The sequence below is a fragment of the Netta rufina genome, assembly GCF_964035555.1.
Source record: "Netta rufina genome assembly, chromosome: 15".
Classification (NCBI taxonomy): Eukaryota; Metazoa; Chordata; class Aves; order Anseriformes; family Anatidae; genus Netta; species Netta rufina.
In genome coordinates, this window is record NC_140138.1 from 17018838 (window position 1) to 17153457 (window position 134620).

A 134620-nucleotide genomic window follows, 5' to 3' on the forward strand; every position below is an offset into this window, starting at 1 on the left:
GGGGGCAGTGGGATCAGCCCCGCTGGCAGCTCTGCAGCACGCGACCTTTGATAAGGGCAGCAGCAAGCAGCACGCTTCCCTGCTGCCGCCCTTGATAAGGGGCCATCCTCGTACAGTGTTGCTCTGATGCGGCGGTGATAAGCAGCTGGCTTTGTTTGCTCGTGAGCACGAGGCTCTTCAAGATTTCCATCACCATCAGCTGTGGCTGAGAGCGGGGGAAAAGCAAAGTCCTCGTGCGTCAGCAGCGCTGGTCTCCTGGGAGGCTGCCCCGAGGGTGCTGGGGGCTGCACGCCCCCTTTCCCAGGCAGGGAAGTGCTCCGTGCCAGCTTTGTCACTGCACAGGGACACGCTAAAAATCCGACAGACCCATAGATGGCTCCAGCATTGCACTTTGCTCCAAGGCCTCGGCCTCTATTGACTGCAGCTGTCCTGGAAAATCAGATTATAGAGCAAAACCTTGGCATCAAGTCTGCTCTGACAAGTCAGGTCTTCCATCTCCCAGATGGATCATCAGGAGGAAGAAAGCGAGATGAGGTGGATAAGCCTCTGCTGTGAAAGCTTTTTCTCTGGTCCTGTGTGTGGGAGCCCAGAGCTCCTCCAGCCGTGCACAAAGCTCAGTGGGGGAGAAGTGGGATCTTGCCCAGAACCCAGGCACAAGAGCTCCTGACCCCAGCTTGTCTCCCTCGTCCATGGGGGAAGCAGCCAGAGCTCTGCTCTCTGCTTCTCCCCCACTGGGAGATGGATTAACATCAGGTTTAAATGCCCCTGACAGAGCTATTCCGGCACAGACATGGAAATGTCATCAGGGGCAGGTGTTGTGTGCCCAGGAGGGGAGGAGAGGAGCCTTGGGGGATGGGGGTACCCTCATCCATCTGTGCAGCTCTGCTCCTGTGCCCACGCCTGTGGAAGCAAAGGGAAAAGCTCATCCTGGCCACAGCACGAGCAACATCTTGGCATCACCGTGGTGGGCATCTGGACTCTGGCTTTGGTTCCAGCTTTCCCAGCCTGCCCGAGCCCCTTTGTTTTGGCCATCAGCTCCTCCTGGTCTTGTGCAAGCGCTGTTACTTATTTACATCTTCATTGTGTGCCTGCCTGGCTTCTCACCAGAGAGATTTATTTTCCACTCTTGCTTCGATATGACTGCTCAAGCCTCCTTTTCCAGGAAGGATAAGACCGCGCCACTGGAAATATGTCACATAGCTAAAGACATTTATTTCAGTTGAGAGCGTTGCAATTGCCTCAGGTGACACTTCATTTGCAGTCAGAAAGAAAGATGCAAAGTGTTGCTCGCTGAAACCAGTTGCTGAGACAGACTGGGGACAATGCAAGTTCCCCCCCCAGTAGCAGCAGCTCCCGCCAGCACGTGCCTCAGCCCCCTGCGCCCCGTGCGCCCCCCGGGCCGTGCTGTGCCAGCCCCTGCGGCCGGCTCTGCGCCTGCTGAGGGACGGGGGGGGGATGCTGGGGAGCTGCCCCCAGCCCTGCCCTGCCGGGGGGCCGCCCTCAGCCCCCGCTGTGCATCGCGGGGGGCACCGGGCACGGCTCGGGGGCACCGGGCACGGCTCGGGGCTCGCTGCGCTGCCCCAGCGCCGGTCCCCACGGGGGGCTGCTGCCGCCGCTCCCCGGCCCGGCACGGCTCGGCACGGCTCGTGCTCGGCACAGCAGGGCTCGGCACGGTTTTGCACGGCTTTACACGGCTCTGCACAGCCTGGCACGGCTCGGCTCAGCACAGCAGGGCTCGGCACGGCTCTGCACGGCTCGGCTCGGCTCTGCGCGCACCGGAGCGCGGCCGCGGGCGCCCCGCGGAGCGCGGCCGGGGCGGAGCGAGCGGGTGCGGAGCGAAGCGGGCCCGGCCCCCGCCGCCGCCCCCGCGGCGCTGCCATTGGCAGCGGGGCCGTGCCGGGCCGGGCCGGGCCGTGCCGTGCCGAGCCGTGCCGGGCCGGGGAGGCGGCTGAGCGGCGGCGGTGGCACAGCCCCGCGCCCTCAGCGCCCGGCCGCGGCATGTCGCGGAAGAAAGCGGCTCGGAGCAAGGGCGGCGGCGCCGCGCCCTCGGCCGCGCTGCCCCCCGCCGCCCAGGGGCCCGGCCGCGCCGCCGCCGCCCCCCCCCGGAGCCCCGCGCCCGCCCCCGAGCTGCCCCGCAACGGCGGCGCTGCGCCCGGGCGGCCCTCGCTGAGCAGCAGCGGGGAGTTCTACGACCTCGCCTTCAAGGTGCGGGGGGGGTCGGGGGGGGCGCAGCCGGGCGGGGACAGCCTTGGGGGGGCTCGGGGAGAGACCGGAGGGCGCGGAGCGGAGCGGCCGGGGCAGCGCCGTGCGTGCCCGAGAAGTTCCCCGGGGATGGAGAGGGTGGGGGGAGCCCGCTCCGAGCCCCTCTCCGAGCCTCCGCTCCTCCGGGGCCGCCGTTTTCCCCTTCTCGTCCTTTTTCTCGGCCCCGCAGGGTGCCTCGGAGGCGCTCCCCCCCCCCCAGCCCCGGGGCGCCCGGGATTCGGCACGACGAGCTGCGAGCGCATCCCTCCGCACCGCGGCTGCTGCTGAACTTTTGCAAGTGGTGCTAAAAGGCTTTTGGCTCGGCTTAGCGACTGTACCCTTCTGCTTCCTCTCTAACAACGTTAAAAAAAAGCAGGTTATGAGCCGGGCTGACGGTATTCCTTGAATCGCATCGAATCTGCGCTGGCTGCCGTTGAAATGTCTCCAGCTTATGCTTTCTTTTAAGGGCTCAGATGGCTTCTTCTTGCTGCTTGAGATTCTGGCAACTCGCAGATCAAATGTATCTGCACCCCCCCTCCATCACACGACCTGATGCAAGCCCATCTTGGAGCTCTCTTACCAATTTTGGCTGAGGCTGTAATTCAGTGCAACCCATCTGACTGCATTTCTAGCACAGATCTTCATAACCGAGCGTGGGGGATTAAGCTGCGAGGAAGACAGTGTTTGCTATGGCACGGTCCAAGCCTTGGCACGCTGTGCCAGAGAGCTCGCTGCCTGGGGCCATCCGCATGGCCACGGCGTGTTAAGATTTGGGATGTGGAGTAGGCGGTGATGGGTGTTTGAGAAGTGGATTTGGCTGGTTTGGTAGGCAGGTGGTCTGTGGTACAGCTGCAGTAACAGTTCAACAGCGTCTCTGAAATGGAGCCCTTCTGCATCCATGCTGGCCCTGAGCTCGCCTCTCACCAGCCCTGGCTGGGGTCTCAAAGGAACCCAAAGGCACCAGTAGCAAATCCCTCTGGTATTGGTCTGGGTGCTTCTCAAACACTTGACAGACCACGTTGTATTTGGTGAAAGCCCAATGCAATAAACTTTCCCTTATCCCTCTCCTGAGCTCTGCCACAGACAAACAGCCCACAGCACGGCACGGGGCCGGATCCTGATGGCCAAGCCCTTGGCAGGAGCCTGGCTGCAGGTCCCTGTGTGAGGCTCAAACGGTGCTGAGCAGGGAGCAGTGTGCTTTAGGGGTGCCTCTGCTCCAAGGCAGGTATCTGGAACGTTTAACTAAATATCAGCACCACTATTTTGGACTAAAAAAACGACTTTTTCCCCACCATTGTTTGGACTCACGTACATACATGTCTTGGTTTCCCTGACCTTGCACCAGAGCTCGGAGTGGGGCTGTGTGTGGGGATCCCACAGGACACCTGCTGCAGGGCTCCCTGCCCTTGGGGCCGTGCGCTGCGGGGAGGGAGCCAAAACCGAGCCCCCAAATGGGCTACACCTGCGGAGTCCATGGCAGTGGCTGCTGCTGCTGCTGGCTGCTGCGTGGGCTTGGTTTGACCCAGGGCAGCGCCTGAGTTAAAACCATTTAAATTCATTCATGGGCTAACGACTTCTGAAAGGATAATGGCAGTCGGGCTCAGGGAGATGGAACCGTGCCACGGGCGCGCGAAGCCGTGCCGAAGGGAGCAGGTGCAGAAGCTGCGAATGCAGCTTGGTTTGTGCAGCCCCAGGGTTTCTCTGCGGTGAGAAGCTGTCAGCCTGCCCCGAGGGATGGGGTCGGCACCCACGGAGGGCAGAGGGCTCGGGACTGGGGCTGTGTTAGGGAGCATTTTCTGTCTTGCCTTGGTTTCCCGTGGCAGGGCAGGCACTGGGGGGACAGGCAGCACTGGGAGCTGCTCCCTCGGTGTTGCTGAGGATCGGGGGTGGCCTTGGGGCTGTGCTGATCCTGGACAAAGAGCTCATAGTGGGACATAGGTGCTCTGGGCCCCCCCCCAGCCCCGTGTGGGGGAGTTCTGCAGGGCTGTGGGGCAGAATGGGGCCCTGCAGCTGTGGGGCGCAGCCTGGCTTTCCCACACACAGCCCCTTTGGGTTTTACAGGGTGATTCCCCGTGGGAAGTCTGCTCAATACTGGTTGGGGGAAGGTGTCCTGAGTTGTGCCAGTGCTCAGGGATGTGCACAGCGCAGGGAACACAAGTGATGCCGCTGTGCAGGGGCTTGCTGCTGGTGCACCGCACTGGCTGCAGCTCCCTGCCCTCCCCCTGGGTTCTGGGCTGTGACTTTTGGCTGGGGCTCCCCATCAGGAATGAGGATCTGCTGCTTGCCCCCGGGATGTGGCTTTTGGGATGGAGCTGGGAAATGGCTGTGGAGGGGCTGGAAATGGTGCCTAACCCGCTCCTCCCTTCCTCCCTCGCAGGTTATGCTGGTGGGCGACTCGGGGGTCGGCAAAACCTGCCTGCTGGTGCGCTTCAAAGACGGCGCCTTCCTGGCGGGCAGCTTCATTTCCACCGTGGGGATCGACTTCAGGGTAAGTCAGCAGCAGCTGGGATCTGCCAGGTTAGCGACCGTCCTTGCAGAGGGACACCAAAACCTTGCTCCAGCTGCTTAAAACTCCTGGTGCCGAGGCCCGTGTCAGCGGCAGGCAGGGCACCTCGGGCTGCGTCGGGCTCGGGAGCCATCTGATGACTGCAGCAGCTCAGCGGCGTTTTAATTACGGCTCTGCACAAGGACGGGGAGCGCGTCCTCTGCTCGGCGCTGCCGTGCCCTGGGGACAATTTGTGTGAGAATAACTGTTTGGGCCTGAACATCTGCCCAGCTAAAATATTTCCCCAAATCAGTTTGATTGTTTTAAAAGCAATTATAAACCAAAACCAAGCTGACAGAAAACGATGTCCCCAGAGCAAACCTTTGGGGTGCTGACACGGGGCGCAGTGCAGGATCTTGGTGCTCTGTGAGGGTTTTGGTGGTGGTGATGGGGGCACCTCGCTGCTGGTGCCAGGTGGCCATCAGGAGCACCGAGGGTGACACACCAGAGCCGTGTGGCACTGGCAAGACCAGCGGGAAGCTGCTGGGTGGGCAGGGAGGCAGAAGGGGAGGCAGAAGGGGAGGCAGAAGGGGAGGCAGCTCATCTCTTTTCTGGTTGTATGAAAGGGGGAGTTAGGGCTCAGACCATGAAGGCAGTGCCCTTGCTTGCACAGAGCATCCTTTGCCACGTGGGAACATCCCAGAGCTGGCTGGGCTGGGGAAGATGTGCGCAGTGAGAGGGAGGAGAGATGGCTCAGAGGGAGATCTGTGCAAGGGAAAGTTTTGGAGCAGGTGTGCTGCTGGGCTGTTCCATAACCGAGGCAGTTTTTCCTAGTGCCTCCTTTGGGTGCCCTGGTTGATGCCTGGTGCCTGTGCCTTGCTGCCGTTTCCCCAACCATTTGCTTCCCCCGAAAGCACAAGCTTGCAGCCCCCAGGCACCCAGCTGGAGCTGAAGCCTCCTCTGAGGAGGGAGCTGTGCTGAGAGTCTCTGCCGTGCCGGGACAGGCTGCGCTCTCTGCTGGGGGAGTTCTGTGTGACGAGGGACCTGGGAACAGGCACGTAAACCTGGCCAGCCCGAAGGGAGATTAATGGGCTGCAGCCACACGGAGTGGCCGGGAGCTGAGGCTGTGCCATGACCCCCTGGGATGCTTCATGCTGCTTCCCAGCCCCTGCCCTCTCCTCTGCGGCAGTGTGGGATGGGTGGTGTTGTGTGGGAGCAGCCACGCCTGAGGGCTTCTTGGTCAGTGCCACAGACGTCCCCAGGCTGCTCGCTCCTGTGGCAGCAGGGGCTGCCCGTGCCACTGTGCCGTGGCTTTGGCTCCGTCTCCACACCACAGCGGTGCTGGGAGGTGCGGTGGGGTGCTGGTGGCGATGCTGTGTGCCGGGGTTGTGCCACGTCCTCCCGACTGCCTTTCCTCAGCAGGCAGCATTTCAGGATTTACACGGATCTTGTCCTGAGTGCAGAGCAAAGTGTGGGGCACTGCCGTGCCTGTGACCCCAGGCAGAGGTGTAACCCTGTCTGCGTGGCCTCTGCACCCCGGTGTGAGTGGGGGCTTTCCAGCTCATCCCAAGGGCAGTGCCCGCTGTCCTCCTCACGCCTCCAGATCTTTCCCTCCGGACTCTGCTCAGCAGTATCTCAGAGCTCCCTTTCTTGGAGGATTTCTGTGAGATTGGTGCCTCTTGTCACTCGCTATTTTGCCGGTGCGAACAATAACTTGGGAGCACGGTGACAAGGTAAAGTGATGAGGCGATGCTCGGAAAGCCTTTCAGAAATAAAATGATGCTTTCCCTGCAAACCAGTGCTGGGCGCAGGGCAGCGCTGCGGGTTACGGCTGGCTGAGCCGCGGTGGCTCAGTAGAGTTGGTGAATTGGAGTCCATAATTTTATCCAGAGGTAATTACACCGTATTTCAGGTGTTCTTAAAAGGAAAAGCATTTTATTACTGATCGCAGTGATTGATACCAAGGGCAGTCTTAAAATCTTGTGACTTATTGATTAGAGTGCTGAAATGACTGCTACCGAGAAGCAATCAAATTAGGGTTAATTTACTTCTGTAATAGAGCTGCTAGACGTACATGGGTTTGAAACGGGCAGATTATACAGTGAGGAAGATCGTGTTTATGGCCTAAAATTCATTATTACCATCTTTGTGAGATACTCACTTTTTTGGAGACATGGAAATAGTTTTTTGATTACATATCTCCGTTCCTATCAAGATAATCCTGTTTGCAAGCACTGCGTAATTGTGCCCCCCTCGCGGTTTGCATTACAATGCAGATGAAGCTCTGGGGTGATAACACCGGAGGCTTCTGCTGCAAGAGCACATTTTGTTTTTAATTTTTGTCTTTCTAATCACAAAGCTGTCACATCGCATCTCCTTTTCTCTGAAATCCCAGAATTAGGAGCTGGGTTTTCTGGTTGGAGCCATGGAGCCCACTTGTGCCAATGAGCCGTGGGGTTGTGGCTGCTGGTCCCAGCCCGTGTCGGGAGGTGCTGAGCTCCCCTGAGGGCACAGCCACGGTTCCTCAGGGCTCATGGCAGTCACGGAGCCGTGCTGGAGGCAGTGAGAGCTCCCCAAGGCCGCAGCAGGCAGCAGCTGGGCTCCTGCTCACGCACGTCCTTGCTCGGCTGGGGCAGGCGGCTCGGGGGAGCTGCCTGGAGATGTCGTGGGGATGCGGCTGCCCTGCTCCTGCCGTCGGTTCTGGGACAGTCCCTGCTCCTCTCCGAGGCTGGCTGGTCCCTGTGGGGTGCCCGGTGCCTGCTTGGTCACACCCCAATCTCCTGGGCACCCGAAGGGCTCGAGGACAGCTGCTGACAGCCGAGGGTGTCCGGGCGTTAGGTGCGCACCGAGCTCTGGCTGATGGATGGTGTCGGCCCGAGCAAATGTGAGCGAGGAGAAATCCATTTAAAATTAATCGGGCTTTACAATTCCTAATGGCCCCCTAGGTTTTTTCCCTCCTACTGTTTTATGTTACAGAGAACCTCTCACATTTTGTGGTTTGTTTATAATTGTCTCTTAAACAAAAAAAGGATGTTGATCTAAACATTAGTGTTTCATTTTCCAAATATGCTAGGGAAACAGAGATGTTGGTATTAGGGAAAAAATGCATCAAAATGGTACCTATTAGCTTCTAGTTTTGGAGATTCCCAGTCCTCTGGCTTCCCATCCTGTTCAAATCAGTTTTATTCTGGGAGTATTTTCAGCCCGTCGGGAGCCAGCCAGCCCTCTCCTTTGGCCAGGCAGTGCCGGGTGCTGTGTGGTGCCAGGATGTGGCACAGGGTTTGGGCAGCAGTGGGAGCTGCTGGGGTCAGAGCCAGGCTGCGACTGCTGCCATACGTGGTGGAGATGGGGCAGAGCCAAGATCTCTGCCTTTTGTTGTCATTTCTTCCATCCCAGCTTCTCTGCCCCCTTCCCACCCCAAATGGAGCTTGGGGCTCCCCGGCCTCTTTGCCCTGCAGAAGGAACCCCTGCACAAGCTGATGTTTCCTCCATGGGGTTTTGGTGTGTCTGCAGGTCCGTGCAGGGGCTCTGGCTCCCCAGGGCAGCTGTGACCCCCCCGGTGTTCCCATCCCACTACCGCCTGCTTGCAGCTCCTCCCTTCAGCATGTGGGCTGGGAAATGCACCCGGGGTAAACAAACACCTCTGCCTCCAACAGCTTCAGCCTTGGGGTTTCCAGCCTTTGCTAAACAATGGGATGCTCAATTATTCCCTCCCGTGAGCCATGGCTGTGCTGCCAGGGCTGTGCCAAGGACTGGTCTCCCTCCTCATCCTCCCCAGGTGCCGTGTCAGCTCCCCAGGGAACCCCCCACAGCTGTCCCCAGCTGAAACCACCCAGGACTTTGCTGCACCCTCAAAACCCCCATGGGCCCCAAAGCCCCCAGGTGCCAGCTCTGTGGCTCCTCTCGCTCAGAGCCTGCCCTTTTCTCACTTTGTGTTTTAGGAATTTCAGGGAGAAAAAGGGCTCCTGGAAGCGAGCCGCTCTGTAAGTCAGAGGTGTGAATCCCAATTTTCCTGGTAGTGCTGGAGGAGCTACGTTTTGCTGTCATTTTGGGAATGCGGCAGAAACCTTGGCAGAAATTGAAGCTGCACAACAAATACTTGTGTCTGGTAGCAGCTCACTTGGAGGGTTTTGCCAGAGAAAGCAGTGTGGGGGCAGCCTGCCCCCTGCCCCCGGGCTGCGCTCTGCCCCGGCACTTGCTGCCCCTGCTTGGTCCCGAGCTGTGCTGAGCCAGGTGAGTGAAGGGTTTTGCACTAATTGGGCCTGAAGGGAGAAGAATACGAAGGGAAAAATTAAAGTTGAGCCTTTTCTGTGGAAAGAGGTGCTAATGAGTTTCTCTGCGTTAGCTGGGGAGACGGTTTCTGTGCCCATCAGCCAGGCGAGGCTGTAAGGGAGAGCTTTGCTGTTCTTCCTTTCCCTGAGGTATGTGGTGGTGTCACCCCTCCTGCTGCCCCACGCAGAGGAGCAAACAAGCATCCTGCGGGCACACAGCCCCTTTTGCTTCTGCAGGAGGAGCAGGGAGCTGACCTGGTGCCACGGCCTCGTGCTTCAGCACAACCTGGGGCTTTCCTGAGCAGGCAGCAGTGCACAGAGAGTATTCCTCTGAAGACTGGGCTCTGGCTTTCAGCAGCGGGCACCCGCTGGCACAGGAGATATTTCTGCATGTTGCTGCTCCGTGGGAGACCCACAGCGTCCCCCGTACACGGGTGCGCCCGCGCAGGGAGCGCTCTTTGCTCCAGCCTTGGCCGTGCCGCCGTTAATCTGCCCGCTGGAACAGTTGCTGGGCACGGTAAATAACACAAGCTGTCACCGGTGACCCTGAGCTGTAAGGACTCTTGATTATATCCAGCCCTGCGCCGCTCTGGAGGCGGAACCAGCGGTGCACAATTTGGGTTTTTGCAGAAGAGCTTCGTTGCATCTCTGGTTGTTTCTCGCGGCGTGTGTGCGCACCTGCCGTCGGCAAACAGCAGACGCCGGCTGCCTGGCTGGTGGCAGGGAGCTCGGCGTGGCAGGAGAGGCAGGGAGCCTTGTTCTGGGGAGGCTGGGTGTGCAAAACAAAGCTGGCCCCGGTCTCGGAGTGGCCAGCCCGGCCCTCGGTCTCCCTGTGAATGCGGAGGGAGGGAGCAGGCAGGTGGGTGAGCAGCCCCGAGCTGGTCGGGACTCTGCACGGGGGAAGGTGCCCAGGTCCTGGGGATGATGCTCGGTGGTGCTGGGAGTGGTTCTTGTCCTCGTGCCTCCTGGTGAGGGGCTGGTGTGACCCAGAGCTGCTTGTGAGCCGAGGGCTGGCTTCTATCTCTGCGGTTGGCACCGAGCGTAGCAGGGCTAATTTCCAGATGGATCAGTCTGGAAAAGGTGGGAGGGGATCCGCTCAGGCCAGAAGAAAGGAATGGAAATAAATTAATTCCTGCATGTCTTTCAATGCAAAACCAGTCCTGAATGTCAGAGGAGCAGGGTGCTGGGCATTGGGTCTCTTCCACGTGTAAGCTTTGCCACGCGGGGTGGCCCTGTGTGGGGGATGAGGGGTGGGCTCCGTTGGTCCAAGGGGTCTGTGGGCAGGAGTGCAAGGACAGAGGGGACATCCTCAGCCCCTGGGTGTCCCTGCAGGGTGGCCTTGCCCTGAGAAGGGCACCTCGGTGTCACCCAGGCCGGGTGCTTGGTGCCCTCCTGGTGGCGGTGCCGTGCTGGGGAGGGACCCCACGTCTGTGCCGGGCGCGCTTCTCCTGCAGCTCTTCGTCTGAAATTGGCTGGTTCCGCATTTCTTATCACTGCATGAATTTTAATAGGAGCCAGTAGCTGATTTTCTACTTTTACATTTGTTGCTGTAAGGAAAGCCGAGCTGTGTTTGCCCAGAGCAGCTCTCCTGTGGTGCTTCCCACCCCGTCTGCTGGGTTTCGGGGGGCAGATGTGATGCTGGGGCCGTAGGGACCGGGTGCTGCCCAAATCCAGGTGAGCTGGGGCCTGCAGGGCTTGTGCCTGCAGGGCTTGGTCTGTTCATGGGAGCCCACCTTTATTTTATTGATTTACTTAGTGTCTGGTTCCTAGGACAACAGCTGCTGCTGGCTCCTGCTCCCCGCTCCCTGGACAGGCTCTCTGGGGAGCAGAAAGCCTTTTTTCCGTGCAGCCGAGCCCTGCTTTGCTTTCAGCTGCTGCTCCCTTCCCTTGCAGAGGGACACAGCCGTGCAGTCTGCTCCTGATCACATGAAGCCTGTCATTTGCATGCAGGGGCTCAGTTGCCAAGAGATGCTGAGAGCAGAGCCCGTGGCGGGCTGCACCCTCTTCTCACATCTGCTAGTATTTTATTCATGTTTCTTTGGCTCTTGCATTTGAAAAATAATAAACCTCCTCAGCGTGCTCTGATCCTGCAGCACACTGGTGAAGCGCAGATACCCGCGTGCTGTCAGTAATCCCAGTGGACACCAGACTCAATTCCTGCCTTGGGGAAGGCAAAAAAAAAAAAGTAAGATTAATGTCTTCAAAGCAGAAAAGTGCTCGAGTCGCTCTTTAAATGAGCATCTGGAGTGGCCTGGAGACCCAGAGCCTGTTTAAGATGACTCTGAAAGAGTTTGTGCGGTGCTGTGAGGGTGCCTGCCCTGATCTCAGCACACGAGGGGCTCTCCTGCAGCCCAGAACAGACTGGGTGCCCGATCCAGCTGTGAAATCTTGCACCCATCTCAGCCGACAGCAGTGCTGCGGGTTTGCTTTGGAGGGGGAATGCAGAGCAGTGCCCTGCCAGCCCGCTGCGGGGTCTGCGGCCCTCTGGGGGGCACAGTGTGAAATTGGCCCCCGTGTTTGGGGGGTGAGGGGCTCTGAGCAGGGCTGGAGCATCGATGGTGCTGGGTACAGAGCCGGGATCTGTGCTAGGTCTGCTCACAGGGCTGGGGCCTGTGATGGAGCGTGGCACGGCCACTAACGCGTGTCAGTGGGGCCAGAGCGAGTCTAAACGGTTTGAATATTTAATGGAATAATTTTGGCTTAAGTTCGCTTTCATCTTTCATTGGTGATAAAATACTGAGCTCAGCTGTGCAGAACTGGGTTTTTCTTTGAAAGCAGCAGGAGGGCAGCCAGGCCTGTGGGAGGCAGGGCTCGGGGTGTCCGTCCCGCAGTGCTGGCCCCATTACAGGGGCTTGGGGACATCCCTGCCCCACGGTGCTCACCTCACTCAGCCCTGCAGGTCCCCACTCAGGGCACGGTGTCCAGGCCGTGGGCACGGTGCTGAGCTGCTGGGAGCAGAAACCTGGGTGCTGGTGCTGCCCCAGGCAGTGGGGTCTGTGCTCAGCCCCTGTCCCGCACCGAGCACTGCAAGGATAACGTGGGCTGCAGCCCTGAAACCTGCACGTGTGAGCCCCCGCTGCCTCTCCCCTGAGCTGCTGACTCACTCGGTACCGCTGATTAATTATTTGCCCCCAGGAGGCTTCAGCACGTTTCTAAATAAATACTCCTCGGGGAGAGCGGGGCGCAGCGGAGCTCGCCTGGGTCCTGCCTCTCCCCTCAGGGTTGCAGCTGCCGGTGCTGGGTCTGTGCTCGGGGGGGGCAGGGGCTTCATTTCGGCTGCAGTGGGCACTGGGCAGGGTGCTGGGGCATTACTGCCACCCCCGGGGGCTGTGGTGGGTGCCGAGGCTGTGCCCAGAGCAGCTTGACTCCAGAACTCAGCCCCTGCCCCAAGGAGGGACTGGGTTTGGAAAATGTACGTGGGTGGTCGAGCGTTGGGTCCTGCCCAGCACCAAGGCAAGGGTTCCTGATGTCCTCTCACCTGGGAGTCGGGTACGAGCCGTGAAGTTAGACATGGCCCTGCCACGGTCGGAAGGGCTGTGCTCAGCCCGTGCCTGGTGTTTGTTATCCTCCGCGGCTCGGAACAGGCTGTGCCCGCGAGCGATCGTCTCCCTTTGGCTCAAAATAAAATAAATAATAAAAATCCAAGAGCGTCGGAGCCATGTTAGTGGAGGGAAGGAGCTGGCAGCGCGTTGCGTGGCTGAGCAATTGTCCACTCGTCCTTGGCTGGCGGTGGGGGGGTCGCTGGTTTCTATGGTAATGGGGAATTTAAAGATCAAGCGCTTGTTTACCTGCAGCGCCTTCGCCACGAGGAAGCTAAATATTGTGTTGGCGTCGTCCTGGGGGAGCAAGGGACGCAGGGGGCTCGGGGCGGTCGTTGGCAGAGAGCCCTGAGGAGGAAGATGGGAATGGGGCCGGTGGGGTTTGCTGCCCGGGACAGCTCTGGTGACACCGTGGGGATGTCCCTGCCTGCCCTGGGAGCACAGGTTTGGCACAGGGTGGGTGTTACGGAGCCGTGGTGCTGTCCCGTGCGCTGCCATCGGCTCCATCCAAGAGGGATGGAGCTCTGGTGCTTGCCCCGTAAGTGATCTCCAGAGCAGCAGTGTAATTCATGTGGCTTTGTTTGTCTAACAGGGGCATAAAGTATTTTTAATCCTGGCTAAGCACCAAATCATTACCTTGAAGGATTGCAGAGCCTCTCAGAAGCAACAGCAAATATTTCATATTTATGCCTGCATAGGAAAAAATGTTTTTCCCCAGTCATAACTAATACGTGTCAGGAGCTCCTGCTCCTTCAGCTTTAGGGGGTGGTGCACATCGCCCTGGTCCTTGGTGGTCCAAAGACAAGGAGAAACACAATGGGGAGCCCTGGGGGCTTCCCCCTGGTGGGATGTCAGTGTTGGAGAGGTGGTGGGTCCGGGCAAGGGCAGAGGGAAACACTGCCCACACAAGGCTCAGCAGCAGCAAAGCCCTTTTTCCCTTTTTCCAGTGGTCACAAGGCTGGCAGCGTCTGTTAGGATGCAACTGGTCCTGATGTGAACATCTGGCAGGGTTGTGTTTCATTTTGCTTTTTTTTTTTTTTAAATTTTTAATTTAGTCAAAGCTGTTAAATGAAAAGCTGTGAAATGGGCGGAATCCAAGCCCAGCTGCGTTTCTGCACCCGGTCCTGCACGGGTTGGATGCTGAGAAGCCGTTCACTCGCAGCGAGCCTGACCCTCGCGAGCCCCGGTTAAGGCCGGGTGCCTGAGCGCCTCTCAGGATGTTTTCCTCCTTCCTGTCAAGCCACGATGTTCCTATGCCCAAGTGACACATTTGGGAAATGGAGGCTTTTGCTTTTCCAGCTTTGCTTACGCGGGTGTCTCTATGGAAACCGCTCCGCCGCCCTCCCCTCTCGCCAGCGGGCTCTCTGATGGCTGCTCCAAGCGAGGAGCTTGTGTAACGCGCACCATTTTGTGGCACGAGCCTTGTTATTAGCGATCGCTGCTTGCTTTTCAGTCCGTACCTGCCGGGTGGTTCTCCTCCCAGGGAACTCTGCCCGTGCTGCACCCAGTGCCACCCATCCTGCTGCTGCTGCTGCTCACCCCAATACTGACAGGCCATTGGGATCAGCCGAGCTTGGCTCCCGGTTCCCCTTCTTCCAGGGAGAGTTGTTGGCATTGGCTGTGCTCTGAACCTTAAATCAACACCTAGTCGTGCTTCTTTTACCCCTCAAACCCAGGCAGGGCAGGCTGCGAGGGGTACCCAGGCCCACGTTGGGGCATGCAGACCCTGCTGGCAAAGACCTTGCTCAGCCACGTAGATGGCAACGCTGAGCGTTGGGTCTGAGCTGCCAGGGCTTGCTTCCTTGCCATCGTGCCAGGGGCTGAGAACTGTGGCTGCGTGGTGGGAACGAGCTGCTGCTGGTACGTCAGCAGTGCTGGGGTGCTCTCTGGCAGGGCATCCATCCATCCATCCATCCATCCATCCATCCATCCATCCATCCATCCATCCATCTGCCTGGTGCTCCTGGGTCATGGTTGTGGGAGCCCAGCATCATCCTACCCTGCCCTGGAGTGCCAGGCGCTCACCTCCTGCCCCGAAGTTGGAGAAGCTCACACGGGCTCCCCGGTGCGCACGCAGCCCCGCTCGCTCTGCGCTCTGCGCCGCGGCGGAAGTGCCGAGGGATTGCTGCTACTCACAGCATCTCTTTTTAGAGCAGAGCGCGGGTTTTGGCAGTGGTGCTGCCCAGCCCACGCAGCCCCGAGCGGTGCCAGCCTCAGGGGAAGGCTGGCAGCTCTGCTGAGCTGGCAGGGACGCGGGTGAGTCTGCTGTGCCGTGCCGTGCTGTGCTGTGCTGTGCTGTGCTGTGTGCCCGGGGCTGAGCCAGGCACTCATTGAAGGTCTGCAGGTGGAGAGGTGCCGGGGGAGCAGCTTTGCAGTTTTGAAGGCATCTCAAGCCTCTGGCTCTGGTGTGGGTTTGTTCGGGCTCGTGTGAGTCAATGGCTTCTGAAAGCCGATTGAAGAGAAGCGTTCCCGGGAGATCACGCATCACAAGTTCCAGATGAGTGGGCTCCTCTTTCTCCTCCAAGTGCCAAGGCACACGTGGCCTGAAGCCAACCCGGAGCAGCTCAGGTGGCTGCTCTGCTCCTGCACAGAGCTGGGACGCGGTGGGGGGCTGCTCCTTGCCCCCTGCTAACCCAGATGTGCCAGGGTGCCCCAGCGCTCAGCACCCAGTGCCAGGCACAATTTGCTGTGAAATGTGGCCATGTTGTGCTGGGACCCGAGTGGGGCCGGGCATTGCTGCCCTGCTGCAGTGCTTGGGAGCAGGGCGGGCAGTGGCGTGTCCCCACGGGACATCCCCATGGCACATCCCCATGGGCACCCCTTGGCGTCAGGGTAGGGCCCGGGCTTCACGAGGTCTGGTCACGGCAGCAGACCTCAACTCGTTTTCTGCAGGGTGTCAGTTCAGGCAGGTCTTTCTTAAATGCATTCACTTGCTGCACGTATTAATGTGCGTGAATTAATGTGAGAAGTGCTTGACAATGCTTAAAATAACTTTGTTCCCGAGCAGGCGTCAATGCACAGCATATGTGTTTTTCCCTCCTGAATAATTACACACGTGAGGTCAAATTGCTGCTAACAGCTCAGCTCACCCGCGGGACCTGCTGTGCTGGGAGGGCAGCGGGTGCAGGACCCCCCCCAGAGACCCCAGCTGCAGCCTGAGCCATCAGCTGTGCTCGGGCTTCCCAGGGGCTGTTCCTGGGAGGGCAAAAAAGCCACGGTGCCAACGTGTGGGTTTTGGTTCACTTCTGTGAAGGGTTTGCAGGTGCCTGTTCCCCGGGGCACAGCCCGGCTGGCTGGGTGTCCCCAGGCACTGCCCCGGTGCTGGGGCTGGAGGTGCAGGATTTGGGCTGTTTCAGCACCTGCTGCTTTTGAGGAAAACTGGTTCACTGACAGGGCACTGTTCTGGCAGAGCAAAAAAGGTAAATCCAGCAAAGGGGGAGCAGGAGCCGAGGGTAAGGATGGGACCAACCCTGGGAGCTGCCGGCTGTGGGTGCTGTGCCCGTTCCTCTCCCCGTGCAGATGCAGCAGCGCAGCTCAGCATAGCCAGGGCGGCTCTGTGTGCCCATGCCTGGCAGACGGCATTATTGCTATTAATTGCTGCCGAGGTGTTCTGAGATGCCAAAGATAGGCCTGAGGAAGAGGCTGCGGAGAGCCTGCTGGCTCTGCACCTCATGCCCGGGTGGGGGAAGGAGCCTGGTTTTGATCACATCGCTGTTCGGCATCGCACGGTTGTGTTTTCTGTTTCCTTCTGGCCAGAGGCTGCAGCTTGTGCTCGTTTCCCAGCCCGTGCTCGGGCAGCCGCAGTTCTGTGTCTGAAGCACGCCCGGGGTGCTCGGGAGCTGTGGCTGCACTCGCAGGGTGTGCGAGGGGCCTCGGGCTGCAGAGCTGTGAAGCGGGGGCGATGGGACAGCTGGGCAGGGACACAGCTCAGCGCCTTGGTGTGTGCTGCACCAACACCTCTGTTGGGCTGTGGTTTCTGCATGGCTGTGGGTGTGGGGCTGGGCTGTGCAGCGAGGCTCTGGCCCCCTGGAGCCTCCTGGCCCCCCCCTGTGGGATGCTCCAGGGCTCTGCTGGTCCCAGTTGGGAGCAGGTGGGAGCGAGCTGGGCAGGCACTACTGCTCCACGGGGCTTTCTGCGATGTTGAGTCCTTGCGAATTGTGGGCTCTGACAGCAAGACAAACACAAGAGCTGGAGCTATTGCTGGAGAGCAGAGACTCTTCTCAAAGATCAAAGCCAGAGCTGCCATCAGCAGTGCCTTGGCTGCGTGCTGTGCTCCGCGTTAGCGCTCACAGGGATGCATCTTTGTGACTTCTTCCCTGTGCCATCAGCGAGCACCTTGGAGCTGCGGCGCCGGCGGTGGTGGAGGCATGCCCAGGGCAGAGGCAGCATTTATCTCGGTGTCAGTTTATCTCCTGGTCTGTGCCGGGTTGTTTTGGGCTGGTTCTGCTGGCTCTGTGGGCGGACAGCCCGGGAGCACTGCGGTGCTGCTGGTACCCGTGGTGCAGCCAGCTGCTGAGGAGGGGTTTGCCCTGCGGGGAGGGGGCTGGCACTCGCCGTGATTCAGCCCCCACTGCTCCATGTGCCCAGCTGCAGGATGCAGCAAGTGGGCTGGGGCTTTAATGAAGCACTGAGAGCTGGTACAGGCCGTTCCCAGTGTCTCAATGGACTTGTATGAACTTCAGAGACATGGATTATAGTACATTAGTTGCTTTTTTCCCCCCCCCTAAATCCTTCCTTCGAAGGGTTCCTGCTTAGGACAAGCTTTCGAGAGCTGCCTGGTGTTGCAGGTGCAGGATGTGTGCATTTGTGCGTGGATGCGATCAAGAGCTACAGATTGGTTTGTCAGGTCTGTTTTTTTTAGGGATGAGAAGTGCTATTTAATAATGCTGTTTGCAGTGCTGTCTGCAGAAGATCTTCTGTTACTGCCAGATGCTGCTGGGATGTTTGCTGCTGGATATTCAGACCTGATTTTTTTTTTTTTTTTAAATTGGATTGCAAAGCGATTTCTGAAACTTCAGGCAAGTTTCCATCCATTTAGGTGCCAGCCCACCGATAGGAAGAAGCCTGGCTGCCGCCTGGCCGTGCCTCTGGCTGTAATTACAGCTACAGCTAATTGCACGCCGGGCCGCACAGGTGAGTCGTGGTGGCCACAGCCTGGGAGCCTTTCTCAGGGGCATCTTCGTTCAGCCCAAGCCTGTTCCCTGCACTGGGAAAAGTCATGTCCCTGGAGCTGAGATCACACCAGGGGCAGAGCAGGCTGAGCAAAAGGCTGGGTGTGAGATGGGTGCTGCCGTGCTGGGACTGGGATCCCAGCTGGAACAGGGCTGGGGCAGGATCAGGGGACGGAGATGTGCCCGTGGGAGCTGTGTGTGCTGGGGGCTCCGCCTGGGACGGCACTGGGGGGAGCGGGGAGGATGCTCTGCAGCTGCAGGTGCTCACAGGGCCTTGGCCAGCCCCCTGCTTCCCACTTATGGTTGGAATTGGTGATGAAAGCTTCAGAGAGCCGGACACTGAGGAGCTGTGCCTTGGGGGAACGGCTCATCTGCTGCACCCGAGGCTGTCCGGGTGGCCCAGCCCCAAGGACAGGCCATGGGGGGCTCCCAGGAGGGAGCAGTGGAAGCAATGGGGCCAGCAGGCCGGGAAGGTGCAGGCGGTCACAGGGCTCATCCCGGGGCTCTTGCTGCCTCCTGCCCCCCCCCAGCTGGTGTAACAGAAACCCCGAACGAAGCAGACTGTTTCTGACAGGGACTGGCTTCTCTGGCATAAAAACCGATGCAAGGTTTTGTTTTCCCCCAGGAGCAGAGTAAACAATTCCCTGTACGGCACTAATTGATGACCCATTTTTCATTCTTGTAGCATTGACAGGCGCTGCGTACGCTGCATGGGGGAACTGATACCACAATAAATGTGCTGTAAAGATTCCTGTTCTGCTTTGCCGCATGGTATGGCCTCGGTGGAGAAAATGAAGATAAATCTGTTTGTTGAGCACCACGTTTCTTATTCCCAGTATTGGCACGGATCTGTGTGAGCCATCTCTGCCCCCTTTGTTTCCAAGACTGCCTGGTTTAGAAGTAAGCATGGATATTTTTAAAAATCTCTCCCCTTTTATAAAGTGGAGGAGACGGAAGGGCTGAGTAATGCAGCTGGGACGGGGGAGCTGCCACGCAGTGTGCCCATGGTGGGAGGAGGACGTGGCCGTGGGTTCTGCGGGCTCCCAGGACCCGTCCAGCACCTCAGCACCAGCGCTGGGATGCACTGCAGCATTCTGCAGGCTTCTGCTTCTCGGTGGTCTCTGCAGGGCTGGGCAGGGTCTGAGCAGTTCTGGGCTCTGGGACCTCTGCAGGAGATCTTCTCCTGCATGTTTTTAGGGCAATAATTGAATCTCTTCTTTCCATTTCTCTTTTGGCGAGCCATTCCCTCCACCATCCTGTGTGAACGAGAGGCACAGAGTTTCCTGTTCAGTGGAGCAGCCCAGGCTGAGAAGGGAGAGCTCTGGGAACATGGGCACCAAACTGGGGCTGCTCCTTCCCTGGGGCCACCTCTGCCAGGCATGGCTCCTGAGGGAGATGCTGAGGAGCAGAGCAGGGCTTGCTTTTACAATACATGATCCTAAACAGATCCTCTTACCCCTAATCTGTCCCTAAGACACGGCTCTCTCCTTCTTGCCAGAAAAACCTTTTATGTGCAGACTGATGTGAATAGAAGATGATAACTCACTAATTCTCCAGTGTGTCTGCTTTAAAAAGAGGATTGACTCTTATCTCCTGCAGGGCCGGCAGCCAGGCAGATGTTAATTGGGCTTTAATGTAGCAAACGTGGCTCTCGGGAAGACGGGCAGTCGGGCTCCTGCGCCTTGGGCCGCAAACGGCACCCAGGGCTGCTTGTAGGGTGGTGCTGAGCCCTGCCTGTGCTGTGGGGCCTGGTGTGCAGAGGGGACACGGTGGGGTGACCCTCGGGGGTGGCAGGCAGCGAGGGATGGCCCCAGCAGTGTCCGTGGCGAGGTGCCGTGTTCGTGTGCTGATGGTGGGGTCCGCGCCCAGCTGGGGAGCGAGTGCTGGCCTGGTCCCATTTTGGAAAGGACCTTGGCAGCGGGGCTGGGCAGGCTGGCTCTGCTGCACACAGGGTGTGCAAGTCCTGGGGGGAAAAAAGGCAAAAGTTTCCAAGTTTAGCAGCAGAACGGAAACGCACGGTGCTGCCGAGGAGACTAACGGCCTGTCCTGGCAGACAAATGGCCGGGCTTGCTCTCTGAGCAGAAGATTTATGGGACGATGCGGAGGGCACCGCTGCGGGGCCTGCTGGCTGCCCGTGTGTCCCGGCCTCCCCGGGGGATGTGCCAGGGCTGCCTGCATCCTGCCGTGCTCCCCTGCTTCCCAGCAGGTTTGTGCAGGCTCAGGTGCAGCGTGGGGCTGCTTTGCCTCCTCTGCTGCATGGCACGGGCTCCTCAAATGCTCATCCCTAAGCTCTGGGCTGCTGGGCTTGCTGTTTGCTCTCCCTATCCAGACAAAACGTGCTGGAAGCGTTGGCTGCACGCACAGGACGAGCTCCTGCGCTCCTCTGTGACACTGGGACAGGGACAGCAGCCTGGCACCGCGTGCTCTGAGAGCTTGTGCGAGGGGAGATAAGAGCTCAGCAGTGCTCGTGCTGCTCTGGTGTCTGTTTGCGGTTGCTGAAACTTAAATATTTGTTCCTGGTTCCAATTTATCTCTCTTAATGGATCTTGATTTCAGAAGTGCAGCTCCTTGTGCAGTATGGGCCTCGTGCTCTCTTCTTGTTTGTTACCCCATCGGACACAACAGGAGGTGTTTTTTGTTTGTTTGTTTGTTTTTTAAATCAGCTCTGTCAGAGCCGTTTCCCAAACAAGATGCCTGGGCAGCTTTTCCTGGAGGCCTGGCATGATACAGCAGCCTCAGGCACAGCCATGCTCAGGGACAGAGCCCCCATCCTGCCCACTGACACCTCCTGTTCCCGGTGCCTTCGGGAGCCCTGTGTCACGCTCCCATCTCCGTGGAGTCTCACTGTAGCTGGAGGAGGCGCTGAGCACCCAGCACCAGCTCGCTGGCAGCGGCACGTGCGTGTTGGGGGGAAAACTCCAGGGTTTTAATGAGCAAATTGAATGCCGTGTCCTGCTGCTCTGGGCAGATTTCCACATCGATCCTTAATCAGTTTTCATAGCCGCTCTCAGGGGCGGTGTGTGTTTGTCTGTCTGCTACGGCCCTGTCACAGCAGCGTCCCTGCCACACTGTGGGATGCTTGTGCTCACCGTGCTGTGGGGGGAGCAGCCGGGGCAGGGGCTCCTCGGGGCTCTGCAGAGCAGATTTGGGGTCTCTCCTCGGCATGAGCCCGGCAGGACCCCGCACACAGCCACGGCTGGCACACCAAAGCCCTGGCAGCGCACCCAGCCCTGGCCGTGTGGCGGCCCTGGCAGCCCTGCAGCCCGCAGCTCAGCCATTACCGCCGCTAATTAACTCGGCGAGTGCCCCGGCCGTCGCTGGTCGGGTTTGATGTATGCTCTCTAATGCAATTGTTCCCCCTTCCGCAGGAACTCGCCCTCCCGCTTATTAGCGCGGGCGCAGGCGGGTGGGATGCTGCTGCCTTCAGAGCACACTAATGACATTCGGTGGTGTTTTTTTTTTCCTCCTATTCTAGCCTAGATGTGGAGATGGCGATGTGGTGGGGACCTGCCCCCATGGATGACCCCCCAGCAGCAGGGTGGGCACAGCCGCAGCCCCTGGCACAAGGAGGGGGTGTGGGGCTCCTTGGGGAGCTGCCGGGTCCCCATGCCCCGGGGTTTTCTCTTCCCAGCCCTCCACAGGTGGCCGTGCCCAGGCTGTGCCGTGCCACCCGGGTGTGCTCAGAGGGGGATGCTGTGGTGGGGCTGTCGTTCAAGGCAGCCCTCGGGGTGCCGGGGAGCCAGGGCTGGTTTCTATTCCCTGGTGTCGGAGGGTTTCAGCAAGCAGCTTGTGATTTGTCGGTTTAATTGCGAAGCGAGTTAATCCATGTATCCAATTTAATCTTTAAGGCTTTAATTAATGAGCTAATGTGTGGAAAAGCTGCAGAGGCCGAGAGCAGGACAAGCCAGGACAGGGCTGTGTGCGCGACTGCTCACCACGGGTTTGTTTCCCTGCCCCGCTGCCCTCCCATGCCGGGGATGTCCCCAAACAGCAGCCACAAACGAAGTGTCCCGAGAGCAGCAGGGCTTGGGGGAGCAGCGGGGTTTTGTTCTGCCAGTGGGCGCCTTCCTCCCCTCCTCTCTGCTTCCAAAAGGCAGAGCTTGTGCTGCGGTCACCGGGGTGGGACCGTGCTGCGGGGCTGCTGGCGCGTGGCTAACGCGGCCCCTAACTGCAGTAACCTGCACTTGGAAATTCAATTTCCCCTGCGTCTGCAAGGTTCCAGCTTTATTTATCTGTCATCCCGAGGAGTATTTAAGCTTACAAGCAGCTCGTTTCCTCCAACAAAGGCGCTCCACGCGTTCCACCGCTACTCCCACCAGAAAACATTTCCTAACTCCGCCCAAGCCCTGTGGAAGGGACGGGTAAGCACGGCTGTCCTGAAAGCAGGGAGCGACAGCACAGCTGAGCTGCGTGGACGGCTTCCCTGCCTGCTTCTGCGTAGCGGGGGGGCCTGCTGTGAGTATTACCTCCTTTATGTTAAACTGTGCAAGATGAGGAACAAACCCGCAGCAATCCAACACGGCTCCTCCTTGCATTCAGGGCCGGCAGCGCGGTTTGTGTTTCGGTACATTGGAACATGTTGGCTTTTGTCTTTGGCTGCTTATTGTTCGCTAAAACACCCAGCTGTGCCTTTTGAGGGCTGTGAGTATGGCATTGAAGTGTAGCTCCCTAAGCTGGGAGCTGGCAGCCCTGCTGCTGGGGTGGGCTCAGGCAGCCCCTCCGCTGGGGTACCTGCTGGAGCCGCCCCGCGGTGCTGGCTGCAGCCCTGCCCTGTGGTGCCGTTGCCTTTTTTCACACAGCCTGTCCTGCTTCTGCTCGGCTTTTTTTTTTTCTTCTTTTACCTGAGTTTTGCTTCCAGCCCGTGCTCACTTGCAGTGCTCCTTCGCTCGCATTGACCCGATGGTCCTGCAGCAGATGAGCAGGAGCATCCCGAGCCACCTTTCTTCTCCAAATTCAGCTGCCCAAGCTTTGCTGGTGGATAAACGCTCTACAAGTTGGAGGGGCTGAAAACAGGCACTTGGGAAGGCTTGCAAATGCACAGGAATTTGTGTCCCCTTGTTGGCACATCCCATGATCTCCAGGACCCTTCAGGCCACCTGCCTGAGCACACTGTGTAGGACCGTGCCATGGCTCTGAGCCCCCCCCATTGCTCCTCGTAGGGTGAGCTGGGGGGGCTGCAGCACGGTCACACTGTGCCAGCACCAGCCCCAGACCCCGCTGAAACCCTGGGGACTCAAGGTTTTTCCCCAGCCTGGCCCAGCAGCACTTGGGTGCGCACACTCCTCAATGCTCTTCTAGATTGCAATTAATTTTAAGAATCCCCCCCAACACAAAATGTAGGTCAGTCCTAATTAGTTTGAATCCTGCTGCTGCCAGCTTTGCTTTTAATTAAGCTCCTCCAGAGGGGAGGCAGCGCACGAGGTGCGGTGCTGGAGCTTCAGCCCTCGTGGCACTCGTCACACGCCTCGTGGTCCCCGCTGGCAGTGCCTGGTCACCCGGCTGCCACCTCTGCTGGCACTGCGCTCACGGCATCGCTCACCACCAGGACAGGGGCACGGAGCCCCCCTTCCCACCCGGGGGCTGCTGTGCCCTGCTTGCTCTGTGTTTGGGGTGAGCTGAGCCCTGGGCACTGCTGTCGGCTGCAAACTGGCCCCGGTTTGTGCATCAGCTTGGGGCAGGGAGCTGGCCACGAGCTCCTGCTCCCCGAGATCCTCCTGCTGCAGGCAGCTGCAAGCTGTCGCCCGCAGGAAACCAGCTCCGGCTGCCAGTAGAGGTTTGCCTTTCATCCAGCAGCGAGGTTTGTGCTATGAAATATTTAGTGAGGACTGGCTGTCCCTCGCCGTTCGCTCGAGGCTGTGGTTGTTGCGGGGTGATGCCTTCCTCCCAGTCCCATCCCCTCTGCGCTGGGCAGGTGGTGGGCCAGGGGTGGGCTGGGGGCCAGACCCCGCTCCCTGACTGCAGGGGGGCAGCTCTGGCTCGGCTGTACCGGCCTGTGTGGGGCCATCGGGGCTGGCCAGGGATTTCTGAGGGCAAACAGGGCATGGAAATGAGATCTCTTGCAGAACAGGAAGCCTGCACCTGCAGAACCTGCATGGATTGGACTGGCATGAGGCAGCAGCGTGGGACCAGCGCCGTGTGCTTCACAAGGGGTCTGTCACTGCAAGGGGGGCACTGGCAGTGGTGGACTTTAGGGTCTGCACTGGGACTTCTCCCCTCTGCTCACTGTGCTCTTTTTTCCAGCAGAGGGGTCCTGTTCCCCCCGGGGTGCCGTTACACCGCGGTTTCCTGCACTTTGTGCGTTCCCCCGAGCTGCCGTGGCTTTGCAGCCGATGGCGCCGTATTCCAGCACCAAAACGTTTTGCAAATCCCTGACACGGTGTGAGCGGTGTCTGTGGAGTGTGGCTGCTCCACGTCCTTTACATTCACCCTCGGCTCTGCAGACAGCGCGTGGCGCTGGCACCCTCAACGGACCCACTCCATTCCCCTGCCACGAACCATGCGCCCGCAGCCCCCTGCCAAGGAGTTTTCTCAGCGCCCTGTGCAAGAGTGTGCACCACCCACACCCCTTCCCCTCCCAGCCGTGGGCTGGCTGCCCGTTTTTACCCCTTCCAGGGCCGTGAATCACTCCGCTCCCTCATCTCCATCGCTGCCTTTGAAGGTATTTATAAACTGCGACCGTCTCCCCTGCGCCTGCTTTAGCAGACGGTGTAAATTTAGCGCGCTTGTTGACTTCGCTCCTCTCTTCCTCGCCCGCATCCTCGCTGCTGGAGGAGCGTGGCTGTGCAGGAGCTGAGATCTTACCTCTGGCCTGATTAAAAACATCAAAATGCAGAGGCAGAGCCCTGCCAGCGCTGTCCTGGCGGGTGATGCTGAGCGCCAGCATCCCACAGTGTTGGGTAATTGCGGCAGGTCAGCGCATGAGGCGCTGGGATGGCCTCTCCGTGGGGCAGAGGCACTTTGCCGAGCTCTGCCTGGTGCTTGGTGGCCGTGCCTGCTGCTGAGGTCACCTCACAGGACTGCCAGAGGGGATGCGTGTGGCACTGTGCACCCCGGGGAGCTCCACACACTGGCTGCAGGCTTTGGCTCAGTCGTAAATGCAGCAGGTGCCGGTCCCCAGCACACCCAGCCCCGTCACGCACCACTGCTTGGGATTGTTTTAATCACACCCTGGTGATTACTGTGCTAATTTCTGTCGATCTAGCAAGCAAATTAATCTCCTCTCTGCTCCGTCCTCTGGGGCTGTTTGATCTTTAGGGTTGGGTTTGATGAACGTTTAGAGCTGCCTGCAGCTCGCGGGGCTGCGGTCGCTTGGTGTGCGGTCAGAGTATGGCCCTGGCCAGGCTCTCCCCACACACCTCATGATGCCCCCGTCCCACACCACTGCCAGCTCCGTCCCAGTGGTCGTAAAATGTTTCCTGTTGGCTCTGAAAAACAGGATCTGAGGAGCTGGCACTGCTTTGCTGGTGCCCGTGGTGCCCAGCCCCTGCCCTCGGGAACACGCAGGTCTTGCAGTGCTGTGGGATGGGTGATGTCTTCCCAACCTGGCTTTGCTCCCTCCCTGCTGCTGGATCTCGCAGGAACCTGCACCTCAGCCCCAGGCAAGCACCGGAGGGGGGGCACAGAGGGGCACGGCCCCTCCTGCTCCTCCCTGCCAGCCCTGCTGCCAAACACGAGCAAAATGGGGAAAAACAAACCAAGAGGGAAAGCGGTGCTTGCTGGGAGAAAAATCAGCAAAAGTGGCAGGCAGAGGAGTTATTTTTACGTTGCTAACTGAATATGGAGTAGTTAGCTGCGCCTTTTGAAGGCCATTAGGATGGGATGCTGGCACTCATTAATTTATTGCCAGAGGTGGTCTAGCCTGAGCTGCGCAGCACACTAAATCAGCGGTGCAGACACAAAGATTTAAGTATCCAAATATATGTAACTTGCAGCAGACGCGGGAAGTGATCTTCTCACTGTGCCACCATGCAAATGACTCCAACAGGCGCTGTGACCAATTTATGCAAGTTTAAGAAAAGGGGAGAGAAAATCAGCATAAACACAGCGGTGGAGCCGGTGCAGGCGCGGGGCAGCAGCTGCCAGGCGGGCGGCCTCACCGCTGCTTCTCTTCTCTTTCAGAATAAGGTGCTGACGGTGGATGGGGTGAAGGTGAAGCTGCAGGTGCGTCCCCATGACCCTGGAGCAGCTCCTGCAGTGTTCGGGGCTTGGTAAAACCCCTGGGAGCCAATGGGCCAGGAGCAGCCCCAAAAGCCGGTCCCCATCTCCATCCTGTGCTTGGAAGCTGTCATTGCATGCATGTACACGCGTGTGCAGTGCACCCCCTCCTCTGTCCCTCCCTGCCAGCCCCTCCAAAAAGCCCCGGCAGCAGGCAGAGCCCCAGCTGCTCGCCCCGAGCCCCAGCTGCTTCCTGACCCCTGTGCCAGAAGCCGAATAACGCCATTAGCACCGATCTTCCCCCGACAGCAGCGTGGCACTCTGGAAACATATCGCGGCATTAAGAGCTGATAAATTAAAGTAACGAGTCCCCACACATCCATCTGCTGGATGGATTTTCCGATTATTAAGGACTCGTCGCGAGCCCTTTGCCGCACGCCGCCGTCCCCGCGGCCAGACGTGCTGAGGGGCAGGGAGGTGCTGCTTAAACATTCACTGCGCTTGGCACCGCTTCTCTTACCGGCCTCAGAACCCCCCTGCAGCCGCGAGGCACTCACGGTGCAGGCAGAGCAGCCCCTGGGCTGCTGCTAGAAGCGAAACGCTGAGGGAACGTTGTGGGGTTGTGCCGTGTGCTCGTTCTGCCCCGCGGGATGCAGCTGACCCCTGTCTGTCCTCTGCCCTCCAGATCTGGGACACGGCGGGGCAGGAGCGATTCCGCAGCGTCACGCACGCCTACTACCGGGACGCCCACGGTGAGCACTGCGGGGGCTGGGGGCTCAGGGGGGGCACGGTGCCAGCACTAACAAGCCCCTGCTCTCTCCGCAGCCCTGCTCCTGCTCTACGATGTCACCAACAAAGCGTCCTTCGACAACATCCAGGTACGTGCAGTGCCCCCCGGTTCTCTCCTGGTGGTTTCGGGCAGCTCTGTGGGTTTCCTGCACTGCCACCGCAGAGGCTCTGCAGCTTCTGAAGCTCTGAAAGCACTCAGAGCAAACCCTCGGCGCGCTGGCACTGGGCACTGGGATTTACTGGTGGTGGTGGTGGTGCTCTGTGCCAGCCCCGGAGATGAGCAGGGTCTGGGGACTGGGGAAAAGCTGGGTCCCAACTGGAGGGAGCCCGGAGCAGAGCTGTGTGCCGGGGGCGCAAAGCGCGGCCGCTTCCGAGGGGCTGCGAGCGGTGCCACGCAGCCGGCTGGCAGCGAGGACGGTGCTGGGGCGTCGGAGGACGCGCGGAGAACATTTCCCTTTCCTGGCACGTGGAAGGGGCGACAGACTCACCGCACCGGCAGATTTGTGCCGTGTTAATTACAGCACCAGCTGGGGAGCTCGCTCCTGCTAAGCGAGCGCAGCCAGCCGCTAGGAACGAGGCGCTCCCTTGTTCCATGGCAGAGTGTGCTGTGTCCCTGCCCCGCAGCATCGTGCTGTGACCCTGCCCCAGGAACATCGTGTTGTGTCCCTGCCCCAGGAGCATCGTGCTGTGTCCCTGCCCCGCAGCATCCTCCTGCCCCAAGGGCACCGGGGGTGCTCCCTGCAGGTGTGGGGAGCGGGGCACGGCCAGCGGTGGCGTTTCGTGCTGAACTTGTGACTCCTCCACGAAAATTACTCGAAGATTTTCCCCCCACGTCGTGGGGTGAGGGATTACGGGGAGTTAGGGTGGGTTTGATTCAATTAGGCTGGATTAGAGGAAGGCAGGCTCGCCACGTGCTGCCTGATCATGCAGTGAAGCAGGCAGGGGGCACGGCCCGGAGCAAACCCTTGGCTTTATGCTTTACAAACACAAAGGGATTTTTATTTTTTTTTTTCTGCTACAAGGATGGTGAATTTCCCCAATAGCAGCCTTCCAGCCAAGGAGGAAATTTGGGTCCTGGAAGTGCCTGTGGGCAGACCCCAGGGTGTGCAGGGGGTCTGTGGGACCTGGCTGCTCCCTGCCTGCGGTTCCTGCTGTGCCCAGCTGAGTTTCCGAGCTGGGCTTTTCATTTTACATCTCACCCCCAGCCATCTCCTCCCTGTGCCTGTGTAAAGCCCCCGGTGTGACGTGGTTGTGGCAGGGTCCCCACGGAGGGGCCCCAGTGCCCAGGCCCTGGGCAGCCCCCATCCTCCTCCTCCTCCTCCTGGAGCCGTTACTCCCGGCAGCCTCTCTCTGCTCGTCTCCCCCCAGGCCTGGCTGACAGAGATTCATGAATACGCGCAGCAGGACGTGGTCCTCATGCTACTGGGAAACAAGGTGAGCCTGGCGGAGCTGGAGCTGCCTCTGCCGACGGTCCTGTGCGGGTGCTGCAGGTGCCATCAGGGCATAACACACGGGTGGTGATTCCTGGTTAGCTGCAAATCTTGGGCCAGCAGAGCCACCAAAAGTGTCTGTTTGGCCTGGGGCAGCTGCTTGCTCTCCAATTTGGGAGCCCTGCTGCTTGCTGGAACCCAATCTCCCTCCTGGTGCATGGGAGCTGGCTCCAGCCCTGCGTGCTGCTGTGCTGCAGAGCCCCTCCTGGGAATATGGGGGTGAGTCAAGGTGCTGGAGACAAAAGGAGCCTCTTGTGCCCATCCTGCAAATCCCCGCTGAGCCCCAGCTTCCCCTTGCTGCAGGAGCAGTGCAGCACTGCTGCTTCCCCCTGCTGCTGTGAGCAAACTGCTTTTCCTTCTGCCTCACCCGGTCTGTGTGGATGTGTGTGGCACCGAGCCACAAATCACCTCAGACATGCCTGGAGCGGGGATCTCCAGCATCCCTGTGAGGGGTGAGCCTGCCCGTGGGACGTGGTGCCCAAAAAACCATGCAGGCTGTGGCAGAAAGGCAGGAGCAGGGAGTCAGGGCCCTTAAAAGCGTTCAGCAGAGCCCAAAGCCCCGAGCAGAGGGGAGCCAGAGGGGCTTTGCCCTGTGCCCCGGCAGCCCCGGGCTGGTCGTGTTTGGGAGCGTGGGGGCAGGAGGGTGCAGGGGACGTGGGGGCTGCCCGATGCTGACCTCGCAAATCATCCCGGCTTGCTCTTTGCTGTTGGCAGGTGGATTCAGCCCAGGACAGAGTGGTGAAAAGGGAAGATGGAGAAAAATTAGCCAAGGTAGGGGAGCTGGCTTTTTGCTGCAGTGGAGCCACTTGTTGGGTGACGGGGGGCAGCACAAAGCCAGGCGGTGCCTGGGAGCTGCCTTCAGCCCTCGTCTCTCTCCTGTCTCCTTCCACCTCTGCTCTTTCTTTAAGCTTCTGCTGCCATTTCTGGCCTCTCAGTCCTATCCTGAAGCTCTGAAGAATGAGCACTCCTTTCCCTGTCACCCCTCGTGCAGCTTTCCCCCCCTGCAGTGCCGGACCCCTCTCCCCCTGAGCTGAGCCCCGCGGCAGGCGCCGTGCCCGCAGGGAGCTGACTCGTGTCCCCCGTGGGCCTCCCTCACCTCCTCCTCGTCTCGTCCTGCAGGAGTACGGCGTGCCCTTCATGGAGACCAGCGCCAAAAGCGGCCTAAACGTTGACTTGGCGTTCACAGCCATCGCCAAGTAAGTGAGCGGTCCCGGCTGTGCCACGGATGTGGCCCATCCCAAAGAGCTGCGGGATGCTTCCCCGGGGGTCTAACAAAGCTCTTAGACCAGGTTTTAGCTCAGCAGAGCTGCTCCGGGCAGCGTAGAAGTAGGTGGCGTGGGTAGGAAGGTAACGCTTGTCCCCTTCCTGCAGGGAACTGAAGCACAGGTCCATGAAGCTCCCCAACGAGCCCAAATTCAAGCTCCACGACTACGTGAAGAAGGAAGTGCGGGGCTCGGGCTGCTGCCGGTCCTAATGCGCTCGGCGCGTTTGTACAGAGACTCATGCCACGTGTTTGTGCGCCGCGCTCTCTACTCGTGGACGGTGTGTGTGCATGTCTGTCTTGTGTCTGTGTCTGCGTAAAAGGTGAGCTGAGACGTGCGGGGCGAAGGCAGCAGTGGGAGAAGCTCTTTGGGCCGGCACCGAGGCCGGCCGTGCTGCACCACACGCCAGGCACGCTCCCCAAACCCCACAGCACCCACCCGCACCTCGTCGCTTGGGTCCCCACAGGGAAATGCATTTTTCTGGCCAGGCTGCTCTGCTCCCACCTGGCTCGGAGCCGCTCTGCCTGCTGCAGGCAGGAGGGGACACGGGGAAGGGGCTCGGTCGGCGCGGCCACGGCTCCCTCCAGCTTCCTCCACCAGCTCAGCAGCGACGGCGCTCAGCCAGGAGCACCCTGGGGTTGCTTTAATGCAAGGAGGAACGATAGGGGAAGGGGAGTGAGTGCCTGCTCCCCACCAAAATCTGGGTAGGAAAAAATCCGGAATTCACTTTTCCCACGTACCCGGAATTCAGCTGATCCGATCCTTGGCCTGGGGCACACAGGAAAGCTTTGTTTTCAAGGCAACCGTTTTTTAGCTGCTTGTTTCCGTCTGTCCGTCCTTCCCGTGTTGTAACATAGCTCCTCGATGAAGGTTTCTCCTCTTCCCCGCAGAAGACAAGAGCTTAGGTGTCCGTTTGAGTAAGCTCCCGCAAACATCTGTTGTACAGAGGTTTCCTGACTGTTTACCTGTTCGGCGAAGGCTTTGGTTCTCTCACTGCAGCCATTCCTTGTACTTTAACGAGAAGAAAGCTAACGTACTGCTGCTTATTCCTAGTCCCTTCGTGTAAGCGCGATAGCTTTTTTAGACTGCAGCAGTGCTTTGCTCCGCAGTTCTCTCGGGACAGCTCTTTCTTCTGCAGGAAGAAGGGCGAGGAGGGTGCTGTAGGCACTGGCTGTACAGGTCTGAGACTCCGCTGCCAGCTCTCTTCAAGGGACCCCTCAGCCCTTTTGTCTGTGCCAGGCACGTGGCTTTTGCTTTTTTTTAAAAAAAAGTTGCACTTCTAAGTACCAATCACAACTTTGGAGTAAGTGTTTGGCCTCTGGCAATTTTCGTATTAAAAAATTCCACCCGCACGACACCGGGTGCCCTGCTGCCCTGACCCTCCGTGCACTGCCCTGAACAGAGCACTTAAATCCACCCGTCCCTCGCTCCTGGCTGGCAGAACACCAGCTCCCAGACCTTATTTAGCTGCAGCTGCCCCTTGTCGCAGCCTGAGCTGCAGCACAGCGCTCCCCAAGGACACAAATCCCTCGGGGCAGGATTCAGGCAGGCAGTGACAGAGCAGAGCCCTCGGAGCTGCACTTGGTGAGCCACAATAAAATGCACAGCACTCAGAGCTACTGCTAGAGCGGCTCCAGCACAACGATGGCATGGAGCTGAAAATAACCTGCTGAGAACAGAGCATTTTTCCTTGCATAGCTTTTAGGGAGAGGTGTCTCAGTTACCTGACTTAAATTTTGTTAAAAAAAACTGTTCCTGGGGGAATGTTTGCAGCAACCAGCCTGGAGCAGCCCCTGCTGCTGTGCATCACCGGGCAGCGCCTGCTCCCTGCTGGCAGCAGGAGGCAGGGGCTGGGGGGAGGCAGCCAGGGCAGCCCCCGTTCCTTACCAACCCTTCCCAGCACCAGGGGCTCAGAAGAGCAGCAGGCAGCTCAGACCCAAGGCAGTCCCAAACCTGCCTCTGGTGTTTCTTCAGAATAACTCGGTGTAAGAGCAGCCCCTGCCCCAAGGCGCCAGTCACTGCACAGACACAGCCTCCTTCCCCCTCCTCACAGGCAGGACACCCCACATCTGGCCAGCCTGAAAAAGCTCACAGCTCTCTTGGTACTTTGGGGTGGGACCAAAACAATCTAAAAATTATTTAAATAGAGCAGCTGCGAATGCTACTCTTTGGGAATGTCTGTCAGGACCTAACCGGTACAGCAGAAACAATCACAATTGCGGTACTCCTTAACCCACCCAAACTTAAGGGACGCCCAACCCCTGCCTGCCCCCTCACAAGCTCCCTGCGCACCCCTCACCCCCCGCACACGACCCCCGCAGCTGCAGCACCCCCTGCTCCTTTGGCATCTTTTTACACGGGCCTCTACTGCCACCACGCGCCGCAGGATGGGTCAGTGCATTCCAGCAGGCCGAGGACTTGGCATGACACGCACTGCTCATTTTCGCTGCCTCTTGTTTACAGCTTTTGTTTCATTCCTGTTAATAAATTTTTTTAATAATCTTTGCGGCTGCAGCGGTACTTTAGTTACTGTCTCTATGCCCGAGCTGTTTGATCATCCCAATCGTTCAGCTCATTCTTGAACCTACTGGATCGCTGCGTTACCAGCAGGGGCTCAGGTACCCCAATGCACCCATCAGGAGCTCAAGGGACCCTGACTACAGCTGAACTGCAGCACGCGTTGTACAACAGCTCCTTCAAATAATAGCAGCGATTTGCAGTGTGCCCAGATGCAAAATTTACCGTTAGTCTGTGGTTTTGTGTTATGCACAGGATTTGTAAATAACAGAAACAAAAGCAGAGGTCTTTTGAAAACTTTATTGAATTACCTGTAAGCTGTAGAACCAGCCCAACAGAGAACATAAAGCAGAGATACAGCAGCAAGCAGTTTAAAATTTACAACATTGAACAGCTGAACTTTGAGAACGAGGAAAGAACCAAGACCTGAACAACTTGTTAAATTAAAAAAAAAAACAAGAAAGTTGATTCTAAGACTTAAATCAGTCTCCTACAAAATCACTGTGAGGACTGCTGGCTGTGACTCCTTTTGTTTACCTGTACTACTGCATCCACTGCCTGCCATTACCTTTGCTGTAGGCTACCACGTGGTAGAGGAAAAAACAATTTTGATTTTATTTCACAGAATCCTGCAGCTGATGCTGCGTTCTTTAAAAACTGCACTGACTCTTTAATTGTACAGCATGAAAAGCATCAGTTTCACTGTTTGATACAGCAACCCCAGACGAGTTTTTTAGCCGTACTCGGGTGCATCCCTTGCTGTACTCACAGCCTGGTGCCTACGTTACGCCTGGGGTCACGGCTACACGCGGCCCACCAGGCCGTTACTCCAGTCCCGGTTCCACTTGCCCCAAGCACCTCGTGGTCCCGCACAGCTTTCCAAGCCGGCTCAGGAGCAGCAGGCCACCACACACGTGTGCACCTCACCGCCTGGAGCTCCACGGCGCCCACCAGGCCCTCGTGCCTCCCTTCCCGTGCCGCCGTTGCGGTGCGGGTCCCGCCGGCCCTGCGGAGAGAAGGCAGCGCGGTGAGAGCAGCCCGCCGCGCCCCGCATAGCCCGGCCCGCCGCTCCCTCGAGCCTCAGCCGCGATGCGTCAGCAGGGGCCGCGGCCACCCGCCGCCCTCAGACGAGGTGTCAGAAAAGGTCGGATCATCCCCGGCTCGCCAGGGCCCTGCCCCAACCCCAGCCCCATGTGGCGCTCCCCGCCCCGCCGCTCCCCGCCCCGCCCGCCGCTCACCTACCTGCCCGCCGGAAAGGCCCAACTCCGCCCCCGCCGACCCGTTTATAACCACCTCCCTGCCGCTATTGGCCAGGCTGCCCGTGGGCTCAGCCAATCGGCACCAGTTGGGGTGATCGCCCTCACCCATCTCCCGGCGCTGATTGGCTGCCGCTCCTCCTCTCCTCAGTGGCGCGGTGCGGGCCGAGGCGCGGTTCGGCGCCGCGCGATTGGCTCCCGGCGGAGCCCGAGCGAAGCCAGTAGCAACAGCGCTTGTAACACCGCCTGAGCGCGGAAGCGCCAATCCGCTCTATGCCGCGCGGGCCGCTGGGATTTGTAGTCCGGGCGCTTGGGAGGCGCGGCGAGGAAGCGGGGCGAGGCTGGGAGCGCGGGACTACAAACCCCGAAGAGCACCGGGAGGAGCGGCGCTTCCGGCCCGGGCGGCAGCGGGGCCAGGCCCGGGGCCGCGATGTGCCGGGGCCCGGCGGGGCAGCTCCGGCCGCTGCCAGGTACGGGCCGGGAGGGGGCGGGGAGGGGAGGGGGGGCAGGGCCGGGCCTGGGGGGGCAGCAGCGGGCGGTGGGGGGGCCGGGGGGGGCTCCAGGATCGGGGTCTGGGGGTTCCCGGGGGTCGCACGGGGGCTGTAGGGGCCGGGCCCTGCGCTGCTGCCCCCACGGGTGCGGGGTGAGGAGGCCCGGGGTGAGGCCAGGCACAGCACGAACCCCTCAGCTCCCGTTGTGGCTTCACGGAGCCCTTAGGGTTGGGGAGGGCCCGCGAGGTTACCCCGTGCTGCCACCCCCCCCTCCCCGCTGGGCTGTGTCCCCGGGCACCGCGTCCAAGCTGCCCCTCAGCACCCCCAGGGCCGGTGGCAGCGCCCCCCGGGCTGTGCGAGCCCCCCCGGTGCCTGGCTCAGCGCATCGGGATCGCTCCCAGGTGAAGAGGTGAAGCTGCCATCAGGAGGGGCAGCCCTGTGGGGAGTGAGGTTCGGTGTCGCCAAGCAGTGGTAAAATTTCACCAAGCCCAAGCCAAACCCGAGGGAGCAGGGTGTTCGGTCAGGGAGTGAACCTGAGCTGCGAGGAGGGGGGGCTGCGTGCCCCGGGGCGGCGCTCACGCAGTGTGACCGTGTGTGTGCCTGCTCTGCCCCACGGGGAGCTGCTGTGGGCGCTTTCCGTGGCAGCTCCGTGCTAATGGTTTTTCCCCGGGGCGCCTCCGGTGCTGCTTTGCGGGCTGCTGGATGTGCAGCATTATGAACAGCTCGGGAAGTGGCTAAGGAAGGTGAGAAACTCCGATTCCCTGAGAAGTGGGAGGTGGCTGAGCCGTCCCTGCGGATTCCTCGGGTCCCGGGCACAGAGCTGTGTGCAGCAGGAGGTGCTTTGCTCCTAACACGGCAGGGATTGGCCGTGCGGGGCTTTTCCAGCTGGCTGGCCAAGTCCCCCCTGCTCCGCGTGCCTTTCTGCTTACCTCACTGCGAGCCGCAGGCACACAGCCGAAGGGACGATTTGGCCGGGGGAAGCTGCCCGAAGCTGCGGGGCTCGGGGCCCTGCCGCCCCCTGCCCCTGCGGGCAGCCTGCGGTGAGTGCTGCGGGCGGGCAGGGCCCTGCTGGTGAGCCTGGGCTGCTTCCCTCGGGGCAGCAGTGGGGGAACTGAGCTGTTCTCACAGCCCTGCTTAGATCAGAGTGGGGGCAGCAGGTACCTGAGGTCCAGCACGGGGTTAGAAGCGGTGCCTGCAGCTGGCTGGGGCTGCCCCGTGCTCCTGTTGTGGTCCTGAGTGTCCCGAGGCTGTGTGACAGGGACCCCAGCAAGTGCTCCCTGAGGTTGTCCCCGGTGGTGTCAGACAGGTGAAACCCTCAGGATTCACAGAGGGAAAGCTCCTGGTGTGATGGTGGGGAGCTGCGGAGCGCTGGAGGGTGCTTCTGGCTGAAACTGGGCGGTGGCTGTGCTGTGGTGGAAGGGGCAACATCCGCTGATTTCGTCAGCAATCAAGAATTCGGTGCTTATCTGTCTGGGATCTGACATCGCTAATTTAATGATACTTTGCCCAGCTCACCTGGTAGCTGTGAGGCACTGGAGTTTCTGTCCCTCACAGCAGGTGCCAGCTCTTTGGGTTGGGCTCTTCCGCTTGTTCTCAGTCAGAAACTGTACAAAAAAAAAAAAAAAAAGGCCCGTGAGACTGAGATTGGATGGAATCTTTTATTTGTAAAGAAGCTGGTGAGTTTCAGATGGATCCCCGAAGTGGTCTGGTTGCACCCAGAGGGCAAACGAGAGCACGGCGTGAAGTGTCAAAGCCCTGGAAGGTGTCTGGGGAGAGCAGGGGAAGGAAATGATGCGTGTTCTTCTGCCCCGTGTCCTACCAGTCTGACTGGGTGCTCGTGTCATCGTCACGATGCTCTGTAACTGCTGGTGCTGAGCTGCACAAGCACTTGGGAAATGGATGCTATTTCCTCCAGAGGCACTGAGCAGCTCAGCTCATCTGGGGTAGGAATATTCCCCCGGTGATGTGCCAGCACTGTAGGGGACGTGTAACCCTCGTGGCTCTGCCTGCGGCGTGGTAAGAGGAACAGAAACTTGTCAGTGTCCGTCCCGTGGAGCTGGGGAGCTCAGCACAGAGCGGGATGGCTCCGGGCCTGCCCTTCCCACCCGGCCAGCCCAGCGGCCCCAGAGAGCCTCGGTGACCCCAGGGAGGGAAAAAGGAGAAGGAAGGAAGCAGACGCAGGGCACGGAGCTGAGCTCTGTTGCGTAAGGCCGGGCTGTTTGCAGGTTTCTCAGCAGTCGCCTTGCAGCGGGGCGTTGCGCCCGGCAGCCACTCCCCGGGGTGCCGTGTTTTCCCTGAGAGCACCCAGCGCCCTGCCACCACCTCCCCAGGGGCACGGAGCCCAGCGCTGCCGCTGTGCCCGCGACAACAAGGTTCCCCCATCAGGAGCTGGCTCCAGAACTGGGACGAGGCAGCCAACGTGGCGTTTATGGAGGACACGAGCTCTGCCAGCCCTACGTCTCCCCGCGAAGCCGTGGCCGTGTCCCTGAGGTTGGCTGTGAGGAGCTGCTGGGAGCAGCCAGGTGAGCGGGTGCTCAGGGCGATGCCCTGCAGCCGGGGGTGCCAGCAGCAGCCCCACAGGCACCTTCCTTTATCAGGGCCCCAGGATCAGCCCTGCTGCCCCCACCGTTCCCCTCCCTGCTCCGAGAGGTGCTGCTGGGCTTGGAGGCAGCCAGCAGGGAGCTGCCTCGTGCTGCCTCTCCTGGCTTCTGCAGTGGGGGGAAAAAAAAAAAAGAGTGCTGCTTTCCCCAGCTGTCTGCAGCCAGCGGTGGTTGGGTTTTTCCTTCCCTGCCCTAAACGAGGAGTTTCGAGGCTTTTCTCCTCGCTGAGCCTCCGAAGCCCGAGCTGGTTGCTGTGTGTGGCAATGCTGAAAGCCGGCCCGGCCCTGCCTTGCATCTGGTTACCATCAGCCGCGTGGTTGGGTGAGCAGTGGGTTCCCACAGCTTCCTTTTTCCAGGGGAGATTTTTTTTCCCCTCGCTTTTTATGGTCAAAAGCGGCGCGGCTGCGCTAGAAAAAACAAACAAACAAGCAAACTCCAGGCGAGGAGAGCCCGGACCACAGCCTCTGCAGCCCAGATCAGCGTAAACCCAAGGGTCACCCTGTGGAGTCCCGGGCTGGAAGGTGGGAGCGCTCCCGGCACCCCTGACCTGCTGCCACCGGGTGCTCAGGGGATTCCCAGAGCCCGCTGGTGTTCAGTCATCGAGGAAAGGCTTTGCAGACCAGAGAATCCCGTGGCTTCCAGGAACTCGGTTATTCCTTCTAGGTCACAGAGCACACCCCTTCCGTAAGGAGGCAGCTGGGAACTCGCCGTGTGGTTGTTGGCATCGCCTCTGCTCCGGTCCCAGAGGGCCGGGGTGCAGGGACGCAGCAGGGATTTTTGCTGATGCTGTAGGAAGCTGGTGTTAACTGCACGACCATCTCTGCTGCCTCCTTTTAGCTTTGCTGCCAGTTGGTAAAAGCCTTTCTCAGCCCCTCGAGGTGTGAAGGCATCCTCAGGGAGGTGCCTGCTCTGCTGCGGTGGTTCCTGCGTGCGGTGGTTGCCGAGGTTTGGGCTGAAATCAGATATTCCTGTGGTGGCTGGGGTTCTGCAGACCGGCTGCTGTCCCGCTGGAGATTTTTCCCATTGCTCGCATTCCTCTGGTTTCTGCTCAGAGCAGGCACGAGCAGCTCCCCGCTGCTGGCAGGTAGGTCGCTCTGCCACGCTGCAGGGCTTGGGACGTGATTACGAGCAAGGATTGGGAAGTCCCCGTGCTCCCTGCCTTGCTTTGGGTTTATCCAAGCTCTGTTGAGGTCGGCTCCTGCAGCCATTCCCTGGGCTTTGGGGCAGGGTGCGTGTGCAGCTACTGGGGAGGCAACTCGGGGGTAACTCTTGGGACCCCTGGGACAGCAGGGGGCTGCTGGCAAGTCCTAACCCCTGGGGATTTCGGGCTCCTAGCCCTCGGGTAGGAGAAGGCCGACAGCCCCCACAGCTTCCCGGTTGTTCTCCCACCAACTTCCCAGGCCCTTTGCTGGCAGCGGCTCCTGTCCCGCGGGGAGGGATTTGGGTTGTTTTAGTCAGCTGGTTTTGGCCGGCCTGCTCTCGCTGCAGATGTCTGTTCAGCCCTTGGACTCTGCTGCTGGCAGGAGAGCAAGGAGATTTAACCGTACCTTGGGCAGAAGGGAGCTTGTAGTCGGGATTTCTCCCTGAGCAGCTTACTCCTGGAGCGCCTGCGCAGGCTGGGACGGGCTGCAAGTGCCAGCAGTCCCTTCCTGCTGCCAGGGCGCCCGGGAGGAGAGCTCTGTGCCATGCCCAGCCTCTCTGCTGTGATGGAAACTTCTGTCCAGGCCAGAGGCATCTCCATACGACGGCAGAGAGGCTCAGCTCCTTCCTGGGGGAGCAGCCTTGGTACCCGGCTCCCGGGGAGGCTGTTTGGGAGCATCCTGTGGGACCCAGCCAGCAGCGGGGCTCTGTGCCCTCAGCCAGCAGCAGGTTCCAGCAGAGGTTAAAGAAAGCCAGTCGCAGTGTTTCCGCGGGGTATTGTGCAATACTTGGCAAATTTGAGCCCATCTGAAGCCCTGTGTAAACAACCGAGGAAGAGAAGTGAGGAGCGAGCCCCTCGGCTGGCTTCTGAGGGGAGGTTCCTGGGCTTGGCCGATGACCCAGACCTTGCTGGCTGCTTCTGGGCACAGACTGTGAGTGGGATCCGGGATCACAAACGTGCTAATTCAGTGAGGTTTCTTCCTGAGGCAGCAGGATAAAGGTTTCACCGGGACGGCCTCGCATCCTTTCTGCCCTCCACGCGTGCACAGCTCCCTCGGCGCGCTGTGGGGTCAGGTTTGTGTCTGTGGCTTTAGCCCAAATCTGCCCGTCGTGGTGTGCTCTGCTCTGAGCCTGCTGTGTCTGGTGGAGGCAGCTCCGTGTTGGGATCCTGCTGCTGATCCCTGCTGGGTGTGGGGCAGCAGCAGGAGAGGTGCTCGGACCTACACTCAGAGAGGGAGAGAGGACCAGGTGTGGAGACCACGTAGGGCTGCTCTCTGCTGGGGCTGGGATGTGTGTCTGCAGTTGGAGCAGTTGTGCACTTCTAGATTACGGGTATTCCAGTGTTTAGGTGATTAAGAAATCATTTTAAAAGACACTGATTCTTTGAAAATTCCTCACAGTGCTCGGGAGTGATTTGAAGTGACTTTGACCTTACTGCTTGCTTCTGAAAATCCAGGGTTATGTGAATTTAGGTAAATGCTTGGACTTAATGCTACAGAAGAGCATTCTCTGAGCCCAGAGATACGTGCAGGGATCCTAACTCTCCTTCTGTCTCCTTCCACAGAGCAAACTTCCCATGACTAACACGTGCTGGTTGGATTATGAGCTCAAACAAGAACGCTCGCTACAATCGTTTCTCCAGTGGCACAACAAACATCACTACTTCTGAAAACACTAACGGGGTAAGCCTCGCTCTTAGCAGGGGCCGGGCTAGGGGCACTTCTCGTGTTCTCCCCCCTCCTTTTGAGGAAAGGAAGATGGCTGTTGAGGATTTGGTACTTTCTCCCCTTTAAAGGTATCCACAGATAAAACTTGGGAATATTTACGCTATATTTGTGTATATCCACAACTCAGGAGAGGTAGCAGGTCTTCAGGCTGTGCTGCACTGACACACACTGACCTTCCTTCTGTCCATATTTCAGACAAGAATGGAAACAACTTTTGGGCCGGCCTACTCTGCTGTGACAACCATCACAAAGGGTGAGCACGTTTCATGTGTGGAGCTTCTCCCCGGGGCAGTGCGTGTGAATCCTAGCAGACTTTTCCTGGTTGTTTCACAGATCGTAAAGCTGTTGGGAGAGTCACAAAGTGTTCCTTACAGACAGGTGCCGAGGTGCTGCTTTTAGTAGTCTGCAGCCCCAGTGTTATTTAATCACGGCATCGGATCCCCAGACACGATGGAACAAGCATCCACGGGAATTTTCTCCTATTACACAGGCTTTACAGTACCACTGGGAAGCCCTTGATGAAGTTAGGGTGGTACAACAGGGTCTGATACAGAGTTTAGTCCCAAATGTTCGCTCTCAGCCTGCCCGTGAGTCACTCTGGACACTTTGGTAAAACCCCCATGGCCGTTTTTAGCTCAGACAGGAGGGGGTGCGAGTGTACCTGCTCATATCAAATCCTTGTGCTTTGTTCTTCAAAGCCCGGCAGCTGAGGAGTCTGAGCTCTGACACATGGCGTGAATGCAGGAAGAGATCTGGTTTCACTTGGGAATAAAAATATCCGTACTTTAGTAAAGATAAGAAACTGTGGCACTTGACGCTGATTCAGATAAGGAAATGAGCTATTTGCTGGGGGGAGGTGATTGGATTATGTTTGTACAGGGCTCTGGGATCTGGATGGTTTTGGACTCCTAAATATTTACATTTAAATCTTGATGAACTTCCGTAATACTACCTTTCTCCAACCATCCCCAGTTTAATATAGCACGTGTCCTTTGTGCTCCGAGAAATAGCCAGAGCTCCCTTAATCTAAGCAGTTTCTGATGGGTGACTGAGATACGTGTGAGTGTAAGGTTTCCTTTTAATAGTGTTCTTAACCTCTGGACCTGGACCTGGCAGAATGTTATCTGTGCTCTTTGCTGGGCAAGCTACCTTTGAAAGATTGCATGCTTTACAGCAAGCTATCGGAGATCAGGATTATCCTGGCTGCACTGAGGTGTCCAGGTCAGGAACTGGAGTAGGGGAATCCCTTCTCTGTGCCTTTTCCAAGGAACGCTTAGAGTTACAGATACCTGTAGCTTGGGAATGTCACCATGGAGCCTAATTGATTTATTTTTAATTTGCATTAAAGCTGACGGGACCAATACTTTTAAGCAGCATCGTCGGACCCCATCCTCCTCCAGCACGCTCACCTACTCCCCGCGAGATGAGGACGATGGCATGGTAGGTGTTGCCAGGCCCCCCCTGGTGAATGGCTTAGCTGCTTGTATCTCACATCTGGTGCTCCTCTGGGCATCTCCACCTCCCTCCTCGCTCCCACGAGCTGCGTTGTATCAGCTGCAGGTGCCTGCACTGGAGGCAGGAGCAGCCTCTGCGTTTCCTGGCTGCTCCCATGGCTGGAGCAGCGGGGATCAGAGGCTGCTTCTGGCCTGGGGCATTAGACTGGCACCGCTTGGAAATGGTGCGTGGTTACCAGGAGCTACACAACCCCCAGACCTACCTGTGGGGATGCACCCACCTCCTGGTGTGAGCGGGGTGCTCTGACTCCCCTGGATGCAGGAGAACACAGAGCTGTTGGCAGCGAGGGCTGGGGCTGGGGCTGGGGCTGCTCAGCCTCCATCAGAGCGTGCTGGACCTGCAGTTAGGACCAGAAAATAGATTCCTCGTTCCACCTCCAGATGGGGCTTCTGACCAGAGGAGCAGGTTTGAAACCTGCAGAGTGGGATGCCCGGCCCTGGGGGCTGTGCCCAGCTCCTGCATTACATCAGCAGGGGCTGCTGCCACACAGCGTGCCCGTGGCTCGCAGACCCTCTGCAGAAAGGCACTGCCCAGTTTGGCCTCCAGTTTCCTCATTCACCTCACACAGTTCTCAGTAACTTCTTTTGGGGGGAATTTACTGATCCAACAGGCCTCGGGGTTAGCTGCTTAAAGAGAAATTAGATTGACAAAATCAATTAAATCAAGATCAGCAACAGCAAAGCAAACCTCAGTGGGCAGGCAAATAGCACTGAGACCTGCATCTTCCCGTGCCCGCAGTGCTCCAGCCGTATCTCATACCCTCACGCTCCTGCTTGTGAGTTGAGCATGTGGGTAACAGACCCCTCATGTTAGGGACTTGTAAACTTTGTCAGGTTATGGGACCCAGCTTCAGAGCCAGGGAAAATGGATCACTGCTGCTGAATAAGTGAGGTGCTGGCAGGGACTGGGGTCGCAGCACCAGTGTGAAGCTGCAACGCTTCTCAAAATACACTGACACCAGATTGCAAAAAGGCTTCATTGTCAGCATCCTATAAAGTTCCTTCTGTTGCTCAGAGATCTTGCTGTGTTTTATGTGAGCATGTGTTTGTTTTTCAAAAAGTCCTTTGAACATTTGGCTCGTGTCCTTGGCGCACGCAGCTCTCCCTCGCATTGCTGACCCCGGGGTGCTGGACCGTGGTTCCAAGGAGCTGGGGCTGTCAGCAGTGATCAGTGAGCTGCGTGCTGCGCTCCCTGCACCCTCTTCATGAGTTGTGCAGTTCTTAGAGTACAGATGAGGACTTTTCTGAAGGTGCAGGGGACATTAAACTCATCCGTGTCTGATGGAGAAGCTCCCTGGCTCCTTTGGAAACCTGTGTTACAAACTGGGGTGCACAAAGACAAGGAGAAATTTCTCCTAGCACCTAGCCTCAGTCCTCTTGGACAGCATCAGCCCCTCTGCCCTGGAGTGCTAAAGATTGTTAGGCAAAAACAGCAAAAGGACTGACAAGAGGGTCAGGAAGCAACCTGCAGCTTGTGTTGCTAGCTGGCGATGAGCACCACAGCCCTGCTCTGCCTGCTGCTCCAGACAAACTTTCACTAACCCCTTCGTGAAGCTTTCTTTGCTTCATCAAGAATTAATCTGGGATTTCCCTTCCTGATCACCCAGTTTTCCCTCCTCCAGAAGCTGCCAAGGGTTTGTCAGCCATCACGGGGACAGCTGGAGAAGAGTCAGAGCCCTCCTGTGACCCCTCTCCCCACTTCTTTCTTTTCAAAGCTTCTGTTAATGAAACCAAGAGCCGAGCAGTGTTCTGCGTGCAAGGCGGAGATTATTGAGCATCTGCTGCCCCCCCTGCAAGCAGTGCCACGTGCTCCCAGCCCCGCTATGCCTGTGGGGAACAGGAACGAGGATTGTGCTACAGCCTTCACCCAGGGGCTGCTTTTGTAGCTGGCGTGATGGGAGGGGACTCGTTCAGGACTGAGTTAGCCCAGCTACAAGCCAGTCACCTTCCATCAGATGATGTTTGAGCTCTGCATGCCCTGTGCTGGCCTGGGGCCCCCAGGGGCTGCTGCTGCCTGCAGAGCCCTCCTGTGCTGCCCTGCTCCCTGCCTCACCTCCGCACCGGGAGCTGTGCACAGTCACTCTCCTTATTTTAATAACTTTTGTTACTAGTGGAGGGAAATAATAAAATTAATGGATGCCCATAAAATTGATTTACCTCATAACCGTTCCTCCTCAAGGTTTACATATTTGACCAATAAACATGCCTTCTTTAAGAAAAAGAGCTTTATGCTTTGGCTGCTAAGCAGATGCAGCCTTTCTGAGCTCCTAGGGTCCCAGGATCATAGAAATTATGAAGCTTGGCAGTGTGGAGAGCCAGCAGGATCCTGCTCTGCTCCTCTCCTGCAGCCCAACGGGGGCTGTTCCCACCCTGCAGCATGGTCTGGCTCCTGGGGAGGTGGTCTCTGAAGCTCACATCTTGTATTGCTGAGTTTCCTGCCTGCTCCGCTGGCCTCCTTCATTGTGTTTGCCTGCCCCTGGGTCTCCTGTTGCACGCTTTCTCCCCGGGTGAGCACGCAGAATGCAGCTCGGGAGGTTCAGACTGAGCAGGAGGAAATGGCTTTGTGCTCACACGGCAGCGCAGGGCAGCAGCCCGGGGTGCTGGCATCTCCTGCACGGAGCTCTCCCGGTCCCAGGTAGGCAGCGCCAGGGCTGAGGGACCCCAGGGGCAGGGAGAGCCCCTCTTGGAGCAGCAGCAGGGCCGCTGGAAGGAGCTCGGGAGGCGGCAGTGGAGTCGGAGCCACTGGGTCTCCAGCTAAGCTTTGGTGCTGGGTTGCGTCCTGGCTGGTTGATGCCGCGCCGTTTGGGGTGCGCTACCGGCCGCTATTCCACGGCAGCCTTCCCTCAAAGCCCACCCCAAGGCTGCCGTAGCTGTGGGATTTTGCTTGATTGGTGCAGGCAGCGTCCACTTAGCTCTCCCCTCCCGAGCAGGAAGCGGCGAAGCCAGCCTGTTGCTGAATTGAATAGAAGGAAGTCTCCGCACTTACGCAAAGAAATTTGGCAGAAGCTAGATAGCGAGCGAAACAACAAGTGCTGCTGCAGAGATTAGAGAAACTGCAGAAGATGGGAGCTGTCTCGGGGGGAGGTTTGCAGAGCTTTCGGTGAAGGATTAATCCTGCCAAGCCTCTGCTTCGCGGGTGGGCGCAGTAAGTAGCCAAACCAATGCACCTTTGAGAAAATTCTGTGCCTGGGATGCAGATGTCGGCTCGTGTTGGCCAGTTGGAGCTGGCTGGTGCCCGTCCTGTCCCTGGGGGTGCTGTGGCATCCCCAGGGGTGGCAGGCAGCAGCCAGGCACCAGGCACGCTGCTCCCCGGGGCCCTTCCTGCAGCTCGGCAGAGGGGCTGAACAAATGGAGCAGCCGAGTGTCGTGGAGGGGGGGCTGGACCCGAAGTCTCCGTGCAAGGGGTTCTGGAGCTGGGGGGGATTATCTGCAGTAACGAGGTTTGGGTTTTGTCTTTTGAAGCCTCCGATCAGCACCCCGCGGCGCTCTGACTCCGCTATCTCCGTCCGCTCGCTGCACTCCGAGTCCAACATGTCCTTGCGCTCGACGTTCTCACTCCATGAGGAAGAGGAGGAGCCAGTAGGTATTGGGGATTGTCTGGAGGAGCAGCGTGAGGAAGTTCACTGTCAAAAGAGTAGCTTAGCAGACCTGTGAGTGCATGGAGCTAGAGCAGACAGGTTTTCGTGTGGACTGGGAACTAAGTCTGGCAGTCAGGACCGTTGGTTATGATTGTGCTCTCACCACTGACTTCTGCAAGTTACTTTGCTTCCTTGTGTGCCATTTCCCCATACGTAAAGAGGGGACACTGGTGGCCTCACTCTGCTTCTCAGAAAAAAATCTAAGGCTTTGCAAAGTCGTGTGTGATTCCCCGGCTCTGCTACAGAGCAGCAGGGGGCTGTAAATCTCCAGGCTGGTGGTCTGGCCCTGGGTAGCGAGGCTAACGCATTCCCCACTGATTCACAGCCCCCATCCTGCATTTAGGGCAGTGTGGCACCCCACTGATTTGATTGTAAGCCCCCAGGAGGGTGCAAGGAATCGTCCACAAGTGACCCTTGCAGGGGGAGGCTACCTTTAAGCCACACTCAGCTTGTGGATGCATAAGAGGTCAGGAGGCGTTTTGTGACAGATCTGGGGTAAAAGTGTGTGATTTGTGTTTGGGAAGCCAGGGGGTCGTGTTTGCAGCTCCGAGAGCAGCGCAGGCTGAAGAGGCAGACGGGACTGCAGTGGCTGGCCTGAGATGCTCTGAAACGTGAGGCTCTGCCCTGCTGTGCCTCTCGGAGCTGTGCCTCTCGGAGCTGTGCCTCTCGGAGCTGTGCCTCTCGGAGCTGTGCCTCTCGGAGGTGCCATGCCCAGAGCCCGAACTCCGGCAGGCTTAGCTGGTAAACAAAACAAAATGAGCCCATTTTGGTACATGCAATGTTATTTCTGTATCATAAGGGAATGAAAAAGCCCTTCCTTCAGGACGTTTCAAAAATACAAAAGGACAAGATGTTTTAAAATGGCTACTGAACTCCGGGCTTACTACCAGGGACACTTACACTTGCCTTTGTATTAACTCTTGTGCTCTCTGCCCCGCTCCCTCTTCTCTCCAGGAGCCACTGGTGTTTGCTGAACAGCCGTCCGTGAAGCTGTGCTGCCAGCTGTGCTGTAGTGTGTTTAAGGATCCAGTCATCACAACCTGTGGGGTAAGGCGGCTCTCCTCCAAATCACGAGCTTGGGTCCCACGGATGCCCTGTGTGACCTCCAGCTGAGCCCTGCCTGGTGGTCCCCAGAGGCTGCCAGCTTGAAACAAAGAAGAGGCAGTGCCTGGCTGGGGGAAATTGGCCAGGATGGGAGCAAAGATGCTGATGGACGTGTGGCAGGTTTCCCCACAGGGTGGCTTTGAACCAGTCTGCAGCAGGGTGTGAGGGCACTGCAGTTAGCCAGAGAAGCCTGAGGCTTGCTCAGAACTCTGCTGCTTTTCCCAGTAGAGGAGTGCTGTTCGCCTCCCAGTCCTGGCCAAACTCAGGCTCCCTGGTGGGCTTGAGTGAGGTCAAAACTCCGTGTTCCCTGTCCCGCAGGGCTCTGCAGAGTGCTGCTGCCTTTTGGCACCCCAGAAGCTGCTGCTTTTCAGTTGTTCATATATAAGACAATGGCTTGCAGCTTCATTTAGTTAATGCTTGCAAAGGGATTTGACATCCGCTAATGAAAGGCACAGGGTATTATGAATATTCTTCTATATTCCATTTTATTGGGAATTTAATAGAAACCGTATATTATTCCTGCTTCTGTGCTACATGTGAAGAGAGATGGCTTTGTGACGAGATCACTAATGCTCCTGACATGCTTCAGAGTGCTCGGATGGAGCTCTAACAACAAGAGCAGAGGGCGGGATTGTTTATTGCAGGGGGGGTGCTATCCCCAAAGGTGCTGGAGGCTGGTGCAGTTCCCCTGCATCATTCCAGTAAGCAGCTCTTCATGGAGACACTGAGATTTACTGGTTAATATGGAAAAAAAAAAAAGAGTCTCCTGCAGGAAGCAGGCTGGCTTCATTTGCAGCCCTGGTTTGGCAGCTCTGGAGAGAGCACCCTGCAGCTGTGCAGGGCAGGAAAAGGCCGCGTGAGCAGGGCTGCAGATAACAGCTCTGAAGGGCGACTTGCAGTGCTGCTGCCAGGGGAATGTGGCTGAGGAGGCCCCAGGGGACCCAAGGGTGAGCTCGGGACCAGTGAGATGCTGCAGCCTTTGTGCCTTGCTTTATATTCGTGAGCATGTCAGATTGAATTTGCTACTTTATCAGGTTAAACTGTTGCTGTACATTTCTGCTGGAAGCGCAGAGAGCTACTTCAAGTGGCAAAATTTACAGTGCGTTTGGTGGGTTTACAAACCAGCTGTCCCATGCACCTGGCAGCAGGACAGCTTCACCAACAGAGCTACAGAAGAGTGCATGCAGGGAACCGACTGGCCAAAACAGGGAGAGGCTGGTGTTCTTCTCCTTGGAGGCTTCTCAGGAAAATGAGAGGAGTAACACGGGCTAAAGTGGAGGGTGAAGTAGAGAAACTGTGTGTGGACTTGAAGGGTAGGAGTTGCAGCATGGCAGAACATCTCCCTGGCTTTAGCTTGCACCATGATTGTGGCCTGATCCTGAACAGGGCAGGGTCCTCAAAGCACCAAACCACGTGCTTGGTACCTCTCAGGCACAGGACCTGTGTTGGAGTCTCAGCTGCCTGCAAGCTGCCCCCTCTAGGCTGGTTTTTGCCCTCTGCTGCAGACCCAAGAGTGCCCCAAGCTATAAAACAGGCAGGACAGCTGCTGAGGCCCTTGTGCCACAGGCTGTGGTATCTCCATCCTTCCCCATCGTTAGCCACAGGGGGTAATTTATCTTCCATTGTTTACGCTGACACTGCTGTTCCCTTTGTCTCCACAGCACACGTTTTGTAGAAGATGTGCCTTAACATCTGGTGAGTACACAACTGTTCTCCTGTGATGCAGCCAAAATGCTGCCATTTTCTGGTTTGTTTGCTCTCACTTAAAAAGAAACCTGCAGAAAGAAGGGCTTAAAGCAAGCTGTCAGTCTCAGGCTACCACTGCTGCAGCGAGGCACTGGGCTGGGGGCTGTGCAGCCCTGAGCTCCCATGGTGTGCGCTGCAGGATGGGCACCGGGGGGCTGGGCTGCCCTTGGGCACGGGATGTTCTCAAATCCAGGAACAGGCCATGGATAATCCCGGGATAATGTGCATCTCGCCCAGCCTTGACCCATTGATTTCAGAGTGAAAGCTTTCTGTGGCTGCCTGTCCAGGGAACAAGGGGCTGCGTTTGGCCGAGGCCCAGCAGAGCCCTCCTCCCCCAGCCCATTAGTGGCAGCTCCCCGTCCCCACAAGCAGCGGCTCACGGGGCTTTTCGGGCTCCCCCAGCTCTTCCAGGAGCCTGGTGGAGCCCAAGTGCCTGGCTGCCAGCCTGCCCCAAGCAGCTCCCGCTTGGTTTGGGCTCTGTGCTGCGAGTACAGCGCTTGGCACGAGCCCCTGCCCCTCTTGGAAAGCCGCTCAGCACAAAGCCGGGCCGTTCACGTTGCCAGAACAACAAGCCCCGAGGAAGCTCCCCGAGGAGCCCAGCAAAACAGTAGCTCTTTCTGCCTTGAGATGTTCATCTTCCACCTGTCAGGGGTCCCTCTGCTTTGCATGCCAACTTCTCTGTCGCTGCGCTGTCCTACATCTATCCCAACCAACAAATTTGTAGCAAAAGGCTCTGCAATAGCAGTCCTGCGTTGCTCCTGCCCTCAGAGCTTGTTTTCACTGCTAGCGGCGGTGCTGAGCCCCGGGTTTGGGTGGGAGACTGGGTTATGTGTGGGCACCAGCAGCTCTGGGGACACTGTCTGTGAATAATCTCGCACTTCAGCAAGCACGAGGCAGTCTGACTCAGCATGGTGCTCCTGCACTGGCAGCTAGCTCGAGTTATCAGGGATGGACATCAACTGTAAGCGCTCACCAAGCTCCAAGGCAAAGCAGAGCCAGTGGTTAGCAGATGTTCTGTGAATATTATGGCTCCATGGCTGCTGTCACCAGCCTGGGAGTTGGCTGGCTTGGCCGGAGAAGGCAAAATAATAAAATCTCCACACGGAGACTCTTCGAAACGCTCCCGCTGTGTCCCAGCCCTTGCTGACTCTCTTCTTCTTCCCCACCTTTTAGAGAAGTGCCCCGTGGACAACGCCAAACTGACTGTGGTGGTCAACAACATCGCCGTGGCTGAGCAGATCGGGGAGCTCTTCATTCACTGCAAGTATGGCTGCCGGCCCGCAGCCAGCAGCAAGCCCGCTGCCTTCGAGGTGGATCCCCGTGGGTGTCCGTTTACAATTAAGCTGAGTGCCAGGAAGTAAGTGGCTTGTCACCAGCACGCAGCCTCGCAGGGAACGGGCTCTGCCCCCAGCATTTGCTGTTGTATCCGAGCTGCCCTGCAGCTCCTAGGGACAGGGCAGCTCCCATCCCAGCCCTGCTGGGGTGTGCGTGGTGTGGGAATGGGCAGGGTGACTCGAGGGGACAATTTTTTCCACTGTATCTCAGTCTTAGCGTGGGGGCAGATGGGCTGGTCTCAGGGAAAGTGACTGTTCTCTGCTCACGGCTTGCCTGATGGTCTCAGCATCAGGGCAGGGGACACAGCATGAAAGCAGCCACTTCACATCCTGGGGGAAACACTGGGACTGTGCTCAGGCAAGGACTTTGGGATTCGTTTTGTAAAAGGAGCTAGTGTGGTTGGATCCTGGGAACGAGCCTTCTGAAATGTACTTCCCTTCCCATCCTCAGTGTATTCACTCTCTTCCCTATCACCTGGCCATTATCTGCTGCTGGCTGTCAGGAGCCTCAGCCCATCGGCTGCAAGAGCAGCTGCTCCCTGCATAAATGCAGCTTATTACTCTCAACTTGCTAGCCAGATGAGAATTTAAAGCTGGCATCACAGCGTTAGGCCAGGAGGCTTTGATCACCTGACAGTGTCACAGGCCTGGTTAGCTCCTTTCCTGATGATCTGCGGGGTTTCCGTTCATTTTTTGCTTGTTGCTGATTTTCCTTCCTTTTGCTTTTCTCCGTGGGCAGAGACCATGAAAGCAGCTGTGATTACAGGCCCGTTCGCTGCCCCAACAACCCCAGCTGCCCGCCTCTCCTGAAAATGAACCTGGAGGCACATCTGAAAGAGTGCGAGCACATAAAGTGTCCCCACTCCAAGTACGGGTAAGGAGCTGGTGCTTTCAGTGGGAAGCAGCTGCAGTTTTTTCCACTGGTTTTGATGGCTCTAAGATGGGGCTCGTGGTGACACCATCTTCTGTCTCTTGCCCAAAATCTGCTGCTCCTTGCAGCTGCCTAGACAGATAGTTCGGGGACAGAGCCCTGGCCAGAATTGGAACCTCCTGGCCTCTCTGTCACCCTGCAGTCACCTGCACCCAGCAGGGTGGTGAGCCACAGTGCCACTGCTCCTGGGAGGAGGAGCAGAGCAGCTGGGGACCCACGGAGCTGGGGCCAGCTGAGCAGCTCTCTCCCACTGGGAGCACTGCTGCAGCCAGTGCCTGCCTTCCCCCTGTAGGTGCACATTCATAGGAAACCAAGACACTTACGAGACCCACTTGGAGACGTGCAAGTTTGAGGGTCTGAAGGAGTTCCTGCAGCAGACGGACGATCGCTTCCATGAGATGCAGGTGGCAATGGCCCAGAAGGACCAGGAGATTGCCTTCCTGCGCTCCATGCTGGGGAAGCTCTCGGAGAAGATTGACCAGCTGGAGAAGAACCTGGAGCTCAAGTTCGGTGAGTCTGCGAGTAGAACAGCCAGCAGTGCTGCTACGTTATACACATTTCCTGCACGTCTTTGCCATGCCCAGCCCTGACTTGCTTCTAAAATCTGCCGGGTCTTCAGCATCTAAGTACAATTTGCATTAGAGCAGCAGACACCTGCCTGCGTTTCCCTGCTTTTAACTAGAGTGGGTTCTCCTTCCTCCTTGTTTGGAGGTTAGGCAGCCGGGGGTGTTCTCTGCCTGCTCCCCTGGATGCTGTAAGGGCCTCTGCAGTGACCGTGGGCCTCTCCATCTCTTGTAGATGTGCTGGACGAGAACCAGAGCAAGCTGAGCGAGGACCTGATGGAGTTCCGCAGGGACGCCTCCATGCTGAACGTGAGGATGGGGCTGGGCCCAGGGGGTTGGCAGGGCTTGTGCTTAGTTAGCTGTGGGTTTGCTACTTGTTAAGCTTCTCCTGCGGTGGGGGAGGCTTTGGGGTTCCCTCCAGCTTGCTGGCTCTGCTCCCCCCCCAGGTTTGGTTTGTTTTTACTGGGGCTGGGGGTGGGTGAAGGTTTCCTCTAGGCTGAGTTAAAGGCGGCTCAGGGGGTGTGTTCTGGGTGCTGCATCGAGGCTGTTGTTTTAATTGGTTCTGCTGCCTTTTCACAGCCTCTTGCTGCTCTTGAAATGTTTTAACAGAGGAAAGTACCCCTGCTGCAGAGAGAGCCCTCTGCTCCAAAGCCTGGGCACTCCTCTGCCTTTTACAGTAGCCAGGGACAGTACGTCCTCCTTGCCTGCAGAGAAAGCAGGCAGACAAGCAGATCCCTGCTAGCAAGCTGGGAGTGAGAGGTGTCTCATGATTTTGGACCTCATTCAAGCACTGATGTTGGTTAGACATTCTTCCCTAGCTCCAGCAGGCTGCATCCCACTGGTTGCACTGACTGGGAGGAGCTCGCCCTGGCTTACCTAAGCACACTGATGAAGTGGGTCCTCGTGGATGCAGCAGGGACTGGGCTGTGGAGGAGGCTACAAAGAGACTTTGCAATTCTTCAGCAAAGTGGGCTTCAAAAGCCCAGCTGAACAAACAGACCTTGTAACCGATTTGATTATTTTTAGCAGTTTGGTGAATGGCAGGGGAAGGACAGTATGCTCTGAGAGGTGTTTCTGTGCCTGCCTGAATACTGAAGAGTTGACTGCAGGTCCGAGATGCTGACAGAACCCCGTGGTCTCTGGAGAGAGGTGACAGGGAGGGAGGCAGCCCTAGAGCAGGAGACCTCCACTCAGAGAATGAGTCAGCTGCTAAGGGAGGGCATGCATGGGGAGGCAAGATCTGTCCAAGGGCAGGAACAGTTTTAGCAGTGGCTGGGGACAATCTGAAAGCCATGCTCAGAGGGGCAAGCTGCTGGTGATAGCTCTGCAGCTCATGCAGCTGCTTCTGTTTTTCAGGATGAGCTCTCCCACATTAATGCTCGACTCAACATGGGCATCCTTGGATGTGAGTATGCACAGTTCTCATCCGCTCGGGATGATTTTGGGGTGATGGCAGCGAGCTTTTTTAGGCTAGGTCTCAGATACGAAAAGTACCGGTTTATAAAAAGTACCAGATATAAAAAGTACCAGTTTTCTGCGGTGGAAGCAGTGATTTGTTTGCAGGATCAACACCGCTGCAGGAGACTGGTGGGAGATGGTTTGCCAGAAGCACTGGCCAAATGGGCACTAACTCAGTGCTGCGGGGTTCCTAGCTGCTGGAGATGTCCCTAGATCCAGCCTGGCAGTTGCATGAGGGCGATGAGTCCTGGGGCTCAAAGCAAAGATAAATCAACGTGCTGGAAGGGTGGGACACGAGACTCTCTGGCCAGACTGCTGCAACAGCACGGGGTGTGAGGAGAGTGCCGGGCTGGTGCAGGGAGCCCTGTCCCCTGTGAACTCACCCCGACGTGGTGCAGCATCCTTCTCCCCCTCTAACCTGCCCTCTTCTTTCCCTAGCCTATGACCCTCAGCAGATCTTCAAGTGCAAGGGGACCTTCGTGGGACACCAGGGCCCTGTCTGGTGTTTGTGTGTTTACTCCATAGGAGATTTGCTCTTCAGTGGCTCTTCAGACAAAACCATTAAGGTAAGGGCCCTGCCTCCTGTTTTGTGTTCCAGGTGGGACAGAAGCTGAGTTCCAGTTCAGCCGGGAGGCTGAGAGGGGTGTTACTTCCCAAGGTTTCTCCTGAAACCTTAAATTAATCTTTGCAATTATAATTGGGCAAAATCTACTTTGGTTTTGCTGTGAGGAAATGTTACATGATAGGGAAATCGAGAGACAAATAGTGCTTTTTGTGAAACCCTGATGAGAATCTCGTTCTTGCTGCTTGTCTTTTTGCTTTATGTGGTGTCTAGTGCATCTGCGCCTATTTCAGCTTCTGCTTTTATTTTCCATTGTTACAAAAAGTCATCTTAGAAAAAACGTTTTTCCCTGATAAAATGTGTCCTTTTTCCATTTTATGGCATGTTTGTTTTTCTTCGCCCTGTTTTCAGTAACTCAAACTGACAGCACTGCTCCAGTGCCACCTAAACAACAGTTCCCAGTGTCACCGTGTTGGCTGCTGGCTGAGCTGGGGAGCTGTGCCACGAGCCCTGCCAGCAGCAGGGCTGTGGTTCAGGTTTTTTTGAGGGAGAGCAAAGCCACATGGAAGAAAATGGACATTGCTGCATTTTAGTGAAAGGGAACAGCTTTCTGCCCTGTCCTGGCTGCTCTGGGCACCGCCCAGCCAAGTGAGCACCACGTTCCTGCCTTCACTCTGGAGAGGAAGCTTAACTCTTGCCACCACAGGGTAGAATTACTCTGTGGTGGCAGAGCAGGCCATGCTGTGCTGCTTGAGCCCCAGGGACAGGGTGTGAAATGCTAAAACAGGAGGCTGGGAGCTGCTGCTGTGGTTCAGTGTGGTGTTTTGGCCTGGGGCTCTGAAAGGCGGTGCTGGCGAGGGCTGGTGCGTGCTCCTCTTCAGTGCCTCTTGTTAACTTCAGCCTGACCCTTTGCAGTAAATTTCCTTTCCTAGACATGCTTATCTGTGCCTGGGAGCCAGGAACACAGGTGCCCAGATGACACCGTCTGTTTCCTCCTTTCCATGCTTTTGTGGCTTTGCTGACATCCTGCCCGGCTCCCCAGCTGCCGTGTGTGCAGGCGTGTGACCCGCTGCTGCCTTGTGTTTCCTGTTAGGTCTGGGATACCTGTACCACATACAAGTGCCAAAAGACCCTGGAGGGTCACGATGGAATTGTACTGGCTCTCTGCATCCAGGGGTGAGTGGAGAGGGACACGTGCCCTGCAGGAGAGGGTTGCGAGCACTGGGGGCTCCCGAGCATGTCCTTGCGGTTCCCATCCTAAGTCCTGCACGTGCCAGGGTTGTGCACGTGTTTCAGGGTGTGGGTGGCGGGGAGAGGAGGCCTGCAGGTTCACAAGGTCCCAGATCTCACCTTTAGGTGAACCTCTTCATAAATCTCACATCTTGCCTCTTTCCTCTTTAAAAATTGACAAAGTGCCTATCTCCATGGCTTCCCCTGCTGTCCTGGCTTCCTTCCCTGCTCCCCCATGGGGTGCTGGGCTGCTGCTGGAAGAGAAAAACCAGCCTGGCCCCCCCACAAGCCCAGGCGCTGCTCCTGGGGCTGCTGCCTTGGGTCTTGGCCCAGTGAGGCTGTGGGACTGCGGCTCCTCGCCCAGCACGGTGCCTGGGAGCGAGCTGGGGCCCTGCACTGGCTCCTCTCCGTCGCTGACCTCCTTTTGTTTTGTGGTGACATTTCAGGAACAAGCTGTACAGTGGCTCTGCTGACTGCACCATTATCGTGAGTATACCCAGGACCCCTGCCCTGCTGGGGGGTGGAGATGTGAGATTTACAGGCAGCCCCGGGCTCTTGTACAGCAGGAGCTTGCAGCCTTTTTCCTACGGAGCTCTTCGGCTGCCAGTGGTGTAGGATTGATGTCCCGTGTGTGCTTTATCTAGGGCCTTTAGCCAAGTTCCTTGTGGGTTGGGTTTAGGTGTTCCTGCTGCCTGGATGTCCCGCTCCCCTCCTGCGTGGGGAGCTCGGGGGGCTCTGGGCTGGGGCAGGGTGAGGCCAGTGGCTCCCCCAGGTGCCCTCTCCTGCCTGTTTTTTCCCAGCTCTGGAGGCAAAGAGGAAGGGCTGCAGCACAAGGGGCCTGCCCCTGCCCCTCACGGGCACTCTTCTTCTCCTTTGCAGGTCTGGGATATTCAGAACCTGCAGAAAGTGAACACGATCCGAGCACACGACAATCCTGTTTGCACTTTGGTCTCCTCGCACAACATGCTGTTCAGCGGCTCCCTCAAAGCCATCAAGGTAGAGCTCGGGGGTGGCTCCTCTTGATCCAGTTGGGGGCTGATGCTCCAAGCTGTCAGGTAGCAGTTTCCAAGCAGGAATAAGGTGGCATTTTGGTCTTTAAGCTGGTTGCTCCATTCTCCACAGCAGCACAGGAAAGCCCAGCTACACGGAGCAGCCAGCACTGCAGAGGTTTAGCCTGTGCTTGGTGCTGGCCAGAGATGCTGGCTGAGAAAATGTTTGTTTTTTCCAACCCTGTCAACCTGAGGCTGCAGGTGGAGTTCCTTGGCAGTTCCTGAGTGCGTGCATCCTCGGGCCCCCAACAAACCAGCTCAGAGCATTGCAAATCGTGAGCTGGCTGCTGCTTCAGGCTGCCTGTTTTGAACCCCCCCCCTCCGAAGGATCTTGAATCTGCATTCTTTTCCTAAAACATGCAGAAATAAGGGAACAGCTTTGCAAGCTGCCCTTTAAAGCCTTGGCTAGATTCCCGTGGTTCTGCTTCCAGCTCCTGGTGAGACAGCTTCTGGGAGCGTCCATCTGTAGGAGAGCGCATGCTCTTTTCTTCAGCTGGGGCCCGGGGTGCTTCAGCTGTCTGCAGAGTGCGTGGGGCTGCGGTGACAGCACCGAGCAGCAGGAGAACGTGGGGCCTTTCCTTGTGGTCATCCTCAGCCTCTTGCTGCCCGGTGAGCCGAGAGGTCAGCAGCACTGCTGGGAGCAGCGGTGTGAGCTCCGTCAGCCTCTGCGTGCTGAGGGCTTCAGCAGGGCTTCTCCAGGAGCTGTGGGAATGTGTTGTGGGGACAGGCTGCGAGGGGAAGTCCAGAGCAGGTTTTTACTCTGGTTTTGGTTTAGGTTTTCCAAGCCCAAGGCTCTGTTAAGGAAAGGTCTCTGCCTGTGGTAACGCAGGCTCCGAGCTCGTTCTCCCAGACCCTCGGGGAAGAGGCTTATTCTGCCTTGTTATTGTGGGTTTTGTCTGCCAGGCTGTGGGCGCAACTGATTCCCATGAGGCAGGAGAATCAGCACAGGGCTCCACTTGGTGAGCTCTCAGGGCCCTGTGCAGACTGACTGCGTGTGTTTGTGCTCTCCACAGGTCTGGGATATTGTGGGAACCGAGCTCAAGCTGAAGAAGGAACTGACAGGTCTCAATCACTGGGTGCGCGCGCTGGTGGCTTCTCAAAACTATCTCTACAGTGGATCCTACCAAACAATCAAGGTGAGCCTGGTGGCAGTCCTGAGCCATCGGCTGTCCCTGATACACATCTGTGCTCTGCAGCCTGGGCTGCTTGGGCAGGACAAAAGGCTCAGACAGGAGGGCACTGCTGTGGCATTGCTGGCACGTGGGGTTTTACTGTGCTGATCCCATCAGTGCGGGCACAAACGCGGGGCTCTGGCTGGTCCCCGTGTGTGCAGCTGCTTGGGGATGCTCCCTGAGATGAAACACGGCCTCGCAGCCACGGTGCCTCACGCTGCCCCTGCAGCTGCTGCAGTGCTATCTGTGCTGCCAGTCCTGCTGATAAGAGAAGGTCATTGCCTGGGTGCAGAGTTACCATCAGTCTGCGTGTGGTTTCCGAAATGCTCTCGTCTGTCTTGGCTCAGGCTTTGATGAGTAGCTCACCTCTCAGCATCTGGGTGACACGAGAGAATCTGAAGGTTCCCTCCTCAGTTAATAAATCCCTATTAATTTGCCTGCATCAGTTTCTAGTGCTATCAGGGACTGGGTTGCGTGTGCATGTGTGTGCATAGTCACACACACAAGGCATGCGATCTCTATAATTTTTTCAGTCTAGATGTCCAAAATTGGGCAGCTAAATAAGGCAGCCAGACTTTGCTCATCAGTGCTGGCTCTTTCAGATCTGGGACATCCGGAACTTGGAGTGCGTGCACGTGCTGCAGACGTCAGGAGGCAGCGTGTACTCCATCGCTGTGACAAACCACCACATTGTGTGTGGCACCTACGAGAACCTCATCCACGTAAGGGCTGCGGGGGTTTGATGCCTGTGGTGGCCTGGGGCTGGGGGAAATGGGCGAGGAGACGGGAGGCTGGTCAGACACGGCACATCCAGAGCATGGGTGCGCAGCACCCGTCCTGGAGGTGAGCACCACCAGAAGGTGGTGGCTGCAGCCCAGCGTGATCTGTGAGCCCTGCTCCCCTCCTGCAGGTCTGGGACATAGAGACAAAGGAACAAGTCCGCACGCTGACCGGCCACGTGGGCACGGTTTACGCCCTCGCTGTCATCTCTACGCCGGATCAAACCAAAGTCTTCAGTGCGTCGTATGACCGGTCCCTCAGGGTACGTGTCCGGGGCCGTGCAGCTGGGGCCGTGTGCTTGGCACTGCTGTTGGAGCACGGGCAGCACTGTGGGCGTGAGGGAAGGAGAGGGAGGACGGGGAATCCTCTTCCCTTCCCACCACATGGCCCCGCTTTTAATTTGCCATCTGGCCCAAACCCTGCGGCACTCGGCGTGCTCTTCCCTCCCGCTGCGAGGGTTGGGCCAGAGCCCTGTGCCCCGCGCTTGGCTCACGCCTCCTGTGTGCCCACAGGTGTGGAGCATGGACAACATGATCTGCACTCAGACACTGCTGCGGCACCAGGGCAGTGTCACTGCCCTCGCCGTCTCCAGGGGCCGCCTGTTCTCCGGCGCTGTGGACAGCACTGTAAAGGTTGGTTTCCTCCGGCTTCTGGGCTCTGCCAGTGCTAGAACTAGGGCGTAAATTGAGGTAGGAGCTGGCTTCAGACAAACAAGGGGATGGTTCTCAGAGGGTGGGAGGTTTAACTCCTAGCAGAGGGTGTTACCGAGTCTCTCTTTGGGCTTTCAGCATCCACAAGATGACGAAGAGCAGCCCACAGAGCTGCTCAGAACGGTCACTGCTCATGGGTTCCTCTTGTCTCTCCGCAGGTCTGGACGTGCTAGGAGAGCGCCGCACTAGTCCTGCACACTGAAAGACCAAAAACTCCCCTCCGTCGGCCTGCTGGGTGACTGACACCACTACGAACGACTGCTGCAGCTCCTCCCCGCACCGACCACTGCCTGCCGCTGCCCAGCAGCGCTCAGGACCTGCCCGTGGATGCTCCAGGTGTTCCCTCAGGTCTGCCGGGCACAGCTGGAAACGCCGAGGAACCCATTGGGGCGCCGGGGCCTCCCTCAGGGCAGCGTGCTCTCCTCCACCTGCCTCCCAGAGCTGGGGAGCAGCCTCTGGAGTGTGGGGCTGGCTGCTGGACCTCCCCAGCCTGCACCCCCCCCGGGGAACGCAGCAGGGCCCTGGGCAGCGATGGCACCGAGCGGTGCGGGTGGTCACCGGCGGGGGCCACCGGTCCCTTTGTAAATGTAGGACTGAGCGTTAGGCCTCGCCCTGGGGTGGGTCCCCGACCCTTTTCTGTTTCTAGTATTTAATTTTACTGCCAAGATGTCAGGCTGATCCGTCTGGAAAGAGGTGTTTCCTTGAGTAGCCAGGTACGATTTTTACGCCACAGCTAGTTCTCAAATCAAGTAACACAAGCCCATGGTTTCACCACCCTGTAATAATGGTCTCCACATTAAAGAGAAAAAAGCCTCCGTTGCATTTTTACTCACATTTTCTACTGTTTTTAAGATTGTAATATAGATTTGATTATTTCTTCATTGACAATAAAAGTGGAAAGAGTTCTTCCTGGCCAGCGTGAGTTATTGCAGGCGGGAGCACCCGTCCTGTCGCCACCCACCCCCATCCACCCAGGACCTGTCCCCCCACGGGTGGGCACCGAGGCGGGGAGACTTCCAGCCACAGCACACCCAGCTCCCCTCCCAGGCTGGCACCAGCCCTGCCAGGGCAGGGGCACCCCAGGGTGGCCCAGGACCATGCAGTGCACGCACCCAGCACACCAAGACCGTGCCACGAGGACCTGCAAGCTCCCAGCCCCCCCCGGGTGTTCATCAGGAGCCCTTACGCCCCGTGCCTGGAGGGGCACCTTTTGGTCACAAACTGGTGGCAGCCCGGCAGGGTTTTATCTTTTTTATTATTTTTCTTTAAATATTTGTTGCCAGACTTTGTATAGGAGCAAACTTCTTCACAGCACCACGAGCCATCTACTATTCAGAATAGGAAGAATAAGACGAGTAGAGGTGAAATCTAAGCACAGAAGAGCAGGGAAAGCACCAAGATGCATAGCTTGACAGATGGGATACGATACAGTCCATAACTTAATCATAAAAAATATATATATGTATATATCCATCATGTAGAACTTTATGGATTTTTTTTTTTAGATACATATTTTTTTTCTTTTCAACAGATATTTTCAGGCGGGTGATTTTTTTTTTTGTTATTTTTAAAGTCTTTTTTTTGTGTTTTTTTAAAAGAAATTTCAAAGTTGTGCCAAACACATCTGGATCAGCGAACACAACAGGAGAGAGGGGAGACAGAGAGGGGGGAGAGGGAAGAGAAGAGGGGGAGAGGGAGAGGGCGAGACCAGTCTGCAGGTCTCAGGAAAAGAAAGGTACATCAACACTTTTTGAAACCACAAGCAAAAAATGCATTCATCGGAACTCAAGCGACTGAACCAGACTCCAGCTCCTGTTTGTACATGGATATACAGCCGTGCGGCCCGCAACGCACACGAGCACACGCACACACCCGCGAACGCACGCACACGCACACGCGCACAGGAAACAAATGCCGAAAAAAAAAGAAAATCAAAACCTGAAGACACCCCAAAATAAATGAAACACCTTCAGTATAAGAATTAACAAAAACCTCCATAAAACAAGGCACATCCTTTGAGTTCTTAACTGTGTAAAAATAAAGACGTTACACCGACTTCGAACAGAAAAACCCGAACAGAACTGCTTGCACGTACCTTCCACCCAGATAAAAGGTAAATATTGTGCTACTCGTAGAATGAGTTTGCCACAAGACACACAGCTTAGTATAATCTAATAGTTTTTCTCAAGCTAAAATCCAGTTTTCTCTTGATTTTTTTTAAACTGCTTTATATATAATTGCTAATATTTTTAAATCTTTTAAATATATATTTGTTAAAGTTTATTCTTTTTTATTATTTTGGGGGCGGGGGAAATCCATTTTATACCTCTCGTTCGTTTTCCCCTCCAATAAATTAATACTTCTGTATAGCTTATTACGTCCTCTCCCCTGGCGGCGAGGGGGCCGGGCAGGGGCACGGCCCGCTGCCCCCCGCCCGCCCCGACGCAGGGTGCTCGCTCACCAGTTTGCAACTGGTGCCAACAGAAATCCCCTCCCCACGCCCGAAAGGGAAGACCCCAGGCGAGGAAGCACGGCAGCGCCTGCAGCACCCCTCTGCGGAGCTCGGGGCCCTGGCGCGGGGGTCCCGGTGCTGCGGGGGGCACGGGGAGCGGGGCAGCCCCGCAGCCTGGTCCGGCACCATGGCCCCGCGCCCTGCCCGCCCCGCCACTCGCAAACGACGACGGAAAAACAGGAAATTAAAAAAGAAAAGTTAAAAAAAAAGAGAGAGAAAGAGGAAAAAAAAAAAAAAAAAGAGAGAGAGAAAAGAAACCCAAGTTGCCCATCCGGACTCCCCACCAGAACAAATCGGCACGGCCACCGCGCCAGCCCCCCGGCACGGACGGACAGACGGACGGACGGACAAAGGCCGTCTGCTGAAGGGAGCGGAGGAAGCAGCGTGGCCAACGCGCCGGGGTTGTGCTACATTCGGGGCCGGGGCCGGCAGGGCACGGGCACAAAGGCAGCGGCCGCGGGGCCGGGGGGCTGTGGCCACCGGACAGGTAGGTAGAGGAGAACCCCCGGTGCCCCCACAGCCGGCGAGAAGGGGGCGTTTGGGGCTGGGTCGTGTTGCTTTGTTTCTTCTGTTGTGGTTTGTTGGTTGTTTTTTTTTTTTTTGCTTCTGCAAAAGGGAGTCCTGCCAGAGCCGTCGCGGGGCGGCGAGTGGGCGCCGAGTCCGTGAGCACAATCCTGAGGTATCTTCTTCTTTGTGCAAACCCCGAGGGATGGGATGTCCGGGAGGGGACGGCTGTACAAAGGGGACGGGGAGGGGGCGGCGGGGCCGGGAGGTCGTGGATCGTTGTGCCCTTGTGCCCACGTAAGCCCTGAGGTTCGCGGGGCCGTCGCGCCCCTCACTCCAGCATGGCATCCAGCTGGTCCGCCAGGTCGTCGAACATGCTGCCGATGTCGTCCAGGATGCTCCCGGTGCTCTTCGACTCCACAGCAGAGCTGAAGACGGGTGGAGATGGGTCAGTGCCATGCACAGGGACAGCAGCACTCACCCTGCCCCGTGCCACGGCCCTGCTGTCCCTGGAACACCCCCACACGCTGCCTCTGCCCCACGGTGCTCAGCAGTGTCCCCACTGCCACCTCTCCAACACAGACCCAGCTGTTACTGCATGCTGGGGCCCCCCAGCCCATGGTGCTCCCCTCCAGGAGCACGGTGGCACCTCTCCGGTGCCATGCCCACATCCCCTGCCCATGCCACACCAGCATGCTGTCCCCAGTGTCACCTCTCCAGCACCCCGTGCTCCTGCACAGCCAGTGCCCCGAGGTGCTCTGGCACGGTGTCTCCCTCGCTTTGCGCACTGGCACAGCCCTGCTCCTGCCGTGCTTGCTCAGAACACTCCCTGTCCCCATGCAGCCCCCTTACTCTGCCGCCTGGCTGTCCTCCTGCTTGATCTTCTCCTCCACGGCCTGCAGCGCGGCAGCCAGGGACGCGCTGGTCTCCTCCAGCTTCTGCTGCACCAGCTCGGGGCTGGCGCTGTCGACGGAGGGGCCGGCGATGGCAGAGCGCGGCGGCTTCACCGGCACCTGCTGGGGCTGCGCGCCGGGCGAGAGGGGCTTGGCGGGGCTGGAGCAGAGCGAGGGCGGCGTGCTCGAGGGCTTGGCGGTGGCGCCCAGCTGCCTGGCGGGGGACGGTGCCGGCGTGGAGCCCGCGCTCACCGACTGGATGGCGGCGTGGGGCTTGGGGGGCTTGGGTGCCGTGGGGGGCGGCGTGGGCTTGGGGGACACCGGGGGCGGCGTGCCGTGGACGCGCTTCACCTCTGCGGAGAGAAGGGAGAGGGAGTGGGCAGGATGGTTGTGGTGCTGGCACAGCACCCCACAGGGCACCGAGGTGCTCCACCTGGGGGCATCCCGCACCCTCCCTTGCCGTGGATGTGCGGGCACCTACCTGGGCTGCCGGGGCTCGGGATGGGCACCTTTTTGGGGATGGGCACCGGTGGCCCGGGGACCTTCTGCGCCGGCTGCGTTAGCACAGGTTTGGGGGACACCGGCGGCTTGAAGGGCTTCTTGGGCTCGGCGGGCGGCGGGGGGTAGTCGGGGCCGTCGGGGCGGGCGGCGGGCGGCGGGGTTGGGGGCGGCTCGGCCCCGCTCAGCTCGGAGGCTGGGCGCCGCTTGACGGTGCCGGTGCCGTTCTGGTAGACGGCGAGCGGGGCCGGCTCCAGCGCCGGCTCCTTGTCCTTGGCCTTGGGCCGGCGCTTGACGGTGTCGGATTCGGTGAGGATGAAGCGGACGCTGTCCTGCTGGCTCTGCCGGGCCCGGATCCGCCGCTTCAGCGTGGCGCTGGCCTCCACCTTGGCCAGGTCCCCGTGGCGGTGGGCCGGGGACAGCCCCTCGCCCGCCTCCACGCGGGCCGGCCCCAGGGGCCGCGGCCGCTGCTTGATGGTGAGGTTGCCGTCCTCGGCGAAGGGGATGGTGTCCGGGGAGCCGCCGCGCTCGGCCCGCAGCCGCTCACCGGGGCTCTCAGCGCCCGTCTCTGACCGCACGCTGTCGGCACGCTCACGCCGGGCGGCTGCCACCAGCCCGGTGACGGGGCCGCTGATGGTCCGGCGCCGGTTCACCACCTCCCCATCCAGCCCGATGGCCTCCTTGTGCTTGACAGTGGCCAGGACAGTGGCCACGCGGGCACGCTCGGGGCTGCCCGGGGGGGCTCCCGGCTGCAGGTAGTAGCCCTCGGGTGCCTTGGCGGGCCCTGGCACGCCGGCTCCAGGCGGCTTCTGCAGGGCCAGCGCCCGGGCCCCGCCGCCGATGGAGGACATCTCCAGCATGGCCGCGATGCTCCGCACGCTGCCGGCGCTGCCCGTGTCCACGCTGCCGCCCAGGTCGCTGGCTCGCCGCTGCTCCCGGCGGCTCTCCCCCTCGGCGGCAGGGGGGACAGCGGCCGCCTCACCCTCACCCTCCTTGGGGAAGTCCTCGGCCATGCCGGCGCTGGAGATGGCGGAGCTGGAGCGCTTGGGCGGGGGCGGCGGGGGCCCCTTCTTCTTGGGGCGGACGGCGAAGGACTGGCTGCGGTTGACGTTCTTGTCGCCGCCGGCGGGGGCCCGCACCGAGTGGCTGCGCCCCACGCGCCGCTGGACGGTGGCGTAGGGCCCCGCGTCGGGCACCAGCAGCTCGTCCCGCTCCTGCTCGCTGTCGGAGGCGGCGTAGCGGTTCAGGCTGTGCGCTCGCTTTTTCGGCCGCCCCGGCTCCTCCTCGCCCTCGCCCGCCGGCGGCAGGCACAGCACCGGCACCGAGACGGGCAGGACGGGCACCCCCGGGGGGGCCCCCTCACCCTCGGCAGGCTGCGGCAGGACGTAGGCGAAACCGCGGTGCGTGGGCGACTGGGGCAGGGAGCGGGGCGACGCGGGGCGCTCGCCCGGCGGCAGCAGCTGCGGGGTGGGCTTCACCTTGGCGGTGGCGTGGGGCACCGCTGGGCCCTGCGGGGAGGGGGGCCGTGGCTTGCCGGGGGTCTGCGGTGGCGTCAGGTGCCCGGCGGCGGGTGGGAAGGGCTGCCGGGGCTTGCCGGGCACTGGTGGCACGCTGGCACGCTTGACGGAGTGGCCGTGCCGTTGTGGTCGTGCCTCTTTGGGCGGCGCAGGGGGGCCCTCGGCAGCCCCCTCTGCCAGGTACTCCTGGCTCTTGGAGATGGCGGCAGCAGCAGGGGCCCGGGGGCCGTCCCCCAGCAGCTCCTGCGAGCTGCTCATCACCCTGGTGCGGCCGCCCAGCGCCGGGGGCGAGCGGTAGCCAGGGGCTGAGGGGTTCGCGGGCTTCTCGGGGGGTTCCTCGGGGCCCTCGCCTGTTATGGCCACCTGCAGCTCGCTGCTGAGCTCGCTGTCCTGGAAGGTGGTCATCTTGGGCGACTGGCACTCGGGCGGCTCAGGTGGGGGGGACTCGATGGCCAGCACCTCCGGGCACGCTGCTGCCTTCCTCTTCAGCGTGCCTGGCTCGTACTTGCCCAGCTCGGCCCGCTGCAGCTCCGCCAGCTTCTTTACCGCCAGCATCAGCTTCTTCTGGTGGCCTGGGGGCGGCACACGGCGTCAGTGCCGCGGCGAGGGGGCCGGGGCTGCCGCGGTGCCGTGGCACAGGACCTTACCCAGCTTGGTGATGCCGATCTCCTGCAGGTCCTCCCAGGTGATGTCGGTGATGAAGTCGATGTTCTCATAGCCGTTCTCCACCAGCAGCTTGTAGTACTGGGACAGGCCGATCATGGAGAGCCACAGGGCCAGGTTGGCCTAGGGGGTGCGGGACACGGCTCAGCGCCAGCTTGCACCGAGGTCCGGCCCCCGGCACGCACGGTGCCCCTGCCACGCGAGTGTCCCCAAGCCTTTGGGGGACACCTCTGTGCTCTGCAAGCCCCCCAGCTGGTGGGGCAGTGTCAGGGCACGTGTGGTGTCACACCCAGCGGGACGGGGCAGAGGGGCCGTGCCGCAGGGGTCCCAGCACCGCTCTGGATCAGCGCGCCCGGCCCCGTGCTGCCCTTACCGGCTTGTACTCCGGCAGCCACTCGGGGATGTTGAGGTTGTTGATCTCGGAGGCGATTTTCTTCCTGTGTCCCGGCTTGGTGACACCGATGGCCGTGAGGTCCTGAGGTAGAAAGGGGTCAGCATCGCCCCGCACTGGCCACGTCCCCCTCCCGGTGCCGGTGGCCAGTCCCGGTGCCCCCACAGCCTCACCTCCGGTGTCATCCGGCTGATGGTGGTGATGTCGTAGCCGGCGTTGATGAAGTTGGGTGCGTAGAGCTGCAGCTGGAACTTGCACAACCACTGGTACACGGCCTCTGAGCTCTGGAGCGAGAGGGGCAGCACGGCTCGGGGCTGCCCTAGGGACAGGGACCCACCGCCCCTGTCCTTGGCACGGCCCCTGTGCGCCCTGTGAGCTGTGCCCACATCCAGCTGCGGGCTGGTGGAGGCTCAGATCTGGCACTGCAGAGGGGCCCCAGGCTGTGCCAGCCTCAGTGGCTGTGGCACGGCTCTGCCAAGGTGCCCACAGCCACGGGTGCAGGGGTGGCCCTGCTGGTGTCCCTTGTCACCACCCCTAGCGCTCCCTGCTCACCTTCCCCTCCGAAGGTGGCTCCATCTTCTTCAGCTGCTGCTCGGCGGCCGGCTGGGGGGCATAGGGGGAGCTGGCCACGCTCTGCGACCGTGAGGAGCCTGCCGGGGAGGTGGTGGTCAGAGGGGACCAGGGCCGTGCAGCCTCGTGGGGCTGGGGTCCCGGCCAGGCCCTCCCCACCACTGCCCTGCGCTGCAGCCCCCGGGCGCTGGCTGGGCAGGATGGGGAGCAAAGCCCCTGCCAGGGGCAGGGTGGCACAGCCACATCCCTGGGGAAATGGGGTCGGGGCAGAGGAGAGCCACCTCCGAGCCCACAGAGCCCTGAGCCCGGCAGCACACCCCGGGGTGCCCTTACCCAGGCTCCGCTCCCCAGGATGGTCACAACCCCGCAGTGCTGATGCCCAGCAGGGCTGGCAGCCGGGTTGTCCCCAGCCTTACAGCGGTGGCTGCATTGGCATGGGGTCCTCCTGGACCCTCCCTGGCCCCGTGCCGTGGGGCACACAGCTCCTGGTGCTGGGGCAAACCTGGCGCAGCGAGAGGACGGTGCTCACCTGCGTGGCTCAGAGCCAGAAGAGCCCCTGCCCAGCCCGGACTGGGGAGCTGCAATGCCCTCTGAGCACAGCCAGGAGCAGAGGGACCCAGCAGGGGCTGGATCCCCCTCTAGAGCTGGTCTTGGCTGCCCACATCCCCCAGGGGCAGCCTGAGGGGTCCTGCTGCCCAAAGCCACCGTGCCTACTCCTCTGGCCCTGCCACCAGCCCAGGACTGGGCTCAGCCTCACTGCAGCGAGGAGCCCCCGCCGGGGACAGCAGGCTGCCACGGGCTGCCTTGCCCCCAGCGCCCCAGCAGAGACCCCCAGGCATCCCCACCGCTCCCATCCCATGGACGGTGGCCGTCACCAGCCCTGCGGGTGGCAAGGGCTGCCCAGAAATCTCCGCCTCATCTCTCGAATCTGGATCAACAACAGCCTCCCCTTCCCCCTGCTGGCAAGCGCATCCTCCTCGCCTGCGTCCCCGCACTGTGTGTGAGCAGCCTCCTTGCTTGTGGCTCTGTGTGTGTGTGTGTGTGTGCGTGCGCAGCCCTCTGGCACCTGCATCCCAGCTGCGTGTGCATCCTCCTTGCGTGTTTCTGTGTGTGTGTGTGTCTGTGTGTGTGTCTGTGCCCCCCCCCAATGTGTGCGCATCCCCCTTGTGCGCGCATCCCCTGGTGGTGCCCGCACCTCCCGTGCGTGGGCAGCCGCCTCCCACGTGCCTCCCCCTGCCATGTGCCTCCCCCTCGCGTCTGCGCCCCCCTCGCGTGGGCACCTTCCCCACGTGCACATCCCCTCGGCACCTGCACCCCCCCTGCTGCGCGCAGCCCCCCGCGATGCCGGCACCCCCTCCCCGGCGATGCGCGTCCCCCCCATGCGCATCTCCGCAGCCCGGGCACCCCCTGCCCATCGGCCCCCGCCTGCGCGGCTCCCACCTTTGCCCCCCACGTGCCTCCCCCGCGGCGTGGGCAGCCCCCGGCCGAGCCCCCCAGGCGGTGAGGAGGCGGCGGGGGGGCCCGGTGTTGGAAGGGGCCGGGGAGCTCTCTCGCCCCCGCTGCCCGCCCGCACCGCCCCCCCCGCGGTGCCCCCACTAACCGAGGCAGGAGAAGGCCTGGCAGCAGCCGAAAGGCGAGAGAGTCATTTTTTACCCACACGTTTTCTTCTTGCGCCGGGCGCCGTGGCAATAAAAAAAAAGACAAATCACTCAATCCACGGCAAGCCCGCGGCGGGGCCAGGGCTCCTCCTGCTCCCAGCAGCCGGGCGGCCGGCGGCACGCACCTGCGGGGATGTCCTGCGCCTTGGCCGGCCCATCGCCCACGGCAGCATCTTGCGCAGAAGCCTTCTGGGAAAGGACCGTTGCCAGCAGCTGAAAAACACCCCGGGAAGGGGGGGAGAGCAGGCAGGAGTGAGGCGAGCGGGTGCCCGGGGTGGGGAGGGGGGGGCGGCGGGCTCGGGGGGTGCGCGCGGCGGGCGCTGCGGGTGCTGCAGGGAGGGGCGCAGCGGGTTTGGGCTGCGGCGGGGAGAGCGGGAGCAGCGCTCGCAGCACAGATGGTGCCTCGCGGGCGGCGGGAGCCTGCAGCACCGCGGCACCCCGAATCCAGCCTGACGCACGCCCGGAGCAGGCTGCCAGCGTGGCCCCCCCCCCCCCCATCTGCACGGCGGTGCCGCGGTGGCCGTCGGCACGGGGCCTGGCGCGGGGGCATGGGGACACGCAGAGCTCAACGCACGGCTGGCTCTGGCGTCATGCGGGCACTGCTGTGGGGAGGTGGGCTCGTGGGGCTCCTCGGGGTGGGACGTCGTGGGCAGGGGCTGCGGTGGGCAGTGCACAGAGGGCAGGGAGCTATGGCACAGCATGCAGTGCGTAGTGAGCAGGGTGTGATGTGCAGTGTGTAACGCACGGTGTGCAGTGTGTAATATGCACTGTGTAACGTGCACTGTGCAATGTGCACTGTGTAATGTGCAGCGTGTGCCGTGCAAAGTGCAGCGTGTGCCGTGCAGTGGGCAGCAGTGCCCGGCGCAGGAGCGTGCAGCAGGCAGATGGCAGCGTGCAGCGCGTGGCTGCAGCGGGCGGGCGGCAGTGCGCAGCGAGCAGTGCAGTGCGCAGCGCAGACGCAGCCTCGGAGAGGCAGCAGAGACGCACGCCTCCAGCCTGGGCCACACGCTGCTCGGGTGCCGGGGGCTGAGCTCAGCCAGCAGCCGGGGCCGGCAGGGAGGGGACACGCCGCTGACCGCCGGCAGTGGCAGCCACGCTGGGTGCCAGCAGCACCTTGCAGCACCGGGCTGAGCAGTGATCTGAGCAGGGACCCGGGGGCACTGCTCAGGATGGGGTCACGGCTGCCCAAGGAGCCAAGTCCTGCCCCCGAGCAGGCGCCGATGCCGGAGCCGGGTGCCACCTGGAGCCCCCACCCCGCGCCCAGCCTTACCTTGACGCCCTCGGAGCCGGCGTGCAGGGCGTGCGCCCCGCTGCCTGCGCTCTGCCCGCTCCCCGAGCTGCGAGCCGAGGCCACACTGCCCGTGCTGCCCAGGCTGCTGCGGTCGCCACCTGCACACGGAGAGGAGAAGGCATCAGGGCCCCGAGCCCACAGCCGGGCAGGGGGACACTGCGGTGTCACGCTGCGTCCTGGCGCGGGCTGCCCTGGGGACAGGGGGCTGGCAGCACGTGCCCACCGTACCTGCGAAAGGTTTCCGCAGCACCCAGATCTCCTCGGTGGGAGCCGGCGCGGCCGATCCGCCCTGCGACGGGGAGAGGTGGGACGGGCTCATGTCGGCCCCCCGGGACCCTTGGTGGCAGAGCAGAGAGAGCGGCCGTCAGGCGTGCGTGGCCCCGGCGCGCTGGGGCTCGCATCAGGGTGGCATGGGGAGAGGCGAGCCCCGGCCCCAGGTCCGTCAGCACCAAATGCAGGGAAAAAAAGAACAGTCAAAGGTTTCCAGGAGATGCCTGGGGGGGAGGGACAGCGCTGTCCTTGGTTCCCAACCTCCCCGAGCAGCCAGCACAGGGTGACAGGGAGGACAAGTGGCTGTCTCCAGGACCCTGTCCTGCAGGGCACCCCATCCCTGCCACCAAGCAGGGACAGAGCCCTGCAGGGTGTCCCAGTGGTCCAGCTCAGCCTGGGCAGGGGACAGAGCCGTGCTGTCCCCATGCAGAGCAAGATGGGGACATGAACCATTGAGGGGGACAGGACTGGGCACCCCGCTGTCCCCAGCCGAGGTGGCTCTGTTGCTATCCCACTGTGGCCACCTGCACCCATCGGGTGGAGGACGCTGTGTGGAGCCAGGCACCAGGGTGCTGTGCACCCCAAGCTCCCCAGGGTGCCCCAGGGCAGCCAGTGACAAGGGTGACACAGCTGCGGGCGAGGGGACCCGGCCCCCACGCAGGTGCAGCTTCAGGACCACCCCAGAAGCGCCCCTCCACCAGCACTGCGCTCCTCCACGCTGCCCCAGCCCCGCCAGGCCCCGCTCACACCGGGGACAGCCGGGGGGTCCCAGTGCTGGATGGGCCCCGGGCTGACCCCCCTGTGGTGACACCGGGGTGCAGAACAGCATCAGATGGTGGTGGAGAACGGCCCCACGCTGCCCGAGGGCCCTGCCAAAGCCCCCGGTGCCGGGCGCTGCGCCTTCCTCCCTGCCGCTGCTGCAGCCACGCTCGGCCATTAAACCTCTGGCCCAGCGCACGGCCGGGCTGGAGCGCAGGGCAGATGGTGCAAGGTGATAAATTCCCTGCAGGAGCGTGAGCAGGAAGCCAACAGGCACGCTGCTGTCAGGCTGGGACGTGCCCACGCTGCGTGCTGCAGCCAGCGAGGAGCCCGCTGTGCCGGGGGGCGCGGGGCTCAGCACCACCCGACCCAGAGAGAAAACCTCGTGAAGGAGCAGCGCTGCGCCCTTGTCCCCATCTCTCCGGGAAGCCACGAGCGTGGCCAGCCCAGTGTTCCTCCAACACAACGCGCGCTGCCACGGCTCGTGTGAGCACCCCAACCCCAAAGAGCCAACCCCAAACTGCCGAGGCAGCACACCCAGGCTGCACCCACCCCAGGGAGCCCTGGGCACGTATCTGCCCTCCTGGCTGTCCCAGCACGGGCACCTCCAGTGCCATCACCCGACCAACAGCGCCTGTCACCTGCCTGTGCCACAGGGACAGCGCCCAGGCTGCAGCCGGGCACTGCCTGCACGGAGCCCGTCCCGAGAGCATCCCCTGGGAAATGCTCCTGCTGCTGAGCCCTTCCCTGCTCCGAGCGCACAGCCCCGACCCCGTGAGCTCAGACACCCACCAGGAGCTGGGCTGCCCAGGGCAGGGGCTCAGCTCCCAGCCAGCCCCATGAGCACGGCCCCGCACCCCCGGCACCCCCTGGCAGGACGTTTTGGGGCTCCCTACGGATGCTGCAGGCTGTGGGCACAGCGCACGCGGCCGGGGGGCTCAGCACTGCCCCCAGAGCTGCCTGTGCAGCCAGGGGATGCCCGGGGGGAGCAGGATGTGCCCGCGGAGGGGCTTGGGCACAGCGGGGGCCACGGCTGCACCAGGAGGGGAGGGCGGCGGAGGGGCTGGGTCTGCATGCACGCGGGCACACACCCGCACACACCCACACACACACGTCCACACGCATGCACACGCACACACGCATGCACACGCCTGCATGCACACGCACGTGCACACGCACTGGCACACGGGCTGCATGCACGCGCACGCACGTGCACACGCCCGCAGACACGCCCGCAGCCGCGTGCAAGCACACGGCAGGCAGCGAGGCACGGGGGGAGAGGAGCCGAGCGGAGAGAAAAGAACAGAAAACACACTTCAAAAGGAAAAGAACGAAATCCATCGAGAATGAAGCGAGCGGTGAACTACCTGGTCCGTAACGCGGCTCGTCGGCACTGCTAGGGGAGAGCCTGTGATAGCCAAAGGAACTGAAAAGAGTCTGATGGGAATGTGGTGGTGGAGGTGGAGGTGGAGGCAGGGAATGGAACGGATGGGACGAGGCGTCACCGTTTAGCACAGCAGCCCCGTAAGCCGGGAGCGGGATCTTTTGGTACTGTTGGGGGATTGTTACAGTCTCCCATGAACCTGATAATAAAACATAACAAGAGACAAAATGAAAAGAATAAAAATAACAGAGACACGTTCGGCGCCACCAAAAAAAAAAAAAAAAAAAAAGGAAAAGAAAAAAAAATAAAAATAAAGAAAAAAAATAAAGAAAATGAAAATAAAAAAGCAGCAAACCAAAGAAGCAACCAAAGAGACGTGGAGAAGCCAGAACCGAGACCCAACCAAGGAGGAGCTGAGCCAAGGAGCAGCAGCGGGAGCTCAGTGCGTGGCACAGCGCAGCGGCAGGTACGGCCTGGGGGCACATCCCACGGACCCACTGCTGTCCCGTGGCCGGGGACAGGCAAAGGGCAGCCCTGCGCTCGAGGCAGCGGCATCGCCGGGTGCTCCTGGAGCCGGGGGGCTCCGGGTCCCGCTGCCTGCGGGGCCATCTCGGGGGGAGCAGGGCTGTGGGCACAGCCGGGGCTGGCTGGCCGAGCCCTGGAGCAGCCCGTGCCCGAGCCCCTGAGCTGCGTGGGGCTGCGCTCGGCTGCTGGGATTGCTACAAGATCCAGGACCCTGGAAACACCACCACGACAGAGCTGGCACAGGAGACACGGACCTCAGCCCCGCAGCACCGGCACGCAACCCGCTCCTGGGCAGGGGGCAGCTCTGCAGCCCCACAGCCCCACAGCCCCTGCAGGCTCTCACGACTCCACTCCCCACAGACCCCACCGAAACGCCGCCGCCTCCTGCCTGCACCCCACGGCACACCGGGGGCACACAGGGCTGGGAGCCACTCGATGTGGTGCCTTTGAACACATCGGGGCTGTGCCAGCCCCGCTGCAGTGCTCCCAGCAGCAGGCACCACCATGGGTCAGCCCTGGGAATGCGCGTCCTGCGGGAATGGGGACAGGGACAGGGATGGGGACAGGGCAGGGGAGCAGGGTCCTCTCCCTGGGATGGTCCCTGGCTACGGAGAGGTCCCCACGGGGCAGCACCAGGTCCCTGGCACTGGTGCCCAGCCCCACGTGAGGCTGCTGGCGCTGTCCCTGCTTGGACACCGAGCACCAGCTCCTCCCAACAGCCGTGACCCCCCGGCGATCCGCATGCACCAACGCTGCCCACCTGGCACCGACCCCCAGGCACTGACCCCACACACAACAGGGGCACCGAACCCACACGGCACCATCCCCGCTCGATGGGGACGCACAAGAGGGGCACCAACCCGGCGCTCAACGTCCCTGCACGACGGGGACACCGACCTCACATGCACCACGGGGGCATCGCCCCAAACGGGCCACACCGGCTGCACCTCGCCCCCCTGAGACCCCAGGCAATGCCAGACCGAAATGGGGGTCCCCAGGGCTGGGCTGCGCCTGGGGACACGAGTTTGGGAGCAGCCCGGGGAAGGCAGAGGTGGGGGAGTATTTGCCTGTTCGCTTGCTTATGGCCTCGACGAGGCTGGAGGGGAAGTAGCCCACGCGGTCGTTGCCGGTCCGGTTGTCGTGGATGCAGCCCTTCCAGCGCCCGTCCGCGTGCTGCTCCAGCACCTGCGGGCAGCTCAGGGTCAGGGCAGGGGCTGGGGACCCCCGGGTATGCCCCCCCCCCCCCCCCCCGGGTCCCGCAGCCGCACTCACGGTGATGACGTCTCCGGCTTTCACGTTGAGGCTGGTCAGGTCGTAGTTGTTGCAGTAGTCCTTGACGGCGCGCACCTGCAGAGCGGCCGAGGCATCTGCGGGGACAGAGGGCAGCGTCGCCGGGTGCCCAGCCCCAGGGTGGGGGTCACCCAGTGCCCCCCCGAGGTCCCAGCCCCGGCGGCTGGGGGCTCTCTGCTGGGTGACGTCCCGAGCCCGGGTGGCCGCCCGGCAGCCCCTGCCCCTACCCCGCAGCATCTGCTTGATCTCCTTGCTGGCCTGGCTGGTGGTGAACTGGTTGACGATGTCCAGAGCCGTCTGGTTGTACGTGTTCCTGACGTGGGCGTTGATCCCGCTCTGCAACGGCACCGAGAGGGCTCGGGATGAGGCTGCGCCCCCCGCTCTGTGCCATCAGATGGGGGGGCCGTGCTGCCCAGCCCCACGGGCACAGCTCGCTGCCTGCCCCCCAGGACCCTTTCCCCGCTCCCCAGGAGGTGCACACGCTGCTCCGCACCCCACAGCCATGGGGCTGCTCCCCTCCTGTGTCCCCTCCCTGTGCTGGGGGTGCCGGGGGGGCCCTTACATCCAGCAGAAGCCGCACCACATCGGTCTTCCCGCACAGCGCCGCCTCGTGCAGGGCCGTGCCCGCCTTGGTTTGCCGGTTGATGTCGATGCCAGCTTGCAGCAGGAGCCTGCTGGCGCACGGAGGGGTCAGCGGGGTGGGGGGGCACGGGGCCGGCGCTGTCCCCCCTCCCCATGTACCCAGGCACCCACCGGATGATGTCGATGTGGCCGTTCTTGGCCGCCAGGTGCAAGGGGCTGGTGCCGTTGGGGTCGGTGGTGTCCCCCGGCTTGGGCTCCAGCAGCGCTGCGCACATGTTGCTGTTCAGGAGCAGTTGGACCACCTGGATCAGCAAACACAGACGGAGCAGGGCTGCAAAGACGGCTCAGCCGCCTGCCGGGGCTGCAGGGCCCCACGCACAGACGCCCTCCCTGCGCCCGGCCACCCCATGGCACGTGGGAGCAGGAGGTGTCCCCCTGCTGCCCGCCCTGCGGCCGCCCTGCGCCCACCCCCGGGTGCCCCCTTACCCCAAGGGCCTCGCCGAGGCCCCCCCACTCCCCGAGCTGCCTTTAGGGGCCCAGCACTGCGGGGACTTACCCCGACCCGGCCAAACTCGCACGCCAAGTCCAGCGGCGTCTTCCCCGAGTTGTCCATGATGCAGGGGTTGGACTGGTGCTGCAGCAGCATCTCGGACTGCAGGGGAGGGACCCGAGCACGGTGAGGGGCACGAGCAGGGGCAGGGGGGGAGCAGCACAGCCCCACCGCCCCCCCCCCATGCGCCCCAGTGCCACCCCTGCCCCACCGCGGCCCCGCTGTACCACGTCGTAGTGCCCGTGCTGTGCCGCCAGGTGCAGGGGGATCTGTCCCTCGTCCGATGGGATGTTCACGGAGGACCCTGCCTTCAGCACCATCTTCATGGGCTCCTTCTTGCCTTGCCAAGCCGCGTAGTGCAGGGGCCGCATGCCTGCGGGTGGGACGAGCAGGGGGTGAGCACGTAACCCACCTGGACACGGCCTGCCAAGGGGCGCAGGGCCGGGGGCACCGGGCAGGACCCCGCAAGGGGATGCAGCCCCCACGTCCCAAAAGGGGCCCCCCTCACCTCCCACCCCGGTGTGCCGGCAGCCAGGCACAGGGCACCCGGCGCTGGCTCTGCCCTGCGCACCAGCCTGGGGGTGACGTGGCCCCGGGCACTCGCCTTTGTTGTCCTTGATGTCCACCGCAGCCTGCGCCTCCAGCAGCAGCGAGATGAGCTCGGTGTTCCCGTTGAGCGCCGCATGGTGCAGGGCAGAGAATCTGGGGGCAGATTCTGGCATCAGGGGGCTGCGGCCACTGCTCCAGCAGGGCTGCCCCCTCCAGCCTGTACCCCCTGTGGCACCCCAGGGTGCCCACGCTGTCCCCAGCCATGCATGCATGACATGGTGCTGTGCTGTCTGCGCTCAGAGAGCCTCAGCTGAGCCACTTCATTTAGCTTTGTTCAGCATTATTTAGCTTTATTTAGCTTCTCCTGGGGTGCTGCAGCCCCAGGACAGCCTCGTGGCCTGGTGTGGTGGGACACGGCTGTGGATGTTGGGTGAAAACACGGAAATCTGCACCGCAGGAGCAGGGGCTGGTGGGGCTGGTTTGCGGGGTGCTGGAGCGAGACCCAAGCACCCGAGGCACTTCCCAGCGTCTGCTGCAAGCCCAAGGGGCTGCAGGCAAAGGGCCAGGCACCGGGGGGCTGGCGCCAGGGAGGTGCCCCCCCGCTGACCCACTTCCCCCAGCCTGGCCCAGGCGATGCGGCTGTGGGCACCGGTGCAGGGGGGGCAGGCTGCCAGATGGCCGCGGTGCCCCTGCCCCATACCAACCCCCCTGGGGGGCTGGGAAAGCCCCTCGCCCTGCTGTGCTGCACCCTGCTCTGCTTCCACACGGCGCCGCCGAGCCGGGAGGCTCCCGGCAGGAGCTGACCTACTTGCTTCTCGCGGCAGCGGCATCCTCCGCACGGCTGCGCTCGCGCCCACCGCCCTGCTGCTCCGGGCCCTGGTTGTGCACGGCACCCCCGGACCCTCCCCGGGGCTCCCCGGTGCCACCAGAGCATGGGAAGGGGCTGCGGGCCCCAGCAGGACCTCCTGGCCCCCAGGGACCCCGTACCCAAAGGTGGGCGATGGGACTGGGATCCCGTCACACCCCCATCACCGGGACCCCATTGGAATGGGGACATGTCCCCACCCCGCAGCGTGCTCTGGGCACCGTGGCCCCAATGCCCGCGGTTCCCCGCTCGCTCCCGCACCGGAGCGGCGATGAGAGCAGACAGCTCGCTCAGGAGGCCGATCCCCAGCGTCTGCCTGGAAATGTCAGCATTTTCCGCTCCAGCGCCCCGTTCAAATCGGCTCAAGATGGTGCAAATCACAGCACAACCCCCCCCCCCTCCACCCCCGGGCTGCCTCGGGGGCTTCTCCCGTGCACGGCCCCGCGCTGTGCAGGGCACCGCGTCCCCTGCGAGCATGGGACACCCGCACGCCGCTCACCACTGTGGAGCAGCAAATGAAGGAGAGATGGGGAAACTGAGACAGCTCCAGGGAGGAGGACACTGCCCACTGCAAGGCTGCTCCTGACCCCCCGAGCCGGCTGGGAGCCGCAGGCAGGGTGCGGGCAGGGTGCAGGCAGGGTGCAGGCAGCTCTCCACCACTGCCCCAGCCCTGCCGTGATGCTCAGCCCCTGTGCAAGCGTGCGAGGGGGGACACCGGGGGACAGCCCCTGTGCTGCCCACACAGCCAGCGCCACGCACCCTCCCCGGTGCTGGCCGGAGTGCCCCCGCGCTGCCACGGCCCCGCACGCACGCTCGCCCACGCCGGCACGCCTGCATGCACACGCACGCTCAGCTGCGCATCCGCACGCTTGCCTGCACCCACCCGTGCACGCACACACGCACACGTGCGGGCTGGGGGGTGCAGGGCGGGCAGCAGGGGATGGCTGCTCCCACGTGCACTGCCTGGGGCGAGGGGCAGGAGCACTGGCTGCCCGTCAGCCCTCCCCTCCCTCGGTGCCCGTGGTGGCTCCGTGCAAGCACACGTGGGGGGCACAGGCAGCGGCACCTCCACTGCATCGCACCGGGGAGCCCGGCACACCCCTGGGGATGCTCCCTGCAGCTGCGCCCTGCAGTGCACGGCCCTGGGGCGCCCACACCCTGCTCGCTGCACCCCAGGGTGCGCACACCCCGTGGCACGCACACCCCAGGGCACGCACACCTCATTGCACACTCCCCAGGAGCAGGGCTCCCACTCACCCGTCAGTGTCCTGGAAGTTGACGTTGACTCTCTTCGCCGATCCGAGGAGCTCTGGGAGAGGGAGAGGGGAAAAGCTGTTAGAGAGGGGGCGGAGGGGCGCGGGCTGGGCGCTGGGGAGCGCGGCACAGCTGCAGGAGGGCTTTACCCCCTGCCCCATGGTTTTGCTACCTGTAGCCCCAGGCTTAGGGGTGAAGGGGACTGATGCTGGCAGCCCTTGGGCTGGTGTGGGGTTCTCCTGGGTGTCCTTTCCCTGCTCCTTCACCCTGCAGGACCCCTGCGATGCCCCCAGCCCCACACTGCCTGCGTCCCTGCCCCGTGCAGCCCAGCGCCCCACTGCCCCGAGTCTGACTCCTGGTGAAGGCGTGAGGAAATTAAGCCCCTCGGAGCAATCCAATTAGCACAGCGAAGATGGATGGAGCCAGATTTACATAAGATTTACCCACAAACGCCACTCAGGCTTTTCAGTGAAAGTGCTTTTCCTTGCATCCCTGGTGCAGAGCCACGGGCTGGGGACCCACGCAGTGCCTGGGAGCAGGGGATGTGGGCACTGTCCTTGGGGCCATCCTGCACCCTCAGCAGGCAGCCTGGCAGCAAGAGGAGCGAGGCCGAAGGCCAGGCAGAGCCGCAGCCCTTGTAACACCCCCAGGGGGACGTGCAGCCCTGGGAGGAGCGGGGACCCCAGGCCCTGTGGTGTCCCCACGTCACCCGGCTGCATCCTGCCTCGGAGACCATCCCCAGCCTGGCTACAGGCAGCAGGCAGCAGCAGCACGTCCCTGTCCCCATCCCTGTCCCCCTGCCCACGGGATGTGGCTGCTGAAGGGCTGGCGGAGAGGAGGGACAGGCCTGGAGGCATGCAGGGGGACAGGCACTGGATGGCAGGCAGGGCCCTGGAAGGGGCCGTTTCAGCTGGGGAAGGGGAGAGCAGAGCAGAGGAGCCGCTCCTTGCGCCCTGGGGCTGCCAGGACCTCGCTCCTGCTGCGAGCTCCACTTCTCCTTATCAGCATCTGAGCGCGATATTCAATTACATGGCACAAAATGCTGCGTCAGCAAACCGGGGCGCAGCAGGACGCCCGCCAGGTGCAGGCAGCGAGCAGCTCCTGCTGTCCCACCGCGGGCATCTGCACGTGCCAGGGGCCTGGAGCGGGGTCCCCAGCCATGCCAGGGCTCCCTGCTCCAAGCACCAGGGGCTCTCGGCACCCCCCTGCCTGCTTCCAGGGCTGGGGGGCAGGAGCAGGGCTGGGGGTGGCTGCAGCTGGGGCAGCGCGGTGCCCCCAGACCCTGCCCTGTGCCCTCACTGCAGCACAGGGCAGGTCTCACTGCAGCAGCAGGGACCGTGAGCAAGTAAAGTCGGTGCCTGAGCAGTCACAGCTCCTCCGAGCACGTAAAGCCCTGATTGAATTTTAAATCCCCGTCCATGCGGCACAGACGGGGCCAGGTGCATGCAGATGAGGTGCCTGGAGCTGGGGACCAGGCTCTGCAACCCCTGCTGATGTCCAGCGCTGTGCCTGGCGCTGACCCGTGAGGGCTCCAGGGCTCCATCCCAGCCTCCTGCCCCTCTGGGCTCCCCGGGGCAGGCAGGAGCCGGCCCTGCAAAGGGACACGTGCTGCGGGTGGTGCTGGGCTGTGGCAGAAGTTTCTCCCTGCCCAGGCGGAGGCAGCGGGCTCGGCGTGCCCCGGAGGCAGCTCCCTGGTGCGCTCCATCAGCGGGCAGACAGCCCGACCAGCGGGACACGTGTTAGCGGCGCAGCCCGGCGCCGATGGGTGACAGATAAGGAGGACGGCTTTGGAATAGCAACAGATATCAGCGCCCATCCGTCAGGTTCCCAGCCTCTCCTCCCGGCACGCAGGGAAATGGGGCGGCTGTGGGATGGGCAGGGGCACCGCGGGGTCCCCATGGCGTGGGGAGGGATGGGACAGCACTGAGTGAACCCCACACAGCCCCCGTGACAGGGAGACCCCTCGCCCTGGCAGCACACACCAGTTTAACACGTTAACGAAGATCTCCAGCAAAACCCCCACGTCAGTGCAGCCGGACCCCGGGGTGGTACAGCCCCCGTGCCCCATCCCCGCTGCAGCACCCCGGGAAGGGCCGGGCGCTGCTGGCACCACAGCCCCGGCACCGGGGCCGAGCGGGTGCCCGGCAGCCCAGGGCTGCCGCCAGGCTCCCCAACAAAGGTGCCATTCAGGGCCGGTGGAGAGGTGCCCAGGGCCGCTTCCGCTGCCCGCTGCCGCCCCAATGAGCTGCTCCTGGGAGAGGGGCCGAGCCGCCCTCCGCCATGCAAATCGCCGGCGGACAAAGGCAGCGCTCTGGCGCGGGTGCAGGAGCAGCCCCGCGCCCAACACTGGCTCCAGTCTTCAGCCCTGGCCCTGAGACGGGCCCCACTCGCTGCCCCTGCAGGACGGACGGACGGACGGACGGACAGGCGGCAGCAGGGCCGCGGTGCCTGCCCTCTCCCACGGGCTGCTCCCGGCGAGGGGCTTCCCCTGGGGATCGGCAGCACGGGCTGCTGCGCCCTGCTACGCTGATCCCCGCGCGCCCACCCTGCGATCCCAGCTGGGCTAATTTCCCAGGCAGCAGTTCCTAATTATCTGCTATTAAGGCCCAAAGTGCCTTCTTTAAACCCAAATCAGGGACACAGCTCCCCGAGGATGCAGCAGCTCATTCCTCCAGCAGCAGGCAGGGAGCAGCAGCACGGGGGGCCGGCTGCCGTGTCACCTCTGTCCCCACCTCACCGGGGGCTGCTGGGCAGCGTGTGGGGACACACAGAGCACCAGCCCTGTCCCCAGGCTGGGTGGTGTCACGCAGAGCCCGGGCTGCACCCACGGCAGCCCCCAGCTCCGGCCAAAAAGGCATCGGCCGAGTGAGCTGAATAAACCATAGCGGAGGAACTCTTCTCCCTGCACCTGCAGAAGAGGCTGCCGCTGCCAAAATCTGTTTAGCACTTCAATAAATGCTCGTGCCAAGTGCTTAGTCAGTGACTTCCAGCCGCGCAGCGGTTTGACTTTCCTTAAAACCCTGGCAGCGGCCGTGCGCACCGCGAGCCCCGCTGCACCCCCCTCGCCTCGGCAGCGCTGCGGAGAGCTCGGGGCCCAGCGCGGCTTCTCGGCTTCACACACGGCCGAGGTGCGGCTCACGCTGATGGGGAGAGGTCCTTACGTGGGTGCCAGTTGTTTGGGTGGCCGCCAGCGTCCCCGGAGGGAGCAGCCCATGGTCCCGTGCCTCCAGGGTGCAGCACCCCGGGGTGCGCCCCGTGGCACGGTGAGGTGCAGACGACAGCACGGAGAGCTCACACGGACGGCTCACACGGATGGATCACACATGGACAGCTCACACAGACAGCTCACACCAACATCTCGCACGGACATCTCGCACGGACGGCTCACACGGACAGTGGCTGGCACCCCCACCGCCCCCGCCACGGCCCCAGATGGCAAGAGCCGGCGCGGCTCCATCTCCTGCGGAGCACCAGCCCCGTGTCTGTGCCAGCACCAGGGCCCCTGATGGATGAGGGCTTTGCACCGGCAGCTCCCCGGGCAGGGCAGGACAGGACAGGCAGCAGCAATGTGCAGGCCACACCACCAAGGCTCCCCAGGGGCCTCAAGCAAAGCCCTCGTGGCCATGTGGCCCCGCAGACCTGCAGCTAACCCCTCCTGTAACAAAGCAGCATGCCTGCCTGGTGCCGAGGCTGCCCCGCTCCTGGTCAGGGGTCCAGCTGATGGCACACCTTGGCACGGGGCATGGCACAGCACAGCCAGGTGCTCACAGCTCCCAGGAGCCCAGGGAGCAGGATGGGTGCCCTGGGGAGCAGGGTGGGCATCCTGGGGAGCGCCCCAAGCACACTCCTGGGTTTGCAGCCCGGGGCAGTCTCAGGCACGGCGCGGGATGCGCGGCCTGCTTGGAGGGGGCGAGGCATGAGAGAGCTCGTTAACGGCATGGAAGAACCAGGAAAATTCCATCTAACGAGGGAGAGGAGAGGAAGCTGAGAACACTGCCAATTAAAAATACCGGACACAAAAGGCGATGGGCAGACGGGGAGGAGAGCACAGCTCCTGCACGGCTGCTGAGCCTGCTGCTGCATCTCACCCGCGCGGCACAGCCCCGGCTCTCCTCCCTGCCAGGGCCACCGGAGCAGTGACAGAGAGCACCGGGCACCCGTGGGCACCGAGTGCTGTCCTGTCCTGCTCGCGTGGTGCAGAAGCCAGGGCTATGGGCATGTTTTGCAGCACAGAGGGACGGTGGCACCCCCAAAGCTGGGGCCTTGCTCGGAACAAGTGAGCCCAGCCCTGTCCTTGGGGCACCCCAGCGTCCCCTCTTTGCTCCCTGGGGGCTGCTCGGGTGGTGGTTGTGCCATCACGAGCAGGGTGCACCCCACAGCATCCCGAGGGGCCTGGCAGTGCCCAGCAGGATGGGATCAGCTGCTCCAGGGGAGGGAACTGAGCTGCTCCGGGATCCGAGCCCTAGCACTGCCGGTCCATCCTCAGCCAGAGATTGCTGTGCACACAGAGAGACGCAGACATCTGCCATAGACACCGACTATAAACAGAGTCTGCTGCGTGTAAACACCGCCTCGGGGAGCTAATCCCAGCTACTACTCCCATAAATGCCTTTACTTAAGCGACGGGATCGCAGCAGCTCAGTGCACGCCTGAATTCAGAGCCCGGCGTGTGGCGGCGGAGGCGCGCTGCCCTGCCCGGCCCCGTTCTCGCAGCCCCGCACGCTCCCACAGGGCAGGATGCCCGTGACGGGGACGATGCATGGGTTGAGCTGGATGTGCTGGGGGGAGCCACGCTGCTGGGCCCCAGCACCCAGCCACGCATCGCCTGGACCCCCCCAGTGCTGTGCCTGGCCGCTGGCACCCCGGTGCGTGCCACGGGGAGCTCCCTGCCTGCCTGTTCCAGCCCTGCTGCGCACAGGACCAGGCACCACAGGGCCTCAGCGCACAGCCCTGCCCGGGGGCTCCTCTCCCTTCCCATCAGCGTGCCATCCTGCCAACCCCCTGCGCTCACAGCCAGCACAGCGCCAGCAGCGATCGATCCCAGCCGGGGTCCCGGGGGGCTCCCAGCCAGGCCCCCGCTGCCAAAGCGCAGGGAGCAGAGTGGCCCCGCGGCACGCAGGCGTCCCGGCCCGCTCCCCCTGGCAGGGCTGGGTGGCCGCGGCGTGCCAGGAGCAGGGAGAGGGAGGCTGCACCGAGCAGATGGCTCCAACCTCCGCGAAATCAACAGCCGCTTAATGAGGGGAAAGCTGCGGCTGCCCCCCCCCCCGCCTCCCCGGCTCAGCGGCCGCTAATGAGCCGGGGGGCGACGGGGTGACCCCGCAGGGTGCCCACAGCTCCGTGTGCCCGAGCCCAGCCTGGCCACGGCCCCCAGGCACCGAAGATCGCGGCACCAACTTCAGAGGGTGCGGGGGGGATCCTGCAGTGACATCGCTGTGAGCTGCCAGATAAAGGAAGCATCCAAAATAGCTGCTCTTAATTATATCCCTGCTGACGAGTGCCACGCCAACAACGGGCGCTGGAAGCTCGCGTTGCATGAGGAGCCCTGGCAAGAGCAGTCCGACTTGCTCTGTGTCACCGGGTCCCCACGGGCACGCGCATGGGCAGAACGTGTGGCCACGTGCTCTGCTCACGCGTGTGCCCCCGGGGAACGTGTGGAGGTGACGGGGGGACGTGCCCGGCGAGGACCGGGACACCGCAGGCTGTGCCGGGGGGGGGGCTGCTCCTCGCTGCTGTCCGACAGCAACGTGCCTGTGCTCCTGCAGCCAAGGTCGTGCCAAGCACCGAGCCCCGCGCTATGCTGAGATGCTAATGAAGCCATTATCATCTTCTGATCTATGTTGACTGTATAAATAATGCACCGGGAAGCTCGCGGGCTGCTGGCGAGATGCGATTGAAGCAGGGCTGTGTGCTGCCTGCGCAGGAAGGGGTTGCCTGGGGCAAAGAGGAGCAGGGCTGGGACGGACACACTGCAGCTGGATGCTCGGTGCCCACCTCAGCTGGGTGGCAGCCGCCCGGCACAGCGGCACAGCCTCTGCTCACCACAGCTGGACAACAACTGCCCGGCACAGCTGGATATCTGCCCGGCACAGCTGGACAGTGCTCAGCACAGCTGGATCCCACTGCCCGTCACAAGCTGTTCTCCAAATCCCCGCGTGCTTTGGGGGCTGCTGGCCCCGTGCTCAGCATGTGAGGGACCCACAGCTCTCACGGGGAGTCCCTCCGTCCCTCCTTCCCCTTACCAGGGTGCTGCGGGTCCCATGCTCAACCCGCTGCCGTGGCAGGGCAGGGACACCGGGTGCAGGAGGGCTGCGGAGGCTGCCGAGCGGCTGGGTGCAGCAGGGCTGTCCCCAGGGAAAAGCAGCTCCGGGGGGAGGCCGAGGGGCAGCGTGGGGCCGCCCTGGCCATGGGCACGGATTGCTCCGGATGCCCCGGCCGTCGCGCGGAGCCTTCCCTGGGGAGCCGAGAAATCTGCACTTCAAAATCAATAGGCCGTGGCAGCCTGAGTCACGGTGCTGCAGCAGCGCAGGGCTGTCCCCTGGGGCCAGAATGAAGCAACTTAAATGCAGCTTTCAAGAGGCAGCGGGGACTCCTTTGTATTTTTTATAAAAAGGAAACTTTCAGAACCAAAGGGAGGAAGGACGGGCTGTCCCTCCAGGCCGCCAGGGCAGGCAGGGATGGCACGGATGGGGGAGGACGGAGCGCAGAGAGACAGGCGGAGGGGACCGGGGGACACCCAGAGCAGAGCCAAGCTGCTGAGCAGCTGGGGCCAGACCCAGCCACCTTGACCGTGGCCGTGCCAAACCTCAGATCCTCCCGTCAGGAGACCCTGTGGTGCCCACCAGAGCCGTGCCGGGGCAGCGGCGCTCAGCAGCAGCTCCGTGAGCATCCCCGCTCCCTCACGCCACCAGGACGTATCCTCACCTGACCCCTGCCGCGTGGTGCCGTGTGTCACCGGCACTGCAGCCACCCTGCTGTCACCCTGCTGTCCCCCTGTGTGGCCGGGGCCATGGGGAGGGCAGCAGCAGCACGGGCAGGGCGGCGAGGTGGCGGTCCCGGCACCGCGTGCCGCAGGGGGGCACGAGGCTCCGCAGCGCCCCGCCGGCCCCACGCCAGCCGCACGCCCACCCCCGGCTCCGCTGAAATCCGTGCTGGTGCTGTTTTCACGGAGCCTTAATTGAAAGTCTATTCTCCCAGCTCCAGGGCGATGTTAAACAGGTAATTTTCAGTAATCGCACCGGCTGCAAGGAGGCACCGCCAACACGGCGAGGCTGCCGTGCGCTGGGGGTGGGGGCAGACGAGCACGCCTGGGTCGGGGCTGGGGGAGCGGAGAAGGGAAGGTGCTGGCACTGCTTGCCTGCACCCCGGGGCAGACACAGCCCTGCCTGTCCCTGTGCCTGTCCCCCTCACCTTGTCCCTGTCCCTCGCCTCCTTCCCAGGGCCAGGGAGGGTCAGGAGGTCCAGCCCCAGCCCCGCTGGGCAGCAGAAAGGGACTGGGATCCTTGAGTATCTTGGAGCATCATTAACTAATGACCCTTGCTGTCATCTGGCCTCCCACGAATCCAGCTGCAGCCCAGGCATTGCTGGAAAGCGCTGGGGAGCTCCCTGGCAGACACAGAGCCTGTGCCTCTGGGTGCGTGCAGAGAGCCCAGATAAGCACCAGGGAGCTCCGCACCGCTGCGGGGCTGGGACCTGGGCTCCCAGACCTTGCCCTGCCAAAGGAGGCCCTGGGGGCTGCTTTAAACACAGTGCCTGGAGTGCAGTCATCAGTCCTCAACCATGTGGAAACCTGCTCCACCTCCCCCAGCACTGCCAAGCTCTCCATGCCCACCACGCGCCCTCAGCACCGTGGCCAGGCGGGCGCAGCGTGGGGACGTGCAGCAGGGTGGTGCTGTGCAGCTGGGTGGTGCTGTGCAGCCAGGGGATGCTGTGCAGCCAGGGGATGCTGTGCAGCCACCCAGAGCAGCCAGCTGCAGGGGCACGCTGCTCCTCATGGCCTCACAGCGCTGCGGGGCAAGGACAGGGCTCGCGGGTCTGCTCCCAGTGTGCCCAGTGTCCCCAGCACCGCACACGCTGGGAGGGAGCTGGCTGGGGAGCCGGGTGGGGGGGGCTCACTGAGAGAAAACCTCAGGGTCTGCGAACGCCGGAGCAGAGACAGCCGGAAGAAGAGATGCTGACGAGCAGCACAGAGCCGCGAGGAGCACGCCGTAAACAGCCCAGCTGCAATGCAGGAGCCGGGCAGGCGCTGCTTTGTGCGCTCCAGCTGCTCCGCCAGGAACGGGCCCAAACCTACGTGGGCCTCGGTGAGGAGGCGGCGCGGAGCCGGGCTCCCGACAGCCACATCTGGAAGGGATCAGCCGGCGGCTGCCGCCGAGAGCCGTCCCCAGCGCCGAGCCCCGCGCCAGGCCAAGGAGGAGGCGCTGCCGATGCGGCCGGCGGAGACGGCCACAGGCATGTGGTGCACATGGATGCACAGGGGCAGAGCACGCACACAGGGCACAGGGATGCACATGGATGCACAGGGATGCACAGGGACAGAGCATGCACACAATGCACACAATGCACACGGTGCACAGGGATGCGCAGGGGTGCATGATGCACGTGGGAGCTGATGGACACGCATGCACTCAGGGCACACATGCACTTGGCTGCACACAGGCACATACATGCACACGCGTGCACAGGGGCACACAGGCAGGCTGGCAGAGCAAAACCAGAGCAGAGCAGCCGGCTGGGGGCACAGGAGGCAGCAGAGAGAGAGGCAGCACCCACAGTGGCTGCACACTGACCCCAACCTGCTCTGTCTCGGGCTGATTTGGGCCAACGCAGGGCACAGAGCCGGGGGCCCGGCAGCACCCAGGGTCCCAGCAGCACGCAGGATGCAGCAGCCCCCCCACCACCTCCATCCCCACTGCGAGGGCCCTGCTCTCACCCTGCAGCCACAGCGACCTTGCTGGCAGGGCCCAAGGAGACGTGGGCAGAGGGGGCACCCCCCCGCCAGCCGCTCACCCCCAGCGTGCTGGCACCGTGCTCCCCCAGCCGTGCGGCTTGCCCCGGGCCCGGCATCCATCCGTCATGGTGCTGGAGCAGCAGGCCGTGCCGAGGCCGGCACTGCGTCCCTGACTTCCCATTTTTCAGGCTGATTGCTCCTGTCGCTGCAGAGCCTGGTGTTAAACACCTCATTTTCCACTCCCGTATTGAGTTGGAAAATACTATTAACATTTCATTACAGCTTAAAGATCCCTCTCAGCCTGGCACGAGGAGCTGACCTGCCGGTGGCACCGGCCCCTTGCCGGGCAGGCTGTGCTGCCTGCAGCCCTCAGGGCGAGGAGGGCCGGGAAAGCAAGTCCTGCTCCTGTCCCCGCTGTGTGCAGGACGGTGACCGGGGCAGAGCTGGGTGCTGGTGCTGCTCACCAGCTCGGTGACCGGCCTGGCACAGCACAGCCTCCTGGCACACTGGTCTGGAGCAGCGGAACAAAGCAGGGATGGAGGCACGGGGCAGCAGTGTCCGAGCAGAGCACAAGCAGTTTTTGATTCCCAGCCCCTTTTCCTCACCTGCAGGAGCCTGGCCCAGCAGTAGCACAGACCAGCCGTTAAATATCTGCAAATTCACTCTTTAGTGCTCTCCCGATGGTGCTTTGAACACTTGTGAAAGGCACCTTTAGCTGCCCAGCGTGGCAAAGCCAGTGCGGAGTGGGTTTGTGGTGAGCGCCCAGCAAGAGGGACAGCAGCCCCGGACCTCGAGCACACCCCACTCCCAAAACCCACACCAGCAGGAAGAGCACAGCAGCAAACCGTGGGCACGGCCCTACAGCCACGCTGTCCCCAGCCCCACGCTGCCCCCAGCCCCACACCACCAGTGGGACCGCAGCCCCTGCCTGCCGTGTGTCCGACACCGAGGACCCCACGGACACGGCTCTGGGGTGGGCTCCCGCTGCACCCACTGCCCCACGGGCACCCACGGGGCCCTGGCACTGCCACGCAGCCACATCCACGGGCATCACCACCGGGGCTGCCTCGCGGCCTCATCACGCACGTGCAGCCACCCGCAGGGCCCCGTGGGCACAGGGGAGCGCAGAGGGCTGGGGGCACCCGGGGGCACCGAGCCACAGAGGTGCTTGCAGCCCTTCCTGGAGGCTGGGGAGGGAAGGGAAGGGTTAAAGGGAGTGCAGCCCGAGCAGCAGAAAGCCAGACGCCAGGCTGGCTACGGGAAACCGCAGGGCGGCTGTGGAGGGGGAGCTGGGGCCGCAGCACCCGGCCCTGCGGCACCGCCGGACCCCGAGCCCCCCACGGCACCACAGCCCCCTCCCGAGCAGCCCGGTCCTGGCCGTGCCCTGCGGCATCGCCCCGCCACCGAGTGCTGGCTGCTCGGGGAGCGCGGTGGCACCGGCAGCACCGGGAGCACAGCGCGGCCGCCAGCAAGGTCCCCGGGCGGGAAGCACTGCGAGAGCCCCAGCACAAGGGGCCACGGCGCAGACACTGGGCTAATTGGTGTCAAACCAGGTGAATTCGGGACTGCCGTGAGGAAATCCAGGCCAGTGAGGGAGCCTGGGGCTGGGCGCCGAGCCGCTGGCCCACATTCCCTGCTGCCCAGGCCCCGCAGCCGGCCCCAAAACGGGAGCAGGAGGGAAGGGGAGGGCTCGTGCCGGCAGCCTCAGCCCAGCCAGAGAGATGCAAGAAAATGTAAAATAAATACATGTCACCCCGGGCTGAGTAATAATCCCCCTCTGGAAGGAAACTTGGCGCATGTCGGCGTGCTCCCAGCTGCCAAGTCCCTGCTCGGTGCGAGGTTTCACACGCAGGTTATAAACCCCGAAAAGAAGTTTATTGGGGAAGCACTGACACGTCGTTAGGCACGGCAGCCACCCGGCCCCTCGGGCCCCACGCTGGGGATGCGCTGCCATCTCCCCGCAGTGCTTCACTCCTCAATCTGTGCTGAGGGGGCCGGGGGGGCCGGGAGAGCAGTGTCCAGCCGAGCGATGGAGGCTCCCAGCACCATCACCAGGGGCACTTGGCCGAGCTGCCGCAGGATCTGGCCCCACAGCCCTTTCCAGCCTGGCCCTGCTGGAGGCTGGTGGCACTTGTAGGGTCCCTCCCGCTGCCCAGGGCGGCTGGATGGTGCCCGGGCTCTCCCTGCAGCACGCAGGGGCTGCCTCGTGCAGCATTGGGAGCCATTAGCAGCGGCTGCCGGCCAGGGAAGTTTCCTGTGTTGCTGGAGGGCTGAGGGGAATCGGGCAGCTCCGGCGGCTGCCGGCCACACGCGCCCTGTGCACTGCACCACAATTGGATTTGCAGCTGCCCTGCCTTTTACTGCATGGAAATTGAATTGTAAAATGTCAAAGACATTTCCTAACTGCGCCATATTAGCCCGGTTTTATTAAATACTGTTATCAGAGGAGATTATTAATGCAATCAAATGCAGGCAAAAAAAAACCTGGAATTAACTGGCCGCCGCGCAGGAGGACACGCCGGAGGGCAGGAGGCCTCCCCCGAGGGCTGCATCCCGGGGTCCCGCTCACACCCAGCCCCTCGGCACGGCAGGGCCCTGCCCGGGACCCCAGAGGGGTCTGGCTCCTGGCTTCTACCTCCTGGCCCCGGGTTGCCTCTGCTGGCCCCCTTTGTGCTGGGACGGCGGCCGAAGCAGTTTTCCTTCCTGGAGCTGTGCCCCAGCTTGTGGCCCAGGAGCAGTCCCCATGGGATGGCAGCGTCCCGAAGGGTGGTGAGCCCCATGCCCAGCTGTGAGCCCGGCCAGGCAGTGCAGCTCACCCGGCCCCAGGAGCCCCACAGAGGGACCCAGAGCTCCTGCAGCACACAAGGACACGGGACAGGATGTCTGTGCTGCACAAACCTGCCACACGTGGAAGTGATTTGCAAAGTGCCCAGCACGGTGGGTGGGAGAAACTCAGCAGCGGGACCCGTCCCTCAGCTCCAGGTCCCTCCCGCAGCACAGGGGGCCATGCAGAAGCGATTTCCAAGTGGATAAGATGAGCGCGGCAGCAACCTCGCAGAGAAGGAGCCCGCCTGCTCCAAAATGCCACCACCGAGGGACCTCCCTGCCAGCACAGCGCAGCCCCATCTGCTGCTGCCCAAAGGCCTGGGACGGGGACGCAGCAGCACAGCCCCTGCTGGGGACGCCCCAGGTCCCCCTCCTGCCCCGCAGCGCCCAGGCTGGGGAGGCGAGGTGAAAACGCCAAGTCACTACAATTCTTCGAGGTAGCACCAGGGAGGAGGGGACAGGGAGGGAAACAGTTTGCTGCCAAATCCCTGCATCTGATTTGCGTAACTTTCAGACAACCTCATCAATTATGGATGCCCGGGAAGCGAACGCGGTGCGCGCTGCGGCCGGCCCGGGCCCCACAAACTCTTACTCCACTCTGCTAAATCGGGCCCCACGTCGCCATAGCAACCCGTGTTAATTCACGCAGGGATTTTTAAAATCTCATTTATTAAACCCCACATGAATAGGATATTATCCAGATAACAGAGCTAGAGTTACAAATCTTCCCGGTGCCGAAGAGCGCGGGGAGCACCGGAGGCACGCGTGGGAACGGCACATGGAGAGGGGGCACGGGGACACCCAGCATCGGGACAGCCACTGCTCAGCGCTCCCCCAGCCCCGCTGCTGCTGCCAGGGGCATGGCACCCACTGCCACACACACTGCTCTGGGTCAGGTCCCCTGGGAGCAGGAGCAGCCCAGTCCCAGCACAGCCCCGGGGGCTCCAGCAGAGCTGGAGAGGTGCAGCCCGGCCAGGGCATGGGGCAAGCAGCCGGGCCTGCAGCGGGCATCCCCCCGGTGCCAGGCTCAGTATCACGGGGGTCCCTTGTCCCTTTCCCAGGAGCCTGGCACTGGGAGCACTGCTGGGTCCCACGGGCATCCTGCTGCACAGCACCCGGGGGGCTCCGCAGTGGGACATGGGATGGAGCGGGGCTGGGAAGAGATGGGTGCAGGAGGAGGTGGTGGCACTCGGCACAGCACCGCTGGCTCTTGTCACAGCCATGCCAGCTGTGTGCCCAGGCCAGTGGGGGCTTGGGAGGGGTGCGTGGGGACAGTGTGTGAGCCACACATGGTTCCTGTCCCCGTGTGCTGCTCTGGGAGGCTGCGAAGTGGCAGCACCTGAAATGGGTTGGGAAGAAGGAGGCTTGGTGCTGGAGCCTGTTCCCTCCCTGCACAGACCCTCAGCAGGGACACTGGAGGCACAGGGGACACCGTGCTGGTCCTGCATGGCAGCTAGACACAGGGACACCGTGCTGGCCCTGCACAGCTGTGGGCACAGGGGATGCAACAACAGCCCTGCACAGCACCAGGACATGGGGGATGCCATGCTGGCCCTGCACAGGAGTGGGGACATGGGGGAGGCTGTGCCAGCCCTGCTCAGCACCAGGACACAGGGGACACCCACACTGGGCCAGCTCAGAAAGAAGCCAGGCAGAAACACCCCTGTGCAGCCAGGATCAGGGGACGCTGTGCCAGCCCCGCACAGCTCCGGGGCCACGGGGGTGCCCACATTTGGGGGGCACCGAGGGAAGGACTGTGGGCACGGTGGTGGCGGGGCTGTGCGCAGCGTCCCTGCGACTCGGTGCCGCGCGGGTGCTCCCCGGGGGCCGCGCCTGAGCCCAGGGACAGCCCCCGGCCCCGCCAGCCCTGCACGCCAAGGCCTGAAACCTGCGGCTGCATCAGCACCATGAATAATTCAGTCCCGGGTAAAACGCCTCAGCAGAGCAGTTGGAACGCACAGGGAGCAGACACTCCCGGAGCCACACACATGTACACACACGGAGACGCACAGCTACACCCCCGCAGCCTCGCGCACGGCCGTCCACGGCGGTGTGCACGCCTGGAGAGGGCTGTGCACAGCCCGGCGCAGAGATGCTCGCGGGGAGACACCCGTGGAGATGCATCCAAACACCCCCACACGGAGAAACACCAACACAGACACATCCAAACACACATATGCCAGGGTACACACCGGCACACAAACACAGTCCCGCACCCAAACACAGGCACACACGCACACCCGGGCACGCACGCAGACGAGCACGGGCACAGCTGCACCCAGGCACACGCACATACGTGTGCAGGCGGCGGCAGCCCTGGTGCGCACACACACACACACACACACACACACACGGGCCGTGCACACAGACGCGCACGGATGCCCCCCCCCCGCCCTTCCCGACCCCCCCCAGTGCTGCAGCGGCCCGGCCCGGCTCCCCGGGGGGCTCGGAGCCTCTCCGGGGCGCGGGCAGTGCGGGAGGCGCTGCGGGGCTGCACCGGGACCGCCGAGCCCCTGCAGCTCCGAGCACCCGCGCGGCTCCCGGGGTCGCTCCGCCGTCGCCTCCCGCCCCCCCCCCCGCGGCCCCGCCGGATCCCCCCCAGCCGGGCCGAGCCGAGCCGAGCCGAGCCCCGGGGCGCCACCGGGGATGCCCGGGGGCCCCCGCCCGCCCCGCACCGCACCGCACCGCGCCGCACCGGGGATGCTCGGAGCCGGGGAGGGGCAGGGCGGCCGGGCTGCGGGTACCGGCGCCCCCCCCCCCCGCCGCCCTGCCCGGGGCCGCTGCCGGTCGCTGCCCGCTGCTCCGCCGCCCCCCCGCCCGGCCCGGCCCGGCCCGGCTCGGCTCGGCCCCCGCGGCGCGGCGCGGCACTCACTGGCTTTGCCGGGTTTGGGCCTCTGCAGCAGCTTCTGCACGGCCGCGATGTCCTCCGCCTTCACCGCCTGCACCAGCTCCTGGTCCTTGCCCATGGCTCCGCGGCGCCGGGGCTGCCGGCTGCGGGCTCACGGCCCGAGCATCCTCCGCGGCGAGGGGCGGGCGGGCGGCTGGCGCGGCTCGGCTCGGCTCGGGGCCCCCCCCCCCACACTCCCCAGCCCGCTCCGGAGGCGGGGGCGGCGGCGGCGGCGGGCGCCCGGGGCGGGGCGGGGCGCGGCGGGGCGGGGGGGGCCCTACCGGGAACGTGGGGGGGGTACCGCGGCCGCTCGGGAGCCGCACCGGGGCGCACGGCAGGAGCGGAGAGGGGGAGGAAATACGGGGGAGAGGGGGGGGCACGGAGGGGCGGGAGCCCCGGCGGGAGAGGGGGGGGGCGCCGGGAGCGCGGGGAGGGGGCTGGGGGGGTCCGGGGGGAGGAAGGGGAGGGGGCGCGGGGGGGTGCCCGGGGCTGGGGGCTCCCGGAGAGGGGCTCCCGGGGGGGGGCGCGGTGCGGCCGGAGCGGGGTAAGGATGCGGGGGGGGGGCTCGGTGCGGCTGCGGCACCCGGGGGAGGGCCGGGGGGGCCGTGCCCGCCGGGAGGCCCCGTCCCAGGGCCCCGTCCCGCGGCTCTGCCCGGCCCCTGCAGTCCCCCCCCGGCGGCTGGTGGAGGGAAGCGGGCCGGGGGAGCTGCTGGATTCCCGCAAATAAAGCCCTGATTGCTGCCTAATTTTCCGCCTGTGCAGACACAATGGCCGGTGACATTTCGTCCCCGGGCGTTTTTTTGCGGCTTGAAGGACCCGAAGGCACTGAAGGTGCTGGGGGCTGCCCGGCTGGGCCGGGGCCGGGAGGGTGCTGGGGAGCCCCTGGGAAATGGGGCAGCGATGGACAAGGCTCTGCCAGCACCTGCACAAAGTCGGGGACAAATTTCTGCTCTGCCAGGCGAATTACTGCCTAAAAGGCTTGCTGAGGTCCCAGCTCTGGAGAATCAACCTTGGGGTGTGCGTGCCCAGAAGCTGGCACCCAGCTGGGGCGCAGCGGGGCAGCGAGCAGGCGGCTGCATAGGGCAGGCAGCTGCAGAGCCCCACGGGGTGCAGGGCACGGGGACAGGCAGCCACAGACCCATGTGGCAGGGGGAAGGATGGGGGGCACAAGGCAACACCCAGACCAACAGCCCTGAAGTGCCCCTGGCCCACCCCAGGCCTGCCCAGGCTGGCCGGTGCCCAGCTGGAGCCACGGGCACCCTCCTCAGCCCCCACCTCCCCCTGCAGCCCCCGGCTCTGGCTGACTCGGGGGCAGCGGGGTCCTTCTCCTCTCCCTGCCCCCATTTTCCAATCCAGGACATTTGGGTTTCCAGCACGAGACGCCGCCTAATCTGCCCTCTAATCCCGCAGGCTGGTGGTGCGCGGCCGCACGGGGACCTGAGCTGCTGCGGGGCTCCCCGGGGCTGGGGGCTGGGGCTCTGCACGTGCCCGGGCTGCCCCGGCAGGTCAGGGCTTCCCTGGGGTCTGCCACCACTCGAGGACATCAACACAGCTCCTCAGCAAAGGGCCCTTTGTACCCCCAGCCCTCTGTCTCAAGGCTTTCCCACCCAGCACCTGGGGATGGGGCAGCCCCCAGGACACCAGACCGCACTGGGACACGGGTGGCAGAGCTGTGTGCCCCCCCCCCCCCCGTGAGCCACGCTGTGGCAGCAGGAGCCCCAGAGTGCCCCGTGTTTCTGCAGCTCCCTCCAGGCTCTTGCCAAGCCTCGTTGGTCCTCACGGAGCAGCACAATGTGCAGTGAAGCATCCACATCACCGCCCTGTGCACACAGAGCCCAAACCAGCGTTAGGACAGGGAGAGCTGTGGGCACGGGGGGGGCTTCCCTTCGCCTCCCCCTGCAGCAGGGCCGGGCACGTGGGGGCACCGCCGCACGGGACCCCTCGCTGGGACCCCTGCTGCAGGACGCCCACCCCGTGCAGGCTCCCCCCGTGCAGGATCGAGGGCTGCCCCCACAAGAGGCACGGCCACCTTGGCTGGGGCAGGACCTGCGGTGCCTGAAAATGAAAAAGGGGCCCCAGCCCCGAGCAGCTGAAGCCCCCCCGGGACAGAGAAGCAGGGTCCCCTCCCCACCCAGCCGGGCTGATCCCTGCCCCTGCTTCACCTCCCTCTCCCCCGGGGAGGGGGCAGAGCCGTGCCCCCCTCCATCACCCAGCAGCATCTACAAAAATACTTTATTGTGGGAGGGGGGCGCGCAGGAGCTCTCTGTGCAGTAGGAAACAACCAGCAGCCATGCCTCGAGCAGGAGGGGGGGTGCAGCCAGCAAACCAAACCCCGACCGGGGCTCCTGCAGCCCAGTCCCGGGGGGCAGCTGGAGCTGGGGGGTGGGGGAGCACAGCCCCTAGGACGCCTTGGGGCGGGCGTTGAGGCGGATGATGGCCCGGTAATCCCGGACCAGGTCCCGCAGCTGGTCCAGGTAGGGGTTGACGTTCTCCTCCATCCACTCCTCCACCGTGTCGGGGAAGTAGATGCTCTCCAGCTGGGCACGCAGCTCATGGACCAGGCTCTCCCAGTCCTCGTGGAGCCTGGGGTGGGGAGAAGGGAGTGAGAGCTGGCTCCGGCTTCCCCAGGGCGAGACTGGGACCTCCTCAAAGTGGGGGGGGATGACCCGGGGCTGCTCCTGCCCCCCGGCACCCCACGTACTTGAGCAGCTTGCTGCCGAAGCTCTCCATGTTGCGGGGGTTCCCAAACTGGTGCTTCCGATGGTAGGGGCTGAACCAGCCCTTGATGCCGCTGGGGAGGCACAAGGGATGGGGGGTGCAGGGGGCAGGGGGCCACCCAGACCCTGCAGGGCCCCGCCGCTCCAGCCCCACGGCCAGACCCTCCCACCGCCCTTACCTCTCTTCCTCCAGGGCTTTCTGGATGCTCTCCTTCAGGTGGCCGTTTACCTGCTCCACCATGTGATAGATTTCCACGCCGGGGAAAGCTCCCCTTCCCTCACTGCGGGGAAAGCGTGGAGGGGAGGTGAGAGCCCAGCACGTGGCACGGCACCAGCCACGGCTCCAGGCTGGGTGGTGAGCCCCCAAACCCTGCAGGGCTGGGGGCAGCACTCCCTGCTCCCCCCCGGGGCACCCCGCTCCGTGCCGCAGCCACGCACCACGTGCCCTGCTCCAGCTGCAGGCTCTGGAAGCCCAGCACGTCCAGGACCTTCCTCCGCGTCTCCTCCATGAAGCCCCCTGAGGAGGACGAGGAGAGGGGACCCAGGTGACCCCACACCACACCACAAGCCCTGCTGCCCCCTCCCTGGCAGCCAAGGGGGCTCCAGCGATGCTGGAAGGGTGTGGACGAGGGGCACGGCCCCGCTCACCGTGCACCAGGGTCTGCAGGCACGCAGCCAGGGAGGGGATGCCGACGGGCAGCAGCTCGCAGAGCACCGAGTAGTGGTCGTACCTGCGGGGCAGGGACAGCCGTGTTGTCACCTCGTGCGTGGCTCCCTGGGCGGTGGGGCTGGGACGCGTGGCACGGCGCCCACCTCTGCCAGCCGGTGAGGACGATGCCCTGGAAGCGCAGCGGGGCGAAGCGCGGCACGGCCTGCATCACCCGCAGCCAGCTGAGCTGGTTCCTCACGTGGTGGTTCAGCGGGGGCCAGGCTTGCGCCGGGCCCGTGGTGCCCTTGAAGGCGCTGGCGAACCACACGGCCTCGAAGCCGCTCTCCGCGTATTTGGCCAGGAACTGCCCTGCGGCACCGGGGAGCGGGGTCACGCTCGCGGCTCAGCGGTGTGGGGTTGGCACGGGGTGGGCAGGGACCCCCAGCTGCCAGGGGCTGCGCTGCCCAAAGCAGGAGCCTGTGCACAGGGGGGCTTCTCGGGGCTGGAAGGAAAGTGGGAGCCAGCGTGGCCGAGGTGAGCAGGAAGCATCACCCCTGAGACAGCGGGATGGCAGGGACAGGCATCAGGCCCTGTGTGACCCTGTGCCACCATCCTGGGGGCCAGCTGGGCTCAGTGTGGTGGCTACAGCAGCGGTGCCACCAGCCACGGGGTCGTGTCCCCCCCCTCTCCCCACCCCAGGGTCCTGGCACGGCACCTTACCAATCTGCTCGACCTCAAAGTCGGGCGCGTAGAACCACACCACAGGCGAGACCTGCTTTGCTATCCCAGACTCTGCAAGGCAGGGACAGGGACATCAGCATCAGGACCAGCAGCAGGAGGGTGCCTGGGGGTCCTCACACCCCCACCAAGATGCCCAAGTGCTGCCGTCCCCATCCTCTCACCCCGCAGGGCTCCCGTGCTGATCTTCCTCAGCATGTCGTCCCACATGAGCGCCCGCAGCCCCTGGTACCGCGCGGTGATGAAGCCCAGCACCTGCTTGATGTGCTTCAGGTACATGGTGCCCACGTCCCCCCTGTTGTGGCTCATCCAGCTCTTGGAGTCCATCCCCTCCCCGAGGTGGAAGACCTGGATTTGGGGTTTCAGGGGGTGCTCAGCACGCCTCGGGGCAGGCCTGGCAGCCGGCGGTGCCCGGGGTCCCGCAGAGCCCACCTCGTCCGCCCCAATGTGGATCCAGGAGGAGCGCCTGTGCTTCTCCATCACCTGCGACAGGAGGCTCTTGAGCAGCGCCAGCGTGTCCGGGACGTGGGGGTTGAAGCTGTTGGGGAAGCGCTCGACCTCCCGCAGGTGCTGGTACTTCTCGTGCTTGAGGATGAACTGCGCGGGGAGGAAACCCCCCGTGGGGGCCAGACGTGGGCCAAAAAGGGGGGATAAAGGAACAGGGCTGGGGACACGGACCCAGTGACGCATCCATCTCCAAGCCAGGTGCTGGGGACACAGCCCCCCTCCACCTCTCGGTGTCCCCATCCTGTCCCCCCCCCAGCAAATGCTCCCGGCCCCTACCTCCACGTGCCCAAAGGTCTGCACCAGGGGCACCACCTCCAGCTTGTGGAGCTCCGCCAGCTGCTGGATCCAGTCGATGTCCTCCTCGCTGGGGAGGGCAGGGACAGCCTCAGTGCGGGCCACACGGGCACAAGGACATTCCCTCCTCCTCCTCTTCCTCCTCCAGCATCCTGCCCCACCCCAGGTCTCCCGGCTGCCCCATACCTGTGAGGACTTGGCTTTGGGGCCACAAATATTGACCCAGCAGAGCAGGGAGCAGGTCTGCCTGCAGCACCGTGCACAGCTCGGGCACAGCCCAGGCAGGGCACATCCAGACTGGTGCTGGTGGTGCCAGCATCCCCTCGGCCAGCTCAGCACCAGCCCCAGCTCACCTGTAAGCGTACGGAGACCTGAGGACTTCTAGCTCGCCCTTAAAGGGGAACATGTCCTCGTACTCGATCAGGACCCCGTTGGCACCCAGCCGGGACAGGAGTGGGAAGAGCTGCGGGACGGCAGGGCGGGCTCAGCCTGCTGGCACCCCTGGGTGCGGGTGTCAGCGGGGACAGCCAGGCCCAGCCTTGCCCCACTTGGCTGGTCCCCAGCGCCTTCACCTGCTCCAGGTAGGAGACCTTGGGCGCAGCTCCCTTGAGGTCGAGGTGCACGAGCCTCATCTCGGTGGCACTGCTGTCCTTGGGGCTCTGCTGCCCAGGGCCCTGCCTCGGGGCCGTTATCTTTGCCACGGGGAGCTCCAGAGCCTGGCTCCGGGGACCGGCGCCCTGGCCGGTGTCACCCGTGTCCCCCCAGAAGCCGCTGTCCTTGGGGATGTGCCTGTGCAGCTCCAGGGTCAAGCTGCAGGGAGCAGAGCAGGGCTGATGGGCACGGAGGCACCACCTGCCCCTGGCACCCAGCCCCTGCGTGGGCACAGCCCAGGAGCTCCCCGCAGACCCCCGCCGGTTCCCCGACCCCGCAGGGCTCCCCCTGCTTGTGTCCCGGTCCCGCTCCCACCTCACCTGTCGCGGAGGAGGAACTTGATGCCGGCCAAGGCCACGACGAGCAGCACGGCGAGGCGCAGCAGGTTCAGCTTGGTGCTCCGCTGGCAGGCCATGGCTGCAGGGCAGCGACCGAGACCCCGAGAGCAGGGCACCCCACAGACCCGCGTGAGGCCCAGAGGAAGGGGACACGGCGAGACCCCTCCTGCCACCCTGCTCCCCCGCAGGGACGGGCACTGAGACCTCCGGTGCCCCCCCTACCTCACGTGCCCCGGGGGCTGCTGCTGGGACCTGCCTCTGCCCCCACGTGCACCCTCCTCGGGTGCTCCGGTGTCACCTCCGAGGGCGGCAGGATGGGGGCTGCTCACGGGACAGCCCTGCCAGGTGGCATCACGGGGTGGCCATGGCACCTGCGGGGGGAGAAGCGATGGGCAGCGGGTGGTGGGCACCGGGCACGGCCAGGGCGGGGGCTGCGGCACGGCCACGGTGCCCCCCCCCCCAGCACCAGGTGCCCCCGGGGAGCGGGCAGTGGAGCACACAGCACGTTATTTCAGCTCCCTGGGGTGCTGCGGTGCCATCCCCGGCCCCTTCACCTCCCCTTGGGCTGGGGGGCAGCCCAGAGACCCTCGCCCTGCCCCGCTGCCGGCTCCTCCCGTTATTTAACGGGGAGGCGGCGTCCCGGGGCTCACCCCCCCCCGCGCCCAGGCCCGGTGCCGGTCGCTCCCCGGTGGCGGTGGCAGCCGCAGCGCCGTGCCCGCAGCCCCCCGGGAGCGCGCCCCGCTCACCTGACACAGCCGGGACCCGCGGGCACGGCGCGGCGGGGGCGGCCCGGTCCCGGTGCCGGTGCCGGTGCCGGTGCCGGTCCCGTTCCCGGTGCCGGTGCCGCTCCGCTGAAGCCCCCGCTCCCCCCGCCCACCCTCACCGGCACCGGGCGCGGGCACGAGCCCGCCCCAACGCCGCTCTTAAAGGGCCCGCCCGCACCGAGCGCCGCCGCCCACCGGGAGCTGCCCGGTGCCCGCTGCCCCCCGCCCGGCCCCCCCCCGGGTGTCCCCGCGCCCCCCCCGTGTCCCCGCTGCCCCCCCCCGGTGCCCCCCCGGTGCCGCCGCCTCTCCAGCCCCGCCCCCTCCGCGCAGACCACGCCCCCTCCCGTTCTAGCCCCGCCCCTCCATGCGCACGGCCACGCCCCTCGCGTGACGACAGCGCGCCGGGAGAGGCGCGGGGTGCGTGCGCGGGAGGCGCGCGGCGCATGCGCAGAGCGGGGCAGCGTGCCGGTGACCGGGGGGTGGCGGCGGTGGCGGCGGGGCCATGAACGCGGCGCAGGGCACGGTGGGCAGCGACCCGGTCATCCTGGCCACCGCCGGGTACGACCACACCGTGCGCTTCTGGCAGGCGCACAGCGGCATCTGCACGCGCACCGTGCAGCACCAGGACTCCGTATCCTGCACCGGGAGGGGGGGGGGGGGACCGGGGGTGGCACCGGGGGGAGCCGGTGGGGGGGTGGGGGGGTGAGGGGGGTCCCGGTGCTGGGAACGGAGGAGGGATGGGGTGTGTGGGGGGGTCCCGGTGCCGTTAATCGGGGGTCCTGGTGTGTGTGGGGGGTCCCGGTGCTGTTACTGGGGGGGTCCCGGTGCATTGGGGGGGGTCCCGGTGCCGTTACCGGTGGGTCCTGGTATGTGGTGGGGTCCCGATGCTGTTACTGGGGGGTCCCGGTGCCGTTAATCGGGGGTCCTGGTATGTGGTGGGGTCCCTGTGCTGTTACCAGGGGATCCCAGTGCATGGGGGGGGGGGGTCCCGGTGCCGTTACCGGTGGGTCCTGTTACATGGTGGGGTCCCAGTGCTGTTACCGGGGGGTCCCGGTGCGTGGGGGGGGGGTCCTGGTGCCGTTACCGGGGTGTCCTGGTGCCGTTCCCGTCCTTACCAGCACCGCAGCAGGTGAACGCGCTGGAGATCACGCCTGACCGCAGCATGATCGCGGCCGCAGGTGAGCCCCGGGGTTTGGGTGGCGGTGGCGGGGCCCCGTCCCTGTCCCCCCCAGCCCCGCTGAGCGCCGCCCGGTGCCGCAGGCTACCAGCACATCCGCATGTACGACCTCAACTCCAACAACCCCAACCCCGTCATCAACTACGACGGCGTGAGCAAGAACATCACCTCGGTGGGCTTCCACGAGGACGGCCGCTGGATGTACACGGGCGGGGAGGACTGCATGGCGCGCATCTGGGACCTCAGGTGGGCTGGGGAGGCCGCGCTCCCCCCCGGTATGGGGCCACGCGGGTGCCCCGGGGAGCTCCGGCACATCCAGGTCGTTCCCTTGCAGGTCCCGCAACCTCCAGTGCCAGCGGATCTTCCAGGTGAACGCCCCCATTAACTGTGTCTGCCTGCACCCCAACCAGGTGAGTGTCATCTCTGTGACTTCCCAGCTCGTGCTGCCAGCATCACTCCTGGGGAAGCCGGGGGGCTGCAGTTTTGTGCTGGCAGCTGCAGCAAGGCGTGTTCTCGGGGTGAAAACACGCGTGACACTGGCTGCGTGGGGCAGGTCGGTGGGAGCAGGCTCTCAGCAAGGTGATGCAGAGATGGTCGTTAGCTCACAGCCACACGCAGACAGGTTTGGAGCCGTACAGCTCTGTCCCTGCTAGCCCCTCACCTCTGTTGTTCCTGGAGGAGGCGGTGGGCACCCCAATGCTCTGCCCCTGGGGGCTGGGGGTGCTGGTGGCACTGCGGGACCAGCAGTGACAGCTTCGTGCCCCAAGGGCTGGGGTGGGTGTGGGGACAGCCTCGTGGTGCAGGCAGAGCACGTCCCTGCTGCTGCCTTGCACAGGGAAGCAAACACCCCCCAAGAGGGGCTGTGGGTGAGTGGACATCCTGGGCTCGCACCCCTTTTGTTTGGCACCTGCTGCAGGCTGAGTGGTGTGTGGGTGCCTCTGCTGAGCTTTGTGCTAATTGCTGGCTGTTGCCTTGAGGCAGCGCAGTGGCTGTCAGCCTCTCGTCCCACCCCTTGGGGACCACCCCATGAGTCAAACCAAGGGTGTTAGCGCTGCCAGCAAGAAAAAGCAGAGAGGCTCACAGCCCCAGTTCCCTTCGTGACTCCTGTTGGATTTGCTGGGGAGCCACCGGTTGGTTCAAAAGCTGCCACGGGGATTGCTTGGGCTGAGGAAACACAGCTAACAAGGAGTGTGATGTGTTGGAGGAGATGGCAGTGAGAATCGGTGCCTCTCAGTGCAGTGTTAGCAGCACGTCCAGTCCGTTCTGCATGCACAGGGCTGCAGGGTTGGAGTTGCAGATGTTGCAGTGCGAGGTTTGTGTGTCTCGAGAGCAGATCTTTTTAAAAAGACCAGTAACAGAAATGTTTCTTTGCTTTTGATTTTGCAAGGGTTCAGTTTTGCAAATCCTGAATTTGATGCTGGTTATTTGGACCAGACTTCACCCAAATGCTGCTGATGCTCCCGTAGTGCTGTGAGAACATATTGCAGCGAAACAAATGCTGTACGTGGATGATAAACGTGAACTAATCCCTGACCATGATGCTGCTGAGTTGCAGGAGAAGCGTTGGTTTGCGAGCAGGCCAGAGTTAATTAGCCCAGAGGTGGCGGTGTTTATTCAGGCAGCTTCACCACTCTGTGCCATTCCTCGCTGCAGCGCTGCTGGCTCAGTTCTCAGAGGGATTTCTTGCAGCCTGGGTAAAGCCGTGATGGCTTCAGCATAGCAGTTGTACTCGCACCTGCTAAGGGTGGGCTGAGGACTGCGGCGTCCAGAAGACGCCTCTGCACTGCACAGTCAGCTAAATATATCGAGGGAGGATTGTCTTCACCAGAAACAGGCCGTTGCTCATGGGTACAGGATCATCTGTGCCTGATGACCTGATCTCCTCTAGGGATTCTGCTAAAATCATGGGCACTGCGAGTCTGTCGATAAAAGCCCCGGTTTGAATGGAGAGCTGCCAGCATTGTCTGCTGGGCTGAGCAGGGATCGGAGCCAGAACTCCTGCCCTTCGGCTGGCTCCTGTCCTTACCCTCTCGGAGAAGGGGAGAGAGAGAAAAACCTATTTAGGCTCATGTTTTTCAGGTGTCTGCACGCTCTTGAGCGCTCCAGTTGTTCTCTGGCCAACCTGCATCCTCATGCCCGCTTCTCAGACGTGCTGAAAGTCATTTGGCCTCTGTGGATGTTGTTTGGAGCAGCGGCTGAACAACAGCGCTGCAAATTAGGCACCTGCTGCCTGTTCTGGGGTTTATAAAATTAGCAAACACTTCTGCAAAGGTAAACAGCCTTTTTGCAGAGCGTAGCGTGAGATTGATGCCTGGCCTGTTCTCGGTGCTCAGGGCGATCAGCAGGCCGCTGTTTGCCTGGGAGCTGGGGCTCCGAAACCATTCCCAGTGGTGAGCAGAGGCCCAGCTCTGTGCTGGGAATGGTCAGGCAGAGGAGGACCCCGATGCTTAACACCAGAGCAAGGCTCCGGCTGGTGCTGCAGGGACGTGCTCTGGGGCTGCTCTTTTGGGGGGATTTCCCAGAAGTTGCTGTTTTTTTTTTTTTTTGCAGGCCGAGCTGATTGTGGGCGATCAGAGCGGTGCCATTCACATCTGGGACCTGAAAACCGACCACAACGAGCAGCTGATTCCAGAGCCCGAAGTTTCGGTGAACTCGGTGCACATCGACCCCGACGCCAGCTACATGGCGGCCGTCAACAGCTCGGTGAGCTCCGACAGCCTCGGCCGTGGGGTGCGATGTACGGGTGGGCTGCTCCACCTGGGACATCCTCACGTGGGCAGAGCTCCCCGTTCCCACATCCCGTGAAGTTTTCCTACACTGTGGTGGGGCGCAGGGAGCCCAGGATGCTTTCAGGTGGGGGCCACCAGCCCGGCCACAAATCCCCCTCTCCCCACAGGGAAACTGCTACGTGTGGAACCTGACGGGCGGCATCGGGGAGGAGGTGACACAGCTGATCCCCAAGACCAAGATCCCGGCACACAACCGCTACGCCCTGCAGTGCAAGTTCAGCCCCGACTCCACGTGAGTGGCTGCCGGCCCCGACGGGAGCAGCCGTGCCCCTGGCTCTGGGCTCTGCGCTGCAGGGCCCCGGGAGGAATGGGGTGGGGGCGGTGGTCCGGGTGTCCCAGGGGTGTCCCAGAGGTGTCCCAGGGGTGTCCCCGTGGTCCCGCAGTGTTCTGTGGGTTCCCAGCCAGGCGCTGGGCTCCACTTGCTGATCTCCAGGAGCAAGCGGGGAACTTGGTGTGCTCCTTCACCAGTTTGAACTCATAAGGCAGAAAATACAAGGCCAAAAAAATCTGATTACAAAGAGCGCAGCTCTCTGCTTTATTACTGTTCCAGACCCGTACTAATGAGAGGCTTTAGGCACACGGTGACTAACGGGGTTACCCGTGCGTGTCTCGTTGCAGGCTCTTGGCTACGTGTTCTGCAGACCAGACGTGTAAGATCTGGAGGACTTCAAACTTCTCTCTGATGACAGAGCTGAGCATTAAGAGCAATAACCCAGGGGAAACCTCTCGTGGCTGGATGTGGGACTGTGCCTTCTCTGGGGACTCCCAGTACATTGTCACAGGTGGGACACCGACAGCTCGCTGCCCATGGGGCCAGGCACTGACACAGGACTGAGGTTCTCTAGGGGAGACACTGCCAAACCCCGATGTGTGTGTGAGGACAGAAAACCGTTCTGGTAGAGTCCTCAGCCTCCTGCCCACCGCACAGTGCACAAAATCCCTCCAGCTTTCAGCCTGTGCTGTACAAGGGAGACGTTGCCTCCTGTTTAAAATGGACACGTGTGCAGTTTATTTCGCCTGGTAGCAATGCTGCCTGCAGTACTTGCAGCATGAAGTCCATTCAAAACCTGTGTAATTTGCACAGCAACTTCTCTGTGATGAGCTGAATATCCCAACTAATACCAAAATGCCCCGAGTGTCTTGTTCTGCACAGCTCCCTTGCCTATCATCAACAGCACTCAGAACTGTTGAATGAAGCGAGAGGACAACCTTTCTTCTAATAAAAAAAAAAGTTTGAAGGGCAACACCATATCTCCTCCTTCTCTTTTTCCCTTCTGTTGCAGCCTCCTCTGATAACTTGGCCAGACTTTGGTGCGTGGAGACAGGAGAGATCAAGAGGGAATACAGCGGCCACCAGAAAGCAGTCGTCTGCCTCGCCTTCAACGACAGCGTGTTGGGATAACGGTGACGTGGGGGAAAGGAAGGACCTCTGCTTGTTTTCCCTTGTCTAAAAACAGCCAGCACCCTCCCTGGAGCATGAGACAGGCACTCAGTGCTGTCCCCTCGGAGGGAGAGGGCTTGCTCTGGGCTTGCTGCAGGGGCAGCATCTGCCTGGAGCGAGACCAGGCTTCAGCTTCGGCCTCGCAGAGAGGCCACTTGGACAAAAGGGAAGGGGAGGCACGGGGCCACAGAGGGGAGCTGGGCGCAGAGCAGCTGGAGGCATCCCTGCGGAGGCTGCTGCCAACAGCCCCGTGATGGTTTTGTACCCCAAAGTGGAAAAAAAATCAGCCTAACGGGAGTCGGCTGCACAGAGGAAAAGTCGCCGTTTTCTTGTTTTGCAACCCCTTTATTCGAAGTGTATTTCACAGCCTGACTTGGAGCGCTGTGCTGTTATGAAACCAGCCACCCCCGACAAGTTTAATAACCTCGTGTCGAGCAGGGCGCGTGGCCAGCAAACACGAGCTACTCCCCGCGGTTCCTGTCTAGGTCTCCTAGTAGCTACGTACTCGATGCAGCCCTGAAGCAGAGCTGCAATAAAGCGTCTGTACCGCCGGTGCTGAGCAGAGTCCTGTTATTTTCCTAAACTCTCCTGAACTGCAGCGTGAGAGCAGCAGGCAGCCCTCGGGCGATGTGGATGTTACCTTGTTGAAAGCAGAGGTTTTTCAGGAATCCAGTTCAAGTATGTAGAGCAGCGAGAGGGCAGCCGCGGCTGCGGGACTTACTCGGGGAGGTAATAGAAGCAGATAGACACGCAGATGTTGCTCGGGAAACAGATGTCAATGCACAGGTAGATCAGCCGCTGCTTCCCCGGACCTGCCAAATGAGCGAGGGCAGAAAGGAGGTGAGGGATGTGTCTGCAGACCTGCAGCTAAGTCCCCAGGGAGCCGGAGAAAGAGAACGCCTGAGGGAATGACCACTCTCATTAAAGCTGGGGTATGACCAGAAGGAGAGCTCCGCAGGCACCAGCAGCACGGCTCGCTGCAGGCTGTGGGTGAGAGCCGGCAGGGCAGCGATCCCTGAACAAGGGCCTGACTCTGAATGCAACTTACCCCCTGCTCTCCTCACCCAGAAGATGGGTGTCTGCTCGCACAGGGCTTGGACGGCCTCCCCCAGGCCGCTGGGGTCCACTTGTTGCCCTGCCAGGATGCCCAGGAACTCGCGGTAGTACTTGGTCTGGTTATTCTGCTGCAGCAGCACCTCGCCCTGGAGGAAAGGGCCCCGTTAATTCCCCCTGGGGCACCTTGTGCCTCCCTCCCTGCCTTCAGCCCCAGCCCTGCTCGCACATCCAAGACACCCAGAAGAGCCCCCCTGGAGATGCTTTTGGTCAGTGGAAGCTGGGGAGCTTTCATGAAGGAGCCCCAGTGCCTGGCAGGAGCTTGCTTCTCCTGGGGAGCCAGGGCTCCTCGCACCCCTGCTGGGTGGCATCCAGCAGGGATCAGGGGGACCCCGGCAGCCCCTAGGAAGGGGGGAGCAGCCGGCAGGGCACAACCAAAGCAGGCAGCTGGCTGCTGAAACAGAGCACCCCCCCTGCACCCGTTACTGTTTCGTTCAGTGGGTCTGGGTACGTGACTCACCTCCTGCGAGCTGCTCACAGACCCCTCTTTGTTCTCTGTTCCCCAGAATTTTGAGCAGGTAACAGAATACAGCGGGACTGGGCTCTCTGAAAGCCCTGCTGTTCGCCTCTGTGGGACGGAGCCCCTTCCCGACCTGCAGCTCTGCTCTTTCTCACAGCAGGCAGGCCCTCAACAAAACCAGGAGCTGTCTGCGTGCTCCCAGAGTCGCTCAGAGCCCGGCACCGAGCAGGAACCGAAGCAGCACTGCCTGGAGCAGCATTGCCCAGAAGGCAGCCCCTCTGCAGAGGGCGGTCAGCGCAGCCCCCCCCTTCCCTCCAGGCACCCCCCGGCCGTGCCCATCGCTCACTCTCAGCTCAGCCGTGCTCAGAGCCACCCGCGTGCTCTCACGGTCCCCGGGCTCCATCCTGCGCAGGTAGCAGGCGTGCTGCTCCGCGGGCCGGTAGCAGACGTAGCCCTGGGAGATAAAACGTGCCCTGTTAGAGCAGGCAGCACGCTCCCTCGAGAGCCCAGCCGTGGGCATCCCTCCCTGGCCCTGCCTCGTGTCTCCTCTGTGCAGCAACCACCGCGGCTGCGCCTCGCTTAGCACGGGGAGCATCCCGGGCAGGCTGTGGCTGCTGGTCCCCAGGGTGCCCCCCGGGGCTGTGTGGTACTGGGGGCACAGGGGGACGGGGAGCAGGGGCAGGTTGCTTTTTTTCCCTGCTCAGGCACACTCACGTTCTGGCTGTCGTACAGCACGACGGCGCTGCGGTTGCTGCGCGAGGTGATGTAGTAAGTCACGGTGCTCCTGGACGCGTCCACCAGGGCCGTCTGGTTCCTCGGCGGGTCCTGCTCCCCCTGCAGCATCACCCGCACCGCCTGCGAGCCGGCCTGGGCACACAGCGAGGGCAGCCCCGGCCAGCAGCCACCCACAGCACCTCCGTGTCCCCACCCGGACCCTGCTGACCCCGGGGGGGGACAGGACGTCCTGCACCGTGGTGTCCCCAAGCCCCCCTGCCCGGTGCTGCACCAGGGAAGCTCTGCTGGGTCCCCCCAGCCACCACGGCCTCGCAGCCCGGGCTCGATGCCTGCCCAGCTGGGGGCTCGCTGGGACGTGCCTGCACAGCAAAATGCCAGCCTGGGTCTATATTTACAAACGATGCTCTCCAGCTCCTCTAATTTCAGGCAGGGCTGAGCGAGGCAGCAGCTGCTCAGCTCGGTGCCTGCAGCACAGCCTGGGCTGAACCCAGCCCCGCACCCCAAGGCAGGACCCCTCCTGCACCAACCTGCACCCCTCACCTGGGCAGAGCTGGGGCTGAAGCCGAGGATCCCCCCAGTGCTGATGCCAACGACGGCAAGGAGCAAGGCAACGGCCAGGATGATCCAGAACGTCCTGGATGGACCCGGGAATGGTGCTGCCAGCCTCCTGTCCTGGGGGCCAAGGCAAAACGAGGGAAGAACGGGAGTTAAAATGAACACTTCTCTGCCATAAAAAAATAATGTTTCAGTTCTCCGAGGCACGAAGAAACTCAATAAATTCCTGCGGTTCGGCTCGCTGCAGGCAGACAGCGAGCAGGCTCCTCGAGCCCCCATCAGCCATCGACCTCAGTGCTCTGCAGCCTCCCCCTAACGCTATGGGAACGATTCCATCAGTCCCGGTCAGATGTGACAGCCCCAACTGTGCCGGGAAGATCCCCGACAGCAAACAAAATCCCCCCGGTGGGAAAGGAGTGCACAGACACAGAAATGCAGCTCTGCTCCCCCGTTACCCCAGCATCCGACACCGAGTGAGCACAGCACCTGCAGGGAAACCCCGCTGGCAGCCCCAGCTGCCTCACAGGGGGCTGAAGTCGGTGGTGGACCCTGGAGAGGTGAGGAACCAACCTCACCAGCACCACGGGAGCTGCAGGAGCTCAGCCCCAGGCAGGCACCGCGGGAGGGCTCTGCTGTGATCCCTGGGGCTCAGGGGAACTCACCGCAGGGCCCGCGCTGCTGGTGCTGCTCTCGCCCTCCATCCTCGCTTCAGATGAGGCCCTCGCTCCTGCAACTCTGCCTCCGGAGCACACGCAGGCTGTGCATGGTCCTGGGCTCCGAACGTGCCCGAGAAGCTTGGGCACGCAGCTGCAAAACGTGAACGTGGTCCCTGCGGCCAAAGCAGCGCCCAGCCAGGTGCTCCTGCCTCAGACCCGCGAGGAGGGCGAAACCTGAGAGCTGCAGGGGCAGGGGGAAGGAGGGGGGGACCCGAGGCTGTGGAGGGATCCTGTCAGTGGTACAAAAACCGCTCTTCCTGCTTACCTGGCGAGCCACCGGAGGCACACAGGTGGAGCATAATTGAGGGCTTTGTGCGGGGCCTCCCTGCTGGCAGTCCCCAGTAGCAGGACCGAGTAAGTCTCATTACGAGACGAAATGAATAGGGAACAGTGGCAGGCTGCCCTTGTCATCGGTTATTTCTACATTTCAGCACAAACTTTGTGCTGCCCGAGCTCCGTGGGCTGAAGCCAGCTGTTTATCCTGCGGGCTGGCGCACCGCAAGCCTTGGCTGCGGCCGTGCCCGTGTCCCACCTCCAGACCCTGCCTCATCCAGACCCAGGGGAAAGATCCGAGCTGCAAAGTCCCATCCCAGCACCAGCTGCCCTCGTGCTAACACCCATTTCCTACGAGGAGAAATACCCCACGGGGAACAGAGCTGGCCAGACTTACTTCTCCTGGGCAGCCCAGGAGCCCCTGACACAACTTTTTATTTTTGAGACCTGCCAGCCAAACATAACCAACCCCACGGAGGCAAGGAAAACCCCAACAGAGTGCCTCCACGTGGCACCTATTAAGGGAAGATCTGACAAATGTAGCCCAGGGTTGGCTTTGTTTCTTTTGCTAATACTCTACATAAGGAGTACAGATGGCACGCAGAAATGTGTCCTTAGCTCCCGGAATTTCCACAAAGCACAGCAGCACCAAAGCACGCACAGAGACCACAAAATGAGACAATGCAAGGGAAAAGCAGGTTTGCAAGTTTAATGTGAATTCAAGTAGTGGGTTCAGAACCGTTGGGAAGTTGACACGGTTGTGCAGCACGAGTGACACTCTCACCAACACATTTCAGCACACGGGAATCGAGGTAACGGTTGCCTTGAACAGTGCACAGTCCTCAGCGGGGACAGCGTGCTGCTGCAGGAGGCTGAACGCCCCACCTGGCATGGACTGGTGTACCTGACAAATTGTGAAATCAAAAGCACCAGAGGCAGGAAGTGGATTAAAGAACACACCGTTGAGTCAGACCCTACCTGCAGTAAACCCATAACGTCCATTTCCGTGTTACCCAGCTAAAGGGAGAGGTCTTTTGTGACTTCTGTAAGCCTTCTAGCTGGAGACAAGAACAGGGAAGAGATTATTCTTGCTTCCTTACACAACCCCGAGTTACGAAAGATCCAGCTAACACTGTGGTAACAGAGACAACGAGCCGTGGCTATCGCTGTACAAACACAGTGCTGAGTCCACGCATCTCTGGTGTCCGAGGGGAAGGAAACGGCATCGCTAGGGCTAGAGCTACTCAACTGAACTTTGGCAGATGAGGGAAGGGCAGCACTTAAAGGTAACTACCAATAGTTGAATCTATAGAAAAAAAGTGTTATTTGCATATATAATTTTCTTAATTCTGTAATACAAAAGCTTTGAGCTGTGGCCTTTGATTCAGCCCGCATAAAAATCTATCCCATAGCCTGAGCTGCGCATCACCTAAAACGTACCTAGAGATCTAGCTAAAATCATCACCTGAGCAAGCAAGCACTCTTCTTCAGGCAAGCAACTGGTGCCCGGCCAGACACACAAGGAAGATCTTGAGATGAGATGTTTAAAGGAAGCCCGTGCTATTGTCGCACACAGCCAGCACTCCTTCAGGTTTATTTTGGTAGAGAGTTGTAACGCGGGTACCACATCCATCCTCTACAGACTGAGTCTGGACTCACACCCGACAGCTAAAGCCAAGGCAGGTGCTCTTTTGATGCTGAGGCAGCAGGGAAATACAGGAACCAAGGTGGTGTCTAACCCATCCCGATACTTCTGGGGAGCAGCAGTAGTGAGGGACAGTCCTATGTGGTAAAAGCTTTCTGCGTCACCGCACGCAAAAGCTCATGAGAATTCAAACTACCGGGATCGGTGACGTACATTCCTCTTACCTTCCCCTTCTGGGGAAGGAGATATATTACCATATACTATACTTAGATTTATACCTTAAATATATTCTGATATATAGTTAGGATCGGGGGAGCTCTTGTACGTACACGTACCTTACACACACACCCAACACTGGGACAAACACAGGATACAGAAGACATTTTTGTGTTTTGTGAGCCAATCGCCCCAACCTGCATCACAAGTGCAATTCGTAGCGGTCACACGAGGAGACTGCTTACAGCTCCTCCGACCCGACGTCACGCTTACAGTGGGCTGTGCTGCTGAACATGACCCCATCCCAAAAAGTCAATCAAAGGCCAAAGACTAATTCCGTCAGCCCCTGCAATCGCTTCCAAACACAGCTGCTAAGTTACTACACACTCCAAAAGTCATTTCCCTGAATAAACCAGACTGAGCCGCAGCCTGCCCAGGAGAGGACACACTGCAAATTGCCGGGTTCTCTTCCTCACATCAGTTGGCTCTACTTCTCTCAACTCAGCCTAGAGGACAACACGACATGGAGCATCACAAACATCTGGATGTACGTGATACTTATCATTAAAAAAGCCCCAAACCCGCAAGACTCGTGTGACGCCATAATGCCCTCCTTGTTTCAAAGTGCATTTTAAAAGACCGAGATGTAAACAAAATCATATCGAGAGGACAGAAAGGTTAAAAGGCTAAGGGTCGCTAGCTTCAGGTGGTATCAGAGTGAGTACATTACTGCCACAAGGTGACTGACTGGGGCCCCCCTCGGGGAGCCCACTGCCAAAGCGGCGTCCTGCTCTATTAATCCTCCAGAGCGGGGAGAAGGTCGGCTATGCTATCAACATAGTAATCGGGGACCAGGCTCTGCCTGGCGGGGCAGTCGCTCTCCTCGTGGCCCTTCACCTCCTCCAGCGTGGTGACCCCGGTGAGGGTGAGCAGGGTGGTGAGGCCGCAGGTGTTGCCCATCAGGATGTCCGTGTCCAGCCGGTCTCCCACCATGATGGTGCGCGCGGGGTCGATGTTGAACTCGCTGGCCACGCAGTCGAACATGTAGCGGTTGGGCTTCCCCACGATGAACGCCTCGCGCTCCGCCGCCGTCTCCACCGCCTTCACCAGGCAGCCGGTCCCTGCGGGGAGAAGCCACAGCGCCCGTTAGAGGCTGCAGGGGAGCGGCGGCACCCAGACAGAACCCCGCAGTGCTTTGGGGACGGGACACCCCAAATAACCTGACATCTTCCTGCAGGAATGCAGTTTGACGTGAGATTAGAGGGGAGCAAAGTACAGCAAAGGGCGGTGAGGCAGGGGACAAGGGGCGGCTCTGCTGCCCCAGGGAGGGCTGCGGGGGGGGGGTCGGGAAACCAGAAACGGGACCACCGGGTGCTGGAGGGGGTAGGGCCACCCTAAACACCCCTCCCCCGGCCCGGACACCCCCCGTTCTCCCGGTTACCCCCCACCCCCTGGCACCTCAACTCCCCCCCCACCCCATCTCGCACCGGGGATGGCGGCGCCGCCCTCGAGCGGCAGGCGGTGGTCGCGGTTGGTGGCGACGAGCAGGCAGTCGGGGCCGCGCAACAGGTAGCGCAGCGCCTGGCACAGCTTGGCGTAGCTGAAGTGCTCGTCGAAGCCCACCAGCACGGCGCCCACCGCCGGCTCCAGCGGCGCCCGGGCCCAGTCGGCGGGCGCGGGGCCGGGCAGGGCGGCGGGGCCGGGCGGCAGGTGGGGCACCCCGGCCTCCCGCAGCTCGGCGGCCAGCGCGGGGCCCCCCAGCACGTAGGCGGCGGCGCCGGGCGGCAGCGCCTGGCGGAGGAAGCGGGCGGCGCAGTGTGCCGAGCCGAAGACGTGCCGGGGCTCGGCGGGGGGGAAGCCGAGGCGCCGCAGCTTGTCGCAGTAGGCCTGCCGCGTGCGGCTGCTGTTGTTGGTCACGTAGCACAGCCGCTTGCCCGCCGCCGACAGCCGGCACAGCGCCGCCGCCGCGCCGCCCAGCGCCGCCTCGCCCCGCCACAGCACGCCGTCGCAGTCGAACAGCAGCGTGTCCGCCGCCCCCAGCACGGCGCGGGCCGCCTCGCCCTCCAGCCGCCGGCACCGCCGCCGCCCGCCCGGTCCCTGCCCTTGCTCCCGGTGCTCCGCCATGGCTTCACGGCTCGCAGCCGCCCGCCCCCATTGGGCCACGCCGCCGCCCTCGCGCGCTCATTGGCCCGCGCCGCCCCGCGCTCGGATCCCCGTTGGGCGCCGCGCGATCCGCCGACGCCTGGCGCTCGGGGGGGGGCCGCGCTGCTATTGGTCGCTCAGCCGAGCAGGGCGCGCTGCTATTGGCTGGGAGGCAGAGGGCTCCGCCGGCCATTGGGCGGCCCGCGCGCCGCATCCGGAGCCCGCTCGGGAGGGGGGAGCGGCGCTGAAACACGGGGGGGGGGCGCAGCCCTCAGCCGCCAGCACCCCCCTGCCCCCCCCTCCCCACCGGAACCTCCTCAGCGCGGAACCCCCGCGCCGGGCGCCGTTCCCCGCCGAGCCCCTGCTGGCGGCCGGCCCGCGGCCCGTTGTTATGACGACACGGCCGTAAAGCCGCCATCTTGGCCGTGCGGCGCGTTGCGACATGGAGGCCGCGACGGCGGCGGGCGCGGGGCCGGCGGCGCTTACGGCAGCCGCGGGCGGGGAGCGGCGGGGGGCGGCGGCGGCGGCACCGGCACCGGGCTCCTGCCCCGCCGGGCCCGCCGCCTTCCTCGGCCTCCCCGCGCCCTTCGCCGAGGAAGGTACCGGAGCCGCGGCGGGGCCGGGGGGCGCCGGGAGGGCCCGGGGGGGGCGGAGGGGGGCGGCGGTGGGGCCGGTAGCGGGCAGCGGGAGGGGGCTGAGGGCTGGAGGCTTGGGGTGCTGGGGTCCCCTGGGCTTGTGCCAGCGCCCCGGTGCCGTGCTGGGTACCGGCCGTGCCCCCCGGGCAGCCCCCGGAACCCCCCCGCCCGGTGCCGGGCCCGTTTCCCCTTGCAGATGAGGCCGACGTGCACCGGTGCGGCCGCTGCCAGGCGGAGTTCACGTCCCTGGAGGAGTTCGTCCAGCACAAGCTGCAGAAGGGCTGCCAGAGAGCCCCCGAGCCCCCCGCGCCGCCGCTCCTCCCGCAGGAGGCACAGAAGGTGATGGGGGGGGGTGGAAGGGTCTGAGGGGCTGGGGGGGGTAGAACGCAGTGCTACGCCTTCAAAAGCAATAAAACTAATAAAAATTTCCTGCTACAATGTTTTCTGTCACGGCAGGTTGTGCCCTCGGTCGAGGAGTCCATAACGGTTGCCCACATCGTTGTTGAGGCGTCTTCAATAGCAGATGAGATCGGGAATGCGTCAGCGATAGTAGGTGAGCTCCAGATAGGAGGTGAGCTTCGCGGCGCGCTTGCCTTTACATCCCTGCTGTCAGGAACCTGGTCACTTGTCCTGCATCCTCTGCTGTCTGATCTGTGTCATGGCTGGGTGAATGACGTTTCTGTGCTGCATGCTTGGGACTGAGCATTATCGTAACGAGGCAAGAGGCATCCCTAGGCTAGCTTTGTGGGGATACAAACTAGATTTAAACTTTCATTGCAGAAATACCCGTTGTATCATTAATGCTATAACAACAAGAGCTTTATAAGGATCAGCATTCCAGGGTTAAAGCACCCATTTCTCCTTCCTACCGCTTGAAATGCTGAAGGAGTAAGTTGATCTAGTCACGTAAAGCCGTCTTTTGTAAAGAGCATAGCTGTCTTTGTGTCCTTTTCCCAGGTAGTGGGCACATAAAAGAAGTCATCGTTGCAGGAGACCACGTTTTTGAAAACCCAAATGGTGATGTTGATGGGGAAGTCGCTGAAGAGCAAAGCAACCCTGATGATCAGGAGCAGGATATTTCCACAGAACTGATAAAGGTTAAGCTTCTGGTTAACAAGGAAGGGCGATATGTGTGTGAAATGTGCCAGAAGACGTTTAAAACAGTAAGTATGACTTCCACTCTGTTAGATTAGAGCGATATTTAGGCTGGCTGTTGCACTAAGATGTCTCAAGATAACAATGCGCTTTTCTACTGCATGCTATACTTTAAAATTAGAACTTTACTTTTGTAAAGGAACTTTTTTTTCCTTGAGAAAAAGCGCATAGTTGAAATGTAACATCCTTTATCATTTGAAACGTCTTTTGAAACGCATTTCTTACCCTAGGCAAGCATCCTCAAAGCTCACATGATCACTCACAGCAGCAGGAAGGACTATGAATGTAAACTCTGTGGAACTTCCTTTAGGACAAAGGGGTCTCTGATTCGACACCATCGGCGCCACACTGGTAAGAGTATCCAAATTGTTCCTTACTGCTCCAGCTCGCTGTGTGTCATTATCCAGCATACTTTAGAGCAGAGTTTTTTGCTACTTTCCATCATCTGCTGAGCTCTTGAGCTCCCTGATGTCTGGGGTGCTGCAAGGTGGTGCGGGGTTGTGGGATAAGCATAATTTCCCTGCTGTAAGGAGCTGAACGCATTCTTCTCTAAGGCTATTGCACAGAACTTTAATAACAGGCAGTGGATAGTTTAACACAGGTATTTTGATTCTTATTCCCAGATGAAAGACCTTACAAATGCAAGAAATGTGGAAAAAGCTTCCGGGAATCGGGAGCTTTGACTCGGCACCTGAAATCTCTGACGCCTTGCACGGAAAAAATTCGCTTCAACATGAACAAAGAAATAGTCGTCAATAAAGATGACTTGCCTGCAGGTCAGTGATGCCGTAAATGCCTGCCTTGTGTCTGATCAAACCGAGCGTGTTCTTGGTACTCAAACTATAAATTCTTTTTCATTTGAGGAAAAACATACTGCTGTGGCATTCAATTCATACATTTTGCATGGGAAAAAGTAATTTTATATCGATCTAAACAATTAACCCAAAGTGCACATAGTCAGGCACCAACTGTAAGAACGCTTCAGGATCTGGTACAAAGGTGGTTTTAACAGGCACCTCGTGTTCTAAGACGTGTTTAGAGGGATTGGCAGTGTACCAGGTGATTAATTCTGCTGCTGTTCTTGAAGGTTCCTGCAGTTCAAACGCAGACACCGTTTCATCAATGGCGAGTGAATCCATTGAGACCTCGCCTGTGATTCATCTAGTGACAGATGCAAAAGGCAACGTGCTTCATGAAGTCCACGTCCAAATGCAGGAGCTTCCTGTCGTAGATGAAAAATCTCTGGACCAAGATGTGAGTGTTGCTTCTCTTGAAAACCCACCATGTATTTTATGCGAAGAAGTATTTGAAGTATTTTACTTCGTGAAAGTTTCTTAGGTGCCCGATATCATGGCATTAGTCACCTTGGTAATAGTTACTGTTCTACCAATATTGGTGTGGAAAAAAAAAAAAAGCCTGTGTATTTGCTGTAGCAATTGTTGGGCTCTTCATTCCTTCAGCAGCCACATCCCGAGGAGCTGCCGTGTGAGGGGGAACCAAACAGCGAGAATCTGCTGAGGCAGGCCATGAGGAATTCTGGCATTGTGATAGAGAGAGTTGCTGTGGAAGAAGTGCAGAAGCCAGACGAGCCTGCTGTACCGGCTGCAGAAGAACTAGAAAACGAAGTGGTGGAAGCAGAAGAGGAGCCCTGTGCGGAACAGTGTGTTGAAATAGAACAAGCAGAGTCTGTACGTTTGTACTTCCGAAATAGATTCTTAATCTGTGCCTACGCTTGGTTGTTTACGGTGGTGTTAGCCTGATCACCCTGCACATTGTGCTCCGTGCAGGTCTCCCTGTCCCTGTGTCTTTGTGCCAATTTTTATAGCGTGTCTTTGTGCTCATTGTGTGTGTATGTTAGCGCACGCTCTTCTGTTAACATGTAAATCTTCCTTGTCAAAGCTGGGGTATTTAATTGGGAATTTAGGTAGTAATACTTACTGTGTGTACCAGTACAAAAACCACATATGCTGTACTCTTTTCTTTTCAATAGACAGATGCAGAAAGAACAAATGGGTACAAGAATTACGTTTGCCCTCACTGTAATGAAGCCTTCAGTGAAGCTGCTTCCCTCGAAACACACATCAAAGGCCATTTAGGTAAGGCTCTGCTGCATATGCCGTTGTCTAAATGCACCGTGTCTTACCATGATCTTGAACATGGTGTACTTTTTGTTGTCTCACGTTCCTTGTCTTTATGCGGCCTTCAGCCATGCAAATCCAGTCGATGCTTTTCACATTTGCATGCTAAGGTTGGAGCAGTTGAAGTTCCAGAATAGAGCGTAAAAGAAGTGCAAAACAGGCTCCATGTTTCAGGACCTGCATTGCATCCTCAGAAGTAGAGTTTTGTGCAGGGGCCGATTTAAAAGAGCAGTGAGGTGATGTGTGTTGAAAGGCTTCCTTGAAAGACACCAAAGGCCCCAGGATCAACATCTGGGTGGAATTCACTTATGAATGAGACAAAGCCCATGCTCTGCGTTGAAAATATCACTTTGCTTCTTTTCTGGATTAAAATTTCTGTAAGAATTTTGTTATGGCAGTACTAGATACTTTTCTGGAAAGGGCTGAAGTGCAGAAGAGGGCAGTGCAGTCAGCAGCATGATGTCTTTTTTTTCCTGCCTTTGGCTTGTGTTCAGAGAAGGGCTTCTGATCTGTTTTAGCCATCAATTAGCCATGATCTGTACGCTACAAACTGTCCCAAGACAAGCCTTGCTCCCTGTAAGACACAAGCGAGTAACCGCACCATTTTCATTAGCCAGATAACGATAACCTGAGCTACTGCTGGTGGGTAAAATTGCCAGGTTTTCTTACTGTGCGGTGGCAGGGAATGCCAGTTCACAGTAACACATAATACATAATGCAGTAATACCCTTTGGGTTCGGTAATGACTGCAGGATTTTCCTGCTTTGCTGCTCCTGGTTGTCCTGTATCCGCCATGTGTTCTCTCTCTAGATTACAAGCCTTTTAAGTGTGAGGAGTGTGGCAAAGAGTTCACAAAGGGTTATCTGCTAAAAAAGCACCAAGAAGTGCACGTGAACGAACGGCGGTTCCGCTGTGGCGAGTGTGGCAAGCTCTACAAGACCATCGCACATGTGAAGGGGCATCGCAGGGTGCACTCTGACGAGAGGCCGTATTCCTGTCCAAAGTGTGGCAAGCGGTACAAGACAAAGGTGTGTCTCCCTTGCACAACAGGGTTGCCTTCAAAGTTCCCCTTCCAGAGCTAGGGTTTGGGAGAAGCTAGGAGGCTTCACTACTGAATGAACAAATGCCTGCTCACCTGCCTTTTACGAGAGCAGAAAATGCTTTTTTTATTAATGGGGAAAGGAGGGACAGTCTTAATAAAACCCTCACGTTTATGAGGAAACTGTTCCTTTGTGTATGGAAACTTTATGTAATAGGAATGCAAACGTCTTTGACGCATCTTTGATAAGACCAAGTCCTCAAAGATGCTGACTCTTACATTGGAAGCTAATGTACTGCTTGCTTGAGTTTGTCACTGAGCTTCTGTTACTTCTCTCTCTGCACAGAACGCCCAGCAAGTCCACTTCCGTACGCATTTGGAGGATAAGCCTTACGTGTGTCAGTACTGCAGTCGGGGTTTTCGGGAAAAGGGCTCGCTGGTCCGCCACATCCGCCACCACACAGGGGAGAAGCCTTTCAAGTGCTACAAGTGCGGGCGAGGGTTTGCAGAGCACGGTACTCTCAACAGGCACTTAAAGACCAAAGGTGAGATGGCAAAGCTGCTCTGTGCTGCGGTGGGGGGGTGGATGTCGGTGTTCTGGGATCTGGTTTGGACAGGCTGCATTTTGGCTGAATGATCGTGAGTTTTCAGGGCGGTGTGAAATGTTTAGGATGGTTCTGATGACCTTCATCCAAGGCCATTTGTTTATCTGCATCTCTGTCGCATCAAAAGAGGGGATGCGGGGATTTATTTATTTATATATTTCAGTCTGTGTTGATCGGTACTTTGTTTAGGCCAAAAAATGACCACTGTTACTCCTTTGCTTCTTAAGTGTGGATTTTCAAACTTCTGTGGGTAGTGATGATGATACATTGAGATTGTCCCGTGAACCTGTGTTATCCTTACAATAAAGCTTCCTGAATAGATCCTGAAAGGCAGTGCACCAGCAGAAAAGATACACTGCTTAAACCATGCCAAAAGTTTTACATCTGTTGTATATTCTTCACATACGGCTTTTGAAATCCTGTATGATTTTACGCATCTGAATTTAGTTGTGTATTTCTTCAGATTGCACTGGGCAGCTGCTCTGCTGAAGGCTCAGGTCTGTCTGATGTAGCAGAGGCCTCTTCTAGGTCTGTATTTGGCTTGGTAGGATTAGAGCATGCTGACTGCTGGCCGTTTGTCAGCGGTATCCTGTTAAAGGGATCTTATTAGTGCTGCAGAGTACTTGTCAGGTACTCCAATATTTGAGTTGGTTCTGGAAAATAATGTGTGTTTTTTTCCCTTTTCCTTCACTTTTGGAATACCAATCAGGTGGCTGCCTCCTGGCTTTGAAAGAGGTGGAGGAAGTGATGGTGTCTGAGGAAAGTCAGTCGGCTGATAATTTAGCTGCAACAGTCATCTCTGAAGATCCTCATACTGTTTTGGTAGAGTTTTCTTCAGTGGTGGCAGACACTCAGGAATACATTATTGAGGTAAGAAATGGGGCAAAAAACCTTGTTGTCCTGCATGTAATAAAGGCACAAAAGTGAGCATGTGGGTAAGACTGTCCATAGTTAATCAAAAGGCCGAGATGGAGAACTTCTGACTGTTCAGAATTATTGTCCTTGCTTCAGCTTACTTTCAACATTTAATTAGTCTTTTCTCCCATTTTTAGATAGCTTTTTTTTTTTTTTTTGTCTGAAATAAACATTTTTTAACTGTCTCTGGCTGCCAAAAGCAATGAATGATGCATTTCATTTTCTTCCTCTTTGTGACAAGGAGCTAGCCCTCATCTGTGCTGAATAACAGCCCATTATTGAGTGCCTGTAGTGCTGCCATAGTAAACATTGCGGCTGCTACTAACAGGAGAAGAAATCTGCCCGTTGGCAGAGTCCTGCTGAGAGAGGATGTTCTCTTTTGGTTGTTTGTGAGCACTTTGCATTACTCTGAAGTAGCTCTTCATAGTGGGGTTTAGAGGAAACTTTAAGTTTTTGTCTTTAGAGTAGTTACTGCATCATGGAGGAGAAACAGGAAGACTTTTATAAAAGATCTTAGTGTCTCGGAAATAGAAGATTTTTCATAATAATCTAAAAAGGGAATCGTTGTATTTTGTCTTTCAAGACTGCTACTGAAGACATGGAGACCAGTGAAGCTACTGAAATAATAGAGGGAACAAGACATGAGGTAAAGCAGCCATTCAAACTGTTCTTTCTGGGTCCTTTCTGTAGGTGAAATGAATTACTTTTAGAGTCTGAAAGCCATGCTAAATAAACCCAACTTCAAGTAATTTATTTACCGGTCGGTGCAGTTTTGCAGACCTGTCTGTATAAAACGCAACAGTGGTCGTACTGGGTTTGACCAAAGCCCTGTCTAACTCTATGTCCTGTGAGTGATGGTGGCTAGGAACTTGGAGGGCTTAATACGTGAAAATGGAGCTGCTGGCTACATAGAATTGTACAGCGCTTTGGCTTTTGGAAAGTCATCCTCCTAAGGAATTTGTGAATGCTGGAAACAACGGTGGTTGCAGTCAGAGGCTCTTCGGTTGTAGTCAGCCAGTCTGAATGACTGGGCGTGTGTTGTTACGGTTTTGCTGTGATCTGACTTGCTGTACAAAGTACCCTGCTGGAGAAATGTCTTCAGTGACATGAGATGCAACTTGTTCTAAGAGTCTGCTCTTCTTGGGTTGATGAGAACCTCAGTGAACAGCTGGAGGAAACTGGAATTAAATGCTGCTTGTAGTACTGCGCTACTGGTCATCCCGCAGTGATTAGGGTTATAATTGTATGTACTTCTAACAGAGTGCAACACATCGAGAAATAACTTGGCCTCTTTTCTCATCATGTAGGTCGACAGCCACATTATGAAAGTTGTACAACAAATAGTAAATCAAGCAAACTCTGGTCACCAGATCATTGTGCAGAACGTCACCGTGGCAGAGAACTCCGAAGTAACCACGGATGCTGCAGACACCATCACCATTGCGACCCCTGAAAGCCTGACGGAGCAGGTGGCCATGACGCTGGCTTCTGCCATCGGAGAAGGAGCAGTGCTGACTACAGAGGGTAGCATCGAGACAGAAGAAGCGACAGTGACCATGGTGGCATCAGAGGACATTGAAATAATGGAACACGCGGGAGAGTTTGTGATTGCCTCCCAGGAGGGGGAGGTGGAAGTCCAGACTGTGATTGTGTAACCATCAACGTGCAGCTACTGACAGATGTTAATGTAAAACTAATTATTTTTCTCCAGGTTGGGGAATTTGATCAATTCTAAGTTTGCCATTACAGTTGTTCAGAGAGCAAGGGAGGGAAGGCCTCTATAGGTAAGTGTCTTAACAGGATGATACAGGCCTGAGCTATTTTCTGTTTAAAACGGCAATTAGTAGTTAAAAACCTCTGCATGGGTATACTGTGGAGGCGACCAATATGCCACGTTTGACGGTCTCAGTGTTTTGTACAGCTGCCTCAAATAAAGGAAGAGCCTTTGTGAAGCATTTACCTCTGACCACAGGACAGTAGCGTTCTGGTGTTTAAATTTAAAAAGATTCAGAAAGTGAAACAAGTAAATAGGGTCTCGTAAGAGACTACTTAAATTAATCATATGCATTTAAAACAAAACAAGAATACCAAACCTAAGGCATTCTGGCGTGCATTTACTACCAGTCAAACACTTTCATGCCTTTAACCTCACTACTTTACTTCTCCTAAGGCATGGTACTGCAGTATTTTCTTTTTTTTTTTTATATTATTATTTTGTATTCTGGACGAGTAGCCTTATGTACTGGTCTATGAAAGAATGCATCATTGTACCCTTGCAAAGCCAGACAGGCTACTCTGAGAGCTAGTCTGTTGGTGTGTAAAGCCATAGTGTACATGATTTTTTTAAAATCGTATATGGATTTTTAATTGCATATTGTACAGATTTGGCATGTAAATACATTTTTAAAAATAAAATTATTTAAAGTTCTTACTCTATTTTTCCAATTTCTGCTATATTATCACTCAAACAGAAGAATTTCTGGAAGGAGAAAAGAAAGGGCTACTTACTATTGCGAGTAAGAAACCCTCATCATTGGGTGAGTCAAAAACGGTCTTCCCCTGAGACAAACGCAGATCTCTTAAAGCAGCCAGTACATCCCTGCTGGTGGAGGTCTTTCAAGTGATCTATAGTTAACCTTCCAGTTAGAGGGACTTCAGAAGGTCACTTGCATAGCCATAAATACACTTCTCTCTGGAAGGACACTGCCCAAGTGCCTTTCAGAGCTCACCTAAAACATCCCTGTGCGGAAGTGGAAGGCCATGTTACCACTCTGCTTTTAGAGGTGCCTGTTCTGTGAATGCAGGTGAGCAGCCTTAGAAACAGCTTTGACAGCTTTTTACTTTCCCTGCAGCAAAATGCCTAAACCACAAAGAAATACCGACGGCAGGGTCAGGTCTCTCCCTCATCCTACATGTTGTTAATAGTAACGGGTTAAACATAAGCCAAGTAAAGGCATTCACTGCAGTCTGTTGGACTGAGCTTGCTTCATGCCAGCAAGTTCATTACTGGTCCCTCTAATAACATCGCACTAAGTCAAGTATCTTAAGTAGTGCTCTGCAGAGGCACTGTTAAGCAGCATCTCACAGCCGACTGCACCACTCTGCCTTCCTACAGGAATAATCAACAACTGATGTCTCTTTATATGATGTTCCGCATGTACGTCCTCACTCCATTGCTGTAAAGTCTCCTGCAGGAAGACATAATTGAGATGTACCAAAGTAATTTAGGAACTCAGTTTGCCTGTTGTGCAGTGGCATATGTTATGCAGCACACAACCAGTAACAGTAACTTTTTTTTTTAAGACCGTTGCATGTGTGTGTGCACACCCCAGCCTAACCTACCTCTAGTACAGCTGCTTCTGGGCTGTGCTTGTGTCTGAAAAGACTGACACATCACTTTAACAGCTGGTATGAGCAGTGTTACAGACAAACTTGCAAACACTATTTTCTGAAGATTCATCACCTTTATGAAAAGAAAGTTTCTAATTAACTGAAATACAGTAACCTTTTTTTTTTTTTTTTAACAAAAGTTGCTCGTGGTATCAAAACACGCTGCTGAATCAACGTCTTAGAAAAAGTAAAAAAATAAAAAAGAAAAGCCTGATCAAAGGGGTAGTAGTTTCATGTTTTCTTCTCCTTTTCCAGCACTGTGGGAGGCTTAAAGATTTCCTTTAAATTCATCCAGACTCCTTTAGAATAAATATTTTTGTAAACAACTTGTCTGTCACAAGGTTGCAGTGTTGGATGGCGGGAACACCCAGATCTTCTGGATTTATGCCACTCATTGGAAGTTTGGTTGGTTAAGGCCAAATAGAGATTGAAACAGCAGTACGCACCCAGCAGAAGCGTGAGAAGAATAACAAACCCAAGCATGAGGACAATCCTAGGAAAAGTCAGGAAAAGGTGCTGCAAGGAAAGAAAATAATAACTTGGTTAAAAAGTTGGAGTACTAAATCACACGGCATTAGAGACAGTGCAACATCCCACCTGAAATGCTTGTCTATACACGTAACCTCAGCCCCAGAAACAAGGTCATAGCCCCATCCTCCCTCCAGCTCAGCAATGCTCCATTCCAAATTGAATCTTTGAGTAAAAGCATGTGGATTTCCAGAAATTTATTTCCTTTCAAAGCTTGCTAATAAGCGGGGGTATTTTCTAAATCCATTTATTTATGAATGTTTATATTTTTGTACTACAGAGTTTTTTATTATTTTATTAAAAAAATCATCAACGCAGAAGCACTGCAAAACTGCCAGACACAGAGGTCACGATCTGGTACAACTTCAGGTTTTGGTGACACAACACAGTTTAAGCAGCTCTTTGGTGAGTTAAATTCCAGCACTGGGGAATCTAAACTCCAGGTAGGTTAACGGCCCAGTGAGCATAAGCTTACCTGAATGAGAAAGCGAATCTCAACAGCCTGCTCTTGGCCTTGGTCATCAATGTAACTCCCATGCATCATATTTGTCAGCAGCACCACTTGGATGAGAAACGCTGCTGTGATGATCGCAATGGTTGCGGCCGTAACAGTCAGCGTGAAGAGGTAGAAGAAGAAATACCTTGCGTTGAAGGCACCAATGCAGTTGTTGACCCACACACAGTGGTGATCGAAACGGTGTACACAGACATTGCAAAAACCTGATCAAAAGTGAGTGACAAGACGGCTTGGTTAGTTGGCTTTTAAGTAATCAATTTGATTTTTACACAGTTTCAAATAGCTTTTCATCCAAGAAAAAACAATGGCCGTGATTTAGGTGATAATATTTTAAACAAATCAATGAATTTCAACCACTTACCCCGAAATAAACATTAAAAACAAACACGTGTACCTCATTTCTTCTTTTGTTCACCAACCAAGACTAGATCCAGGTTGGATGGGGCTTTGAGCAACCTGCTCTAGTGGAAGGTATCCCTGGCCACGGCAGGGGGTTGGAATTAGATGATCTTTAGGGTCCCTTCCAACCCAAACCATTCTGTGATTCTGTGACTTTGGCTTCTCTGACAATACTGCCTATTGTGGCATGTGAAAGGTAGAGATTGTATCTCCCTGCTTTATTTTAAGTGATGATGGTAACAGCAAAGTCTGCAAGGGAAACACAAAATCCTGAGCTCAGCTCTTGGCAGGCAATGATTTTTATTTCACCTCTAAATACTCAAATGCTTGCCTATCCCTGACCCAAAACAATACCCTCAGAACTGGTAATTTCTGTGAGAATAATTAACTGCAAAATAGTTCTGTGAATGGGCAAAGAGCAGCTGTGATCTGGGACCCTGCTAAAAATGAACAAAATCCTATGTGTACTGAGTGGGGTAACAAAACAAAAATAGTGTGAACTGCAGTTACTGATAACGAACTAATCTGGGAGTATATTACTGTTGTGCTTGCCAAGCAAGTTAAATTCTTACGGCAGTGTTTGGATCTGGCTGGCTTCTCCATGTCGCACGTAGGGCACCGGATGCCTTTCTGAAATAACGCACCATCATATGCATAAATCTTCATCAGTGATGCATGATTTGATTTTGTTATTGTACCTGTGAAAAACAAAAACAAGAGTAAATAGTAAAAGCATTGGTGCTGGCAACATTTTTTGGTTCCATTTTCCAACAGCCGCAGCCCGCAATCGGCATGAGCTTACCGGGATCGGCACGGGAGCAGAGAACGAAGCAGCCGATGTTCCCAGCCAGCAGCAGGTAGGGCAGGAGCAGGAGGAGGAGGTGGAACTCCAGCTCCCAGCAGTAAGGAAACACTTCCCACGTGTATTCAGCATAGACTGCCACCTCCAAGGCTACGTGCAGGACAGTGAACAAATGGCTTCTGCAACAGAAAGGGGACCGTCTGTTTATGCTCAGCATCCCAATTAATAGATCAAGTACACTCAGGTGATCAGCACAGGCTTTCCAAATGCAAGGGGACATCTCTTTTAGGTTTTTAGGCCAACATGGACTGCATATTGAGAGTGTTCTCTCACCCAATGACTCCTCTTCTTTGCACATGAACTCCTTAAAAAACGCCAGCTAAATTTACTTCCATTATTAGCATGTCCTCTGGATTTTTTTCTCTCAGTCAAGTACAGTCTCATAGTCCCCGTGTGCTGCCAAAATACGTCACAGCAATAGGCTACAAAATATTCTGCCAAAAGACATTTCTTACATGCTGCTCTGAAAGCAAAGAAAACCCCCCAATAAAAGGTAAATTTAAAAACCTGTAATATAGAGGAGCTGTAAGCAGCTGTTCTAAAAGAAAGCGTGGCAGGAGGTTACCAATGGCGAGCGCTGGTTCCAGCCTGCCAGCAGGCTACAGCTTCTGCGAGGCAAGCTGCACAGTGCCTGGCATGCAGGCTGCTTTGGGGTGCATCAGCTGCGCCGCAGCTTCCAGCAGCCTGGCAAACCAACACCAGATAAGCCGTGCGTTAGGAGTGCAACTTTCATTACAGCTCCTTGCATGGTACACCAGTTGGCTGGACTTTCACCACCAGTTTGAAATAACTAGTAAGAGGTTATCTTCCCTTCCTACAGTATGTCAAGATCTCCTCTCCCGCTCTCTCCTACACCATTTCTGTGTGCAATCCAGTGAGATCCTGGTGATCTCTCAGCTGCAGGGCTGCAAGAAGGCTCCCTCAAGTGCTGCACCTCTGCGTGAGATGAAAAGTCTCTTGGTGAATGAGGTGACACAGCGGGAGGGTGTGCCTGAAGGATCCAAGTGCCTCCAGCACCCCGCGTAAGCTAGCAGTGACAACTACACCAGGCTCATCAGATAATTGCTCTGTTGCTGACTGCACATTTGACAGCGAAACCACTCTCCTGGGCTGTGTTAACTAACACCAGAAGATCTGCACAGCAGGCATCGGAACAACAGCAGTGTGCAATCGACAGCTGTAGACACCCCTCGAGTGCCTGGCAAACTGGAGCTGCCACCCCCAGGGGAAGGGCATTTAAATAGTTCCCGAAGCAGATCTTAAAGCACCCGATTTTACAGGACACTACAAAATTCACCTTCATACAGCAGGTTGCACGCTGGCAGCTGTGCAGCTTCCCCTTGAGCCACCTGCACGTCCAGGCTGCTGGACTAAGACTAATGGGATCTGAGGGGGAGCAGGGATCACTGGCTCTGTCTACGCTCATTCCACAGCTGCCAGGGTGTTTGTTTTGTAATTCTCCTGTGGATGCAGCTTCCCACCAGTGTGACCAGCATCTGTTGTAGTGGAAACTCCCGAGCCATATTTTTTGTCAAATATGTTCACATATTTCAGAGTCCCATCTTCTCAACAGAAGGAACAGAAAGACAACAGTATGGCAAACCTTAAGGGAAATCTGTAATCCCCACCAAGCATCCCTAATGAAGATGGAATATCTGAGGGTAACACCGAAAGCTCCGGTGGCAGCAGATCATCAATAATAATCAGAAACATTAGCAAAAATAATGTCAAAAGCATATAATAAACATGCATTACCGTGTGTGGAAGAGCCTGTGAAGCACCTTCTGTGTCGCTCTCTGGAGCCGTGTGGGGATTACCAATGACAATACCTGAGGCAAATGAAAACACTGTTACTGGTACTGCACATCACTTCTGCCACAGGCACAGTTCAAACAAAAATGTAAGTCACCTCACCCCTCACTTATATATCCCTGTACCCGTACCACCAGGGAGGAAGCCCGTCTTTAGGGGATTTTGAGCTCCTAGGCAAGCAGTTGTTGGGGTTTCCAAAAGGGGAGCGAGGTTCTCTGTTCCTGAAGCCCAGCAGGCACAAACAAATTTATCTGGGTTAATGTGTGAAAGTTATAAGGAGCTTTTAGCAGGTTAGAGACTGGGTCAGTGGCTGAGCAGGGGATAGAACTGAGCCATTTCTCAACTACAATATGCTCCATCAGGCCATCGGACAGATGTAAGCAGAGATAAGCAAAGAGATAAAGCCTGCTATCCTCCAGAAAAAAAAAAAAAAAAAAACAAAAAACAAATAAATACACAAAACCACAAAGCAAAACCCCAGCTTCTTCAGCTACAGCCACGATTCAGCCTGATCGCTCCACGTCTGTCTGAGTGCCGTTTCAAAACCAGGCAGACACAATGCAGAATAAAGCTGCCTGTCTTCATTCAGGGACATCCTCCGCAATAGGCTGTGACTCTGGGGTTGTTTGGCTCTGCTGTTCAGAAGATGACAGATCTCTATAGCAACACGCTGCTCCATCAGCGGTGGAAGAAATAGAGCAGCTGAGCCTATTTCTAGCAGACATGAAGAGAAAATATGCAGCCAGAGCTTTTTATCTTAGATGTGAAAGACCAGAAGGCAAAAAACATATGTAGGGTTGAGAAGATGTCAAATATTTCTCTTTTAACTGGTATGCCTCTTATCAGCAGCTCAAGTTACAAGCCTTTTTAAAAAGAGATTGAATAGTGCAACAGGAGACGCATTAGGCAACTAGACAGAAAAGCAACCTATCACACAATTGCGAAATCCAAATTTAAATGAACTGTGTGTTAATTACAGCCCTACATTGCACTGATAGCCTGAAACACCCATCATTCGCCCACTTACAGAACACCCATCCCTTGTGCTTCAGCCAGTTCTTACATCAAAGAAAAAGCTCCTAGAATACGATTTGTGCTTGCGGTGATAACAGAGGTGTGAGGGAACGAGACCTGTGTCATGAATAAAAGCAGCCTGTGCAGCTGAGCCGCTGGTGGGTTGGAAAAGACTCGGGGGTGGAAGATGACTTGCCACAGAGCTAAAAACAGCTGTGCTGTGTGCAAGGGGTTATTTCTATTGCTCACGATGAATACTTTAAAGGGTGTTCAAGGAGTGCAGTCAAACAATTTCAATCCACTCCCAGGTTTATACACTTTAATTAATTTCAGTCAGAAATTAATTTAAAATACAGAATCTACAGAAACAAATTAGGACTACCTATGTTTATTTCATGCCTACAAGTATCAGTTGCATTTCTCCAAAAAGGGATGTTATAACACAGCAGCATTTTAGTTGCTGATTGCTACATGTTTCTTAAAAGTACCTATTAAGGAATGTGGCAAAATAATAAATTTCTCTGCACGGTGATCTGAGTGCCTATGAAACAAACTGGTAACACTAGGAACAAAAATCAATGTCTGTTTAGACTCTCATAAGCAGCACTAAATATTATTTACAACTTACGTAATTGCCTTATCCTTTCCCTAGCAAGATTGCTATGCCTTTTTTCCCCATTCAGACACAGCCCAATAGGCAGAGAAATAAGCTAATGCCTTGTCAGTTCATTCCCTGCTTTTACAACAAAACACCAACTCTTAATCCTCTCCTAAAGCTCCTAACTCCTTCACTTTCCTAGGAAACAACAGCCTGCAACATTATCACAGGCTCACCTTAAAAGCTTCCCCCAAAACATTTATTACCAGCTATAACTCTCTTCCTATTTTCATTCTCAGCACCTCCCCAGAACTTGCTCCCCTTAAGGGAGCAGCGAGTACCACCAGCTGCACATCCTTGGGGCTCGTTACTGAGGAGCATCTCCCAGGTGAGGTGTGAGGCTGTCACTGAACAAGGGGATTTCAGCAGGGCAGGAAAATGCGATTTTGGCACGGCGAGATGTGCCACCCTGCCACCACCCCGGTGACCTGGGGCAGCCAGCCTGGCACAGCAGCATCAGCAGAGGCCACCCCTGGGTGCGGGCAGGCCGTGAGCAGGCACCTGGGCAGGGTTTTGGCAGCCTGAAGGACGCGGGGTGCTGCTGGCAGTGCCGGTGGGCATCCCCCTGGGAGCTGGGCACCCACCTGAGAGCTGCCAGCACAGGCCGGCCTGCACATGGCCACCCACACCCACATTTTTATGGAGCAGACACACACCCTCGGACATACACTACTGATGGAGGAGGCCGAGAATCCAGGGAGGGACCAGGGAACGAGAACCAGCCCCAGGGGCACGACCCAGCCCCATCCCCAGCCCCATCCCACCCGGCCCGGTGCAGCCCTACCAGGGCCCCGCCGCCCTCGGAGGCCCTTGTATCCTGCTCACACCTGCCCCAAACCCTCCCACTTCGTTCAAAGCCGCCCCCTTTGTCCCCTCAGAGCCCCCCCTGTCCCCTCAGAGCACCCCCTGTCCCCTCAGAGCCTCCCCCCCAAGCCCCGTGGCCGCCCCCCGGGCCCTACCCGCGCCGCGCCGCCCAAGGCCCCGGCCGCGCTCCGCGGGCAGCCGCCGAGCAGGGCCGCGGCTGCCAGCAGCAGCAGGCCCAGGTACAGCGCCAGCAGCGCCGCCAGCTCCATCGCGGCCCCGGCCGGCCTCGGGGCGGCTCCCCCGGCACCGGGAGGCGGCCCCCGAAGAGGGCTCGGCCGGGCCCCGGAGGGCGCTGCGGGGCCGGGGCCGCCGCTCGGAGCGCCCCCTCCCGGGGCCGTGCTGCGGAGGGGCCGGGGGCGGCCTGCAGGGGGTGCGGGGAGGCCCCGGGGCTGCTCGCTGAAGGGGGGAGGATTTGAAGCGATGCCCGCCCGGAGCTTGAGGGAACACCGAGTGCTGCGGCCCGAGGGGCACCGCCTGGAAGCGGGGTGCTGAAAGGGAAAGGAGGGGGGGGTTGGGGTAGTATGTGGGGACATGGGGTGACACGGTGACATGGGGTGACACTGAGTGACATAGGGTGACACAGAGCAACACAGAGTGACATGGGGTGACACTGAGTGACATGGGGTGACACAGAGCAACACAGAGTGACATGGGGTGACACTGAGTGACATGGGGTGACACAGAGCAGCATGGAGTGACACAGAGCAGCACAGGGTGACATGGGGTGACACCCAGTGACATGGGGTGACACAGAACAACACAGAGTGACACAGAGCAGCACGGGGTGACATGGGGTGACACAGTGACATGGGGTGACACCGAGCAACACAGAGTGACACAGAGCAGCACGGAGTGACATGGGGTGACACGGTGACATGGGGTGACACAGAGCAGCACAGAGTGACATGGAGCAACACAGAGTGACGCAGAGTCACAGGCCCTTAGGGGCTGGAAGGCACCTTGGAGGATCCCCCCCGTCCAACCCCCAGCACCCAGAGCTGTGCCCGCTGTGCCCCGGGGTCGGGGGGTGCCAGCAGTCCCCGGCCGGTCCCTGCCCGCTGCCCCTGAGCTGGCTCCGTCCCCTGGCCCCGCTCAGGCTGCGCGGTGCCGCTCACGAGTGGCCTATTGGGTTACTGTGCCGGGGCAGTTTGCCATAGAAACTCGGGTGGCTGCTGCCGCAGGTAACTGATCCAGAAGCTGCCTTGTGGCTGGGATGACTCTGCCAGCCCGTCCTCTGCGTCCCGGGCAGCCGCACCACGGGCAGCACAGGTAAGCCCTGCAGGGTGCTGGGGACATGAAAATAACTCACTGGGGCAGGAGAGGCTGCAGATGAGGTGGCGTTTCAGGAGGGGATCTTACTTTCCCTGCTAAGTTCTCAGCCAACAACACATCAAGCTTGAGACTGAGAGGACATGCAGCCTCCATTTGCACAGGGGCACAGCTGCCCCAGAGCACAGCGCAAGGATCACCAGTGCTGGTGTGCAGCCCGGGGCACTGCTCCTGCAGGAGGGCACAGTGGAAAACCTATTTTTTTTTTCCCTACTACTGGTTACAGCAAAATTTCTGCTCTGGGCACAGCTATAGCCTGGGGACATTCGCTGCAACACTGCAAGTTCGGTGCGAGGCTGTGTTTGTGTGGGCAACACACGGGGTCTGTGCCACGTCTGTGCACAGCCGGGACTGGCCGTGCTCGGGGCTGGTGCTGTGTGTGGCTCCGTGGCCACCCGAGCTGTGCCCCAGGACAAAACAGCAGCAAAGGCTCTAGCAGCAGGCTGAGTCTGAAAGAGGTGAGGGTCATTCAGTCAAAGCGCTGTGAAAATCAGCCAAAAGCCTCATATGATCAAAGTCTGGTCTTCAAGAAAACCATCTTCTCGTTACCCACAGATTTAGCTTGGAGTCCCAGAACTAATTTCTTGCAAGGAGCAACACTTAGTCATTGTTTAAAGAACTCAAGTCACTTAGAAGTGGTGGGAAAGGAAGCAATGACTTCACTTGCTGAAAAAAAAAAACAAGAAAAAAAAAAAAAACACTTTGATCATAGCTGTGTCTGCAGTTTTGTCTGTTGGGGCAGTTAGCAGCAAAGATCCCTGGTGTTTTGTAGCACCCACTGGGGCAGGCAGCACCCCCCAGCACCCGCACAGCTCCATGGCCAGGGGCAGTGCAGAGCACAGCACGCTGGCGAGGCTGAGATCCTCCACCACAGAGCACGTCCTTGCAGCTCCCTTTGTTAAGGTTTTGCCCATCCTGTGCCCTACAGCCCAGGTTTCTGGGAGGCTGCTCCCCTCCGGCCCGGTGCTGCTCACCGAGGGGAAGGCAGGGTTGTTGTGTGGTCAGTAATGGGATGTGCCGTCCCTCTGCAGATCCCCAGCCCTGCTGGTGCCACAGCAGGACGTGTAATACCCTAAAACCTCTTAGTGTGCTAAGCCCCGGGATCCCTAAGTGCTGAGGAAGCAAAAGAGAAAATCAGAAATAGCAGCTTAAGGGGGGAGCTGGTGGGAGCACAGGGCTGGGCTGCAAAATGCTCCCTGCTGCGAGGAGCTGGTGGCCCTGCTGGGGAGGGAGCTGTCCCGAGCAGCCACCCCGACATTAGCCTAGACCCCAAATCCTTGCAGCATGTCGTGTGCTGCTGGGCAGACGTGCACCACCAAAGGTTCTGGTTTTCCACCCAAATCTCTGGTGGTGGGGTCTGCCGGGTCTCAGGGCGCTGTGTCCCTGCTGCTTTGCAGAGCCCGTCTTGGGATTTGCCCCTGTGGGTAATGGATTTCCCTCCGTGTAATCTGTTTTACCTCCCTTCAGGCCCTAATCCCCCCTCAATCTGCAGGCTCAGGTCAGCACTGGGCACACCCAGGGCCAGCACGGCAAGAAGTCTGTCCGCGGGTCTCTGCAATGGGAATAAACTCAGTAAGGACCGGGGGAACCAGAGGCAAGGCAGCCCTCTCGGTGTGCCTGGCCTCAACCCTGAGCACCTGGCAGGGCTCAGGGCTGGAGTGAGCAGCAGGGGATGTGGCTTTGGCCGCCTGGTGCAGCAGCCCTGCCTGGGGGCTCCCCGGCCGTCCCCCCCGTGCTGGCAGCCTGCGGGCTGTCCCCTGGGGTGGCAGCGAGGAGGCAGGAGCTGCGGGAAGGCAGGACGCGCTGCTGCGGGCCATGGAGGAGACCCCAGAACTCCCAGACCCCTTAACGGGACAGAGCTGCACCCCACAAACACCCACCGGGCTCGCTGCTGTGGATTTCTGTGAGTGCCGTGGCAGTGGGACGCCGAGGTGGGAGGGTGGTGATGGTTGTTGGCTGGAACCTGGTGTTGCTGTCAGCATCCTGACAGAGGGCAGGGACAGCGGTAGCTGCAGCATAGTGCTCGGTCCTTTTCCATACTCCCTGGTGAGGTCAGTACTTCTAGTGCCCTTCGTAACGCAGTCTCGAGCAGCTGGTGGTGACCACGGGGCAGGCTGGGGTTGTTGACACAGATTTCCGAGGTCGTGCCGTGTTCCCAGCCCATCCCCATCCTGCTCTCCAGCTGTCCCTGTGGCCTCTGCTGAAACAGGACACGAGAAGCGTTTCATTCATCTCTCTGGCCTCCAGTAGGGTATAGGGCCGCATTTTCAGCACCGCTGAATTTTGGTCAGTGGGGAGAAGATTTCCCAGGTCTCAGAGGAGAGGGTCAATGGGTTTTGGTCACTGCAACCGGAGCCCTGCAGTGACACGGCAGCGGAGACGCCTTCACTGTGCTGGCCTGAGCGGGGACCCTGGGCTGGGTGGGCAGGGAGCAGTGGCACTGGGTGAGGACTGGGACTGGCACCAGGGGCTGGCACCAGGGGCTGGCTTCGTGCCGTGCCGTGGGGCTGGTCTGTGGCAGGGGCTGCTGCCTGTCGGGAGCAGCTGGGCTGCGTTGCTTTGAGTCCTGATCTGAAGAGTGCGAAACTAAGGATGCATTGCTGAGGAATGTTTCTGAGTGATTATGAGCCCTCATAGTCCCCCTAAGATAACTTGCCCCGATAAAACAGTCTGGGTTTCATTTCTGTAAATGCTTAATGTGTGCTAAGTAACACAGGTGGAATAAAGGTGGGAATATAAAGCATCTTCAGGCAGCTAAGACGAAATGAAGTGAAACTGCATGCAAATTAATTTAGCAAGTGTCAGCAGACAACGAATGCCCTCACACTCCAGCAGCATCAAAGGGCACCCAGGAGCGCTGCTTTCCTCTGCTGCGAGTGCCCCACGGCCATCAGCTGGGCTGGTCCTGCCCTGGCAGAGACTGCAGGAGTTTGGGACATTTAGCTGTGCCATTGTCCCTTTGAGCACGCTTCTCCCACTGCACCCAGAGCAGGTCCTAACCCACAAATTAACAACAAATGAGTGCTTTGGAAAATCCTCATCTTTGTATTTCAGGGTGCTGTTATCAGGTTAATGCTATACATGGGATGTTTTGGCCTTGGAAGGATGAAAGCTGTTTTTGGGGGAAATATAATGAGAAGCATCCCTCTGGGGCATTTCCTCCCCTGAGGCATGGAGGCACGGCCCAATGCGGCATCTACAGGAGCAGGCACTGGGAACAGAGACACCCCACAGCCCCGTCTCCCCTTTCTCTTGCAGTTGCAGCCATGCCGGCGACCAACGAGGGCTGGCCGGAGGCGTTCGGGTTCTCCATCGGCGGCCGCGGGCCCTGCTACGTCCTTTGGGTGGAGGAAGGCAGCAGCGCGGCGGCGGCGGGCCTGCGACCAGGGGACGAGGTGCTGGAGCTGGAGGGGCAGCCCGTCGCCTCGCTGGGCCGCCCGGCGCTGCTGGCACTGGCCCGGCGCTGCACGGCCGTGCCCCCCAGCATCGGGGTGCTGTCCCGCCTGCAGCGCGCCGACCTCCCCCCGGGACCCCGTGGCCGCTTCGGCTTCCAGCTGGCGGGCGGCAGCCCCCCGCGGGTGGCCAGCGTGGCCCCCGGCTCGCCCGCTGCCTCCTGTGGCATCGCGCCCGGGGACGTGGTGCTGGAGGTGGACGGCGTGCCCGTGAGGTGCCCCGCGGCCGCCGCTGCTTTGGTGGCCTCCTGCGGCGGGCGCGCGCTGCGCCTGGGGCTGCTGCGGCCCCAGCAGGACCTGGGGCACAGCGCCGATGCCGTGCGCCAGGAGAGGAAGCAGAAAGCACGGGAGTTCAGCAAAAAGGTAAGGCTGGGGATGTGGGGGCGCCGGGCACCCCGCTGTGCCGTGGCCATGGGGGCTTGGGGCTGGATGAGTCTGGGTGCTGGGGGGTTGTGCTCTGGGGTTTGTGTTGCCGCTGTGCCATTGAAGCTCTTGGGGCTTCGGTGCGAAGAGAAGGGGCCAAATTCCCCGTGTGGCAGTGATTGCTGGAGGAATAAAGGGTGCTGCACAGAGCTGTGAGATCTTCCACGTGCTCGCTCGCTGGGCGCTGTGGGAGTCGAGTGGGAACCCAGGGGCAGGGCCCTTCCTGCAGCTCTCCGGCTGTCCTGCAGCTCTCCGGCTGTCCTGCAGACTCGCTAGCTCTCATCTCCTTGCAAAGGTAAAACTGTCATCCCGATTACACCCTCATCGTGCTCCTGAAGGCTGCCTGGAGGGCAGTTTACCAAACACATCGCCTCTTGCTAATTATTAATTTGATCGTGGTTGTCTTTTAGTCTTTCTAATTTCCATTTCAAAGTAGCCTTTTAAAATACTGTTATGAAAATAACCAAGCTTGTATTTTTTGATCCCGAGCTAATAGAGGAACAAGGCATTCATAAAGAGATTCGTGGGGATCAGCCGAATCCCCTCTGCCAGCTTTTAAATTAAAGATTCACAAACAGGCGTTGAGGTTTGGATCCTAAGGTAGAGCACCGCGTGTGAAACAGATACCCGCTGATTACAGGAGATTAATGAGTGGGGGAGAGGCTGTTCCACGCTGCCTCCCTCTAGCGAGGCCACATTAATCCACGTAAACGTTTCTTGGCTGATCACAGGGGAGCACTTTTGAAGCCAGTGAACTGGTGGTGCTGCGGGCACCTTTTCCCTGCCAGCTGCAGCAGCCCCCAGCGGCGTGGTGGGGACCAGGCCGGCCGTGCTGCGCACACCCCTCAGCAGTGCCCTGCCTCCCAGTCCTGCCGGGCACGGCCACCGCAGGGCCACGGTGTCCCCACAGGCAGGGCAGAAGCAGGCGCGGAGCCACGCGTGCTGCTGGAGCACAGCCGGGATGGCAGGCAGCGTTCCGGAGGGACTCGGTGGCTCAGATGTTTCAAGCAGCTTCATTTTTATGTGCTGCAGAAAATAATAGAATTTGGGGGGGGGGGCCTCCCCATCATTGCCCTGCAGGCTCTGCTCTGGTAGGTGCCTCTGGTGCTGGCACTGGAGGCAGCACAGGGCAGTACCCAAGTGACACCATCCTCCTGGCATGGATGGGGGTCAGAGGGTGCCAGGGCTCACAATTCATGCATGCACTGCTTGCAGGTCGCTCACAAGCCTGGGGAATGGAGGTTTTCATCACCCTCCTACATCCAGCAGGGTTCCTGTTCTGTTAGTGCCCGGGGCAGGACGGGTGGTGCTCATAAAAGGGCCAGAGTTGGGCTGCCCACACCAAGCATTGCTTGGGGCCATCACCAGAGGTGATAAAGGTGCTCGTGCTCTCAGTTCGGGTCGTTTCCCTTTGTTTCCTGCATGCTCAGGGACCAGCTGAGTGTGCTGCTGACACGAGCTGGGGCAGCGCTGCCCCGGCTCCTGCCGCAGCGAGCCCCTCAGCCCCAGCCCAGGGGGAGCTCAGTGGAGGTGGCCTGGGACCGAGCTCTCCAAAACACCACGTTCTTTGTCATCTCTGTGCTGGATCCAAAGAGAAAAGCGTGCAAAGCCATCCGTGGGGAGGCAGCTGCCGCTACCGCCCCAGATTCGGTAACCTTGAAATGCCGGCTGCTCCGCGGCGGCTGTCACACAGCCAGCGGCACCCGGTGCCTGGGGGGGGTGTCAGGGCCCCCTGGGGAGCTCCCAAATGGAATAAGTGCCTGGAATAAATGACCCTTCCCCTCCCTCACCAAGTGCCTCTCCCCACGGGAGTGCTGGGCTCACAAGGCATCACCCCTTGGCTTGCTCTGCAGCGGGACACAACCAGCGCAGGGGACTGTAATGAGGTCCTCTCCTCCCGCTGCTCCTCCCCACCTGGGAGCTGCCAAGGCCCTTTCCATGGCCGATGCTCACGCCTGAATCCTCTCTGCCCACATCCCCACAGCCTCCAAGTGTTATGGGCAACACCACGGTGGGACCAGAGGCATGGGCACCTCTCCGGGCACACCGCGGGTGCCCCAGGCTGATCCACCTGGCCAGCAGGGTGCTGCCCCTAGACAGACCCATTTCTGTGCTGTGTGTGCCTCTGTACCACGCTTAACCTTGCTGCTCAGCGCCCCTTCCCCTTTGCTCCTGCTCCTGTGCTGCAGGTGGACGACATCCTGGGGGACCAGCCGGAGCTCAAGGAGAAGGTGTTCACCGTGCTGAAGCAGTACGCGGCGGAGCGCAAGGTGGAGTGCCTGGCCTCTGCCCTCTGCATGGTCCTCACGCAGGAATCCCACCAGCAGCTCATCGACAGCATCAGGTACGGGCTGCCCGGAGCCCCCGTCCTGCCGCACTGGTGGTTAACCCCTGGGGTCTGCCTGTTGGTGACAAGCAGCCCGGCGCAGCAGCACTCACTGCCCGCGGGATGGGGGCACCCCCGGCCGCCCGGCCATCCCCATCCCTGCAGGGAGCAGTGCCCACCGAGTCACCAGCTGCCCCCGCCACGCGGGACGTGGCTCATTTTTCTCGATGTCATTTCAAATTAGGTGCAGAATGGCTGGTGATTATCCAGGAGCCGGGCCAGAAAATCAACCAGGCTCTGCAATTAGAGAGCTGCCGGTGGCTGAGGCTCCGCGTGGGGCCGGGGCTGCCTTGGGGCGAGCGCTGCCTGCAGGGTCTCAGGCTGTGCGTGCTGGCAGAGCTCAGCTCGGGGTCCCCAGCACCCCTTTTTTCCCTGCAGAGCAGCCGTGGGTGGGTGTGCAGCCGCTGCAACTGTTGTGCTGCTATTGTTGTGGCCAAGTGGCGCGGGATGGGGACAGGGCTGGTGCCGGT

General features: G+C 60.0%; 9 protein-coding genes across 14 annotated transcripts; 4 read left to right on the top strand and 5 right to left on the bottom strand.

The window, feature by feature from the left end:
- Nucleotides 1-1998: 1998 nt before the first annotated feature.
- Nucleotides 1999-31304, top strand: RAB26 (RAB26, member RAS oncogene family; the record flags this gene model as incomplete). The annotated part of the gene is made up of 9 exons (XM_084296106.1): nt 1999-2205; nt 4619-4729; nt 25826-25867; nt 26547-26613; nt 26687-26739; nt 28019-28084; nt 28855-28911; nt 29260-29336; nt 29512-31304. The coding sequence occupies 9 exons, from the start codon at nt 1999-2001 to the stop codon at nt 29612-29614; spliced, it is 783 nt and encodes a 260-aa protein (XP_084152232.1). The 3' UTR covers nt 29615-31304.
- Nucleotides 31305-33549: 2245 nt separating this feature from the next.
- TRAF7 (TNF receptor associated factor 7) lies at nt 33550-57829 on the top strand. Of its 3 annotated transcripts, none has more exons than XM_084295648.1 (21): nt 33550-33645; nt 38971-39088; nt 39329-39386; nt 40482-40573; nt 44110-44226; nt 45240-45332; nt 47051-47084; nt 48309-48492; nt 49209-49343; nt 49693-49910; nt 50199-50272; nt 51320-51368; nt 51860-51987; nt 53077-53159; nt 53660-53699; nt 54093-54209; nt 55276-55398; nt 56037-56156; nt 56345-56476; nt 56727-56846; nt 57083-57829. In XM_084295648.1, exons 2-21 carry the CDS (start codon nt 39008-39010, stop codon nt 57095-57097), a joined length of 2013 nt encoding a protein of 670 aa, XP_084151774.1. In that variant the 5' UTR covers nt 33550-33645; nt 38971-39007; the 3' UTR covers nt 57098-57829. The 3 variants fall into 3 exon arrangements, with proteins under 3 accessions (XP_084151774.1, XP_084151775.1, XP_084151776.1); XM_084295649.1 differs by lacking the exon at nt 33550-33645 and adding an exon at nt 34620-34706; XM_084295650.1 differs by lacking the exon at nt 33550-33645 and adding an exon at nt 38457-38480.
- Nucleotides 57830-60271: 2442 nt separating this feature from the next.
- On the bottom strand, nt 60272-90188 carry CASKIN1 (CASK interacting protein 1; the record flags this gene model as incomplete). 2 transcript variants are annotated; one of them, XM_084295856.1, is made up of 21 exons in its annotated part: nt 60272-60368; nt 60793-61186; nt 61315-63420; nt 63496-63634; nt 63885-63986; nt 64076-64186; nt 64455-64552; nt 66256-66343; nt 67401-67519; nt 67650-67757; nt 69818-70033; nt 71427-71544; nt 71632-71726; nt 71877-71985; nt 72212-72320; nt 72403-72533; nt 72788-72883; nt 73009-73154; nt 73386-73483; nt 75453-75504; nt 90095-90188. In XM_084295856.1, 21 exons carry the CDS (start codon nt 90186-90188, stop codon nt 60272-60274), a joined length of 4626 nt encoding a protein of 1541 aa, XP_084151982.1. The 2 variants fall into 2 exon arrangements, with proteins under 2 accessions (XP_084151982.1, XP_084151983.1); XM_084295857.1 differs by lacking the exon at nt 69818-70033.
- A 2268-nt stretch (nt 90189-92456) lies between these two features.
- On the bottom strand, nt 92457-96116 carry LOC311214938 (hexosaminidase D-like). Its single transcript, XM_084295813.1, has 13 exons — nt 95986-96116; nt 95587-95824; nt 95368-95477; nt 94997-95084; nt 94646-94810; nt 94378-94561; nt 94196-94267; nt 93640-93844; nt 93475-93557; nt 93265-93343; nt 93006-93107; nt 92811-92900; nt 92457-92692 (listed from the first exon to the last, which is right to left on the bottom strand). Exons 1-13 carry the CDS (start codon nt 96078-96080, stop codon nt 92509-92511), a joined length of 1695 nt encoding a protein of 564 aa, XP_084151939.1. The 5' UTR covers nt 96081-96116; the 3' UTR covers nt 92457-92508.
- A 1078-nt stretch (nt 96117-97194) lies between these two features.
- On the top strand, nt 97195-102719 carry MLST8 (MTOR associated protein, LST8 homolog). The gene is made up of 8 exons (XM_084295866.1): nt 97195-97398; nt 97894-97945; nt 98028-98190; nt 98279-98354; nt 100495-100647; nt 100841-100965; nt 101352-101515; nt 102017-102719. The coding sequence occupies exons 1-8, from the start codon at nt 97270-97272 to the stop codon at nt 102133-102135; spliced, it is 981 nt and encodes a 326-aa protein (XP_084151992.1). The 5' UTR covers nt 97195-97269; the 3' UTR covers nt 102136-102719.
- A 172-nt stretch (nt 102720-102891) lies between these two features.
- Nucleotides 102892-105738, bottom strand: BRICD5 (BRICHOS domain containing 5; the record flags this gene model as incomplete). Its single annotated transcript, XM_084296184.1, has 6 exons — nt 102892-102986; nt 103223-103376; nt 104094-104201; nt 104462-104614; nt 105023-105154; nt 105700-105738. The coding sequence occupies 6 exons, from the start codon at nt 105736-105738 to the stop codon at nt 102892-102894; spliced, it is 681 nt and encodes a 226-aa protein (XP_084152310.1).
- A 982-nt stretch (nt 105739-106720) lies between these two features.
- PGP (phosphoglycolate phosphatase) lies at nt 106721-110029 on the bottom strand. The gene is made up of 2 exons (XM_084296284.1): nt 109375-110029; nt 106721-109008 (listed from the first exon to the last, which is right to left on the bottom strand). Exons 1-2 carry the CDS (start codon nt 110009-110011, stop codon nt 108683-108685), a joined length of 963 nt encoding a protein of 320 aa, XP_084152410.1. The 5' UTR covers nt 110012-110029; the 3' UTR covers nt 106721-108682.
- A 433-nt stretch (nt 110030-110462) lies between these two features.
- E4F1 (E4F transcription factor 1) lies at nt 110463-118914 on the top strand. 2 transcript variants are annotated; one of them, XM_084295716.1, is made up of 14 exons: nt 110463-110628; nt 110861-111003; nt 111121-111217; nt 111622-111827; nt 112050-112170; nt 112443-112595; nt 112907-113073; nt 113280-113507; nt 113810-113915; nt 114768-114985; nt 115343-115541; nt 116311-116471; nt 117100-117162; nt 117824-118913. In XM_084295716.1, exons 1-14 carry the CDS (start codon nt 110472-110474, stop codon nt 118169-118171), a joined length of 2367 nt encoding a protein of 788 aa, XP_084151842.1. In that variant the 5' UTR covers nt 110463-110471; the 3' UTR covers nt 118172-118913. The 2 variants fall into 2 exon arrangements, with proteins under 2 accessions (XP_084151842.1, XP_084151843.1); XM_084295717.1 differs by having other exon boundaries at nt 110468-110628; nt 113283-113507; nt 117824-118914.
- Nucleotides 118915-118930: 16 nt separating this feature from the next.
- ZDHHC4 (zDHHC palmitoyltransferase 4) lies at nt 118931-126822 on the bottom strand. 2 transcript variants are annotated; one of them, XR_014618874.1, is made up of 7 exons: nt 126656-126822; nt 123968-124041; nt 122153-122331; nt 121923-122048; nt 120910-121154; nt 119859-120422; nt 119685-119704 (listed from the first exon to the last, which is right to left on the bottom strand). XR_014618874.1 is itself a non-coding variant. In XM_084295718.1 (6 exons), exons 1-6 carry the CDS (start codon nt 126767-126769, stop codon nt 120138-120140), a joined length of 1023 nt encoding a protein of 340 aa, XP_084151844.1. In that variant the 5' UTR covers nt 126770-126822; the 3' UTR covers nt 118931-120137. The 2 variants fall into 2 exon arrangements, 1 of the variants encoding a protein (XP_084151844.1); XM_084295718.1 differs by having other exon boundaries at nt 118931-120422.
- Nucleotides 126823-134620: the final 7798 nt, after the last annotated feature.

Excerpts from the sequence above, each read along its gene's own strand:
- TRAF7 (XM_084295648.1), top strand. The coding sequence starts at position 39,008 with ATGAGCTCAAACAAGAACGCTCGCTACAATCGTTTCTCCAGTGGCACA. Across the intron at positions 40,574-44,109 it reads GAGATGAGGACGATGGCATG|CCTCCGATCAGCACCCCGCG; the intron begins GTAGGTGTTGCC and ends TGTCTTTTGAAG. Across the intron at positions 55,399-56,036 it reads GATCCTACCAAACAATCAAG|ATCTGGGACATCCGGAACTT; the intron begins GTGAGCCTGGTG and ends TGGCTCTTTCAG.
- LOC311214938 (XM_084295813.1), bottom strand. The coding sequence starts at position 96,080 with ATGGCCTGCCAGCGGAGCACCAAGCTGAACCTGCTGCGCCTCGCCGTG. Across the intron at positions 93,108-93,264 it reads CAGCTGGAGCAGGGCACGTG|TGAGGGAAGGGGAGCTTTCC; the intron begins GTGCGTGGCTGC and ends CTTTCCCCGCAG. Across the intron at positions 92,901-93,005 it reads AAAGCCCTGGAGGAAGAGAG|CGGCATCAAGGGCTGGTTCA; the intron begins GTAAGGGCGGTG and ends GTGCCTCCCCAG.
- MLST8 (XM_084295866.1), top strand. The coding sequence starts at position 97,270 with ATGAACGCGGCGCAGGGCACGGTGGGCAGCGACCCGGTCATCCTGGCC. Across the intron at positions 97,946-98,027 it reads CAGCATGATCGCGGCCGCAG|GCTACCAGCACATCCGCATG; the intron begins GTGAGCCCCGGG and ends CCGGTGCCGCAG. Across the intron at positions 100,966-101,351 it reads AAGTTCAGCCCCGACTCCAC|GCTCTTGGCTACGTGTTCTG; the intron begins GTGAGTGGCTGC and ends GTCTCGTTGCAG.
- PGP (XM_084296284.1), bottom strand. The coding sequence starts at position 110,011 with ATGGCGGAGCACCGGGAGCAAGGGCAGGGACCGGGCGGGCGGCGGCGG. Across the intron at positions 109,009-109,374 it reads GGGCGGCGCCGCCATCCCCG|GGACCGGCTGCCTGGTGAAG; the intron begins GTGCGAGATGGG and ends TTCTCCCCGCAG.
- E4F1 (XM_084295716.1), top strand. The coding sequence starts at position 110,472 with ATGGAGGCCGCGACGGCGGCGGGCGCGGGGCCGGCGGCGCTTACGGCA. Across the intron at positions 111,218-111,621 it reads GAATGCGTCAGCGATAGTAG|GTAGTGGGCACATAAAAGAA; the intron begins GTGAGCTCCAGA and ends TCCTTTTCCCAG. Across the intron at positions 113,074-113,279 it reads AAAAATCTCTGGACCAAGAT|CAGCCACATCCCGAGGAGCT; the intron begins GTGAGTGTTGCT and ends TCATTCCTTCAG.
- ZDHHC4 (XM_084295718.1), bottom strand. The coding sequence starts at position 126,769 with ATGGAGCTGGCGGCGCTGCTGGCGCTGTACCTGGGCCTGCTGCTGCTG. Across the intron at positions 124,042-126,655 it reads CCTTGGGCGGCGCGGCGCGG|GTATTGTCATTGGTAATCCC; the intron begins GTAGGGCCCGGG and ends CATTTGCCTCAG. Across the intron at positions 121,155-121,922 it reads AGCCAGATCCAAACACTGCC|GTTTTTGCAATGTCTGTGTA; the intron begins GTAAGAATTTAA and ends ACTTTTGATCAG.